The sequence below is a fragment of the Coptis chinensis genome, chromosome 2 (genome assembly GCF_015680905.1).
Source record: "Coptis chinensis isolate HL-2020 chromosome 2, ASM1568090v1, whole genome shotgun sequence".
Classification (NCBI taxonomy): Eukaryota; Viridiplantae; Streptophyta; class Magnoliopsida; order Ranunculales; family Ranunculaceae; genus Coptis; species Coptis chinensis.
The window spans coordinates 80,789,056-80,892,101 of NC_141457.1; the positions used below are offsets into that span (position 1 = coordinate 80,789,056).

Sequence of the window (103,046 nt, forward strand, 5' to 3'; positions counted from 1 at the left end):
ATATGGACTACCTAAGGCTTCAAAATCATCGCAAGGGTGTAAAATGGATAAAAGCTGAGCATAATCGCACCTTTATTAATTGGCTTCGCCAAAAGGTATGTTTTGTTAACACTCCATTGTTACTTAAAAAATTAAAACACTGTTCTTAACATTGTTTGAGAACCAGGTTGAGGAAGAGCAAGACATACCAAATAACAAAGTCTCCGACACGTTGCAGTTTTTGGCCATGGGACCTAGTCTAGATGTGCTAAAATATTCCGGATATGAAGTTAAAGGTTTTTGCTATCACACAAAGGACCGAGAAGCTAAACTAGTCAACCAAAACAGTGGAGTCAGTGTAGTGGCCTCAACAATGCAGATTTCTAGTGCCAAGGACAAGAATCCTGTAGTTTCGGATATGTGCTTTTATGGTGTGCTTACTGAAGTATGGGTGTTGGATTACTTGACCTTCGAGATTCCTATTTTCAAGTGTGATTGGGTTGACAGCAAGAGAGGCATTAAGGTTGATGAATTGGGTTTCACATTTGTGCAACTTGGTAAAGTTGGCCACAAGTCCGACCCTTTTATTTTAGCGTCCCAAGCCAAGCAAGTTTTTTATGTGACTGACCAACTAAATTTGGGATGGTCAGTTGTCCTTGCAACTCCTGAAAGAGACTATCGCAATAAGAACGATGATGCTGGGTTCGATGATGATTCCATTACAGACAAGGCGCTGCCAACTATTGACTCCTTTGATTTAGCTAATGAATTGTCATTGCCTTATGCTCGTGAAAATTGTGAAGGGATTTAGGTCGAGCCTGAATGAGTTTTTCTTTAAGTTAAATAAGACTTCTTACTGGTCATTATGAGACTTTTCTTTTTTTTTTCTTTTTTTTTTGTTGTTTTTTTTATTAGGTTTTAAGAATGCTTCAAGTTTTTGTGTTAAACTTACAGCTAAACTGAGATGACTAGTGCTGTTTACATTTGCATGTTTACATTTCTAAACAATTAAAGACCTTCTACTTGGTGGAGGCTTTATATATGGAAGCTTTAGATATATTATTGACAAAACTTGCAAAAACAAAAATGGTCTTTACAGGTATACTCATGGATCCAGAAGAGCATTCGGAATCACAAGAGTATTCAGATTCCGAAGAGAATTCAGACTCGGAAGATGGCTCAGAAGAACATTCGAACTCCAAAGATGGTTCACAAGGGCATTCAGACTTGGAAGATGGCTATGAAGACCATTCAGACTCAGAGAAGCGGTCGGGCTCAAAAAGATATGGAAGTTGACGGCAAGAGCAAAAGGTTCAAGCAAAAAAAGGAAAGTCAAGAGCGCAAAATGTGTAAAATTAAAAAAATTGAAAAAAAAGGGTGAATATCAAGGAGTTGTTTATAATGAATCTGGGCAACCAATTGGTCAAGGTGGAACCGACATCGGTAGTTATGGAGGCTACTTGGTGAGGGCAAAGAGTAAGGATTACAATAACTAATTGGAAAGATGTATCACCAACATTGAAGAAAAATTTGTGGATCTCTTTGAAGGTACATTAATCTAATGCTTTATAAGCTAATTTCATTTTGTTTACATGATTAACTAATATGCTACTTACAAATAGGAAAAATTTAAGTTGGACACAAACGAAAGATCTATTCGCACAAAGTCGCGATGGGCAGGTTGTGGAAAGCATTCAAGTGTCGCCTTTACTAGACGATACATCTTACCTTTTAAGAATAAACCGGCGACTCAAGAAAATACCAAAGTTGTATAGAAAAGTAATCACTCAAGAAGATTGGGATACTTTTGTAAAAAGTAGACTTACACCTGAATTTCTGGTACGTATTTCTCTTAATTTTATTTTGCTTTTGTTTGTACATGCATGCAAGCTATTGTTTTCCTGTCTTAGTTTCTTGAAAGTCCTAAAGAGGCTAGTATCCATGTACTGGTGGATTCCAAGCAAAGAGGTTGTGCCTGGGGAGGTTGGACTTAAGGCAGAAGGCCAAGTTTAGTTTGAGTGGATTTTGTTAATTTGTGGTTTCCTTTTTTTTGAGATTCCAGTAGGGTTGATCATACAAGAGAGCTTGCGAGAATTTATCTTGTAAGATTCAAGGTGGATTCCCTTACATCATCTGTTCTTGGTTGCATGTCATCCTTAGCTGTTGTAGTCTCCCCTTCCGAGTTATCAGTTGGCATGACTAAGTGTTTAAACCTGTTATCTTCATACTGCAATAGTAAAAGTTTCTCTTTATCTCTCTATGCTTCTACTTTAGATTTGTCATTTGGTTTTGGTTCGTCTTCATTACTGCTGCTGCCCTTTGTATTCCTTGTCAGAGTTTCCCTGCTGCTGCCCTTTGTATTCACGCTCAAGTTTGCCATTGTTTAATCATGTTTAACGAGTTCAAGGGCTGCGCGACTGAAATTGTGTGCGAGAATGTGACAAAATGATATTCGTCTAAATTTCTAATAACTAAATCTATGTCTAGATGATTAGAATTTTGTGGGAGTTTGTATTCACACTATACTAGGAAGTATACCCAGAAGGCCAGAAGCATCATTGGATGTTTTGGTAGATTGAGATTGTTGTCTCTTATGGCTATTGTGTTTGATTTGTTTAGAACTTTCAGATGTTTGTTCTAAAAGTCGTTGTCTCTTCCTCAGTGTTGCCAACATGACTCAACTCTTTTTTTACGCAGCTAGCTTCAATGGTCGACTGATTTTAAAAAAGTTAAAATAGGGAGTATTGAAACTTGTGTAAGTGGAGGACTGAAACGAAATACCCAACGATATTTGCCACCTTTTTTTTCTTGTTTTTGCATGGAGACCAATAACATCAGCAGTCTGATATTTTCTGTGTTTGTTTGCAGCTGGAATTTTTTTAGTTGAATACTTGAATAGGGGTTATTACTAGTGCATGAAAATATGAGGCCAAAATGAAATGGTCGACTAGCAGTGGGTTTCATAAGTGGATGAAATTTGATACGGGTCAGGGTTAATTATGATCATCTCTAGAGATAGACTCTTAAACACTAACAATTTAACATGGTTAGAACTTCATGAACCAAGCTAAAAGAAACATTAGACACAATCAACCAGTAGCTAGCTGCAACAGAACTCATAGGTTATATATGCTTTATATGCATAGCTAGAAGAAAAGTTCGTACTATCAATGGCACCTTAAAAAGAAAATTGGATTGGACAAAAAGGATTAGAAGCATTCTGTTTCTAGATTTGGTTTTTCCCTCTCAGCCTCTCCTCCCGACACTGTGATTGTAGTTTCAGCTTTGTTTTATTTTTTAAGCCAAACTCTATTCCTAGTCATTCTTTGGACTTGGTTTTTTGGGCGGTTTAGGTCCAGATGCCCAAAAACCTTGCATGCACTGCACTGCAAAGATGGTGGTTTTCAGTTGTACTTGAATGATACCTTGTATATTATTCTCTCGATATGGCAAAGCTTGAGTCCTTGGTCTTTACTTGTCCGTCCGACTGTTCCATCATCAGCTCGGTTCTCATCCGAGTTGAATATAGAGTATAGAAGCCGGTGTACCGTCGGCCGAACTCGCTTTCGCAGAGACGAGGTACTCCTAGATCGAAAAGATCCCTCGCATTAGTGTTCTCAGCTAAAAGCTTAGGCCTTACTTCTAGGCACAACCGCGATCGAGTAATTACAAAGTCTTCCGGGCTTAACATGGCTCGGGAGCTCGGCATCTCGAGTCTAACCGTCTTCAATGACTCCCACTCATTGTCAACAAAATTGGGGCGGATACAAGGATCTAAGCGAATGGCTACCCACCTTGACCGGATCAAGGGCCTCTCTACCCACTTCCAACAGTTCAGGATATTCCAGCTTCCCGACTTGACAATAGGCACGCCGATGCCTTTACCTACGTGGTCTCCATGTTGGGAACTAATGAAGCTTCGGAGTATCCCCAATATTAGGAGCTACCCAGATCGGTCTCCGGTCGACCGCGGGTGGCCCAAACGGCCTAAGCAAAGCGGCCGAGCCGGATGGACCCCCCCGCGATACCTTATTGACGGTACTCTTCCATCAGATGAGAAGCAAGCATGGAAGCTGAAGTACAAAGCAGCTAGGTACTTTGCTCTAGTTGGCTATGTGTACGCTATTAATATGCGCGGGATCCGTTCTCTTTCCCTCTATCTTCATATTTGTCATTCTTTGGTCCCGCTCCCCCGCTCGATCGGGAAAGAGTACCAAGATGGGAATAATTAAGTATCACATCGTCCCTAGCTACTAGAAGCATTGCTGGTCCCGCTCCCCTGCTCGATCGGGAAAGAGTAGTACGATCTGGGGAATACTTGAGTATCACATCACCCTAGCTACTAGAAGCATTGCTGGTCCCGCTCCCCCTGCTTCGATCGGGGAAGAGTACCCGATGACAGGGAATACTTGAGTATCACATCGTCCCTAGCTACTAGAAGCATTGCTGGTCCCGCTCCCCACTGTTCGATCGGGGAAGAGTACCGAAGACAGGGAATACTTGAGAATCCCACCGCCTTTGCCAAACCTGCAACAATCTAGCTACTAGAAGCGGACCTAGCTACTAGAGGAAGGGAACTCAAAACTAGCTACTAGGGGACGAGAGAGAACAAGAAAGCTATCGTCCGCATTCACGTTAGGCTGTTATGCTTGTTCTCTTTATTTGCATCTGTACCGCATTCACGTATCTCACTACGCTATTACCTTGAGGTTTTTTGGGATGTCTGCTGGATATTGAGGTTTTCTGAGTGTATAACCCACTGCCATTTTACAATCCCATATCAATAATTGTTCCTATAGACATACGAGTTATCTTATTGAGTTAATCACTTTAAGGGTATATAGGAATGCTTTTCTCATTCAAAACTACTTCTAGCTAAAGTATTATCTCAAGAAATTGTTTAAACAGCTCTAGTACATAACACGTATTTATTTTTATTTTTATTTTTTAATTTGTAAGAATCTTAGCGAAGTGCAATCTACGCGGCGAAAGCAAAAGAAGTTTAACCACCGAACAGGCAGGATGAGTATTGCTAATCGCGTGGAGAAAAAGGCAAGTAAATGTATATAACATTCCTCTAATTTGTTATTTGATTTGTAATATAGCATTCCTTTAATTTTTTATTATTTATGTAATATAGCATTCCTCTAATTTGTTATTATTTGATATGTTATATACTTCAAAACAGAGACAAGAGGAGGGTGCATCATTTATTGGAAAGGACAGGTCTTATGGGTGGCAACTTTCCCTCCAAGGCAAAGATGGTAACTATGCAAATGATGCTACCAAGGAAGTTGCAGAGAGAATAGTATGTTTCAGTCTAGTATACTTCCTATTATAGTGTGAATGTTATATTAATAGTAATAATAAGGTTACAATATAGAGGCAGTAGAAAGGTGCCAAGGTGATCGATGCTTCTCTTGTTTTACTTTATATATTGGATTATGTTGCTTAGCTTATCATACTAAGGAAACAATAAACAAGGTGTAGATTATGGTTGTGACCAACCCTCTTATTAATTCAAATCTTGCACTATTTTCTGCTTCTGTGGTTTTGGGTGACTGATAAGTCTACATCCACACTCTCATTATCTTGTAGGATGATTATCAAACGCTACAAGAGGTCAAGGAAGGAACTTTAGAGGTTGAGGGTACTAAAGACGTGCTCACTCACGGGCGTTGGGTACTCCGAACACGGAAATTCGTGTTAGAGGCGTAGGAGATGGAGTCACCCGACCACGGTACTTTAAGCCTAATAAAGCGTGGATCTAAGAAACATGTGCGTGCATTGGAGTCGAAAGCTCGCGAGGAAGAGGAAAAAGGAAAAAAGGAAGAACAAAAAAGAAAAAAGGCAGAAGAAAAGGGAAAGGAAGAACGGAAAAAAAGAAAAGAATTGAAGAATAAATACAAGGAGTTAGAAGCAAAATTTAATGATCGTCTCACTTCTCCTGCGTCGGAAAAAATTGCTTCGAATAGCCACAAAAGTGACAATAGAGACCATATCCCCCCTTTAGGTGGTGCACATAGCAAGCGTAAAGTAAGCTTTTAAATATTGTTTACACTACTTTAGAATTGGGTGTTTTTTGTTTCCTATTTCGTTTTTATTTTGTAAATATTCTCTAACATATAGCCGAAGAACAAGGAAGAGAAGAGTCGTCTGTTGGAAACAAACTCTGAACCTGATTTTAGGAAGGTACATGCTAAGGGAACAAGTCATTCCCCACTTCCAAATCCTATGCTTCCTCTTGGAAAGGTATCGTTGTCACAATCCTTGCAGTATCACATTTTACTTAATATAATAGATAGGTTCTGAATGTGATTAGCACACAGTCTTCTAATCCACTTCGTTATTTCCATATTGTTAATTACTAAAAACTCTGTATACAATTAGGACCTGAGTTGCAGTTTGGCTGTGGGTTCCAAGTCCAATATTGTTGCTAAGGGTAAGGTTTACATGGAGCTTGGACCAGAGACTAAGTTGCACAATGTTCCCTTAGGGCCAAACAACGCACGCGTATCAGTTGATAAGATTTTGGAAGGTAAAGATCATGTTGCTCTTCCTATACCAGTTTGCGATGAACTGGTAATTTTGAAAGATGCTCTTGGATCACAAGTTGTTTGGCCAAAGCACTTAGTAGTGGATTCAATTGAGGTAATTTCATTAAGTATTAGTTTATTTTGAAGTACTTTAAAATATATTTTTTGAGTTCTAAATATTCTCACCTAAAAATATATAGTTGAAGACCAAAAAGGCTAATTCTCCGATACCAGCAAAAAATTCTAAAAAGGAAAGTGCTGAAGTAACAAGTTATACACCAGTACGAAATCATACATTAGATCTTGGAAAGGTGAATACTAATGCCCGAATCCCTGTTTTATGTTGTATTTGCAATTAACCCATTGACTTTACAATTCATTTTAGGAACTGAGTTGCAGTTTGGCTGTGGGTTCCAAGTCCAATATTGTTGCTAAGGGTAAGATTTATGTGGAGCTTGGACCAGAGACTAAGTTGCACAATGTTCCCTTAGGGCCAAACAACGCACGCGTATCAATTGATAAGATTTTGGGAGGTAAAGATCATGTTGCTTTTCCTATACCATTTCGCGATGAGCTGGTAATTTTGAAAGATGCTCTTGGATCACAAGTTGCTTGGCCAAAGCACTTAGTATTGAAAGGCATTGAGGTAATTTCATTAAGTTTTACTTTATTTTGAAGTACTTTCAAATATTTTGTGTGTGTGTCTAGTTGTTTTTTTTTTAGTTCTAAATATTCTCAGCTAAAATTTGTTGAAGACCAAAAAGGCTAATTCTCCGATACCAGCAAAAAATTCTAAAAAGGAAAATGTTGAAGTAACAAGTCGTGCACCAGTACAAAATCATACATTGGATCTTGGAAAGGTGAATACTAATGCTCGAATCCCTGTTTTATGTTGTATTTGCAATTAACCCATTATGACTTTACAATTCATCTTAGGGCTGGAGTTGCAATTTGGCTGTAGATTTCAAATCCAATGTTGTTGCAGGTAAAAATATCGATGATTGTAAATTTATAAGAATCCCCCTTTAGGATCGGACCTCTCCCTTTCTCTGTCTAGCTCCCTCTATTTATACATTTCTTCCTTCTAATCCACCTCATGATCCTTACACAACTCAACATTCCACCTCCAATTTGTGTAGATGTGCATCTGGCACTTCCGCTCCACGTACACATAGGCCATAACACAGCCCACTGCAGGACACTTCAAGCCACTGTCGGCCACCTACAGACCACTTCCAGTCCATGTACACATAGGCCATGTTGTGGCCACCCTTGCTAGACATGACATTATAATTTTTTATGCTTATCTTTTATTCTTCGGTTTCTGAATCAGGAAAAAATAGGGCAACCGAGTAAAAGTAAAGGTGATAAAACTAAGTCAGCTGGCCACAACAAAGGAAGCCAACTATGCACTTCCTTTGGTGCCATGATTGGTACAATTATTCAAAGTGGTCGACTTAAGTTTCCATATGGACAAGAATTATTCGGAGATAACATAGAGTTTTCATACATAGAGACAAATGATGTGAAGGATGTTTGTAATCTTGAATCTGTCGAGTCTCCTTGTATGGTTGCATATATGAGGTGATAAAACTTACATTGTTACTAACTATTTTATTGAATGTTTACTGCACTTATAAAATGAGTTGTGTTTTCACATTTCAGATGCTTGTATGAGAAATTTGTTTGTTCTAGAGATGGATATTTGTTTGTCAACCCGGTCTTTTCTTGTTCATGGATTCAAAAGAAAAAACTAAACTTGTTCTTGATAGATTGAGGGAAGCAAACATGAATGAAATTGTTTTCATTCCTTACAACCCATGGTATGGACATATATTATATTGGTTTTGTTGAACTCATATTTGGTTACAAGTACATATTAAATGCTAGTTAATAACTTGTTTGGTTTTAGCTTCCATTGGATTGTGATTGTCATCGACTTGTCTAGTATGGATGTTTATTGGTTGGATTCGTTACATGGTAAATGCACCGGTGACATGGAAATCATTATCAACACGTACGTAACTATTTCCATACGCATTTATTGGTATACTTTTTTTATTATATATGTAGACTTTTTTATTTCTTATATTGACATTAATTGCTTAATTTTTTAACTTGAAGTACGTTGATAGCTTTAAAAGGGATCCAAGTTAATAGAAGTTCTCAAAAACCATGTTGGCACAACATCAAGGTAAACGATTACAGTACTATTTTTTTTTTAATAAGCAAGCGAGGTTGTGTGAGAGGTCCCCTACCCCGGCCTTTTCATTAATAATTGTAAAAATTGTATTACATCCTGACATACACTTTCCCCATAGCATCATCATAGACTATTTCCTTTATATCCTCAGAAAATGAGCTAAGGATAACTTATATGTATCTTACATCGGGTAAATTACTTGCTAAAGCATCAGCTAATTTATTACATTCTCTATAAACATGTCTTATAGAAAACATTTCCATTTGACCCATAAGTTCCAATGCATCTGTAAGCTTCCTTGCTTGCCACGGGGTGTTGCTCCTGTTTTTCGTGAAGGAGATAACATTTGTAGAGTCTGTCCTTGCCTCCAACAGCTGTCCCACCAAAAAGATGTTTGGAGTCAATGCCCAACTTATTCTTCCCTCAAGGAAAACACATGCTTAGTTGAGCCGGAGTTGCAGTCTCGAAAGAGAACTCCCTCACTCACTGGCTTCCTTACAACTGGAAGAACTGGACACGAAAGTGCCTATGTAGTACGCAGAAAAAACTATACCCTGACATCACAGTTAACCAACATGACAGCAGTAGGAACCACATTCAGGCAAGGAAACCCGACAGCCAACTAGCCCGAGACTGAAGAGACTACACTAGAAGACCAAGGGCATTACAAAATAAGGACTCATAGCTTCCCCTTTACCACATATGCTCTCCATACCCAAGCCGGAGAGCACGCCATCTCTTCTAAGCTAAGACGACTGCCCTCAGGTACTTGACTGAACAAGGTCAACTCAGAACTCCGCAAGAGATTGAATGAGTGGTTCATTGTACCAATCGATCTTGCCTTTTTAACAACTACTTGTGTGGAGCTTCTCGGCTCATCACCTCTGCGTTCTTGAACTATAGCAACCTTTTCCACAGTAGTGAGATATCCCCTAATAGTTTCATACCTCGGCATGAGATATTCATCCAATCGGACCTACCAGGGAAAGGGACCCGCACAACCCGGCTGTGTGTCTTAACACCAAATACATCTGCAATTCAGCAGGGGTTCTTCCTTACCAAAAGTAAGGATGCCAAGAGTTCCTGCCTAAGCGTCAAACCAATGTTCGATCAACGCACTTTGATGCCTGTGGAATACACCTCTCAAAACGAGAAGAAACTAATCCATCTGATCTACATTACATAGACCACCGGTCAAAATCGCTGCGTAGGACCCTTTCAAACTTGCTATCCCTGTAGATTGAGCTAATAAATTACATGCAGGTTATTGATAACACCCTAGCCAAGAACCCTTCGTAGAACTCTTGAATGACTCGGAGACCAGAAAAAGTAAACATGATCCATCCTTAGGTTAGGTACTTCTCTGGTTGGTTTATTCCTTGCGAATGAAATGTGAGGATCGCTTTTACGACGCTTTCTTCCTAGTATAGAAAGACAAGGGACACATGAAACAAGATAACTATTTGCTACAAAAAGTCTTCCCCATCTCCTGAATCAAGAGAGGAGCACATAACATTATTGGCTGGCACCTTTGGGAACTTTTTCGGTTCCTGCAGGTATGGTTTCCTTGGAAGGTGCATAACCAAGCATAGCTTCCATCTGCAGCTTCAAAAGCAGAACTGCAGTATATACTTGTGAATAGTCTTTTCTGCCAGTGAGTTTCAGTCCAGGAGGATGAGTAGTCCGACAGTCTCTAAAATCACAGGTTGCCTACTCACAAAGGAAAAAAACATAACACACCAGTGACAAGCTGATTTTACCTATCCACTTCAAGGATGCTCGTAAGCAAGGACTAACTTCAGCAATCCAGACTTCCTTACCACCACTATCACAAAGATCCTCAAAGAGATAACTATAAGCTTATCTGACGTCTCCCACAATCAAAGGTTTATCCAGAGCCTGTACAACTTTAGCTAGCCACACCACTACCTTGAGCTCCATGGCTTACAACCTTGACAAGATTGTCCACACGTTTCTGAAGAGACGAAACAGGTTCATCGAAGGATAAGAACTTGCAAAGAATTGGTCGATACATGCCCTGCAATTTTTATTGTGAAACCCTTGCCTCCGATTGTGTTTTTTCTATTTAGAACTAATTTGTTATGAAAATACAGTTTTGCCCCTAATAAATAATTTGCACCCTTAATTCAATTTGATATTTTTGCAGGGCCCTCTACAACCAAATGGTAAACAATGTGGTATTCATGCAATGCGCTTTATGCAAGACATAATGAGCGATCCTTCTCCTTTGCCATTGAAAGTAAATAAAATACCTCACATTTTAACTTAATTTATGCTTTTGATATCTTTAGCAACTGTGTTTTTAACTTTTTTTTATTCTCTATTTTACAAAATATTAAACTTGTTTCTTATATTCCAGATAAAAAATCTTAGCAATAAAAAGGCCTTCACCGACAAGGAAATAAATGAAGTTCGAATGGATTTTGTTATGTTCATCCAAGAATGTATTATGAACTATCCTCAAGATGAAGATGGACCATAAGGCTGAAGACATATATGTGGGTGATCGAATTTGACGAGATTAGGTTATTTTTTCATTTGGATTTGGATGAGGCTGATTATATTTATATGAATTAGATTGGAAATGTGTTATTTATTTCATTACGTTTTACGATTAAGTACAAATATATATTGGTTATCCAATGGGATTAGAATGTTTCAATGAAATTAGCAATATATATGTGTTATTTGAAATTTAATGGATCATATTCAGATATGTAGTTTATTCAGGTGTGTAGTTTATTCAGGTTTTTATATATATTCACGTTTTTATTTTTATTTTTAATAAAAAAAAATATTCATATCACTGTTTTACCCAAACCGTCATGACTAATGGTACTTTTTATGACCGTTAAAAAGGATGAATGCATAACCGTTTATTTAAAACCTTCACAAATGATATGATTTGTTGTAACGGTTTTTGAGCAGTTGTTACCGTTTTTTAATGGTTTTATGACCGTTAAAAAGGATGAATGCATAACCGTTTATTTAAAACCGTCACAAATGATATGATTTGTTGTGACGGTTTTTGAGCAGTTGTTACCGTTTTTATGGTAGAGAGAGGCTAGTCTGGAACAAATATTTGTGACGGTTTTGGGAAAAAAATAAATGACTCTCACTCCGTCACGGTTTTGGAAAAAAAAAAAAACCGTCACAAAAGACTTTTTGTGACTGTTTTTAACAGTGATATAAAGCCTTTTTTCTTGTAGGCAGGTAAACCACATGGATAGCATAGATGTTGACGAAAATAGTTTCAACTGTAATGGAATGATGATTACTCAAAAATTAAGTGATCCGTGGATTATAATTGAGCAAAACAGACTCTGTTACTACATGATACACAAGAATACTATTTATTATGAAGACTACAAAGGATTGACAGATGAAGTGAAAAATAAAGTTCGGGGAGATCGTTTAGAAAAAAAATCAGAAAAGAAGAATTTAGAAGAATAATATGGAGAAGAAGATGAAATACAGATGAAAAGGAGCAAATAAAAAGTTGTGATGTTAGACTTACCTTTCGGAACAAATTAATTAAGATCTTCTGTAACCACTACTTCTAAGTTCTTATCTTGCATTCAGAACTCTTATTGTTTCAACTACATTGCATTGAATAGGGGTGTGAATTTTTGTGTCTTGATAGCAGAACTTGAGACGGTTCTATAAAAAATAAATGCCTTCCCTAGAACATCCTCAACATCAGTTTCTAAACGATTAATAAAATCTGCTTTATATTGTCCTACAAACAAATAAATAATGTTATGTTAGAGGACTAAGGCTAAACATGGAGTGTATCTGAAGTTCCGATTTTTAGTAATTCATTGTTACAACATACACAGACAAAAAGCTCATCAATGAAACCAATAGCAACTCATCATTAGAGACAATTTTTGGTGGAATAGAGTCATGGAATTCAAGTTTAGATTGTTGTCAATGGGACTTGGTCACCTGCAACCACAGCTCACCTTCAAGAAATGTTGTCGCTCTTGATATTTACTCATTTGTTACTTCATTGGCTCCAGAGGTTGTTGTAAACTCAGCAATGTTAGCGCCATTGTTTCGTATAACAACCTTGACGAAGCTTGACATCTCCTCCAATTCTATACAAGGTGAACTCCCATAAAATGGGATTGCCAACTTTACCAAGTTGCTTCACCTCGACTTGAGGGGAAATAGCTTCAATGGATCCATTCCTACTCAATTGTTCCGTTTACAAAGGCTACAATACCTTGATATGAGTAGTAATATAATATGTTCAATGGAATCCTGAGTCAAGAAGTAGGCGCCCTTTGGAACTTGAGAGTACTAAACTTAGCTGAAAATTTCCTCTATGGAGAGATTCTTATGGAAATTGGAAATCTAACACACCGGTACGTGTGGCAATTGTCGCCCGCCCGAGCGCATTCTCTCGGTGGGCTTTCAAATTCACTTTTGCATTTAACTGAGCTCCAAGTCTTGGATTTGCGCAACAACTCTATCAATGGAAATTCCTCCAATATTTCAACTCTAGCCTTAAGTAAGAACCAGTTGACTGGTGGAATCCCTTTGTCATTATAGAATTTGAGCAAGTTGGCTATCAGGTGACATTCCGATATGGTTACTGGATATCAAGGCCCTGAGGGTTTTGAACCTTGGAGGAAACAACCTTACTTGGAACAACAATGCTAATGTAGCTCCAAAGTGCATGTTGTCTCAGTTATCTTTGAGGTCATGTCGTGTTGTTGGACCAATTCCTAAATGGATCTCTACTTAAAAGAGTCTTGATTTCTTGGATCTAAGCGAGAATGAGCTAGATGGAAACTTCCCTGAATGGATTGCTGAACAGAATATCGAAACTATAATTCTATCAGATAACAAGCTCAAAGGTTCTCTGCCACCTCCTCTCACTACACCAGATTTGCTGAAATAGGACGACATGTTGAGACATTATTGCTCGTCTTAAATTTAGGACGGGTTTTTGAGTCCCAAAAATGAAAAAACCCGTCGCAAAGCTTTAGCTCAAATTTGCAAGGCGTAGCTCGAATAATAGACGACTTATTCTTTTGTCCTAAATCTAGGACGGGCAAAAGTATCTCTAATCTTCTTTGATGTCGTCGCCATTCAATTGAACCCGTATTTGCCTTCAAAAATCAAAACTAACATTTTGCCTTCTTCAATTCGTCCAGCTCCAAAAACCTTTGTCTTGCGCTTCTTCTTCCTCAAACTCACTCCACTTTTTCTTTTATTCTCTTCACTTCCCTCTTTGTTATATACATATTTTTTTTCCTTCTTGTTTGCACGACTTCATTAAGGCATCTTTCACCTACTTTGGATTAAAGAGATCAAAGGTCGCGGTTTCTCTCCATCACCCTCTTTTCTCTTTGCTTAAGCATGCCTTTTTATGTTAATTCAATTTCGTTTTTCAGCTTAATTGAAGTGGGGGTTTTCAATTTTCTAGGTTTTTAAAATTGGGGATTTCAACATCACCGATTGTAAGATGTTAATCCTTGATATTGAAACAAAGGAAGGTAGGGCAGATGTTGTAAAGCTTTAAGACATTTGGATGTTTGATTTATGTGTGAACTTGTAGTGGGTAAGTGATAAACTGTGAAAATGTGATACTCGCAGGGATGGTGTCACACATGATCTTTTCGCAGCCTAACTGCCCAATTGATTCCATCTTGTTCATACTTCATCATGATCCTTCAAATTCCGATGAGGGTTCTGTGACATCTGTAGATATTGCAGAGTATAGAGTTGATGACAATGATGTCTAGTTTTTCAGTTCACGTATACCCTCTAGGGGGAGCTCTGGTCATCGTAGGTTGGTAGTCTTTTTGTCGCTGCGCGGGTTCCTTATATGCTACACAAGGGCTTATCGAGAATATGGTGCAAGTAATGGAAAGCTAAAGACTATAGTTTGTTATGAAGCTAAAAAACCCCTCTTAAACCCCAGAATTATTATCTATCTGTTTCATCCGAAGATTCTGGTGAAGGAAAAGTTTTATGGTGGATACTGGTGATAGCTCGTCTTCCGCAAATGAGGTGAAGTCGGTGGTTGTTAGGGTCAAAAGGAAGGATTTTCAATCTCCGCTTGAAGCATTTTGTGAGTCTAGCCTTCTTCATTACTTTATTCACTTGTATAGTTTTTTTTTTACTGAGCATCCATTTTACGCAGGGTTGGAAATCAATGAAAGACCTTTGAAGCGACCTCTGTTGGATTTTGGAAAGCTTTCACTTAATTGTTCATCCGGAAAAGGTAATGAAGAAGCATTTGTTTTTTTTTTGTTTTTTCATAACGGAGTGTGAGTTATGAAATGTGTTTTGTTTTTTTTGGGTTTCGAGGAACTGAAGAACAAAAAGGTTTTTGTCCAGCATTTAGAGACAGTGAGCAGCTCAGATGCCACTGTTGATATACTGCAATCTTTTGTGGTTAGTAATAAGTTCTTTTCTAGTAAAGGATTTTTCACTTTTTCATTTCGTGGAAACGGAACTGCAAATATTATAAATAATTGTCTGTCTTTTCTGCAGCCTGGTTCCTCTTCTGATTCATCTGAAGTCAGAACAAAGGTCGTGGAACGAAAACTCATATTTAAAGAAGGGATTGTAAGTCCAGTATTTATTTAAGTCATCGAGTGTTTGAATTTCACATACTCTTTTGTTTCTTAATTTGTTTTGGAGGTTGATGAGACAAAGCTATACAGTGACTAAATTATTTTATAACCTTTACATGAATATATTTCGTCAGCTGTGTACTAATTTAGTTTGCAGATTTCTAATTATTTACCTCTTTGTCCATCTAGAAAACATCTTAAGTGTTTCTATTCTTGTTAAATCATGCTATCATGTTGCATTATGGCTTAATGATCTGAATTTGACAGTTGGCACAGTTTATTGGTTTATTTATGTTATGGGAATACAGACTTTACAGAGTATTACAACTTTTTCTCTTAGCTCAAGTTTGTGATATTTATTTGGAGGCAATCTGGTAGTACACAATTTTTCTCTTAGCCCCAAAGTAATGCTTATTTTGATTTGGTGTATTTAAGCCACATTAAAATGTGCTTAGCTTTCTTGTGATAGCACTTGTATATATTCTGCCTTGATTCCTCTAAACAAGATCGGGCTCGTCGAAATCCAGACAAAAGCACGAGGTATGTACATTATTGTAAAATTTTATTTTAAGGGTGTAAGTATAATTTTATATTAAAATCTTTCATTAGGAAACATTGTCCTTGGACATCCTTGTTAGATGGAACTTGTTATTGTAGTAATATATCCCAAGGGTTGCTGATAAGAGTCTCCACTCTCTAGTTCAGCGCGAGCTTTAAAAGGGTGTTGTGTAGTCTGTGTTACCCCTGGGGTATTCTGGTGTGTACTTCACAAATTTTCCTTTTGTAAGATCAATTTCATGTTTGGCATATGTTATTATGCCTCCATCAGCTTGGGCTTTTGGAGTAAAGGGTTCCTAGACACTGTTCACAGACATGAGATTTTGGCGAAGTTAATCTTAGAGGGTCACGGGTTCTCTTTGCTTTACTTTTCCCCTTAACCCATGAGCTGGGATTGTTATTGCATTAAGCTACTCATTTTCCTTTATGATCCTTACAATCACAATGTTCATATTATTGGCCATCAAACACATTTTTTGATGACCAATATGTTATACATGTTGTTTACAAGTAGTTTTAATCTTTTGGGATGCACAAAGTTTATGGGTGCATTAGTGGCAGGTATATGCCTGAGTGCAAGTATCATGGTGTGTATATTGGACTATTTGTACGAGTGTTTACGTGAAATTTGCCATCTTTATGATGTTGTTCGTGTTGATGGTGAAGAAAAAAAAATCCCACCAGAAGAGATTCAGTCTGATATGCAGTCTTACTTGTCTAATCAAGGTCCTCACTTTATCATTTGAATTATTGTAGGAGTGTGTCTTATCTTTATACACATTTTTTTTCTGCATTTTCTTAGTCAGTGATACTGGACTACTTCTAATATAGTTTATATATGTAATGGCAATGTTCTTCCATCAGATTAACTGTCAACTAGGATTAAGTTACTTATCATGTCATAGTGGAACAGATAGGAGTTATCAGGGGTTTATGATATCTTCATTGAATGCTTTTGAACACCACCAATGAAAATTCTTTAAACACATTTCCGCTGTAAGAGCTTAATATTGCTTTCTTCCATTTCTCTAATTGGTTATGGATTGTTGTTAATTCCGGTTATTCTGATCCAGAGTGCAAGTAAATGAGGATGATGATTTCTATGATGGACCAATGCAATTTGATTATGAAAGTGACGATTCAAATGGTATTAATAATCAACTATGTTTATTATCTCATGTAAAAATTCAAGATCCTGTACTAATACTTTATACTTTTGATCTGTTATGGAATTCAGCTAAAGATAATCCACTGAATGAATATCCTGATGAGGAAACTTCTGAAGATGAAGATGATGGAGGCAAGAGCAAAACATTCTGTGAAGAATTTGAGATTGGAAGTTCTGATGATCAATCTGATGAACTCCAAGATAAACCATATGATAATCTCGGATACGAATTCGGAAATGAAGACTTGTTATATGAAGAAGAGGTTAGTGGTGATGATGATTATGACGGGGATGGAGGCCATGACTGCATATGATTTTTGTTGGGCCTCGTCTCCATGGTATAATTATATATTTTGAGTTGTATCTCTTCTTCTAGAATATGCTACACAAGGGCTTATTGAGAATATAGTGCAAGTAATGGAAAGCTAAAAGACTATAGTTTGTTATAAAGTTTAGTTAACAATTTTTTGATTTTTTTTTATTTGTTTATTTAAATTGTTGATTGAATGAACCACTTAGCAAGTAATGCTATTTATACAATGGAGTTACAATATGTTTTTAAAATTTGGTATGCGACCAATTGCCTAGTTTGTACGTGAACTATTGTGAAATAAGGGTGGGATCTCCTTTGAATCAGCTACTGTAGCAGTTGCAGGTCATTTGGCCTGCACATTTTTTTTTAAATACTTTTTCTTAAAAACAACGGTTTTGTCCGTTTTTCTTCTTGCGACGACCTTGCGACGGATATGTTAGTCGTCTTCTAATTCAACTTACAATGGTCTTAGCCGTCGCAAATATTAACGACAGGGCGATTAACGACGGGACCTGGGACACTAGAACCCGTCGCAAATCAGAAACAACGACGGACTTTGACCGTCGCAAATCGCAAATTCTGGTGTAGTGTCTGTTTCAGTCTCTAAATTTGTCAGTACTTGCTTTGTCAAGAAATTATTTCTCTGGCAAATTGTCTAGAAACATGGGAGATATAACTTCCGTCATGATACTTATGTTGGCCAGCAACAACTTTTCAGGTCCCATCCCTAAGACGATCTCAAAAATTTATCGACTACTATTGTTAGACTTGTCACAAAACCAATTTTCTGGTAACACATTCCCAAGCTTTGGTCCAGATGCTTTACTTGCTTATGTAGACGTCTCTTCCAACAAATTGTCTAGTGAGGTTCCAGTAAACTTTCTATTAGGAACAAAGATACTTGAATTAGGTCAAAATGAGTTTCCAGGTCCCTTACCTCAGAATCTTAGCAGCTTAAGCGAACTCGAGCACCTCGATCTCCATAACAACAATATAACCGGCGAATTGCCAGAGTTCCTCTACTAAATGTCTAGCCTTCAAGTTTTTAATCTTAGGAATAATTTTCTGGAAGACCGGATCCCAAATGCTCTGTTCATGCCAACACCCAGAGGCATTAAACCCTGTAGTGGTGGATGGAAGCATCGTTATCTGCACATTCTCGGCTGGGTTTTACAACTAGACCTCTACTGTAACTGCCATTATTGACATGGCCAAGGCTCTAGGATTCATGGGTTTTACTTTTGTTGCAAATCCCACCTATGGAGACTTCTTAGCACAACCAATTCCCTTCTCTGTTTTTGGCATTATGATTCCAAAGATTGCAGATGTGCAGGTACTTCTTAAGACTTCATTGGCATAATTGTTAATAGGAAATCAGAATTTGGACGCAAATGGATTGAACCAATCTCAAAAAATAATTAACTGGAAATCGGAAACTAGATGCTAATGCATTAAACTAACCTAAAAAAATATTTAATGGGAAATCGGAAACTGAATGCAAATGCTTTGAACTAACCTAAAAAAATAATTAACATAAAATTAAAAACTGGACGCAACTGCATGGAAGTAATCTCAAAGAATAATTAACAAGAAATCGAAAACTAGATGCAAATGCATCGAATTAACTTCAAAAAATGATTAACAGGAAATCGAAAACTTAACCTCAGAGAATAATTAACGAGAAATAAAAAAACTAAATACAAATGCATCGAACTAACCTCAAAGAATTATTATTTGGAAAATTAGAAACTGGAGGCAAATGCATTGAACTAACCTTAAAAATAAATAAATAAATAATAACGGAAAATCGAAAATCGGATACAACTACATTGAAGTAGCCCCATAGAATAATTAATGAAAAATCAGAAATTGGATGCAAATGTGTTGAACTAACATCAAAGAATCGAAAACTTGATGCAAATGCATCGACCTAACCTCAAAGAATAATTAACGGAAAATTAGTAATTGGAGGCAAATGCATTTAACTAATCTCAAATAATAATTAACAGGAAATCGGAAACGGGATGTAAATGCAAATGCATTGAACTAACCTCAAAGAATAATGAATAGAAAATCGGAAACTTGATACAAATGCATTAAACTAACCTCAAAGAATAATTAATGAGAAGTTTGAAACTGGATACAAATGCATTCATTGATCTAATCTCAAAGAATAATTAATGGGAAATCGAAAACTAAATGCAACTGCATGGAAGTAACCTCAAAGAATAATTAACGGGAAATCAGAAACTGGGTGTAAATGCATCGTACTAACCTCAAAAAATAATTAACAGGAAATCGGAAACTGGATGCAAATGCATCGAATTAACCTCAAAGAATAATTAATTAACGGGAAATCGGAAACTTGATGCAATAAGTGCATTGAACTAACCTCAAAGCATAATTAACGGGAAATTGGAAACTAGACGCAACTGCATGAAACTATGATGATAAAGTACAAGAGTTTTGTTGAATATTCGCAAGTCTACATGCAACCAAACTCGAGGACGAGTTTTTTTCAAGCCGGGGAGTATGATGGATAGGCATAGAAACTTCTAATTATATTATTAGTAGTCTTATATATTGAATTAGTAGAGTTTCGTATTTGTTCTAAATTTAGGTTAATTAGTAAGGTTTCTATTTTAGTTTCTAAATAGAATTAGAAACATTGGTTATTATATAAAGGCAACTAAGCCTTCATTGTTCATCGTTAGATGGTTGTTATTGAATATTTATTCTAAAGAAATTGTTCTTTATGATTGAAGATTTATTCTAACCTCAAAGAATATAATTGACGGGAAATCGAAAACTTGATGCAAATGCAACGAACTAATTTGAAAAAATATTTAGCGGAAAATCATAAACTAAATATAAATTGATCAAACTATCCCCAAAGAATAATTAACCAAAAATTGACATAGCTAATCAATCTTGTCTTTAGAATAATGAACTTGATCGGTTTGCCAATTTCTACAAATTAGATCCATCAGATCAATTAGCCGATAGTTTAATGTTTATCGATTATGCCAATTCTTTTGTTTATATATCCTCTAACAAGCATTATAAGTTATTATTTGACAATGTTTATCGATTATGCCAATTCTTTTGTTTATATATCCTCTAACAAGCACTATAAGTTATTATTTGACGTACTGTTTTTGAGGAATTGAGGAAAATTGATTATTGCAGTATGGGAATTTCAACATAGTGATATCGAGTGATTTGAATTCCTATATATTAATCGGTAATTCGATCTGGGTTTCAAATTCAAATTACCAATCCTTAAATAAAGCCAAAAAAAATGGAACCATCTGATATTACGGCCAAATTGGCTATAAAAATTGCGATCAACTCAACACTCCACCCTCCTAACATGAATTTAAATTAGTAAAAGATTAAGTGAAGGCAAGCAACATCCCCACCGTTTAAAATGCATTTGGCTCTGAATAGTTGTTCGTCCAGCTTTGGGAGAATTATAAAAGAAAAAGAATTATTATTTGTCAGCCAGGCATGCAAAATGAGAGATGGGATGATAGAGAGAGTGGTACCTTTTGGCCCTGGGGAATAGAGAAACAGAGCTTTTGGATGTTAGAGGGCACGCTGACAGAGCGATTGTTCTTCAACTGTGGATTTGGAGATGAACCTGGAGGTTGACTCTTGCAACTCCTTTGCCAGCTCCCCCAATCTCCTTGCTTAAGTGAAAGTCTCCGATCATTTCATTTGGGGTGTGCTCTGTAACTTAATTTGAATATAAGTTGCGATAGAAATTCCTGCTTAAAATATATCTTTGGGCCTAGGCCCAATTACACGTAGAAGTTTGAAAAAAAAATCTATTTTAATATATACATACAAAACTAAATTAGAATCCTATGAAAATCCAATCACGTAGTAATTGAGCCTCCTACGAAATCATGCCTTATCTCCTACACGTAGAAGTTTGAAAAAAAAAAAACTAATTTAAGATATATACAAAACTAAATTAGAATCCTACCAAAATCCAATCACGTAGTAATTTAGCCTCCTAGGAAATTATGCATTATCTCCTATATATGTACAAAAAACAACAATTGCACTACACATATCGAAAAACCAAGTAGCCTACTTTCTTCCTCTTCTCCATTATTTACAACTTTTCTAAATTCATTTCATATTGATTAAGTTTTTTTTTTTTTTTTTGTTATATTAAAGAGTATTGGATAAAGAATTTATAGATTTTATTATGTATATTGCAGATAATGGTGTATGAAAATTACAGTTTGTGTAAAAAAAAAATTGCTAAAGGAAATTCTAGAAGCAGGACTTAACGTTCAACAAGATCCGGTCTACAACACAGAAATAGAGAACGGACGATTCAAAAGCACTGTAATATTAAAGGTACCAAAAGACTTATTCTTTAACAATAAAGGCGTCGTAGTTAAAGAAATTGATGGAAGTACTACATATTCTGTTGCAAGACCAGAGGATTCAGCAACTTTTCACGCAATACAATTTATAAAGGATGAACGTGATATAGAAATTGAAGACTTCAATTTCAAAGAACTTATGAAGAAAAGAAAAGAAATTGAAGAGAAACAAAATCAACTCGACGTCCTCAGAAATATTATGCTAGATTGTTTGGTTGATGATAAACACAACAAAGATAAGATATATTGTCTCGAAGAAAAAATTAAAGAAATAAATGACAGGGAGAAAAACCAAAACAAGGACAAAAGCAACAAAGAGGAAAAGAACGGTTTCATAATAAAGAAAAGAAAACAATGAGAATTAGTACTCGAATATCAAAATTTTATTATGTTGATCAAATAGTATTTTTTTTTCCTGTTGAACGCTTATTTTAAATTTTATATATGCATTAATTTCAATTATTAATATTGCCTGAACTTTTGAAAGAAGAATGTATGGAATTGCCTAATATATAGTAAATCGTTCTAGTTACTCTATATTCTCTATAGAACTGTGTTTCTCCGGTCTTGCTGTGTTCTTAAATAAAATTAACTCTTCAATAGGATCAACATCATATGTGTTGTCATCGAGTTCAACTGATGAGGTATGCAATTGGGAATCAACAACTACTACAATTATCAGGCTGAAAACGAAACACTTCAACATAACTGCTAGGTGGGGCTGCGTCAACACCCAAGCTCATTACCTTACAATCAAATATGATATATTGAACTAGCTAGCTATAGCTAATGTACTTGAATATGGTAATGCAGTACTGGTTAATCTGGAAACATATAGACAATTCTTTGTTCAACTGACAAAAGAAAACATGTAATCGTAAAGACTTGCAACAAAAGTTTCTAAAGTCATATTACATTTTCAACAAAAAAAAAACTGCTCCTCACACATATTACAATTCAAAAACATACCATACCTTTGTGAAAAAAACACATAAAAGAAACAACATGGCCAGAGGCCACTCTCCTATGTGGAAATTAGCAACAAGCTAGACCCACATTCACAATGCATCAAAAATGCATATGAAATTATTGTGCGACAATGTGGTGGCTAGAAGTAACTTGGACTGGAATGCTTTAAAAAATGAAGTAACTTGGACTAGAATGCTTTAAAAAATGTTAATACGTTACTTGGCCAATGTTGTGGCTAGAAGTAACTTAGACTGGAATGCTTTCGAAAATGTGTGCATAATACGATACTTGGCTTAATATGGAAGATGCTCTAAACACCTAAGAAAAATATGTGAAAATATGGAATGGAAAAAACTGCAGGTATACAAACCGCTAGGAATCTCACACATAATAGAAGTCCTACATACATAAATTAATGGTAACAAGCCTACTAGGCAAAGGACTACCACATTGCACTGTTGGAATATTTATATATAAATATTTTCAATTGAACTACAAGGAAACCCCACTAGAGTACAAATGAATGCCAATTTTTTATAAAGTCGTCATACACTCAACTTTGGTTTTCACTTCCCTAAAACAACCCGCTATATCTCCCTTTTTGGTAATAAAATGATTCTTCTAATTTTCAATATATTTAACACATTCAGCTGCCACTTGCCAGTATGACATAATCAAAAGTGCTAGGTTTAAAATATTAATTCTAACATAATCAAAAGTGCTAGGTTTAAAATATTAATTCTAAGAAAGTGTGTACAGACCAATTGTGAAGAGTGCCAAAAGCTGGAAAGCATAACGCACAATGTTTTCTTTGTGCGTTGTTACAACTCATTTTTCTGTTTCGTGTAACATAACGAAATTGAAAGTAAGCAGATACCAAATCAATATAACATAAAACATTTAAACCCCCATTTGAAAGCTCATACACAAGTGAGAAGCAAATGCAAGAAAAAGATCCCAGTAGCTCATACACAATGTTCTGTGCTTGAAGAAACCTCTGCATTGCCAAATTCAGAGCATAAGCATAGAGTTAAGAGATCATGCCGCATGCAAATATCTGGGTTTGATCAGCTATATCTGCTCTTATTCCCAATGCTTGCAAGATTGTACTCGAGTACCAATATAGAAAGAAAAATAGTAATGCTGCTCCCAAGTGCAAACTTATGCCCTGTTGGCAAATGACACCGAGTAATATATGCGTACTTCTTTGCTCCATAAGCAAATATAGAGATAGACGTAAAATATATCGAACCACCAAAAACTGTTTTTAGAATGCACAAGGAGGTAACACTTTCCTAGAATGCATCAGATTATTCTCGCCCTTCCTTATAAATTCACCATTCCTTATAAAACCTCAAGCCAAGTTCATCAGCACAGTGAGGCCAGTGATTTTAGTATGGTGATAAGGTAAATGCCATGACACAAAATATTCATGTTGGTTTCCTTAAAGCATATTCTATTATTTTATCCTAGAAAAGAACAATGAAACATGTATAGAAAGAGGAAATGAAAACTTCAATTCACTTGAAAAGTGAAATATAAAAATCAGTTATTGTCTCTTTTACAACGTGTTATCCCATAAGATTAATACATAATCAGAAATAGCAACAGAGATGCAGTGATAACATTTCTTTTGTGCAGCTGTTGTTCGTTGCTCTTACTTTCTGCCATTACAAAATTTTATAAATTTATACCATTTACATTAAAAAACTGAAAAATAACATCATGTCCAATCAACAAGTTCTATGTACAACGAAAGAGTTGTGGGATAATGCAACCCAGAATAACCTTTCTCTTCAAATCCTACAGTTTTCGACCACCTTCAATTTGCACCTCTATTCTGTCCATAATCACTTATTTCCCAATTGATTTACATAAACCCACAAAATATAGCTGATAATTGATGTAAACTTGAAAAGATTAACACTTTTTTGCTAAACAGCAAGAAACCATTACTAAATGCTCAATCATAATTTATTCATAGTGTAGCCCAGTATCATTCTCTAATAACTAGATTGAAGTAATATTACGTAACAGCTATTTCAACTTAAGGTTACTTCAACATCTCTTTCTTCAATGTGAGAGATATACTAATTAATGATATTCATAGGAATCACATAAAAAATTTAGTGAAAGCCAATATAATATTCATATCTCATAGCTCTATATATAACATGTGGATAACAGTTACATAACCGAACTTGAGAAGATAAAGAACTAGGGATGTCCAAACGGGTACCCTACCCGGCCCGAACCCGATTTTTTGGGTTTTGAACGGGTATCGGGTTACCCGGCCCAAATCTATTCTTTTTATGGTCGGGTTCGGGTTCGGGTATTTGTTAGATACATGTGACCAAACCCTACTCTAACCCTATATTTCGGGTATCCGTCGGGTTCGGGTTCGGGTTTCGGGTATGGTAAAACCCGAAATATATGAAATAAAAGAATATTAAATCTCTTCATCAGGAACGTCATTTTCAGTTATTAGATCTCAAGATCTCAAGAAAAAACCTCTTTTTCATCTAATTAATCAAAAGCCATCTTCTTTTATTGGATTTGATCTGTTTAACTTTAACATCGTAAAGCCACCCAACAGTCATCAAAGATTCAAAACACACAGGATTGCATTTTTTGAAAAGCAAAAGAAGAGAAAAGTAGACCAAGCAAAGCAAGCAATTCCAAGACAATAACTCAATAAGATTGATGGTTTTTTTGGGAGTTTCGACTTCTTGTGGTGGTGTGAATCTGACCTGTTGATTTGACAATAAGATTGATGGCTTTTTGGGAGTTTCAGTTTCTTGTGGTGGTGTGAATCCGACCTGTTGATTTGCTCAGCCTTGGTGACCACATTTAGAAAGAGATATTTGAGAAGGTGCTGCAAATTTTCTGAGTGAATGCAAACTTAGCAGCACCATCAAACCCACCAATCTCTTCATCATGAACGTGTGATTGGGTTGTCTTGTTCTTGGGGAGTTGTTGGAGGGAATAGAGAGAAGAGTAGTAAGGGTACGGTCAAATGTAATTTGTTTTGAAGACCAAAAGTAAATAGTAATGAGCAAAAGACTAAAAGTTTGTTGAAGATAAATAGATAATAAATGAAAATATAGTTGTTGGGAATTATGGTCTGGTTCGGGTTCGGGTTTTGGTCGGGCATTTTTACCCTATATAACTGGGTTTTGGGTTCGGGTTCGGTCTGGATATGGTTTCGGGCTTTTTAACCCTTTTAACGGGTTTAGGGCCAAATTATCGGGTCGGGTTTGGGTCGGTCCGGGTTTAGATAGTGTGACCAAACCCGACCCTATGTATTTCGGTCTGGGTTCGGGTTCGGGTTTTGTCGGGCTCGGGCAGGGTTCGGTGCGGGTTTTTTTTTCGGGTTTTGGGCGGGTTTCGGGTTTCAGGCAGAATGGACATCCCTATAAAGAACCGTCCACATAAAAAATTAAGTAAAAGCAAATATAATATGCATATCTCATAGCTCTACATATAACATGTGGATAACAATTACACAACCGAACTGGAAAAGACAAAGAACCACCCACATAAAAAAATTAAGTAAAAACCAATATAATATTTATAATGTATTCTAAAGTTGATTATTCGGGGACTCCCATAAATAATTCTTGATACTATTGATACTGTGATAGATCCTTAGTTATCGCATCGATCAGGAACATGCAATAAGCTTAAAATTGCAGACAAAATAAATTCAGGTTTTAAATATGAACAACACATACCACAAACATGAGCAATCATGCATGTGAGAAGAGCATAAGATGCAATGTTGAAAGGCACACCAAGACCCAGGTCTACAGATCTCTGATATATTTGACATGATAACTCTCCATTGGCCTCATAAAACTGCCAAAAGACGAGAGAATAAAGGAAACATTAAGTAAAAATTTACATCAATGTAATAGACTAGAAAAAATGACCAAGTCCAGTAGGGATTACCTATGCAAACATGTGGCAAGGTGGAAGGGCCATCAATTTGAGATCAGCCGGATTCCAAGCTGAGAAAATAATCCGCCGGTCGTCAAGCTTATTCTTTACCTTCTCAATCACGTCCAACAACTGATCAAATCCTTGGCCAGTGTAATCAGCATTCATATTAGTATACCTGTAAAAAGCAACTCCTTATGAGGATCCATGCAAATAGGAAAGTGAAAACATACAAAAGACTCGGGTTGCTCACCTGGCACTAAAGTGTCTCCATTGGAAACCATAAATGGGGCCTAAATCACCATCTTCCCTATCTGTCAAACCAATGCTGAAGAGATTAGAACTATTGAGTTACACGGGAGCACTGCTATAGTGCTATAATAAAGAAAGTTGCCTGTGAAGATAGTCTTTAGATGCATTGCCATCCCAGATGTGAATACCTTTTTCCTGTAAAATGAGCTCTTAAGTCATCAGTGAGTTCTATCTGACGGTTTCCATCAGGAGCTTCTTCCCCACATTTCATGCAAGCCCCATAAGACACTGCTCTGAAGAGGCATCGACCATCACTGGGCACCCCTGCAATGCCCTAAATATTACTTCCAACTTGCTATTGGCAATTAATCTTTAATCTATTAGGCACTTAATAGGAGAAAGAAAAAGATTGTGCAACGAAATCACAATCGACTTTGTTAAGAAATAGGCTTTGAGTAGCCAAGACATCTTTCCTTATACAAAAATCACTCCAAAGTTGATCCAAGCCAAAGAGGTCCCAATCAATCTTCGTAGTTTTGGAATGGAAGCAAAGACTTTAGCTCACTCAATCTTATAACTAATAAAGATCATTTGTCACCTCCTTCCCTCACAAATGACCAAAACTAATAAGCAAAAACAATATAATAATAACATAAACAATAGATAAGAGAATTTAAACCAAGTTTCCATATAATATATGAAAATTAACAACACCAATACTAAATTTGTTATGCATTACAGAAAGTTACTTAGATAAAACATAAGACTGCCCCTTATAGAAGCAACTTATGAATTCGCTACATCATTTACAATGCTTTTGGGCGAAATCTCAATATATCATGCTAAAAGAGTACTAACCAATCACTCTATATTTAACAGAGCATTCTTTCTTCCCAAGAGAATATTCTTCAACAACTTTCATCGAGATTCCCAACAAACCAATAATCCAACGTGGGTGCAAGACAAACACAAACACCAAACAACAACCAAAGCCGAATCCAAACTATTGCGGTTTATTGGGGTTTCAACTTCAATGACTTTATTGGGGTTTATTGTTCATTTCAAATTCATTTCCGATTTGGCGCGTAATAACTCGGAGGAAATGAAGTTGACTCATTTTAGTCAATGTGTCAAAACTCTAAAGTAATATAATGGGCTTGAAGCCCAAGTTAAAGTTACGGACTTTAAACCGATATTTGCGATCTTAGCCCAAATAGAAAAATTATAGATATAGATGAAGTTAGAATAATACACAAACTAAACTTCTAATCACATAGGAACGCCTAATCAATTTACATAAATAGACCTATATATATGTAGAAAAATAAAACTCATTCATATTGAAACCAGAGCATACACAATAATAAACAAACGGTTAAGGTAAACAATTCTTCTTATCTTTCTCAATATTGTGTACTATATAGCAAAAAATTCAATTTAATCGAAATATCTATATTTATGAGTTTTATATATTTAATTGTGTTTTCCTATATAAAAAATTCTATTGCAGGGTCATGGAGTATGAAAATTACAACTTACGTAAAACTAAGTTGCTAAAATAAATTCTAGAAGCAGTTCTTGATGTTCAACAAGATCCAGTGTACAACACAAAAATAGAGAACAGACGATTCATCAGCAGTGTAACACTGCATGTACCAAAAGACATATTCTTTAACAATGAAGACGTTATAGTTAAAGTAAAATAATATTTAACAGAAAACCGAAAATTTGATGCAAATGCAAACATTAAACTAATATTAAAAAGTAATTAATGGGAAATCGGACTATGGATACAACTGCATTAAACTAACCTCAAAAAATAATTAATGATAAATCAGGAAGTGGATCCAAATGCATCGAACTAACCGCAAAGAATAATTAACAGGAAATCGAAAACTAGTTGGAAATGCATTGAACTAACACTCAATGATTAAAATAATTTTCATATCTCATAGATATGCATAGTTACTAATATTTTTTAGAATAATTTAATATAACGGCACCCGTTCGTAGGACGGATTTGAAAACTAGTTATATAATTATAGCCCCTCCTAACATTTTTATATTGCTTTTGTAATTAGAATTCTGTGAACCTCTCTAATAGATGATAGACTTTTTCGCAAGACTTTTTTGAAATCATTGCGTATTAATTTTAATCTTCTACTGAACTCATCAAAGTTACAATCAAAATCAATTAATTTTTCGAATTTTGTCATCCTTACTTTCCCTTTTTAAAATTTGAGGTTTTTAGCTTTGTAAAGGTGCACAAAGTCAAAAGGAAAAAATGTAAAAAAAAAAATACTATATTTATTTTTTTGTCTTAATTTTAGGACTTTCAAAAAAATTGGGGAACAAAATGGTTAGTATTTTAATTGTTTATCTAGAAAAAAAAAAGTTAGAATTTTAAGTTTCAACTTTCACTTGAAAAGTTTGTTTCATATTATCATTAAAGATCCTAAACAAAAGGAATTAATGAAGTAGGCGACGACATGGTTTTAATCCTACATTCCTACTAGATGTCTACTATGTTAATTGCTCTACGTTTTCTCAGTTTTTCCATTGACAAGAAGGCAACAAACTACAGTACATAGCACAAACTTTTTGTTCATAATAACAATTATGGGATCATCAAACATTAAAACATAGGAAGTATAATTTTTTCATATTAAAAATAGGAAAAATATGAAGTATATCCTAAAATCGATGGAATCATATGATTCACATATTTAAGGATAGAGATATTAGCAAGGATGATCTGAAGCTCTTAGGACCATAGTACAAAATATCAGGATATGGGTATTTATCGATATTCGATTTCTGGATATGTATCGTGGATATATCCCCCTCTTTGGGGATATTTGACATTATTTCACATGCAAATATCGTGGATATATTCAAAATATCGACAAATATCATAGATATTGTGGATATTTCTTGATATATCATGATACATTATTTATATTTATTTGAAATATAATAGTAAATATTAAATAAAATTGTTATATATACAAAATATCGCCAAATATTGCAAAATATCACAAATATCGCAAATATTATCGAAATATAATTGATATTTGCAGTCGTATATATCTCTAAACATATTGTGATATTTAAATATCTTTTTTTGAAATATGGATAGATATCCCCAAATATCGCGATATATCGAGATATTTTGTACTATGCTTAGGACCATGGCCCAAAATATCGCTGAGATATCCGATATCTCGCCGATATATCTCGGTAAATTGGTACACCGATATCGATATTTTCGACATATATCCACCGAATATTGAACCTCTTTTTTTCCGAGATATATCGGAATTTCCGATATGAAAGTTTATATCGCCGATATAATCGATATTTCCGAGATAATCGATATATATATCAGTTGACTTTTTGACCAATTGTTAATAACTTAATATTGAAATTTCCGAAATATTTTAGATGAGATATTCGGTGAGATATTCGGATATATCGGAATTTTCTAAGATATATCGGTGAGATATTCGATATTTTAGAAACTTTAGACTGGTCACCAAAAAAACCGAGATATCCGATATATCTCGATTTTTGGGTACACCGATATATTAACCGATATCGAAATTTTGGGCCTTGGACAAGGATTTGAAGGAATAGGGTAAGGAATATGGCCTTCCAATGGGATACATGAAGTTATTGCTTTAAACAAATTAACAATGCGTCAAGAATATGATTGGGGGAGAGTCAAGACTCGCTTGTTGATTGATGGCCTTCAATGAAGTGGTACCCAAGAAGAGGTAATCTATCTCTCATCATTGGTATCTAAAATTGTGTCTTGTAAATTGTCAGAGTTACTTTTATTTTGATCGTCTTGAGACCACATTGTTAGATGCTTGGGTGGCAGCAGCACAAATACACAATCATATGCTCCAGTTTCAGCGGCAGGTATGATGTCTTATTTAGTAGTACTAGTCCTATTTTACTGATTATTGAAAAAAAAAAAAAAAAAAAAAAAATCCTATTTTACTATGGTTGTCGCCTGTTTCCTACTAGTATCTATTTGATCTTTGTCTATCTACCTATCTATTTGGTTTCTGTCGATATCTATCAAATGTACTGATTCTTTTTTTTCTAGATCTATATTGTGGGGAGAACAATAAATTTTATATATGGGCAACATTTTTTATGTAGACTTGTGGGACAAATAGTAAGTTGACACTTGTAAAAAATGGTTATTCATTTTTAACCATGCTTTAATAAGGTAATTGGATTTAATTGGAAACAAATTATTCTAAACTCGATCTACTAACATATTTAAATGCTATAATTTAGGAAACTAACAGTCTAATTAACTTTTTGAATATGCAAATATGGCTTGCTTCCTACCGCAGCCTTATTAAATTCTGTGTATAAGGACTAACATGAAAGTCCTTGGCTCTACCATTTGCATGGTTAAAAACTTAATTATTCCATTGGTTGTTTTTTGTATTTTTTTTAATATTGCATATCAAGGTGAAACATAAACACTTATTCATACAAAAATATGATATTCAGATAGTAAATAAACATAACTAAACAACATAAACAATAATGAACACAATGTTTGCATTTTTTTTTATTATTATTTTTTCTTTGTTCATTTTTATGTTTATTTTTAATAAGATGATAAAAAGGAGGGAAAGAAGGAGAACAACAATTCACGAAATGAATTCCAACACCCTTTTTTTTATCTCTGTTCCCAAATTTGAGCATTTGAAATTTTTTGTAGATTTTAGAAAATTAGTTTCCAATCAAATCCAATTACATTGGTAAACCATGGTTAACAATAAATAACCACTTTTGCCAAGTGTAACTTACTATTTGTCCCACATTAAAATTCTTAACATCTCCACTAAAAATCAGTTTCTAATTCATTGTTTTTTTATAGTGGAGTTTTTTTGGAGTTCGTATAAATGGAGTTCATATAACGGGTAGGATCTATCTATCATCTATCCATGTGTTTTGTGGTATCTGCTGTGTTCTTCTGTGATGGATTCATGGGCATGACAAGAACTATTTATGTGTCCTGAAAACATTTTCCCCCCTTATTAATGACTCATTTCATTAGAAGTGACTGCATAACACTTACAACAAGAATTACAGATTAGTAAGCCGAACCTGCCTACTTCCTCACTCTCCACAACAAATTAAGTTTCAGCCACCCTGGCGCCGGAGGTAGTAAATCTGCAGCAGTGATTTTTAGTAAGAAATGTCAAAGGATCCATAGTGTTGCACAACTCATTCCACTTCTGTAAGCAAACAATCCTGCTGTATGGTCCCAATAGCAATGAACTTCCTCTGAAACAATAGGGCGATTCTAGACAATTAAATAGATTCTATATGAAAACAAGCAGATCACAGTTCTGGATTCAGAATATGAATTTTCAGCATCCATGATCAATAAGAATAGCAAATGCAATAAAATAAAGCCGCATGTCTCCTGATTAGGACGTTTTGAATGTGTGCAGTGTCATCTGTGTTGTTTCAACTTTCATGGGCAGAAAGAGAATAATTAAAGTCAGAAGCACCAAATTAAACAGCATTTTACATTAAGCAAATCAGTTCCTATTGGAGAAACTGTATACTTATTTATATACATCATCATTTCTGCATACAAAAGAAGATACATCATTTGTGTGCAGTTGCCCAGTTCCCAACTTCCAAGCCATTACCTGAAAAAACATGAATGGGACAGATTCAAACATACTAAACTGAGTGAAAAAAAATGTAAAATGGTAAAGCCTGCTTCCTGGGAGGTATGGACATTACATCCTTTGGAAATGGACTCAGCCGGTTAATCATTTCACTCGAGTTATTGTTTGCTGGCTAGCACTGCATTGTAAAACCTTATAATGCTCCTTACAATGCACGCTATCACAGCTTGCATTATTGTTTCTTTATAAAATTACTGGATTGCTAACCGGCCTGGTCCGAAATCAAACTACATTATTTGGTTTTCGTATATTGATCTTTGCCCCATGTTTCATGAATCATGTGTATAGCAGCTAGTATAAAAACCCATACACTTCGTCTTTCAGCTACAGAATCAGCCTTTTTATGAGCAGAATAAATAAGTTGAAACTAAGTTAGGCCTTTATCCCACTACAGGCAGAACTGGATCTACTAGGCACACTACTGGATGTGAGTGAAAAGGCTGTTAAGTAAGCTTACCATCTGGATCAAAGAAGAAAAGTTGTTTAGTCTTTCCATCTGGTTGCCTATTTTCAAATATCGGAATGCCTTTATCCTGTACACAGCGCATGAAATGAAGTAGCTATGGAAAATATTAAATGATCGAAATGCAACAAATAGAGATGACGAGAGAGAAATTACCTTGAGGGTTTGAACGAAGGACTCGTAGTTGGTAACACCAAAAGCAACGTGATGTCCTCTAGCTAGATGTTCCGGATCATTAACGGCTCCAGGAGTAGCAGCGCTAAATGGTCCTTCTGGAAGTTTATAGTTTGGATTTCTTTCAATGAGATGGAGTGAGAGTGATGAGGATGGGTGTTTTAGCCATATCACACCAAACTCTAACTTGGGCGCTTCAATCCTCTCAAATCCTAATATCTGCCAACAATTTTTTTTAACAAAACTGATAGTTGCGTATATAAATATAGAGTTAAAAAATTATGATGACATACCTCTTGATAAAAATTGGCAAGGCGATTAATATCAGATGATTCTCTAGATATGTGGTTTAAGGAAACTCCTTCAGCTGCTGCCATTTTCCCTCAGTGGCTCCTGTTATATATATTTTATCTTTATTTTTACCTCAACTTGAGCTCTGAAGACCATATAAAAAGTCGGACACGATTTACACAGGGTTGCCTCATTGGCTCGTTCTATGGAGAGACAGGCGATAAGTCCTTAATGCCAGACTAAGGTCCAAAACAAACGGGGCATATGCAAATTAGTCCATGACCCAACAATCCAACATAACCCAAATTGAAATGACAAAAGCTGAGATCGCTTGGTTTGTTTCTTTGGTTTGGTTTCACTTCGGATATGAGTGAGATTCCGTGTCACAAGTAGAACAAAGAGTCCTTCCAAAAGTAGGAGATAATCCAAGAAAGACTATCCTTCAAAATCTATATAGGGTTATAGATAACTTCTGAATCAACGCATTCCAAGGTCTACCGAGTGAATTAAAAGAGTAGTACTAAAATGGGTGACCTCCTGAGAAGTCCTCATTCATTAAAAAATTATCAAAAAAAAAAGAGTGAATTGAAAGAGCAATAACAAAATAAAAGTGAACAGTTCATAAATTACTCCAAGACAGTGGGAATCCTTCAAGCTGCAACCATACACAATGTCTTTCACCCACTTCAAAAACCAGGACCATCAGCTGGTGCTCTAGGCGCATTTAGTACTTCAAATTCAGCTGTCAACAATTTGTAGTGTCGAGTGCATGGTACCGCCTCTATATGAAACCTCCCAAGCATTGTCCTTCACAGTTTAAGCAACATCTACAATTACATATTACACTTCGTCATTATAAAAAGCAGCATCCAAATTTAACTTAAGCGACCCAGGACGAGGTGGAATACTGAAAAGAATTCATCATTTATATCTGTAGCAATGATTATTGTAAGAAATATCAGAAGGGTCCACAGTGTTCCACCAGTGATTACTCAGTCCACATTCCTAAACAATATGGTTCTAATGGCAAGGAACTTCCTCTTAAACAAGATGGCATTTCTGGACCTTTAAATACATATTACAAGAAAACAAGCAAATTAGAGTTCTGGATTCAGATGATGAATCATCAGTATCCATTATCAACTCCAGCCAAAGACAAAAAAGCAAATGTGTGCTGCCAGAATCTAGGAGACAACCGGAGATGCAAACCAAAACTAAGGAGAACAAGAATGTGATAAAAGACCATGCGAAACATTTTCATATGGGAGATGGCATGTCGTATGCATATCCGCTTTTTATCTGAAGTAGGTTGAAAATTCCTAAAACTTTTCCATTTTAGAGCTGATTGTCACCTCCAAATACATCAAATATCAGGACGGTATTCTGGAGTACAACAAGTCTAGTAAGAGCAAAGAAGAATATCAATATAAATAAGTTTAATTCAGTAATATGTACCAGTGTATAATGCCAACAGAGGTTGCAACCAAAATCAACTTCTCCTGACGCCCATTCCAGCGGAAAGTTTTAGCCTCATTGTCTTGCAACAGTACTTTCTTTGTCAGTGTAGAATATCCTTCCAGTATGGCCACCAAATTCTACAGTGCTTCACAGCGACACAGCTTGCAGTTTGCTTATATAAAAGCATCCTATTCCAAAGCCAAAAAGACTGGTTGATAACATGCCAAAAGTGGACACAATATTCCAGAAAATAGACCAGGTGAGGAGTGCCCGTATGAATACGTAGAAGGACCAACTTACTCGTTCCGCTTGAAATAGCCGCAACAGTGGAAAAATACTGCAGATAAGCAGCAAACTGAACCTTCAGCAAGTTGAAAATATCACCATGAAAAAGAGCTTAGTGAACAATCTCACCGTTTACCAAACAAACTCGAACTTAACAACAATACTCTGCACCAAAAGAACCCTTGATCTTACATCTTCAAAGAAAGTTCTCAGATCTGAAACCAATTCGAAACAGTTTTGGATGGATCCCAAAATCTCTATGAACGAGCAAAGAAGTTTCATTGGATCACAGTACTGGGGGGGTGGGTCATCTCTTGATTCAGTTGCCTCACCCTAATTCATAAATAATGAGTTACACCATTTATCTTTTTCTTTAAATCTCTAGTTTACAGGCAAGAATATAATCACCAATAATCCCTACAAGAACATAGGTTATCCTTAAAGCGATGAAATCGATTATTATCCCTGACTATAATCTCTCTATTAACTATACTCGAGATAAATTTAAGGGCACTATGGCAATCTATACAAACCCTGAGGTTTTTTGTGATTCTTATAGGAACTCCAGGAGGTATAGAAATGAGTCCAAACGCTAACGCAAGCTTCTCACTATGGTACCAAACCTCAGTTTCTTTCTCTTCCTCCTCTAAATCGTAGAGAGCAAAATTAGTGTGAGGGATATAACCAGCTGCCTTCATATCTCTCCTTAACTTCGCTAGCATTGCTTGGATCTCAGAATTCCTTTCATGGGAGGTATCCTTTGCTTGGAAAACATGGACATCATTCTTCACGGTAATCCAACTGCAACCAGGGCCTTTTTTAATCCCCACATCCTTCATCTCTGTCCTCACATCTGTGGCTTCGTTCCATCTATATATATAACAAGAAACGGGTCAAGTGAAAGAATTAATAGTTACTAGTAACATTGCTCGCAAAACATTATTAGATCATAAGAAGAATATTTGATTTTAAATTTGTCAAATGTTACCTGCCGGCGGCTGCAAACATATTCGAGAGCAAGACGTGGTTTCCAGAATCTTGTGGATCGAGTTCAAACAATTTATCAGCCGCGATTTTACCCAATTCAGGCCTTCCATACACTCTACAAGCCCCTAAAAGAGCTCCCCAAACTGAAACTGTTGGACGAATTGGCATCACTTTGATAAATTCATATGCTTGCTCTACCCTTCCAGCCTTCCCTAGCAAGTCTACCACACACGCATAATGCTCAGCTCCTGGCTCAATCCCATACTTCTCTCTCATCAACTTAAAGATTTCCATCCCCTCCTCCACCGACCCAGCTCGACTACAAGCTGACAATACACATACAAAAGTCACATAATTTGGGGAAACCTCATTGCCTTGTGTCATCTCTTTGAACAATGCTAGAGCCATGTCAGCATGCCCTTGGTGAGCATATCCACCAATCATTGCATTCCAAGTGATCAAATTTCTCTGTAGCATACCATTGAAAGCTCGTTCTGCGTCCTCTATGTTTCCACATTTCCCGTACATATCTACCAGTGAACTCCCCACATACACATTCTCATCCACACATCCCTTCACACCAAGACAATGAACAGACTTCCCCAATTCAAGTGCCGCAAGCCCCGCACAAGCACTCAAAACACTTGAAATCATAAAATCAGTTGGGTCAACACCTTCCTTCCTAGACTTGAGAAAAACCAAACACGCCTTTTCATCCTCATCATTTTGCACATAGGAAGCAACCATTGAGCTCCAAGACACATAATTGGGTTCACTAATTCCATTAAAAATCACTTCAGCTGAGTCAATCTGATGATTTTTTCCATAAAAATCCACAAGCCCATTCGCGACCCTCACATCCCCATCACAACCACTTCGAATAACAAATCCATGCAACTGGCGGCCAAGCTGTAGGTCAGATGTGTCGGAACATGCATTCAGAAAAGCACAAAAAGTTATTGAATTTGGCTCCCCACCCACACGACGAAATCCAATGAAGGCATTAATTGCATCGTAAATCCGAGCATCGACAACTGAATTGGATATAAACGAGTTCCAAGTGGCAATATTTTTGTCAGGCATTTCATCAAAAAGCTTTCTTGAATCATCTCGAAGACCAGTTTTACAATACATATCAAAAGCACTGCAGCCGATAAACACATCACTAATCTGGCCAAACTTAATCGCAAGTGCATGAAGTTGTTTTCCAGTAAACGGAGATTTAAGGGAAGCAGACGCTTTGAATGTACAAGGGAAGGTGAAGTCATTGGGTTGAATACTCTCACGGCACATGTTACAGAAATGACCAAGAGCAGAAGTGAAATGGCCATTTTGTACAGAACCTGAAATAAGTGCAGTCCATGTAACAACAGATCGGTCTGGACTAAGTGAAAGAACAAGCTCAGCTGATTTAAGGAGGTCGAATTTAGAGTACATGTTAACTAGATGGTTAGAAAGGAAACAAGGTAAAGGGGAGCCGAGAGTTTTTATAATTTTTGCATGACTGGCTTTCCCGCGGATTCTAGATTGAGATAAAACAGCTGACTCAATTAGAGAACCTAGTGCATTAGGAGAGAGAAAGGACATGGCTTTATGCCGAGATGATATAGTCTCAACTCTCAACTATTATTACAAAAAACTACATAACATAACATTTTCTCAACTAAATTTCAGTTTCACGGAGAAATAACAAGAAGCACTCATATAACAAAGTAGAAAAGATGAATCAACAAAATGATAATATAAAGTTATAAACAGAGGCAACATACTTTTACCTCAGCTACGTAGAATGGGTATGAGAGAGTAACAAAGAACACAAACAAGTGATAGTGGGCTTTCGGGCATACCAATGGGCCCTAATTTCGGCGACTTCAAAATTTCTTGCTCATTTGAAATAGACAAATCTGACTACTCCCAAACTTTATTTAAAAGATAGACAAGTAAATAAAATACAAATGTTGAAGTGTTGATATTGATTAAAAACTGAAAAACAAAGCGTAGACACTATCTATGCCTTGAACTTCTAGAAGAAGGTTCCCACTCAATGGGTGGTGGAGGTGATGGCTCGTATCTCGAGGGCCTTCTCTTAAAATGCCTCTCATCATCACTGGAATCTTGATCCTGTGCTCCTTTATTCCCATTCGCTGAATTATTATGAACCGTTGGATCCTTCTTCTTGTATCCATTACTATTAACATCATGACTAGAACAACTCTCTGACGTAATACCCTTTCTCTTCTTCTCTTCTGGAAAACTGATTCTCGAAAACACACTCGCCTTTTGCTTCCTGTCTGCTTCAAGAGCGGCTGCGGCTGCTGTATCTTCAGTTGTTCTTTTTCTCCGTAGAGGCTGCTCTACGTCACGTGGTCGTGGTGGCTGCTCAGATCTCCTCTTCACGTGCCTTATGGGTGATGGGCTCTCTGTTGTTGTTCTTCTGTGGTGGTGGGACCGGCGGGGCCTTTCTGGAGTTATTTCTCTTTCCTTCCGGTGGTGGTGACTAGATTCTCTCTCCAGACTGGCTTCTCTTTCACCTCGATGTTCGTATCGTTGAAATTGATGATCTGAGGACATCATTCTCTGGAAGTACCACAAAACATTTTAGACAAACGACATAGCTTTTGGTATTGAAATAGAACAGAGTAAAACCATTGGGCTTCATGCAAAGTCCAACAAACTACGGGCTTTTGCTTTGTTTCTTATAAATAACACTCAATTGACGAGCCTCATATCATTTACCACCCATTATTATAGTTTCTAGTTTCTTTCGCTAGAACGTAGTATTCAAGCAAATCATTTGTTGAATCCATGATTACGGATTTAAAATGTAAGAAATGAGCACTCCCATTACCCATCACTAACTTTGTCCTTCAGTGTTAAAAACCAACGACAACTACCTATTGGACATTCCCCAATCCCAACAACACTTTGGAACTTCAGAATTGAAGCCAGGGCTCTACTTGCAAACAAAGTAACAAGGAAAAGAAACTTTACTAGTAATTTGAACGTCATTTTCCACTATTCACATATAGAACTGATATTGCCAAGCCAGAACTTTGGGTAAAAGCTAATGGCCTTCGTCTGACAACATTAATATAGACGTGTATGAAGCATAAATTATCAAAAAACACCACTCTGAAACATCACAACTCTATTTCAAAACATCAGGTCTCAGAACATCACTAGCGAGTTCTCCTTTTTATAATTTCTTGTGGACTGAAGAATGCCTTGATTTTAATCTGTTTCACCTGAAACAGTAAATGGCCAATCCAAGTCCCAGAAAAATAAAGCACAGAGCTTCCCTTGCCAATAATCTCGCACATATCTAATCTGCATTCCAATTCTAAGCTAATGCGCGGGCAGATCCGTAGTTTTTTGGCACTCCCCTGACAATTTTCTTCTCATTTATTTTGTGATCAGCAGCGTACCCAGCAGTGTATATGTTTTACTACCTTCACTCTTTGGTCAATAATCTTCTAGGTAATCTCATTTCATTTACTGCTTTTCAACATGTCAAATACATAGCAAACTAGAGCTGCCACGAGAGCCATAGCCTATCATGTGTTGCAAACCCTACTAGACCCTAACTACTACTGCTTGCATTGCAAATAGTACATCACTCTAGTAGAGATCTCGTAATCTTATTTAAACGACGAGACTCTACTAACAAAATAAAAATAAAAGCTGATTGTGGATGCTTGAAGATTGTGGATTCCAACTTGAGCAACAAAAACGCATTTTCTTTTTTCCAACACAAAAGAAAGGCGGCGCTCTTTTGCCAAACTTGATGTAACCATGAGTAATAATTTCCTGCAGTAACATAAAATAAAGGACAAGGAAGTCTGACATAAAAGATACATACATGTTTTGATTTCAATGAAGATACATCACCCCCGCTGCTCAAATCTCTACCAAATTCCTGATCCTTACCACCGTCCCTGCAACAAAGCAGAAATCGTTCAATCAAGTACCCCAAACCAATTCAGAAGCTGAGGCGGAAGCAGAAAAAATTTAATGCCATAAACACTGCCCACACTAATAAATAAAAATAAAATAGTAACAACCAACTTTCTTTTTTCAAAGATATACTTAGTAAACTTTGGAACAAAAGTAATCGCCAATTTCAGATGAAATAATTTCTTTCTTGTAAGCATCACAGCATCAGTGTCTCAACAAAGCCTTACCAATTACATTGATACGGGCATCACAAGAATACAACTTTTCTACGAGAACATAAAGTAATAGCTTTGGCATAAAAATGTACCTTTCAAAACGTCGCTCCATTTCACGCTTCCTCCTTAAGTCAGCTTTTCGAGCCTCAAACTCGGCTCTGCTCATACCTGAAGGTGCTAGGTTCGGGCCCATAGCAAATTCTGAAAGATCCCTGAAATTTAAAGCCGCCGATGGTTACATTGACAAACTACGCCAAGTGAGTAAAGGCACTAAAAACCTCGAGCATCAAACTCGAGATAAGATAATAGCCTACGAAGTACCTTTGAGGTGGAACAACTGGCATCATATATCCCTGCCCTCCAAAGGGGTCTTGAGGTAGCATCCCACCCATTGGAACATCGAAGGGTCCTGGAACATACCCCATATAAGGCATTGTAGGACCGTAAGGATTCATAAAGCCATCCATCCCAAGTTGCATGTTACCCCAATATGGGTCACAGGCTGGAGGAGGGAAAGGCATCATGTAATTCTCAACTGCCATATCTTGAGGGGTTCTCCACTGTACATCTGCATCAATCGTTATATAATTCAGATAACACTATATATCTAACACCAGAACTAGATCAGTGGACTAGAATATTACATGTATTTTGACAAAATCAGCTATCACAGTTTTACTAATCTAATAGATGATGTTTAAACTATAATTAGCAATACTAATACATATAGAATCATGACACAAATAAATATGCTCTGCTTTAATGTTTAAGCGGGTTGAAGACTAATCACATATGTCCAACTGTACAAGTGGCAGAAAATTAACTGAAGTGGGGTAAGATTTGAAAATAAAATAGTTAAAATCCTAAATATACACTAAGAGCACCAAGCATGCTATTAAATAATTTATACTCAAAAGTGCATACGTGTGTGATTGGCTACTGTGGATTGTGTCAGCACTCCAAAGATACCAAATCCCTAAAACCTTTTTACAATGCTTAAAAGCTGAAAATAACAAACTAGAAAATTAAGAGCAATGTACTAACCATTGGGAGGTAAGCGAGCTTTCTTCTTTTTCTTCTTCTTAGCTGCAAGGAAAAACAAGATAAAATTATAATCTAAATTTGGACAAACAAAACTATTACACGGCAAACAGACCACCTTGATAGAGCAAAACCAGATTAACATTGCAGGATTGAACAGATGGGAACATGGGCATACAATAAACTGAATAAACTATTCATTATTTCGTTGAATATTAAAAAATTAAAGGAAATAACCATAAAATATAGAAGCGTCACAACAGATAATGCTGACAAATTAAAGCCACATATAACTCACCTGCATCACTAGCAGATGCCTTCTGCTGCACTTCCTCTTCAGCCATTGGCTCCTTCATTGTCATGGACTCAAATGTAGCTTCAGACGCATCTACAGCTTTTAGTTCTTTTCCTTTACCCAATGACAATGTCGGGGCACCAGCATCTTTCACTTCACTTACATTATCCTTTACATCTAAAATTTCATCCTTCTGAGTTGGTAGCAGTTGTTCTCCCTTGGAGGCAGCTGAAAGGGTAGGGGTTGCAGCTTTGCGCCGAGCAGGCTGAGCTGTCATCTCTTGTCCCTTGGAGGTTGCAGATATGGTGGGGGATGCAACTTTGGGCTGGAAAGGTCGAGCTGACTCCATATCTATAGCGACAAAATAGCTTTAGGAAGTATATGTGGTGACAACCAACACAGTGATATTAAGAGGAGTTGTAATAAAACCTTGAACTTGCACCATGCTCCCCGCATTTTCTGCACTACTGTTGTTTGATTCTAACAACCGGTTGATGGTCTCCCTAACTGTCTTATTCGGCAAAAGGTCATCTGCAAGTACATTTGTGGCTCCACAAACACATGCGAACTTTGACATTATGTGGTTTCTAATACCTGATGACAAGTGAAAGTTTCACAAACTTAATATCCTAAGGGATAACTTAACAACGCTGAATTTACGCATGCATACAAATAGCTAAACATAACATAATCACGATAACGTCATTGCAAATAATTTGGAAGTATAGGCACCAGCATATTAATACAAACATCAGTAACAAGTCAAAAGATCAGTCAAGTAAACTTAAAGTAGAAGAACCAAATAAAGAGCACGAATACATAAAACAGATAAAATATTGAAAATGGCATATAATAATAATAATAATAATAATAACACCTACATTTGTCACAGAAACTCTTAAAACAACACTTGCTCGTCAAAACAGCATCTTGCATAACTTCTTTGCACAGTGGGCACCGGAGTTCTGGAGGAATATCAGTGACCGAACGAGTGGATGGCAGACCATCAATTTCCTTCTCAAAAGCAGCCCTATTAAAGTCGGAAAAAAAAATACAAAGACAAAAGTTTCAACATTATATGATGCAAAAAAAAGTAACAACCACAAAGTAAGTCAATATATAATGATCAGCTTACTCATTCGGCTTCAAAACAGCAACTCCACCACTTGGCAATGCATAAGAACCGTCCGCGCTAGGCACCAACATAGACTTTGGAATGCCAGTCGCAGGCTTCATTCTCCTGATATCATAATTAGGATCACCATTCGTAGGGCAATGCTGAATAAAATGCCCTGTCAGAAGAACTTACCCAATGAGCATTTGCTTAAGTTTTGATACACCTAAAGAAAGGGTGAAAGGCGGAGGAGTGCAATAGTAATTGAAGATAAACTTACCAGGCACTTTGCACCTGTGACAGGTGTAACCTGGTGGTGGCGTCTTCCTTTCCATAATGCCTCGACCTCCAATCAAGTAGTTAATTAGACTAAATAATGAAAAAAAGGATGTCCAACATAATACAGAATAAAAACGCAGAAAGCAGCTTCCATAAAAAAAAGTTAAAACCACTAAATAAAGGCAAAACAAATGTTACCAAATTAAAAATTGGATATTTACCAAAACCCCGGCCCGCCATCATTCGTCCACCCATGCCTCTTCCATAGCCCCTACCAGCACCACCAAAACCATCCTGAATTTGCCTAGAAAACCAATTCAAATAGATGAGTACAGGATAAAGCCAAGTTCACGACAAAGAGTTAGGTAAGAAACCATCCTTACTGTTGCCAATCCATAGCAGTAGTATCCATTAAAGCCTTTATCTTGCTATCCTCATCGGCTATATTTGTCGGGGGAGCATCTTGTACCAAATTGCTCATCTGAACTGGAAGTGCCTCTGGAATGGCATACAAATCGTTTCCAAATTCATCCCATTCAGTCTCCTCAGGCTGCAAGGCCATGTCCAAACAATTAAAACAGGCTACTTCAAATCACTCATTGACCCAAACCAGATTAAAGGGACAGGGCTTACAACTCTCATGGAGGGTGCACCTGCAGCAGAGAAGCTACTTTTTTCTGGCTGAAGATCGTCTTCTTTCTTCTCTAAAATTTTTGTCCTGCAGTATGAAACATGGATGTCCTATCTCAACCAAAGTTTCTGGGCTCGCTTCACAAATCACAAGCAAAGATACTACTTAAAAAAATAAATTAAGCTCCAGGCTGAATTATGGCCAAGGAGTCGAGAGTTGCAGAAGCCTGTACTCCACACATAACTATAGAATTTTAATAGTTATTTTTAGGCGCAAAAACCGGATAAGAGATAAAGGTGTGAGGTAGTACTCTTCTCGTTGTTCTGTCACAATAGTCATCCGAGGCCGTCCAGGAACTCGACGAACTAAAACAGAGGTGTTTTTTGGTATCAACGTATCTTCGTTAGGGTACTCTGAAAATGCAAAGAATTGAATACAGTGTATAAAAAAATAACTTAGAGAGACACATTCAGTCCACACAACCAAATAAAATTAATATCCCTAAATCTGGATTTAATATCGTTCTTTAACAAGGTTAACCTTTACTCCACACTCCTCCATAACTTATCATTCTGACCTTGTGAGGGCTAAATTGAGGTATTTGCTTTAAGGTTAAACCACCTTCAAACCAATTAACTTTTCATCACTTTCTAAGGTCTGGCAATACTTCAAAGAGCATGTGGACTGCATAACATGGTATATGAAAGAGTTCTGAACCTATGTTGTCAGGGGCGAGGTGTGACGCAAGCCGTTAAATTTCTCACATCACGCATTCAGCCTCCCTGGTACCACCATAGGAATGCCTTCGATAACAACCTGCGATTATTATCACTACAAAAAACTGCTTTGGCCACTGCACCTTGTCCTCCTTCGGCCGCCTTCGACAACATAGATCCAAACTAGCCATACTGTCTGGTATATCAGACCCACAAGAAATGATATACAATGTCTGACAAGTCGGCAGTATTGTGAATATACAACAATGTAATAAAAATAGGAAATTGTAGTGGTTAATATTGTTCAGACCCTGTTCTGACAAACTCATGAAACCTCTAAAAATTTAGTACTTGTTCCTCCTAATAGTTAACTTTGCAAGAGTAAACATCTTAAATTAGTAGAAAACAAAAACCAACCTTCGTTAGTTTGCGCGTTGGACACCATGAGGTCAAAATCTGTTCCCCGTCCAAGATGCTTTGTTTCAAATATTTTTTCTTTCAAAGTGGCAACAGATATGAAGTGACCATCAATTGCAATAGAATCAAAGTCTTTAGCACTTTTGAATTTGTAATACACAGCCATATTTTCTCTATTAACTATTTTTTTTTTCTTCTTTAGCAGTAAATAAAAAAAAGCTAAAAATATAGCACAAAAAAAAAACAAACTCTCAAAGCCTCATAATATCAATGAAAAAAAAAGATCTTATCTTTTTATCTAAAAAAAATAATAAAACAAAATTGAGTACAAGTGATTTATCTCGATTTCAACAACAGAGATCTGATCAAAATCCAGCTCGAATCTTTTATATTCCCAAATCTTCTCAGCATCACAGCCGCATCAAAACCTTCACTTCTGCTTGAAAAACAACCAATCTTTATCACACCCAAGAGTAGAATTCAACTCAACAATCTCAAATCCTTCAATTTCTAATCCAATTAATCAAATTCGTAACAATCTGTATTGATTGAAATCAATGCACAAGATTTTCAATTTGATGGGTGTTAGGGTTAGGGTTTGGTTTAAAGAGACATGTGTGTTTGTAACGCTTTTGAGATTATTCCTAGTTTCGGAAGTTTACTAAAAAAAATAAAAAATAAAAATCTCAAACAGATAATAATAGGAGAGAGAAAGATAACTGTTGTTCAATCAAACCTTGGTTAAGTAAGTGAGGCTTTCTTTTGGGACCCATCACTTACACGTGTCAGTTCAAAGGTGCTTAATAGACTTGATGCCCACGCTTGTAAAGTTGAAAACATCAGTTATTAATTACGTTTTGACTTTGTAGTAATTTGTTGAAGTGAACCGTGGTCCAACCATTTTTTAGATTTTGACATGACTCATGATTCATTCAGTCATTCACTAGATGTAAATTGTTGAAAACATCAGTTATTAATTACGTTTTTACTTTGTAGTAATTTGTTGAAGTGAACCGTGGTCCAACCATTTTTTAGATTTTGACATGACTCATGATTGATTCAGTCATTCACTAGATGTAAATTGTAATAAGTTAGCAAAGAGAGAAATAAAGGAAACAGCATACCTTGCCATTTGCCAATGTAGTCGTTTTGGGAGAATTGAAGAGAATATTGAGAGAATTATAAAATGGAAGTTAGTGAGAGAACATAAAGCTGAAACGAAGTTAAAGGAATTATGGTTAAGTAACATCTCTTCCATGCAAATCAGAAACTTCAATAATGTGGGAGAAAGTTATACCAGTAGTTTGTAACGGGAACATGGGTTGTGTAAGATAAAAGTTTCGATTTTTTTTTGCCACAAGAAATCCGATGCCACATGGTATGTTTTCCAAGAACAAATAACTGCGCACCTCAGTCAACAAAGATTTGCTAATGATCCCTCCCACAAAGCGTACCCACTCCGGTTTATTGAGAGGGGATCCTTTTCCTCTTTTGCATGTGCAAGTTGGATGGGTTTGGAAATTTATTTCGGAAACCTTTAGAAATCATAACTCTTCTCTCCAAGCACGGAGATCAAAGGAATGTAGTGTGTGCAGTGTGCTACGTTGATACGAATGTTAAACCATATCTAGTACATGTTAAACCATATCTAGTACCGTTACAGAAGTGCAAGGGAATTGGACATGTCTAAGGGGTAAACCAAGTTACAATACCCTATCCAATGCTAACAAACCAACACACTCGTATTGGTCAACTAACTAATTCTGGGGAAAAAAATGGTAGAAGCTGCGAAAAACCAAAAATCTATATCCTTTACAGAATCATTAATCATAATATATGCACTTTCGTTCTACCTAAGAATATCACTAACTTATCAAAGTAGAGGAAATTGGGCCAAACATTATTGACTGAATTTCCTTCCATTCGACAACATAATACACAGATATCTGCAATTTTAAACATTTTGATAAAATAAACCTGAACCCTCTCTCACCTATGCATTCTATGAAATTTAACAAAATTCGCAATACGTCAACTAAAATGGTATAAATTAAATCGGGTCATCAGCGGGAAAAGGAGAATTAAGCATCTGTCAAGAAAAGCGAAGATACAATCATAACATAAGCGAGAACAAAGAACACTGCAATCTGCATGAAGAACTTTGGATTTTCCCTCATGCTCGGCGAGGTGACAGCTCTGCAAAGAATTTCAGTATCATCAGCACCACAACATATTCCTCTTGGTGGAAAGAAAACCAAGTACGAAACAAATGCCATTGCTGATATATAAAATGAATAAAGAATCAGAAGTTATATAAAATGAAAAAAAAAATCTGAAGTTACCTAGCAATACGCTGCGAAAATCTGTAGAAAGGCAAACTCTGTATGAAAACTATGCCGGGTCCTGTTAGGACACCTGTCACGAGGTTATCAACCTGAAAGGAAACATGAAGTCAATAACTATAGGACTTGGCTACAAAGAACAATCAGAAGGAAAAGAAAGTTAACTTAAACATGATATTGGAGTTGGGAAAGGGTCTCAAACCCAAAATACTGAATCTACGAGTTTGCACACGGATGTGCTATTCCATTAGCCTTAGATATACTTGTCTTGAGTCAAATGATGATGTGTTACACCATATACATGTAAATACTCTCGCAGGCTACACCAGAATTAATACAATATATCTTTCCTATTCTGCATAATAAAACAATAGGCAAGGAAAAAAATGAGGACCAACACAAGCAATCACTGTTTTTCTGTCACATGAGTTATAGTGGAAGAGTTCTATGATCTGAAAAATTGGAGGACAACAAGAACCTTACACCCAATTTTCTTCTGAAACCTTGTAATCAGAGTTCAGAAATGTAAATAGAGATAACTGATATATTGGAACAACAAAAATCCATCCCTTGAGATTTCATTTGAAATTCGAACTTTTCTATTGGATCTTAATATAAAGAGAACAACTCACCCCAAAAACTACCCGTCTCATTGGACCATTATACTTGACTTGGAAATTGATTGTAGCTGTCATCGCCACAATACAAGCTGCATCAACAACTAAAACTTCACCCACATCAAGATTCTTCTGGACAACTAGCACAAAGAGAACCACACAAGATCCCCGGGTTAGAACATAAAAAGAAGGTTGCAAGCTTTTTTGTCTTTATTTCCTACCCATAGAAGCTAATAATGCAACTTAATGTAGCTATTTTACTGATGACAAACTTAATCTGAGCACGGTCTTTGGGTCATAATAGATGGAACTTACTAAAAGTTTAATAAAGAGAAATATATGTCATGGCAAACAAGGAAGGAATGTACTATACCAGATCCACCAGCGGCTATAAATGCAAGCCCTTGGCCCGACAACTTTTGTCTCAATATTCCCTGTAAGAGTATAAACTAGGCAATTGGTACATAAAATAAAATGGTAAATAAAAAAATACAATAGTAGAGAAAAAACAGAGTAAAAGAAAAATACAAAAAATATGAGAGAGGGTGGGGGGATATCTCAATCGAACAACGTGAAATTACATTAGTGAGTGTAAATGACCTCACCTCTGGACCAGTAACAACATTACGGGCCCTCTGATCAACCAAGTTTGTGACTGTTACCTCATTAACCGAACATAGAAATGCATCTGGCTACAACAACCATCTATGCAGAGTTAGTTATACTATGATAAAGCAAATAGTGAAACTCAAGAAAGAAGTAAGCCAATATCAGCAGTAAAGTGTTCTGGGCAAATTTTAAGAAGTGCATATGACGCCAATATATAAATCAGTTCTACCTGGCATAAAACTTCTCCACCAAAAACTGCCAGATCAATCTGTAAAGTAACACAAATAAATAACAAAGTAAATTAATAAATAAATAAAGGAACAAAATAGTAATTGGTCGCCATTTAACATGTACAGAGGCAATCAAGCAACTTCGGGGAATACAATAACCCCAACTAGATAGTTGAGCTGAACGTTGAAAAAAAAAAGGCAAGAGTACTTAAAAAATAATTGGAATATGACAGTCGATACAGACCGGGAGTATCCTTGCAAGAGAAGGCGCAGCAATACCAACAAATCCATCAATCCCACCAGTATTGTAAAAAACAATGCTACTTGCGCTCTTGCCAAAAAGCCATTGCCACATACCACCTTCATGTTCATGGAGGTAAACATTTTCCATTTGAATGGACCCAGACATATAGCACATGGAACCTAAAAATTGCACAAATGGTCAGTCACATAACCCTACAATAGCCACAACACCGATAAGGTAAAAACATACAAGGCTATAGCACCAAATTACGATTCTACCAAATACCCACCACTACCACCAGATACAGTCAGTTAGGATACAACAGTTTATGCCAATACAATTAAGTTTTTTACTTATGATTAGACTAATATAATAATCAGAAATCTCTATCTGTCCCACTAAAACAAGAAAACTGACCAACTGGCTACCTTACATAAAACCTCGCCCTTATTCCTATATTGTCAGTTTGCAACCAGGGGGAAAAAAGATAAGTTAGAAAATTCTTTGACAAAATATAGAAAACATGCTCCACAAGACCATTTTTTTTTAGGAACGGGATCATTATGTAACATGCAATAAAGCCAAGTAAATCATACATGAGAAATGAAGCAACAGTGAAATTGCCACGGCTTCTTTTTTTCTTTTCCTTTTTTATTCCAATTGTAATTGTTTTTTCAAGGATTGGTAAAGAAGAAACAATTAAAGGTAATACCTTACATAATGAGAAAGTAAGAAACTATTAAAGGTAATACCTTACCAGATATGGATGGTATCTGAGAAAGTAAGTTTCTAAACTTACCCCTCTTTCGACTGCTTTGTCACTTTGCAACCAGGAAAGAAAACTTGATACTAGTCTAGAAATGTTTGGACCCAATATTGGAGACATGGTCCACAATACTACAAAATATTTGAGACCTTAAATTCTTAATCCTCATGTAAATATGTATTATGAAAAGAAGCAACAGTGAGTTTGCCACGACCTAATTTTTAGGGTTAACTAGTATTACCCCCCACTAGATGACCCAATTAAGATTTCCCCCCTAGATGGGAAACTAGAGTCTCCCCCCTAAACACGGTCAACTTGGATTGCCCATTAACTTTCAAGTCAAGCAACTGAAAATGACACAAATGCCCTCATTGTTTTCAAAAAGAAAATGTTCAATTTTACTTAGGTGGGGGCAGTTGTGTCATTTTCAGTTATTTGACCTAAAAGTTAACAGACAAACCAAGTTGACTGTGTGTTTGGGGAGGGTAATACTAGTTAACCCTAATTTTTATTATTGACAAAAGAAGAAACTATTAAACTTAACGAAAGGCGATAATATGTCAAGCTCTTCAGATACAAAAATAAAGTAAAAGCAAATTTATCGAACGAAAAACCCAAATCAAGTAATAATGATCAATTACTCACCAGGCTTCGCAATAACCTTCTCCTGCGGCTTTAGCATAATCTAATAAGAAGACAACACCATTATGGGACTGATATCAGGATTTATAGACATGACGAACTAAGTATCAAAGATTACAGTGGAAAGAGTACCTGAACTATCTGAGCTTCACCTCCCAAAATCTGGAAAGGGATAACAGCTGCTTGTGGACTCTGCAATAAGTTTCTCACATAAGTTATACCTTAAACTACTTAGGTTCCTTACATAGGGAGTACAGACTATTTGAACTCGTCTATATTCATTGATGGACCTCCAAAACATAATCATTAGTATTTTTGTTTTTTCTTCTTCATCTTCTTTTTGGGAGAAGATCTTTGCTAGAGAATCACAGATATATATATATATATATGAACAAAAAAAAAACACACACAAGAAAGATGCTAATTTGTCTCAGATGAAATTCCGGGTCAAATCAGTCTAAACAAATAAGTCTCACATCAAATGCCAGAACAAATCAGTAAAAACAAAAAATTCTCAGATGACCAAAACTTCAAGGGACAACGCGTGAATAATTAAGACTTACAACAATGTTGGGCATAACAAGTAGAAGAGACAGGCAGCTACTAAAAACACCCCCAATAAATTTTTATGCGTGTCTCCTAAAACTCTGATCCTTTTGACGTCCCCCACAAACAAAAAAATATATCAAGTCTTGGGTATATAACTTAAGAAACATGTCACTCGCTATGATTCAATGTACCTCATCCACAATTCTTAGGTACAATTGAGTTGTTAATCGATGCAACCTAAAACACCACATACTCAATTCTCCACATATACCTCATTGATTTGTGAGTGACTCGACAGTAAAGCAATCTTCCTTATAGATAAATAATAATTACAATTAAATATAAACTAGCTGCACTAATATTTACAACGATTAAATTACACAAAACAAATCAGAAGAATAAAATGATTAAAAAAAAAAAAAAAAAAAAAGTACCTGGTAAACATAGGGTTGAAACGGAGTAGAAAAGAACGGTGCTGCCATAGCTAATAAGAAGAAGAAGAAGAAGAAGATTAATCAAAATATGTTTTAACCATCACAGATCAAATAAAATTCTTCTTCCTTATTCCACTGTGTTTTTTTTTCTTCTTTTGGCTCTTTTCGTAACTATAGAGACTAATACTCAAAAGAGTATTTTATTTCCAGCCAGTTTAATTCCAAAACTATCCTTGGTTGTTTCATTGGACATTAATAGATTGGGAAGGTTTTGTTGGAATTCAACATATAGGTGAGGTTATTTTGAGGAGTATAAATGCTGTATCATAGATGACTTGTCATGTTACGATTGGTTTGGGTACTAGTTTCTACGTGTCCAGAAAGACAAGTTTATTTCGGCCACATCAGCTAGCCACTAAAATGCCAATTAGGCACTAATACTAAAGAGTGTTTCTACAGCAACTCACACTTTTGAACTGAATTTGTGAACACACTGACATGGCAAGCAGAGAGACCTTGATTTTCAGTACTTCTTTGACCAATACACATGCACCCCCTGCCTGATGAGTGCCACGTCAGTGAGTTCACAAATTCGGTTCAAAAGATTCGGTTGCTATAGAATTTTGGAATACTAAAAGTAATATTAGGCTAAGTCCAATGGTTTGGTGCAGCAAAACACCAAACCACAATAGCACAGTGGATACAGTTAGTGGGATAGCGAAATCAAACCCAATGGTTTATTTTTTCAGCCGCCAGTGACAATGGCGTGCAGCCCAAAATATTAAATATCGTTATTTGTTTCCAACAATAATATTGACTTTTGTTATCCACGATCAGCAGTGGCCGGCAAGAAATAAAAAAAAAAACCAATTTTTTTATACGCCACTCCGACAGGCGTGTAGTTATTTATCTCCCCATTTTACCCTTTAAAAAAAACACCCAGAACACCCAAAAAAAAACTCACTCTCATTCTCACTGTTCAACACCACGAAACTCTGAAGCAAAATGTTGATACTTCCACGAAAGTTTTACTGTATTGGTGGGTGACAACATCATAAAAACATAAGTTCATCAGTTCAGGGTAATGCTGCTATGATTCTGGGAAGAACACGAAACTCAAGCTGAAGTTTATTTTTCAAGCTCTTCCTTCCCACTCTTTGTAAAACTCTTCCAAGAACTCCTCAATAAACTTGTGGCTCTTCTCAGCTATTCTTTGGCCAGCCTGAAATTGTCATAATACCAAAACAAGATATTAAGTAAAGGAAAATATGGTTTCTATTAGATCTTTTTGCTGTCTTACTACACGCTTGTTAAAGAACTGTGCTATAGAACAGATTTATAGAGATGAACATGTTGCACATAACAATAAAGAAGTAGTCAGTCAAGAATAGTGGGTTGTGCTTAAAGCTTCACCTTTGTCTTCATTAAATCCTTAAGCTTGAGAAGCTTTTCATGAAAATGATTCAGTGTGGTCTGCTCATCTTTCTTCATATATTCTTCTTTCGATATATCTAATCGGGGCTCTATCTTAGGGTCATGCAATACTCTGTTCCTACTTCCACCAAAAGTAAAGCAACGGGCAATTCCTGAATCAAGTATAGTAATATTGTGAATGAACATAAATACAACTAAATCAAAAAAAAATTAAAAAGGTAAGATAGAATGGTAATTGCATAAATTAAGTTATTAAAAAAACAAAAAAATAGAGAATTCAATGCTAACTGCCAGTGGGAGTGGCGGGTGGAAATATTTATTGAATTCTAAACGCCAATGGGAGTGGCGTGTAGAGTTATTTCAAAATGAAAATAAATTTCTAACCGCCACTGACTATGGCGTGTAGAGTTATTTGGATTTTTTTGGCTGACCGCCACTAGCTATGGCGCATTTGAGTATATCGCTCATCGTTAAAAGTGACTGCATAAATAGAGAAATTTATAAAGATAGCGTTGGTGGTATAACGTTTTAACGTACCATTGGATCACATTTTACGCGAAATTTGGTGTTTTGCCGCACCATTGGACTTAGCCTTACACTCCTGACATAGGAAAAATAACACAGTCAAAACACAATGACACAACATCAATGTTGCAGTGATGAAAATAAGAGACAAAAATCTATTTTCTCTCACTCAAAACACTTCTTCTTTTTCCATTATCATATTTCCATTCTTATTTTGTCATTCTCATCTTTTCTTCATAGCAAACTATCCATTCCATTGATTTTTCATAGTGCAACATTAATGTTGCAGTGGTTTTTATGGTTCAACATTTATGTTGAAGTGATATTTCTCGGTGCAACATTGCACTGCAGTGGTTTTCATGGTGCAACATTGATGTTGCAGTGGTGGTTTTTCATATTATAACATTGATGTTGTAATGCCACGTCATTATGTCGGTCAACTATGTCAAATTCTCTGTGTCAATGTAGAATTATTGTCATAGTAATTGCAACCCGTGATATGGCCAATAATTTTACACTGACATAGAAAATTGACACATTCATCCGACACAATGACTTGGTGGATGATACATTTCATGTATTATCGTGATATATGACATTATCACCCTCTTACACAATGATACATGACATGTATCACGATAATACAAGACATGTATCATCTGCCACATCACTGTGTCGGATAAATGTGCCAATTTTCTGTGTCAGTGCAACAGCACTCGTGATATGGCAGTGGTTCTTGTAAGGTTTTGCAAAAATGATACTAATCCTGAGGATATTTTGAAAAATCCGTAAGCCTTGAAAAACCCTAATCCTGTGAGAGCATCATCAACGCGCTGCTTAAAAAAAATTGCGACACATCAGCATTTTAGCTCAATCAAAATTGCTAAAACCAGTTTATGTACCAACGTATTTTTTTGATATTTTTTATTTCTATTTTGATCGGCAGAACTTGTCCCATGCATTTCAATTTTTTTTATTAAAAAAAAAAACAACCATTCAAACAGGAATAGTTGTCTCGTCTGTTCCTAATTTTTTACTAAAAAAAAATCAAAATATTGAAACGGCAAAACTTGACCTGTTCAAAAAGATCAGAAAATGATGATGGAATTTTTTATTACAGCCATTTTTATTTTTTATTAAAAAAAAATGCCAAAATTTATGGACGGCAAAACTTGACCCGTCCACCATCTAGACAGCTAAAGTTAACCCATGTGAGTGGCTGCTACATTTTTGAGTATTTTGGTCTAGAATTTAACAATTGCTGAGATAGAAATAGGTGTTTGGCAACGCGTTGGTGAACAAAATTGCTAGAAAAATTGCTATCTGTCACATTGGCAATCAAAAATAGCAGCACGTTGATGATGCTCTGAATTTATACAATCCCAATAGAAACTCATCCCACATAAAAAATATAGTGGGCAAAATAATGAAATACGAATAAAGTATGGCCAACAATAACTTTACAAATATATGTAGCAAGCGTTACTAAAAAATGAAAATAGGGAGATTTGGAAAGTCAGGCAATCGTAGGCTCGTAGCTAGTATAGCGGTACAACCACAAGGAAAATTAATCTATATATATATATATATATATATATATATATATATATCTTTTGTTCTTTGGTGATTGATAGTGTTGGCTCGTTTAGATCACCATGGAAAATAAACAAGAAATTAGTTGGTCTGACCTTCCAGAGCATCTTCTAAATCTCATATTTGATAAATTGATCCACATCATAGATTACGTACGGTTCGGTGCTGACTGTAAAGTATGGAGATCTGTTTATACTGAAAATAAGGATGGTTTTCCACGTGAACCTCTAGTGCTAATGCTTCCTCCAGTTAAATATGATTACAAACATTTATTCTATGTCACTGTATGCAATTTCTATAGCCTTGCAAAGAATCGAATAATAGATAATTAACCATTACCAATGCTAGCTGCATGTTTTGTCTTGATTCCAGTCATGGATGGTTGGTGTAAAGGTGCGTTTTAGTTTTCCTTTACATATAAGGGAAGAAGGAGAATGGGATCGGATTTGGAAGAGACCAAGTTCGTTGTTGAGCGAACTGCCTACATATCCTCTCTTGATTCTGAGGGGAGAGAAGAATCAGGTCTCACGTAGTTCATGTAGGTGGTATTTATAGACATTGGGAGGTGTAGATCCACGAGACACGTGTACTGACATGTACATATGTAGGGTGGAAATTGAGAATAAGTATTAGGTTAGTTTTAGTAGGAATTGTGTGATGATTGGGAGTGGGTGCAGTAATTCATATATCACGGTGATTGGAAGTACAGGTATGGCTTTGGTGATGATTACATCTGGATATGGGATGGTGTCATCATTCGAAGCGTTCTGCTTGAGGTTGTCTATTCGACTTGAGATATTCTGGAGCGAGCTGAAATGTACTACCTACATGAAGCGAGCTGCTTACGAATCGATCTTGGAGGTCAATGATATGAGTTCGTTACGATCTCTGCTTATGCTCAATGCATGCTTAATATTCCTCAATGAGAATATTACTCCCTTACACAGCCCCCTCTCAGTAGATTGTGTTGTACATTGAAGCGATCTGCTAAGATACAATAGTGGTGCATGTTGAGCATGAGCGGAGGAGCGGGCTAGTGTGAACGAAACTGACTGTCTTACAGTAAGGGTCGATTCGTGTGGTATGACGACTTGGTGTGATGTGAAAGTTGGCATGTGGTTGGCACGTGACAGAATCATAGTAATTGGTGTGAAATGTGCTGCTGCATTTTCCGGAATCTTGAAAAGACGGGTCTTTGAGACACGTGTGCAGGCTAGGGCGTAGGTTGTAATCATAACACCTTGGGAACTGAACGGGCGGTTGCACAAAATCAAATTTGGGAGAACTGAAAAGCTATCTTCTGTTTTCTTCTTCAACAAAACCGCAGGCTAGGGTTTCTTAGGTGAGTGCTTTTGCTGCCGCTGCTTTTACATTTTCAGTTTTCTTTCTGCTTGTGCAAGTATTGTGTGTCTCATAGTTAGGTCTGTGTCATGTTTTGTTGCTTAGGTTTGGGTATTTGATAAGAAGAAAAAGCAAAAATGTCTAACTCTGATGATACGCGATCGGAAGAGGTTTAGGAAGTATCTTTAAGTTGTGGTGAATATGAGGAAGATAACGAAGAGTCGGTGAGTCTTGAAAGTCATTATGAGTATGGTGAGCTTGAAGTTAGGGAAGATGAGGGTAGTATACGATCTCGCTCTGTTGGGTGCTGTGGCTAGCACGTCAGGTCGTGATGAGGGGTCGTCCTCAAGTGGGTTGCCCCCTAGGACGGTGGATCGACTTGCAGCGAGTGCATTCCCCGAACTGAGGGCAGTTTACGGGATAGATGTACCCGACCTGGAGATATACGAACCAGGGCCGAGCGAAAATGTGCGGAGTGAGGAATACAACCCGCCGAACGGTGGGGTAATAATCTATGAGGGTCAGCTGAGAGCGCATATGCAAATACCGTTTTGGAAGCTGGTTTGTGACTTTTTAGCTCACTGTTGGAAATCCCCTTGTCAGTTTGTTGGTAACACTTGGCAGCTGTTCAAGGTGTTCGATCTACTGAATGCTAGTGGTGAATACCATATAGGGGTATCTGATATTACTGAGCACTTCGTTATAAAGCGATTTCGTAATTTCAATTTTAGCTTGCAAACTATGACGAAGCATTCTAGTGTGAAGGATGGTGTAAGCAACGAGGCTTGGAAAAAGAGGCCGCTGCTGTTAGTTGGCAACTACTGTGCTAGAGGATGTATGTTGCAAATTAGGATTTGCAATATCTCCGGTGGGTGGGAGTGTCTTACTCATGTTGTTCTAACGGGTGGGTCACTGTTATTTTAACTGACCCTTGTTTTTGTTCTGCTTGCAAAGTTCGCTGTAAAGACACGAACTAATCGGCAGGAGATAGAGAGGTTCGCACAGTTGACTCGGGCCCAGAAACATGCAAAACTGCCTGAAGTAGCTCATTTCTTTGTGAAAAAAGGAGGTCCAGCAATCAGGGAGAAAAGGAGAAATCAAAAGAAAAGGGCTTGGGTCAAGCCAGTGAAAAGTGATGGAGAAACGAAAGAGCGATTTGGTGACGAGGGAGGATAGGAATTGAGGTCGCACTGGTCCAAAGTGATCTGCTGGAGGTGCTGGTGCATCTGGGGTAGGTGAATCTAGTGGTTCACCTGTGGAGCTGGTGGAGGTAGTCTTCAAACCTCACGATCGAAGCAGCTCGTTGAAGAGGAAAGTTGATGCGCCTGAGCAGGACGCTGCCAAAGCTATCAAGGCTGCGAGGCATGTGCTTGGGGATAGCTTCGGTGTTGGGAGCGTGTCTGGTGAGGAACAAGCTAGTAGTAAGACCCTGCACAGTTCCAGGTCAAGGCCTGCAGCGCTTATGGAACTGGCGAACTTTGGGGTCGCTTAGAGTCCGTCGGCAGTGTCCCAAGTGCCCAGCTCGCCAGCGAAGTTGAAGGGCCCTAGCAAGGTGAGTGGGAAATCTATTGTGGCTAGTGAAGATTTGGAGTCCCAAGCGGTGTATTTGGATGACCAGGGAGTACAACGGACTGTGAAGCGAACTGACTGCAGCTTCAGGTCGAGTAAGGTTTCCACGAGTCTGCTTGAGCACATTGCTTTGGATGGAAATCGCAAGGAACTGGATGCCAAGGGGCTTGCTGATAACCTGAGGCAAATGGACATAGCGCAGTGTTTGGTAAGTGGGATTCGATAAACTTAGTTTGGTTGTTCTGTTATGATAATGTTGCGAACCGATTGCTGTTGTATGTGTGTTAATACAGCTTGTGAGCGGGTACCAGAAGCTGAAGGAGATCGCCCAGTTCACTGAATCGGATAGAGAAACTATGATGAAGTTGAAAAACGAGCTGAAGAATGTTCAGGCACATCTGGCATGGAGCGCAAGGAGCTTGAGGACTTGAAGAAAGCGCATCAGGCTCTTAGTTTGGCGAAGATGCTGAAGGATACTGAGGCAGAGGAGGCCGTTATAAAATTGCATGCTGCTGAGGAGAGACTTGCTGCATCGGATGCAGAAATTGTGAGGCTGACTCGCTATGCTGAGCACTACCGGGACGTTACTCAGGATGCGACCAAGCAATATGACATTCTGGACCGTGACTTCCTCGAGCTAGAGGCAGATTATAAAGCTTACAGAGAGGAGCATGAACGCGGGGCTCCCAGTACATCAATAATAACTATACTGAGAGATGCATGTGATGCTCCTCCTTCTTCGGTTGTACCTGCTCAAGAGGTCGTTGAATCCCGAACTAAAGATGCCACGCCAAACATGTTTGTGAATGTGGGTGCAGATGGTCTCTCAATTGTGGTGGAGGGTGATGATGTGGAGGTTGAAGGAGATCCCTTAACTGCTGAAAATGTTTCTGGTCTTCCTGGAATTGGAGAGTTGTGAGAGTATTATCTGGTTCTGATATTTGTAAGTTGTGATACAATAGAGATGGTTTCCCAGGGTAACATGGGCAGTTCACTTTTCTAGTTTATGTTTGTCAACACACTGACCGACCTGGTGCCCCATATTGGTCTGGGGTGCCAATGTGATGATGAATGGTGGTTAGCCGAGCTAGATTTCCTGAGTAGACTCAGCAGCTCGGCTAAGATGCGAGCTATGGTCTGGGTTTGTCCGACTAGTTCATCGTTTTGCTTATATGCCATGTTTGTTATTTGCTTCTCCGTTTTGTTTATCTCCCGCATGATTGAATGTATGAATCTTGATATTGTTATATTTGTTTGGTTGCGTAGGCGACTCCTTATAAGAGTGGGTGAGATTAAGCAACTTGTGGTCTTGAGTGAGCGCATGCCCTTTATTTATCCTTAGCGTTGTAGGTCGCGTTTAACAAGAATTAGTGACTCTGTACAAACTGCGTAGATAGTAGGATGTATGTCGTGCTCTTCATTTCGAAGAGCTGTAGTATTTCCACACGTGCGTGACACGTATGGGAATATGATCGGTTAGAGATGTGCAATGATGGCTACCAAGTGGCCTGACGTTTGGTGTCTCGATGTAATTATGGCGTGCCTAGGGAAGATACGTTGTGTGAGAATAAGTAGAATTGTTCCTAGAGGACCAAAGGCATTTGCTCTTCTTTTTGCTACAACCATTCTTCTCCAACCCGTTGTGCACCATTTTCTTTGTTGCTCACTCAGGTATGTCTTCTTCAGTATTTGGTTATTCCTTTTGAACAGAAAAACTGTGTCTTTGTTGCTAACTTGCTTAATGTTGGCCTCGTTTGTAAACTTCATGATGGCCAGGTGTCGTAGATATACTCAGGGTGAGGGGAGTTTGAGGGAAACCTCCCCCCTGGTGATGGAAGAGATGGAGTTCCACCCCCATCGCCATGGTGACCGTGGCAAAAGGAAGGCTATTGCGCTAAAGGACCAGAGCAACAAACGGTCTAAAGGCGCAGGTCGCTCGATTGAGGGCGTTATGATCAGGTCTCCCGGTTGAGGTGACGCGGCCGACCTGGAAGCTGAGGAACATGGCGACCTGGGCTAGGCTGCCGCTGGTGACCATTCTTCTCAACGTGCTGATGACGTGGGGAGCGAGTTCTTTTATGTTGGAAAGACAGGGAAAAAATGCGTCATCAAGCGTTCTGATTGTGGCTTCCACTCGATACCTATAGCGAACAGTCTCCTGAGGGGATAGTTCTGGATGGTGACAAAGCAGAGGTGGAAGACACTGACATGGGGTCGATGGTAGAGACCATGGATATGGCTTGTTGTTTGGTAAGCTTTCCTCCTGCTCGATTTCCTTTTCATTGGACGAGCGTATCTAATCCTGGTATTTGACTTGTAATTTCTTGCGGGGTATGATAAGCTAAAAAATACTGTTAAGAATATTGATAACGTTGAAGGTGTTAGAGCCAAGCTGGGCTGCATGCAAGCTGAGAAGAATAAACTGCGAGCGATGACACAAAGGTATCGTTATTCTGCTGAGGAGAGGTCGGTGTTGATTACCTCGATGAAGGACTTGCAAGCTCAGTTGGCTAAAGTAACGAAGTACGCCAAGCGTTGTCAGGGGGTTGCTCGTTAGGCACAAGATGTGTATGACGTGGCGTGTGTCGAGTATGCCGAGCTGAACGAGAAGTATCTGCAGCTGAGTGAGACGTGTGATTGTGGAGCTTCGGGTACGAGGATGCGTGTCGTACTTAGGGATGCGAGGCACACTCCTTCAACCAGTGCTGTTCCGAAGGATAAGCATGTTTGGTCTAACCCTAGATAATGATTGCTAGATTTGTATGCTTGTAAGTGTTGAGGAATTTTGCTGATGTTTTGTTAGTTCTTCTCTCTTTAAGAGAGTTAAATAGTAGAACTAGTTTCTCAGGGTTACCTGAGCAGTTTGTCTTGCTGATATAGATACTTAACAATTTTGCCAAACTTGTAAGAAATGTCGATCTGGATTTCCTGGGTAGTCCCAGCAGATCGGTGGATTCATGAACTGGTTTCCTGGCTTTGGTTGGGCAGTTCCACTGACGAATGCTTATGGAATGCACGTTTTTGCTTATGCTTTATTGCTTGTAACTAATGTTTCCGTGATGATGCTTATGGCGCATAGTAGCTAAGAAGTCTGAGGTTTAGCTTAAGGAAGTGTTTTGCTCATAGCCAACGTTCTCATATGTGAGTTGCCGACTAGTGATAACCGTATAGTCTGTGGACCCTGTTAGTTAGGGTGAGCGTGTTAGCCTACTATGGGGTATGGCTTGCTGATAGCTATCTCTTGGAGCTGGTCGCAAAGTTAAGGGTGGTGAACTGACTGAGAATTTTAGAGGCTATAAAGTCTATGAGCTTAAGAGAGCGTGCTGCTCGCTGAGAGCTTGTTAGCTTATGAAAGCGTATTGCTCACTGAGAGCGTTCTCACTGAGTTGATCCTATAAATATAGGTCCTCAACTAGCGAGACTCGAAGAAGCTGTGGAGCCTGTAAGCTCAAGAGAACATGTTGCTCGCTGAGAGCGTGTTAGCTTATGGAAGTGTATTGCTCACTGAGTTGATCCTAGAAATATAGGTCCTCAACTAGCGAGACTCGGAGAGGCTGTGGAGCCTGTAAGCTCAAGAGAGCGTGTTGCTCACTGAGAGTGTGTTAGCTTATAAAAGCGTATTGCTCACTGAGAGCATTCTCACTGAGTTGATCCTAGAAATATAAGTCCTCAACTAGCGAGACTCGGAGAGGTTGTGGAGCCTGTAAGCTCAAGAGAGCGTGTTAGCTTAGAAAAGTGTATTGCTCACTGAGAGCGTTCTCACTGAGTTGATCCTAGAAATATAGGTCCTCAACTAGCGAGACTCGGAGAGGCTGTGGAGCCTGTAAGCTCAAGAGAACGTGTTGCTCGCTGAGAGCGTGTTAGCTTATGAAAGCGTATTGCTCACTGAGAGCGTTCTCAGTGAGTTGATCCTAGAAATATAGGTCCTCAACTAGCGAGACTCGAAGAGACTGTGGAGCCTGTAAGCTCAAGAGAACGTGTTTGCTTATGAAAGCGTATTGCTCACTGAAAGCGTTCTCACTGAGTTGATCCTAGAAATATAGGTCCTCAACTAGCGAGACTCGGAGAGGCTGTGGAGCCTGTAAGCTCAAGAGAGCGTGTTGCTCACTGAGAGTGTGTTAGCTTATGAAAGTGTACTGCTCACTGGGAGCGTTGAAACTCAAGACAGTGCTAGAAGTGCGTGTATACTGTTAGTGCTCTCATTGCGAGTTCGGTACTTTATCGACGAGATTAGGTAGAGTAAGTTGTAATACATAAGTAAACTAAACTTGAATTTACAGTAAATGAAAACATGGAATATACAACAATGTATTTTTATTGATAAAACTTCTTTAACAAATAAGTGTTCCAAGGGCGTGGCAATGATTTACCCTCTTGGCTTTTTATCTAGTACGCTTCATTGCCTACAACTCGTTCCATTATGTATGGTCCTTCCCATGTTGGTGCTAGTTTGGAGTCATCTTGAGTCTTTTTCAGAACTAGATCGCCAGGTTGAAAAGATTGAGGATGTACTCGCTTGTTGTAGGACTTCTTCAGAGTTTGTTGATAAGATGCCACTCTGATGGCGGCTAGGTTGCACCGTTCTTCTAGCAAATTGACCTCTCGTACTAGGACGGAGTCATTGTGTCCAGACTCGACGAGTTCTGATCGAGTCGTAGTGACTGTCAGTTCGGTGGAGATAACGGCTTCTATGCCATAGCACAAGGAGAATAGAGATTCCCTTGTGCTGGAGCGAGCTGTGGTGCGATGAGCCCACAAAATGTTCTCTAATTGATTTGGCCATTGGCTTTTGTTCTTTTCAATCTTTTTCTTCAGATTTTCTAAGATTGCTTTGTTGCTAGCCTCAGCTTGGCCATTGCTATGAGCATACTGAGGAGTGGAGAATGCATGAACGATCTTCCCCTTGGCCAGAAACTCCTTGACTATTTTTCCCTTGAATTGGGAACCATTATCCATCACCAATGTGTGTGGCAAGCCGAATTTGGTAATGATATGAGTCCAGATGAAGTTTCTGACGTGTGATTCCTTGACATGAGCTAAAGAAATTGCTTCGACCCACTTAGTGAAGTAATCAGTTGCAACTAAGATGAAGGGAAAACCGTACTCTTTTGTGGGATGAACGGTCTCATGATGTCCATGCCCTACATGTGAAATGGCCAAGGGCTCACTATGTTGATCAACTCACGAGCTGGTTGTATGATGTTGTGGCCAAAGGTCTGACATTTGACGCACTTTAGGACATATGTTTGGCGTCGATCTGCATTCGAGGCCAAAAGTATCCTTGGGAGATCGCTTTGTGGGCCAAAGAGTGACTGCCAGCATGGTTTCCACACTCTCCCTCATGAATTTCAGCAAAAATTAATTGGCCTTGTTCTAGACTTATGCACCTCAAATGAGGTCCGCCAGCAGATTTTTGGAATAACTTGTTATTGACCAAACAATAACGGCAAGCCTGATATGGCATTTTTCTGGCTCTAGTACGCTCTTCAAGGAGTGTACCATGCTGAATGTATTCTAGGATGGGCTGCATCCATGTTTGACTCATCTGATCATCAGAGAGTGGGCACAAGTCGCTTACCTCTAAAACGTGCTCAGCTTGGTAAGCAGGTCGGTCAACAACTTCAATGAGTAACTGCCTAGGGGCACAGTTCGGTGTTTAGGTAGCCAGGTAAGCTAAACTGTCCACATGACAATTTTTGTCGCGCAAAAAGTGATGTATGGTGACTTTCTTGAAAGTTGGAAGTAACTGATAAACAACTTGAAGGTACTTAGAAAGGTTACCTTCGTGGGTAGTGTACTCTTTAGCAACCTGGCGAATGACCAGTTGCGAGTCACTAAAGACTTGGAGCTCTTATACACCGAGTTGTAGCGCCATGCAGAGCCCCATGATTAACGCCTTGTACTCCGCTTCGTTGTTAGAGGTCGCAAAGTTGATGCGAACTGATTTCTCTATCATTGCTCCATCTGGGGATACTAGGACAACTCCGATTCCACTTCCTCCAAGATTGCTAGATCCATTTACAAAGAGAGACCAGACGGTCTTGTCATTCTTCTTTGTGGATGGAATATCTGTTTCTGGTTCCCAATTTAGGTTGTCGACAGGGAAATCTGCTAGGAAATCAACAACGACTTGTATTTCTGTGAGGTACGTGGGACGAACTCGATGTGGTGCTCCCCGAGCTCTTCGGCCCATACTGCCATGCGAGTTGTCTTGTTCTCCTTGTGAAGGATTTTCTTCAATGGAAGATCGGTGATTACTTTGATTGGATGCGCTTGAAAGTAAGGCCTAAACTTTCTTGCATAATATAACAATGCGAGTACTGCTCTTTCAATGTAAGAGTAATTCTTTTCAGCTGGAGTGAGAGTCTTACTTGTAAAATAGATCGGTTTCTCTTAGTTGTTTTCCTCTTTGAAGAGAACCGAGCTGATGGCAAAGTCTGATATTGCTAGATACAACCCCAACATTTTGCCATCTGTTGGTTTTACCAGGACGGGAGGTGTCGTCAGGTACTCTTTGAGGGTGGAGAACCCTTGGTGGCACTGATCGTTCAACGAGAACTGCTCACCTTTTTTAAGAAGTTGTAAGAATGGTCGGCATTTGTCTAACGCCCTAGATATGAATCGGTTTAGTGCTGCAACCATTCCTGATAGCTTCTGTATTTGCTTCTTCGTCTGTGGATCGGGCATGTCCAAGAACGCTCTGATTGGTCTGGGTTAGCTTCGATCCCTCTTTGTGATACTTGGTACCCTAGAAACTTCCCTGAGTACGCTCCAAAAAGGCAATTTTCTGGATTCAGCTTCATTCGAGTCCGGCGTAACTTGGAGAACGCTTTCTCAAGATGGGTGAGGTGGTCACCTGCTTTCTTGCTCTTGACGACCATGTCGTCGATATAGACTTCCATGGTATCCCCTAACATGTCCTGGAACATGTCAGTGACCATCCGTTGATAAGTCACTCCAGCGTTCTTGAGGCCGAACGGGAGGATGTTGTAGCAGTAAATTCCTTGTTCAGTGATCATGAATGATGTTTTCTCCTAGTCTTCTTCAGCGAGTGGGATTTGATTGTATCTACTGTACGCATCCATAAATGACAGGAGCTCGTGGCCATAGGTCTAGTCCACAAGTTGATCAATTCTAGGCAAAAGGAAGCTATCTTTAGGTGTCTCTTGGTTAATATTGGTGAAGTCAACGCAAAGACGAACTGTGCCATTCTTTTTTGGAACTGCTGCTATGTTAGCGATTCAGTCTAGGTAATCAACTTTTCTGATGAAACCGACTTGCTTGAGTATGTCGACCTCATCATTGATTACTTTTTGAAATCTCAGAGATAACCTTCTAGGTCGCTGACGAACTGGCCTAGCATTAATTAGGATTTTACATTTAGTCTATGACATGCAACATTAGGATCTATACCTGGTACATCAATATACGACCAAGCGAAAACATCTTTATTCATTGCTAAAAAGTTTACAAGCTGAGCCCTGAGTGTAGGGTCTAAGTTAGCCCCTACATAGACGAACTTAGGGTCATCTTCTGTTCCTAAGTTCACTCGCTCTCTGTCTGCAGGTTAGGATGCTTTTTTTGACGATGATGCGTCTTCCAGGGGATTGATTTCTGGCGACGCTTTGCCGTTCTGAGGGATAATGGATTTGGCAGCTGGGGTTGGAGCGACCTCTGTGGCGATGACAACAGGGGCTGAAGTGGCCTCTGTGGTCATGACAACAGGGGATGGAGTGACCTCTGGAATATGTATCTGTTGTATAATGCATGACGAAGCGACCTCTTGGGTCGTGACAGGTGGAGCAACGACTACTGGAGCGACCTCTGGGGTCCTGAAGGGTTTTCTGCATCGCCATATACCGTCACTAAAAGTCCTAAAAAGCGTTGCAATAGACCAATTGCAACGCCAAATAGGGCGTCGCAAAGGCGCTGCTAAAAAGTGGGTCACAAAAGATAAATTGCGACGCCATTGGTCATTGCTACTATTGTATCCTCGTTGCTACTTCTATTTTTCAAATTTAATTGATATTAAAAATATTTTAACTTTTTAGCAACGCCTGGCATTGCAAAAGATAACTTGTAACAACACCATCAAGCGTGGCAAAATGTGTACCTTTACCTACGCTTTGAGGCGTCGCAAATAGCAACCTTTTAGCTACACTTTGTTCGTTGCAAAAGGTTTAAGTCACCAGCTACATCTAGAGCGTTGCAAAAAGGGTGTTTATAGCTTTTAGCCACACCAAAACTATTGCTAACGATATTAAATCCTAATGAAAGCACCTCTTCATTGGCGACACATTTAGCATGGCAAATTGTGTCATTCATGTACCTGTTCAATCTTAACCAATACAATTTATAGAGAAAACAATAATCCCGTAACAAATTTGATTACTAGAAATCGTAACAAAATGTATTTCATTAACTAAAATCATTCATTACAAAATATCTTAAAAAATCCACTTAATTATGTTTTGCAAAAACATCATCTCACATAATCTTAACAACGATCAATTAAATTTAGACAAATTGCTCTATAATATGACGATTTAAGCAACATCCACTCGAAGTTTCTTCATCAATCTACTACTTTCGAGTTTCGACCAATCTGGTACAATGAATGAAAAAAAGTCACATAAATATATTTAATTGAAACATCATTAATTAATAAACCTAATACACACTCAAGTTAGCAATGCATGTGAATCCCTTTTTACCAACTCAAACCTATGCACCTATAATATACAAGTTATATCTAAACTGGACCACCCAATTCCTGCTTATAGATTACAAGTCTTATTTACTATGTCAATTCATCTCGTCATTACGCCTCATCAAATTCAACTGTTACAAGCAGGGGAAATTGATAAAATCACATGGAGAGGTACAAACAATCCACTTGATATTGATTACCAATATAGAAATATTAAATTCATTCAGAAAAACAATCATACTAATTAAATTCATGCCCCCCTTTAAAGATAGATCATTTGTTGTCTACTCCCATATCTCGACGACATAAACAATGATTACATAAAATCGGTGCATAAAAAGAAAACCTTATAGTAACTTGACGAGTTGAAAATTGAGAAAATGGAGAGTGCGTTTTAAGTTTTTACCTTGACGAGGAGCTTTAGGTGAGCATGACTCATCAAATTGGGAAGCAATTCTTTTGGCCTTCTTGTTTTTCCCTTCATAAAATCGATACCCTACACAATACACCAAATGACAACAAAATGATCTATCAAGATAAAAAAGAACTTGCCGAACGTGAAAAGATTAATTAATCGAGCTATATTATAGAAGACTTCAAAATACTTTAGAAACAAAAACACCACTTTTACAAACCTAGGACTGTCCAAAATTTTCTTGATAACTTCATACAGTCATTCATCTCTCATGAACTTGGTGTTGCAGCAAATAGATGAACTATATCAGATTATAGGATTACAGAAAAGGCACCCATGCCTTTATATGTATAAGAATTCCACTTACCTGTAGTTGAAGTTCTCTTTTCCTCTATGTAAACTTGACGATCCCCGAAAGTGATAGGTAAGGCCTTCATAATCACATGATCAATTAATCAGATGAGTGAGCAAGTAAGAATAGCACGTATGAGCAAGAACAAAACCATACATATATATCAAGTTTATGAGCTTTTTAATAAACAGCATGCACAGTCATTTAGTTGGCTTTTTTAATAGAAGTTGTAAATTCTTATGAACAAAACCAAAACAAAGAATTTAGCTTCCTTAAATACGAGTATAAAAAAACTATGGGACCTGAATCAAAAGAAACCAAAAAGGCTGAGGGCCACAAATCCTCATTCCACTAGTTTTATTGCAAAAGGGTTCACATCATCCGACTGAATCTCCATATAGATATAGTAATAAACACATGCTAATCCCTATGAAATGTTTCACAAGTACAATTAACACCAACAAACCTTTTGCATTTTAATAAAGCAATTTATCCGTAATATATCTATTTGTTCTAGTATAATAATGGTGGCTCAAGAGAAAGGTGGTTGTCATATTTAACCTATATAGGGGCCGAGATGCTAGCTGTTTTCCCTTCTTTGTGTCTCTAGTTTATCTTCCACCTGCAATAAATAATAAGGCAGTTCATAAGCACTAGATCATCTCCAAAGAACCTTAAGTATTATGTAGCTTCAATTAATGTAGCTAATAGAATTATTGAGTAATATAGGTAGATAAAAGGTATTATAACCTAGCGTGATCAAGATAATATGTTACTTGATTAGAGTAGCGGACTATCCATTATAATTTGACATCCAAGGGCTAAGAGGTGAATTTTGTCCTTCAAAACCTTAATGATTACCAATTGCAACCTTAGGGGATAAGACTATCAAGAATCTTAACTTCCTCAAATAAATATTAAGAAGTTCCTACCATCTTACTATTAAAGTAATGAGTAAAAACACGCACAAGAAAGAGAGAGAGATACTTGTTTAAGCTTGTCGAGAGCGTATACAAGTACATCCGAATACATGAAAGTGCAAAAGAAAGAAAAATAGAAGAAAACTTACTTCTTCCATTTCCTTTTTCTGTGACGCCTTTGAATTTGATCTCCATACAATATAAAGCAGCCTCAACCCAAAGAATGCATAAAGAACTGTAGTGTAAACCAAGGTAAGATAAATAAGTAAATAACAGATAATATATTCAGTGAAGATGGGTACACATGCCAACAGCCATAGGCTACCCATCCTGTCTCAAGAAATACTTACACCAAAGGACAAAGGCAATTATTTGAGCATTATAGTTACATTGATGTACTTGCACTGTTAGAAACATGTAAATCTAAAGTACTCAACTTGGGAAGGTTTCCCGTAAAACAAGAGTGGGGTGTGGATGATCAAGCATACCATTTCCTTAAAACTGATGGGTATTACACACACGGACTTAAGTTGAACTAAACTTGTCCAAAGGTCATTACATACTAGGCGGAGTTTCACTCGTGTTTTATAGAAACACATTGCATACATTTACATCCCATACACAATTATGTAGTAAGAGCACGCATGTACGTGGTATAGAGTAAACACATATACTGGTTGATTTACAGCCAAACACTGACTAACATAAGTTTACAAGATGCTAATCTCAATTAGTTTACAGAATATACAGCAGAAGCATTACCCAATACAAGTACTAAAACATGTCTACTGAATGAGAAATTTGTGAACCAATGAGTAAAAGAAACTCCAACAACAAGAAGCTTAAAATGACATGGAATTTTAATAAGAGTAAGCCTATAGAGAAAAATTATTTTTAGTATAAAGATAAATTGTTACTTGTAGCAGCACTATTTGTGTGTTTCCTTGATATCAAATTTGGCACAATTCTACCAAGTCCAGTGGATAGTACCTTTTTCACAAGAACAAAAAGTCTAAATGTGAAATTCTCTCAAATCAGTGGAAGGAATCCTAGACCACAAAAATCTTACCATCATCACAACTAATGCGGAAAGGGCACCAGATAATACGATTGACATGGGATGGCGCATTGCCGTCAGTGCCGCAATTATAAATGTCTCATCTCCTATCTAGCATTAAATAAAATATATATCAGGGCAAGCTATAAAACAGCCTAAATGTGCTGGAGGCTTGTCATCTCCCCTAAATCTTTTCCATAGCTGTGAATTAAAACATAGTGAGAAAGAAAGTAATGAGGGCAGAATTGTGAGTAAAAAGAAATAGGAACCTGAATGAGATTGAGCAAAGTTGACTCTCTGCCGTAATAGTCACTTCTATCCATGTACATGACCTGATTTATTATGAAATACAAGAGAGTAGGCATTACAGAGATGGAAATATATTTTACAACATAAGAAGAAGCAGTATAGGGATCTCTAGCTTTCAGTTCCTGCATGATCAGCCTGATGCAGCCCTCCATTTGATCTCTATATGGATCTCGAGCATCCACAACATACGTAATTGGTACTCCATGTACGTGCAATGAAGAATATCATCACCTATAATTTACTATAAGGATTAGGAGCTCGTCCACTAAAGCAAAATACACTAGAACTAATAAGACAAACCTACCTCATCAGGTTGGAGAAACTCTGCAGTTCTTCCTTAATCAAGTCAACAAAAAAAAAGAGGTCAAATCAGAAAATGTAACTGGGACTAGGGCTTATACTCACCTAGCTATAAGTTTAACACTAGTTTCTACCACCAGAAAATGAAGATTGGACTACTCACCTATAAGTTTAGTTTTTACCAGAACTATTTATTGACATAAACATGGGGAAAGAAATCAGAAAACCAAAAGTCCACAGCAACACAACATGGGAACCACCAAAACACGAATAGTCTAAATTAAATGTTGAGGCAAGTTCTAAAACTAGCCAAAAGAAGATCTAGAGTAGTGCTGGCTTTGGATGTGTTAGCATTTAAAATGAAGCAAACATCATTTGTGTGTTTAAAACATTCCAGGTTACAACTACTGTACGTACATAAAACTTTAGTATAAAAGCAACCTACCCCATGTCAAGTATAAACTAACCTACGTACAATTCAGAACTTTAACACCAATCCAACCACTACATCCACGTAACAAAATGAACTACCGATAAGGCAATGTAACTATCAACCCAAACATTTACCCAGTAGAATATCTCATAATGTAACTATCAACCCATAACTTATAGTACAGCCACACAAAAATTTAAGGAACAACGAGACTGAATTTTATCTATTCTAAAGATTAAAAAGTACACTCAAAGGTCTAGACACAATCTAGTGATATTTTTCCTATTCTAAAGATTAACAAGTACACACTCAAAGGTCTGGACACAGTCTAGTGATATTTTTCATAGTTCATAGAAGTGAGGGAACACTTGATTACAACTTCTGACAAGGTGAAACAAATTCCACCAAACAAATGGCACAAACATTCCATTAATGTATTTATTAACTTAAAGGTTTGTATACAATACATGGTAAAGAAAAAAGTTCAAATCCTACTACATTGCAAAAATGTAAAGAAAAGAGGTTGAAATGATAAGTCGGGAGCAGATTTAGTAGCAACTATGGAACATAGAACTTTGGAAGTAAGATCTAATTACTTTAATTGACAACACTTAATCAAGGAAAATTTTCCACTAAAATGGCCATAACAACAAATTTTCCACTAACAAAAGCTATGTTTTACTAAAGGGGGAAACAAAGGAACATCGTAATGGAGGGAAAAACAAAGGAACATCAAAACAACACCATTTGGGAAAAGAATCAAAACCATCTACAATCAAACAATTACAAATGAGAAGAATACTGAACCTGAAAAATTAAAGCATCAAACTTTTTTTTTCCTAGTAGAAATTTCAAAGATCTAACCCGATAAATTAATTAAGAGCCAAAAATGAGAAAAGCTTGTTTTGAGAGGAGAGAAAAAAAAAAAGACAATGAAGGTGGTCGCCGCGATATTTGCTTGCATTGTTGGGTGGAAACAACAAACCTTCACATGATCACATCAAGACTACTCTTTGCCTCCGTTGGGGCTGATCTTTGATGATGATAAGATTGAGCTTCTCCTATCGCAAGTCAATGGCAAGGACATAACAGAGGTGATTGCATCTGGAAGGGAAAAGTTGGCTTCAGTTCCTTCTGGTGGTGGTGGCGTTGCTGTTGCTATAGCTGCCTCCGGTGGTGGTGGTGGTGGTGCCACAGCACCTGCTGCTGCTGAATCAAAGAAAGAAGAGAAGGTTGAAGAGGCAGAGGTGTCTGACGATGACATGGGCTTTGGTCTCTTTGATTGAGGGGTTTGTGGCCACACATCCTTTGTAGAAGTCGGAGATGCTGGTGAAATGTTAGTGTTCACTGTCTGCTGGGTAGATCTGCTTTTCATGTTTTTAGGAAGTTATTGATTTTTAAACTTTTTTGTAGAAAGGAGTTTGATGGGATGAATTTGAAATATCCTTAGTGTACTCAAAGTATGTTGAATTATTCAAATTAAGAGCCAAAGAGAATTAAGGCAACCTGAATTTTTTTGAAGCTCAACCCAAAAGTCAAAGCTTTGAAGGAAACCTAAAACCAAAATTAGGCTTTGCAATACACCCACAATTTGAAGCTTCTCAAGCGAAAAAAGAGATAGAAAAAATAACTTACTCACTGCAAAAAGAGAGAGAGAGAAATAAAGCGTGGTCAATTTTGTTGCTTTGGTGGTTGGAGCAAAAGTTTGAGAAAAGAAAGTGTTTAGGGTTTTTCAATTTTTAGTTTTTTGTTCGAGCGCCAAAAAATGAAAATACCCCGCTATTAAGAATGCCCAAGAGCAACACCATTCTCGTCACAGTAAAGGATATACCAAATACCCCTTTTAGATTGGTACAACCTTGTAACAACAAAGAAGGCGCGGTAAATTATAAGCTGTAACATTAGCAGCGAAAGTGGCGACCTAATTGATAAAGTCCCAATAAAAAAAATTACATTTATTTTTTTCTAAAAATTTAATTACACTAGTTGCCATGCACGAGGTGCTGCAATTGATAAATTCAAATTCATAACATCGTGAAATTTTAGCAGCCCCTAGAGGCGTTGCAATTGGTGACTTATAGCAACAATTTTTTGGCGTTGCAAAAGAGTGCGCTGCAAAAAAAACCCCTTTTGTTGTAGTGCTGGTGGAATAACAAATGCTGGAGCGACCTCTAAGGTCCTGACTGGTGGAGCAACAAATGCTAGAGCGACCTTTGAGGTCCTAACTGCTGGAGCAACGACTGCTGGAGCGACCTCTGGGGTCATGACTGGTGGATCAACAAATGTTGGAGCGACTTTTGTACAGACGAATAGACCCTCTTGCTGGAGCCCCCAGCACTCTGTTTTGGTGATTTGGCTCTGACCTCCGCAACCAAGTTTTTGGCCATTGTGTAGCTGGTGGGCTCGTTCCTTGTGCCGATGGGTAAGTCGGTGATCTTATTCGCTGAGAGGATTTGGTTACAATGATAAGCCTCGAGCTGATTGCTTTAAAGCTCCATCATGCCCCTAGGACCAAGAAATCGAAGTACTTGATGCAGCGTGGATGGTATGGCTTGCATTTGATGAATCCAACGTCGTCCTAGAATGACATTGTAGGAAGACTTGATGTCTTGAATGCTGAAGCGCGTATTGAAGCTGATTTTGTTCTCTCTAGATCCCACAGAAACTGGGAGTATGATGTCACCGGCTCTGGAGCCGTTGAACCTGTAGAGAGGAGCGATGAGGTCTATGAAGACCGACTTGGGCAAATTCATCTCTTGAATAGTATGGTAGAACAGAATGTCACATGAACTATCGGGATCTATCAAGATGTGCTTGACTATCCAGTCGCTGATTTTGACGTGGACTACAAGTGCGTCATTGTGTGGGAGGCAAACCTTGTTGAGGTCGACCTCCGTAAAAGTGATGTCACCTGAACTGCGATCGGAACTGCGTGGGGCAGGTGCGGCCTGGGAAGAAAAATGGTAAACTTCTTAAAGGGCGCCTACATGCCGTCTTTTCTCTGTGGACGATATCATGTGAATGGTTCTGTCGTTGTCTCGATCGGACGAATGTTGACGACGCTCGTGGCGGGAGCGATCTCTTGGTCGTCTTCTGCTACGGGAGCTTGGACGCTGTGACGATCATGGCGAGGTGGAGATCGACTGCACACTCTGCGAGCCATGAGCTTATGGCACAGATCGCCATCATCGATGGTGGTGTACTGCTTGATATGTCCTGCTTCGATGAGGTCCTGAAGGTAATGCTTTAGCCCCCAGCACACATTGCTCTCGTGACATTCGATTCTTTGTGACATTTGACTGCACTTTGGTCGATTCTTTGTGACAATTCGTTAATCTGTTGATTAACCTCGTTGATGCCGTCCTCTGCTAAGGTAGCAGGTGGATTCTGCATGTCTACTTGCGCGCAGAGAGTGACATTCTCCTACCTGAGTAAGGTGATTTACTCATTCATCGTTCCTAGCTGACCTGCTAAACTCTGGATTTGAGCTTCGAGGCTTGCCATGCTTCGTGGGCTTGAGTGTTTTTTCTTGTTGGTTTAAGAATTTGTTAAGTGGTTTCTCAAGAGATCGAGATCACAGGCGGTGCCAATGTAAAGGTGTGTTTTAGTTTTCCTTTATATATAAGGGAAGAAAGAGAATGGGATCGGATTTGGGAGAGACCGAGTTCATTGTTGAGCGAACTGCCTACGTATCCTCTTTTGATTCTGGGGGGAGAGAATAATCAGGTCTCACGTAGTTCATGCAGGTGGTATTTATAGACATTGGGAGGTGTAGATCCACGAGACACATCCACTGACATGTACATATGTAGGGTGGAGATTGAGAATGAGTGTTAGGTTGGTTTTAGTAGGAATTGTGTGATGATTGGGAGTGGGTGCAGTAGTTCATATATCACGGTGATTGGAAGTACATGTATGGCTCTGGTGATGATTACATCTGGATATGGGATGGTGTTATCACTCAAAGCGTTCTGCTTGAAGTCGTCTATTCGACTTGAGGTATTTTGGAGCGAGTTGAAGTGTACCACCTACATGAAGCGAGCTGCTTACAAATCGATCTTGGAGGTCAATGATATGAGTTCGTTACGATCTCTGCTCAATGCGTGCTTAATATTCCTCAATGAGAATATTACTCCCTTATAGTTGGTAACAGTTTCTGGCTAACGGCAAGTACAATGACATTCGTCCCTATAATCCCTTTTTGTCTGTCAACAATGAGAAACAGCTTCCACCTTTGTCAACTTTTGATGAAGTTCAGCCAAGTGATGGGAGTCACAATAATATTTATTACTTGCACAAGGCAGTTCTGTCTGCGAACCCGTCGTCAAACTCCAATTATATGGTTATGGCAATCTATGGTGGGTATACCAGATTAGCCTTCTTCAAGCCAGGGAACAAAGCTTGGGTACCCATTGATTGTAATTATACACTTTTTGAAGATGTGGTATGGAGCAGGGACAAATTCTATGTTGTCGCCGACCGAAGACAAGTTTTTGCTTGTAATTTGAATGATCCCGTTCACCTTGAGGTGAATAGAATTGCACAACGACCTCATCACCATCAGATAGGAAAGAAGTATTTGGTTGTATCTTTGGGGGACATATTGCAAATCGTACCATAAGGCATTGGAATTTGAAGCTTCAACCCGAGCTTACAACACTAGTGGATTTGAGGTCTTGAAGCTGGATATGAGTATGCAAAAGTGGATTCAGGTGAAGAACCTTTCAGGACGGGTGTTGTTTATAGCAAGGATCAAAATATCGAATTCGGTGAATATATCGGTGTACCCAAAAACCGATATATATCGGATATATCGAAAATATCAGATATATCCAATTTTTTTGTGACCAGTCAAAATTTTGTTTTGTATGTCGATATATCGGAAATATCGTCGATTATATTGGAAATATAGTCTATTATATTGGAAATATCGACAATATATCAGTCAAAATCAACAATATGTGGTCAAAATCAACAATATCGGTCAAAGTCAACAATTTATATCGGATATATCGTATATATCGGTCGATATATATCGTTATATCGGATTTCCGATATATATAAGAAAAAAAGGATTTAATATTCGGTGGATATATATCGGATATATCGATGTCGGTGTACCAAAAAAATGATATATATCGGCGATATATCAGATATATCGACGATATTTTGTTCCTTGGTTTATAGGCGATAATTCTTCATTGTCTCTATCCATTTCAAATATGCCTAGGCGTAAACCAAATCATATTTACTTTACAGGCGACTTCCGCGAAGGATATAGAAGAAGCTCTTACCCTTATCTCGTACCTCATGACTTTGGAGTCTTTAACGTTGAAGATGGGAGCTTTGAACCACTTCCTGTGTCAAAGTCTGAATGGTATCTCACGCCTGCCCCAATTTGGATCGAGCCTACACGACACGAGGATAAGTATCTGTTAATGTCATGTATGTTCATGGTGTTTTATTTGGATTCATGCTAAATGGTTGGGGAAATAAACAGAAGTTTCAAACTGTTATCCTGCCTAATCTGTCTTGTAGACGATTGTGAATTGAGTAAAGCTTTGCAGTCAAGTGGTGAGAATAGGATTATTATGTTGGAACCCCAAATTATTAAGGTGTGTTATTAAATATGACAAATTTTCCAATGTAACCTGAACCAGTTAAAGCTCCATTTAAGTCCATAAACAAAACATATGTGCGATGTTATAAGGTTAATTAACATGGTACACAGACCCCATGCTTGAAGTGTGTAGAGGTTTGGTGTTTAGGGGACAACGACCTGATGATTTGTTTGATATGGAATGGCTGCACTTTTCTTGGGATAAGAGTTGCCTACGTATCAAGTCTTTTGGGGGTAAACTTGAATCAAACCTTACGTAGTTCATCTCTCTCTACTTATAGATGTTTGAGACTTTGAGCTGACCTTCCTTATTTGCTCCAGGCCGTTATGAAGTGTAGATCCAGATTGTGAGCTATCTTGATGATTCGTCATTACTCTGATGTTACAAAGTTAATGTCTCCTTGATTGGTGCGTTGACTGAGTTCTAGGATTGGGCTAGTTGATTTGCTTCCATATATGGCTGTAAGTGCTGCTTGGAACGATCTAGGTGTTAGGTCATTGGTACGCTCTGATAGATTGGTACGAGCAGATGGAGTACGACCTGGTGTGTGGACACGTGTACTGTAGTGCAGAATGGAAGGTACTTACACAGCCCTCTTTATTTTATCTGTTCTTTGGACAACTGTGGTGTGAAAAAGGAAAGGGTAAAATAAAACTTTAAAACACGTGTTGGACAGCTGGTTGGTTTAATTGGCTTTTGAAAAATATGCGGGAACTGTTTGGCTAGATTCGTGGGCCCGAAATCACGACGGTTTGTAGGCGAGTTATGATTGTGTTGTGTTGGAAGATGAAACATTTTGTATTTTCTCGAGGTTTTAGCAGCTGAGGGGTTTTGGCGTGTTAAGGTATTTCACTTCTTCATTTTTCCAATCTAGGAAAAAGCAAAGCGAAAGAAAGAAAGAAAGAAAAGAAAAAAAAAACTTTTCCAACCTTTGGTATCAAGTGCGTCTTTTGAACTTGCAAAGTTTGATCTTTTGTTTATTTTTGAACTCGTAATGTCTGTTACCAGTGATATTTTGAGTGGGAAAGTTGAGGTTGATCTGTGGAGAGAGAGAACTTTGAGTGGAGATGATGTTGAAGTTAGAGTTCGTAGTGGAGATGGGACTTCATCGTCTTCTTCAGTGGAGATGATGGCTGAGGAGGTGGGGCCTATGCTGCTTTATGCTGATCTGAAGGAGGAGTTTGGTTGGGGAGATGCCGACCTAGCCGTGTACGACCTGAATAGAGAGAGGAGGTTATATAACAGTGACTATGTTCCTCCAGATAGGGGGAGTAGTGGTTTGTTATGGGCAGTTGAAGGCTGGGATGAGGTTGTCGTTTTCTCATCTTATTGTTGATGTTTTGAATTTTTGTGGAAAAGCCCCTTGTCAGTTCGTAGGGAATAGTTGGAGGGTGTTCCATGTGTTGGATTTGTTGAATGAAAGGAGTTATAACATCCGTTTAGGAGATATGTTGGAGCATTTCTCTGTGAAGAGATCTTCTGCAATGAACTGTAGTTTGCAGGTCGTAAGGGGAAAGTCTGCTATGATTGTGGGGGTGAGTAAGGAGGAATGGGGGCGTAGGCCGTTGTTGATTGTGGGTAATTACACCCCCTCTGGGTGTGAGCTGAATACCCACTCTGTAAAGTGAGCTGGTAGGTAGCTATTTTGTAGGTCGTATGTAAGTCTTATGTTTGATATGTTGTACGTTTTGATATTTTGTTTCTTTTTGTGCAGAGGTTTCCATTCGGGGTCGTCCTCAACTTGACGTTATAGAAAAGTTTGCTTATTTGAGTTAGGAGGAGAAACGAGCTATCTTGGGGGAGGTTGCCCAATACTTTAAGAAGCGTGGTGGTGTGAAGATTAACAAGAAGAAAGTTGAGCAGAAGAAAAGGGCACGTAAGCTTGTTCTTGATATCTCTGATTCTAGCTCGGACACTGAGATGGAGAGGGAGAACTAAAGGAAGGCACCTGTTTCTGGAGTAAGAATGGCTGGAAGAGCTGCTGATAGCCGTTCTTCTTCAGTGAGGACGGCTGAAGGAGCTTCAAAACGTTCGGCATCCAAACGCTCTGAAGTGGGTGATGGTGACCGAGCTGGTCATGGTGGTGGGAGTGCTGGTGGTAGTGGTGATGTTCCTTTACGGAGGCCTCAACTGAAGAGGCGCTCTGAGGTGGTTGAGACTGAGGGGGCGAAGAAGTCCCGGACTGAATCTGAGGAACGACCTAGTACTGGGGGAGGTCGTTCTTCTGCAGGTCGGGTGCCATTGAAGAAACTGGATCTGAAAGAGCTTTCTGCTGATGTGGGGGTTGCTAATGCCCGGGGCAAGAAGAAGGCTAGTGAGAATGAGCCAGGTGCCCATAAGTGCAAGGGGTCGGGGAGTACGGCCCCAAGTGACAAGAGAAGTTATGACGGCCTGGATAGGCTTGTCATCTATGAGGACCCAGTGAGCGGGCTGAGGAAGTTTGTGATGAATAAGGACTGTAGCTTCAAGTCCTCACTGGTTGCTAGAGGGCTGCTGGAGAGCATTATCCTGGATGGAGATAGGCACCAGTTGGAGACTGGGAAGGACTTGGGGGTGAACTTGAAAGACATGGATCGCTCCCTTTGCTTTGTAAGTGCCTCTCCGACCTGATCCTTGTCTTTACTTTTACTGCTTTGTAATTTACTTTGCTTGTTGTCAAGTCCTGGCTATATATAGGAAGCTGAAAGAGATGACCCTTATTTCTGACCTATACAAGGAGTTGGATGTTGCCAAGGAGGCCTATGACAAGCTGCTCGCTGTTCAAGAGGTGGAACAAGCTGAAATGTCTTGACTGAGGTTGCAAGTCGGGGATCTTGCTGGGAAGGTGGCTTTGTTGCAACCATCTCTTGATGCTTCAAAGGTGGAGGTGCAGAACTGGATCAGTGAGTGCAAGAATGTATAGGTCGTTACTTGATAAGAGCCCAAAACTGTAGTTTTAACCCTGTAACAGTCATACTTTTAGACCAATTATGTGAATAATAATTAAGAGTTAACACTGATTACGTGTTTTTATGCATTTCAGGCTTCAAAGTCCATTATGTGCAGAAATGTGCCACTTTAGTGAGATAAAGGAGCAAAGGTCGGTTACTAAGGAGTTCCGTGATTAAAGGCCAAGATTCAAGAAGACAAAGCCTTTCTAAAGCCCAGTCAAAAGCTGAAAAGTCGACGCGGGTAGAAACAGCACACAAAGTCAGCAGAACTTTTGAAGGCCGTATCTTTGGACTCAGACCTTGGAATAGGGCCTACCTTATGTCAAAACGACCGGCTCGGAAAGAGCTTTCCAATGGTCTAAGCCTTGATCCAATCAGAGGAGCAGAAGTAGACGAAAAGTCTATTGAAGCTAACTGCAGCTGAAGAGGCCTTTTTAGACTGAAAGAATTGGGTTTTGGGCCTGATTCTCTGGCCCAAAACATGGATCCAAGCCCATGCACGATTTTTGGATCTGAACATATAAAAACCAAAGCTTAGCTCTTTGTTAATGGTAGCTAGTTAGTCCTAAAACTATAGATAATTCTAGATCTAGTTTTCATTTAATAAAATTAAGTTTAGTTTAATTTCAATTATTGTTCTAGATTAATCTTTAGAACCATTGTTCTTCATTAGTTTGATAAATAAAATAGCTAGTTTGTCAATTTCGATTCTTGTCATTTACAATTGTTTAGATCTAAATTCCCTTATTATGTAGATAGCTAGACCTAGATTAGTTAGATTATTAATTTAGTATTTGAATCATTGTTTTATTATTCATTAGATTAATAAAATAGTGTTCTCCATAATCTAGTTTCATTTCCATTGATTGTTTAGTTTCAATTCGTAGTTTCAATTATTTGTCAGTATCAGTTTAATTCAATTATTGCATGAGTAGTTTTGAATTGAGTTTAAACAAGTAAAGTTCAAATCTTTATATCATGTCTTGTTTGAATTCCATTGGGAATGATAAGCGTGATGATTCTCGATAAAACCTCCATTTGAGGGGTTGAGAAGCCTTGATGAAAGCTTGATCCCGATTATCGTAGAGTCGTCGTAATTTCCTTTCCACTCTAGAAATGATTAGTTCACCATGAGAATGGGTGTAATCGTTCACATGCTAGTTATGAATTGGTAGAAATGCCATGTGTAATTAGGGATTAGGAGTAACTAGATTGTTTCTGCTGGCGATTCAATTCGATTACGACAATTAAGTGCCGTTAGTAGGATTAAGTCGAGTTAAGGTGGAATCAATCCCCCTCAACTCCTTATCATAGAATCGACGTAGCATTCTCATAGTTGTTCTAATAGTCGACTAGTTGCATCTTGTGGGTAGTTGCATCGTAGTCTAGTTGTCATTCGTAAATCTCTCATTAGACTTTAGTTAAGATTACTTATATGTAGATAACACAGCATGCGAAAGGACTAGGAGTGGAACGAATCATCTACTCCACTATATCTCATAGGATTGAGAGTAGAAATCTTTGATAAATTAGGCACATATTAAGTTTTAGTTTACTTACGTTTTGAGTTTCATCGTTCATTTCGTAAGTAAATTATCTTTTATGTTTTATCATTACTGAACGGGCTCAAACGGCATATAACGACCTGGATGATTTGGTAGAAAGTGGTGATACTTACGTGCTGGTGGATGATTACCTGGATCTCCAGACGAAGTATAAAACCCTTAAGAGGTCAGTTGAAAGTGGGGATACGACAATAACTGTAGAAAGTACTATTGTAGATGCTAGTAGATGATCTGATCTGTCAGCCGATCTTGGTGATGCTCTAGTCGTTCAGCCAACTGAAGAGGTCTCCACAGAAGTTGTGAGTGTAGGTGGTGATCCAGCGAGGCCAAAGAGGGTGGCCCACTAGAGCCTTTGAATGTGAAGAATCTTCCCCGTGTCCTCTAACTGTGCTTTCTTTTTGTGATTGATATGTTTGTTTGATGATGAATTATATTCACTTACTTGCTTTGGTTGATACTGATAACTGATATTGACAAACTCGATTTTTTATGATGGGGGTGTTGATGTCGTTTTCCCAGGCTAACCTGGGGGCCTCTAGCATCTAACCAAATTGTATAAGTAGTAAAATATTTAAATTACTTACTTGTTCTGCATTGATATTGTTTTTGAATTTTTGCATGGATGTGATTTCCTTATTGCTGTTTTGATTCGTTGTATGACGACCTGTGCTGCATATTAGTAGTCTTGACGATTTGTTGGACTATGGTAGATTGTCTAATGTTCGAAGATCGTAATTGTTTGACTCACAACCTGGCAAGATGATTGTAGCCGTCACCTAGGTCTCCTTTTGTGTGTTTGATTGGGTCGTTCCTTTTAGGGGAACTCCGATTGACTGATAACTAGCCTTTGATTGGTAGTTATAGTTGAGCCAAGCTTAACCTTGTTCAAAGACCTTAAATTGACTGTGGGTCCTTTTGGTGGTCCCATATATTTGAATTTGACTGATAATTACGTGGAATTTACAGTTGAATCATGCTTAACCCTGGCGTTGGTGTTAAGTTGATTTAGGGTCCTTTTGGGGGACCTTAGGTTGAATTGATTGGTAATTAACCACTACGTAGTTATTGTAGTTGAGTTATTCTTGACTCCGTCTTTGATGTACGACCTGACATTGTGACGTCCTAGGTCAAGCTGTGTAGTGCGAGATGCATGGTACTCATGTAATGCAAAATATGACATTTGTACTCGAAATGTTGATGAGATTTTATTCATATTGACTAACACATATGGAGGAAAACTTATTAATAAAATCGCTTGAGGAGAGTTATATTCCAAGGACGGGGAAGAATATCACCAAGCTGAGTTTTGATCCAGTATGCTCTATTTCTAACGACTTTGTCAATGATGTAGGGGCCTTCCCATGTTGGGTCAAGCTTGGCTGGAACTAGTGTCTTTTTTAGGACTAGGTCGCCAACTTGGAAAGATCTTGGGACGACCTTCTTGTTGTAAGATTGTTGGATTGTTTGGTGGTATCGAGTTAGGGATATTACAGCTGTTTCCTTCCGCTCTTCTAGGAGATCAACTTCTTTTGCCCATATGGTGTCATTTTCTCCTGATTCGACGATGTCAGAACGTGTGGTTGTCATTGTGAGTTTTGATGGTATGATTGCCTCTGTTCTGAAGGAAAGTGTGAAAAGAGATTCATTGGTACTTGATAAGAGCCCAAAACTGTAGTTTTAACCCCTTAGCAGTCATACTTTTAGACCAATTATGTGAGTAATAAGTAAGAGTTAATACTGATTACGTGTTTTTATGTATTTCAGGCTTCAAAGTCAATTATGTGCAGAAATGTGCCACTTTGATGAGATAAAGGAGCAATGGTTGGTTACTAAGGAGTTCGGTGATTAAAGGACAAGATTCAAGAAGACAAAGCCTTTGTAAAGCCTGGTCAAAAGATGAAAAGTCAAAGTCCACGCAAAAAAAATTACACAAAGTCAACAGAACTTCCGAAGACCATATCTTTAGATTCAGACCTCGGAATTGGGCCTACCTTATGTCAAAACGACCGACTCGGAAAGAGCTTTCCAATGGTCCAAGCCTTGACCCAATCAGAGGAGCAGAAGTGGACGAAAAGTCTATTGAAGCAAACTGCAGCTGAAGAGGCCTTTTTGGACTGAAAGAATTGGGTTTTGGGCCTGATTCTCTAGCCCAAAACATGGATCCAAGCCCATGCACGATTTTTGGATCTGAACATATAAAAACCAAAGCTTAGCTCTTTGTTAATGGTAGCTAGTTAGACCTAAATTAATACATAGAATTCTAGATCTAGTTTTATTAATTAATTAAGTTTTAGTTCCATTTCAATTCCTGTTTTAGATTAAATCTTTGAATCATTGTTCTTGATTGAGTAGATAAATAAAATAGTTAATTTGTCAATTTTGAATTTGGTCATTTCCATTCTAGATCTAATTTCAATTCTTGTTCTTATTTCATTCCAGCCATTAAATTAGATTCATTATTGTTTAATTAAGTAAATCTCAATTTCTTACATTATGTTTAGTTTAGATTCAATGGGAAATGTTAGTTTGATGAATCAAGGCTAAAACCTCCATTAGAGGAGTTGATGAAGCCTTGATGAAAACTTAGTGGTTAGTATAGAATTGGTTGTAGAATCTATTCCACTCTAGAAGGTCGTGTTTCGCCATGAGAATGGGTGGACGACCTCACATGCTAGTTAGTATCCGGTAGGAATGCCATGAACACTAGGGATTAGAACTCGAAATTCTCCGTGTTAAACGTGAGAATTGAGATACAACATTCTACGCTAGGTCGTTAAGTTGGATTCGAGGTGGATTCAATTCCCTCTAATTTATTTATCTAGATTCAAACAATCGTATTCGTAGCTTTAAGTAGATTAACTTTAGTTTATATTTTATCTTGTTATTTATTATATCTCGTTATTTAAATTAACGCGTTGTGTTAGCATAACATTTCAGTAAAAAGCTCTCATTAGACTTAAGACTGATTTCTTAGACTTATAAAACAATCCATGCTAGGGAACTAGGAGTGGAACGAACTTCCTACTCCACTTAGTGCAATTCGCATCGAGAGTAGAAGCTTTGATAATGAGAACCCGTAAGATCAGTTTTAGTTTACTTACGGATTGAATTCATCGTTCATTTCGTAGGTAAACTATTCATTTTACATTTATCAAATGGCGCCGCTGCCATCTTAGTTGCACTTTAGCATTGTTTTCTTTGTAGAAGTAGTCATTTTTAAGTCCCATTAAACCCACCCACCCTTGGTTGTTTCATACTGTGGTTGCCCATTTCAGCTTTGATAAATTCCGCGAGAAAATACACGGAGCGCGCCCGCGCCCAAGGAGAGCGCGACCCGCGCTAAGTTACTGGAATTTCATCTACCATCGAAGCCGCTTCATACCAAGCGCCACCCACGCTAAAACACTGAACTTCGACTTTTACATCGAAGGCGACTTCTTCGGACGGAGCGCCACTTTTAGCTGAAATTTCCGGATTTCCACAGGTTTGATTCGAACTTCGAGTTGTCAAGTTTTTCAGTGTTCTAATCTCTTATATACACTGAACACGCGTACACAAGACGCTATTCATAAGCGAAGCAAGGACGCTATCAGGTATTCCTTTCTTCCATACCTCGCATTTCCGCCAGAGGTTTTCTACTAGTATATCAGAATTGTTTGGAGTGTTGCATGTTTAGTTAAGCTCAACTTAGTCTTGCATGAGATTAAGGTCTGGTCGAACAAAAACAACAAACGTAATTACACGGCAACAAACAAGTCTATCTAGTATACCACACACTACACCTCTAGCTACTATTTCACACACACCACCTGACATAATGGGGGAAGAAAGAGAGACTCCTCTCTCCGACTTTTACAAAGCCTTGAGCGATAGCCCTAAATCGTGCATCGTTCTAGCAGACCCAGTGGGGATTTTTCGATTCCCCCCAAACATATTTAATTTGTTACCCGCTTTTCATGGGTTAGACCATGAAAAACCTTATCGGCATTACGCGTAAGATTGAACAAGTCCTTATAACATTCCATCATCCTACGGTAGGTCGCGAACAAATTAAACCGGGGTATTCCCTTTCACATTAGCCGATAAGGCGGCGTCTTGGTTAACTGCCCAAGCGCCTAATTCTGTGGACTCGTGGGCCAAACTTGTTCAGCTGTTTATGGAACATTTTTACCCACCCCTAAAGACGGATGAGATGCTTTCCAAGATTCATTTTTTCCGACAGAATCCTCATGAATCATTTTCTGAGGCATGGAATCGTTTCACCGATCTCCTTATAGAGTGTCCACATCATAACTTAGCAAAAGACACGTTAGTTCGTGCCTTTTTCAAAGGTCTTCTACACCACCATAAAGAAGTCCTTGACATAATGAATGGGGGTAGTTTCCTAAGTAAAGGAGCCTCGGAGGCTTACAAATTTTTAGAAGACCAAACTAAACGAAATAATAATTGGGGGGGTAGTGATGATATCCCCCGCTCAGCTAGTTCTTCTTCAACAGTCAAGGCCGCCGGTATGTTAGAGAAGAAAACCGATCCAAAACTTAAAAATTTACTCGAATCTCTAACTAAAAAAGTAAAGGCTATTTCTGCTCAACAAAAGCCTATCCCCGTCATGAATGTAAACTCCAACCCATGTAATTTCTGTTTGAGTCCAGAGCACCACGACGATTATTGTCCTCTAGCTTATGAACAACAACCACAAGAACAAGATAATGTTTACTCTATTAATAACTATCCTATTCCTAACTGAGACAACATCCCAACTTCAGGTTGGAGAAATAATCAACAAGTAACACCTCCGGTACAATAATCAAAACGTTAGGCAAGCAAACAATTATAACCAAGCTCCACCTAGGCAAGGACAAAGACAAGGACAAGGTCAAGGGAATTATAATAATTATAACAACCAAGTGCAACCACGACAAGGTCAAGCACAAGGTCAGAATAATTATAATAATTATAATACCAATAGAGGTATCGTTCCGGTTAACAATAATAACTATCACAACCCACCCATAAATAATCAACGAGAGATAGTTCCAGTCGCACCACCCGTGACTACTACACCTACACAACCGGATTGTATCGACGCCTTTATACAAGTTACCCAACAACTTTTCCAGACAATGACTCAATCAAACCAACAGATTTTACAATCCATAAATCAGGGCATACAACAGGGGCCCAAGCGAAAGCCCAACCAAAAGGCGTGTTTCCGGACAAGCGATACCAAACCCTAAAACAAAAACACACCTTTTTCGAGGTAAACGGTAATTCTAGTACGGAAACTACAATCGTAGGTGACCTAAATGCCATCACCACTCTCTCGGAAGAGTGGTTGATAACAAAGTAACTACGCACATAGTTACCCCATCAAGATTACTCCACACCAAATATCGAACTAGATACCGCAATAGAAACCGAGGAGCCTACCACGGTAGAGGTACCGGTTAAATCACAACCAAAGAAACCGAAAAGCCAAGGTTACACAAAGAAGTAGAGCCATATCGCGAAATATAAAGCGAAACCACCGTTCCTCAAAAATTAGCCATGCTAACCGGGGGATACAAACTTTGAGGAAATTAGGAACGTTTTCAAGAATCTAACGATAAACCTTCCTTTTCTCGAAGCTATTAAAAGCTACCTAACCACGCTTAAGTTTCTTAAAGAGTTGTGCACTACTAGGCGTAAGACCAACATACCTAAAGACGCTTTTAACCGAACAGTTCCCAACTTTATCCTAAAATAATGGAATTGTAAAGTACAAGGACCCCGGTCGCCCCATCAGTAAAATGCACCTTAGGAGATTCCCACACGACGACGCCGCCTTTATTAGACTGGGGCGAGTGTTAACTTACTCCCCGTGATTACTTGTATAAACAAATAGGTCTACAGGAAAATGCAACCTACAAAAAATAACGTTGCAATTAGCGCATTGTGTCAATTAAGTATCCTAAAGGTGTAGTGGAAAACGTGCTTGTTAAGGTTCGTGATTTCTACTATCCCGCTGATTTTGTTATCCTCGATACGTAAGTCGCTAATGACTCTGTACCGATCATCTTAGGGCGCCCTTCTTGGCAACCGCCAATGCGCTTTATAAATTGTCGCGATGGAAAGATGTCCTTATCTTTTGGCCATCTTTTCTCGTCGAGGTAAATGTTTTAAAATGATGAAACAGTTACCAGATTCGTCTCAGTAGATGGGGAGGTTAGCATGATCGAGTTTAGCTCAAGATTATTTTAACAACACGCTTCACGAAAACAATATGTACAAATTCCTTTCTTTTGAACTTCAGATTTTGTAAATGACTCCTACTTAGAGGAAGTCAACACCATCCCGAGTCCACACCAATTGTAGACCCGTCGGTTGCTCCATATATCGATTACGAAGACTTGCTACCTAAGCAAGTCTTCATTACGCAAGATAAGGACACTTATGAAACATCAACGGACATTCCGTCCACACCCGGTGTTTAAACCTCTTCCCCGGTTAAAATATATTCAACTTGATCCGGATGGTAGTCACCCGATAATTATATCTTCTCTGTTAACTAAGGATGAAGAGACATGTTTAATAAGGGTGATTAGGGAACATCGGTTTTGCGATTGGTTGGTCCCTAGCCGACATTAAGGAATTGACCTAATGTTTGCACTCATCGTATCCATTTGGAGGATAACGCCAAGACTCTTTAACCTCGGCCGCGCTTGAACCCCCGCCATGAAAGAGGTGGTTAGGGAAGAAGTCTTGCGATTACTCGATCTTGGTATTATATACCCAATCTCCGATAGCGAATGGGTAAGTCCCATTCATGTAGTTCCTAAGAAATCGGAGTTACCATGGTACGTAAACGGAAGGGTGACTACGTTGTCACCAAGGTCCTATGAAATGGAGAATCAGATTGATTACATGACGCGTTTAAATGCTATGACACGAAAGGATCACTTTCCCTTACCATTTATAGATCGATGCTAGAACGCCTAGCTGGTCATGCCTTTTATTGTTTTCCGGATGGCTACTCGCTATTTTCAGATTATTATTGATATTGATGACCAAGAAAAGACAACCTTCACATGTCCCTTCGAACATATGCCTATAAACTAATGCCTTTTGGCCTTTGTAATGCCCCCGTACCTTCCAAATATGTATGCTTCATATATTTAGTGACATGGTAGAGCTTTTATGGAAGTGTTCATGGATGATTTTTCTATCTATGGAGACTCCTTTACAGAATGCTTGTCTAACCCGTTCTAAGGTCTTGACACGGTGTGAAGAAAAGAGCCTCGCTTTTAAATTGGGAAAAGTGTCATTTCATGGTCAAAAGGGCATAGTACTAGGTCATATTGTATCTAGTGATGGCATCGAAGTAGATAAAGCCAAACTAGATAAGATAGCGACCCTACCTAAACCACGATCGTCCGGGTGAGATTAGAGCCTTTCTAGGCCATGCGTTTTTTATAGGCGTTTCATTAAAGATTTTTTCAAAATAGCTAGGCCTTTAACTAACCTGCTTTTTGAAGGATGCAATCTTTGATTTTAATTTTAACTGTAAACAGGCTTTTGAAACCTTAAAAGCATACTAACCACTTGCACCTATTATACAGCCCTCCCGATTGGTCTAAACCTTTCGAACTCATGTGTGATGCTAGTGACTATGCGGTTGTGTTTGTCTTGGGACGTAAACTAGATAATAAGTCCATCGTTATTTATTATGCTAGTAAAACATTAAACGACGCCAACGGAATTATACAACTACTTGAAAAAAATTTAGTCATCATTTATGCTTTAGATAAGTTTCGGCCCTTATTTGGTTGGTTCTAAAACTTTAGTTTACACGGACCATGCAGCCTTTAGGTACCTTCTTGCAAAGAAGGATGCTAAGTAGAGATTAATCCGATGGATTCTTCTTCTCGCAAGAGTTCACATTAGAAATAAAGGACAAAAAGAGGGTCGAAAAACGAAGTTGCCGACCACTTATCTAGACTTACAAATGACGATAGTAGTGATTCCGAGTCCATACCGGGACTCTTTTCCCGATGAGCATCTGTATGCTATTTTTTCATCACCATGGTATCTGGACATCGTGAAATTATTTAGCGGCTGATGTTATGCCTTATAATTGGTCAAGAAATGAACGTAAAGAAGTTCTTGCCGAGTCAAGTTATACTCACCGGGATGAGCCCTACCTTTTAAGTATTGTGCGGATCAGATTATTCGTCGTTGCATTCCCGGTGGGAATATAATGAAGTTCTATCGCTCTGCCATGACAAAGAGTGTGGTGGCCACTTTAGTGGAATTAAAACAGCCGCTAAAGTTCTTCAATGTGGATTTTATTGGCCTACCCTTTTAAGGATGCCCAAGTGCATTGCAAGGCGTGTATTCGCTTGCCAACAACTTGGGCTTAATCACGGCGTAATATGATGCCATTAAATCCAATCTTGATAGTAGAAATTTTTGATGTTTGGGGTATTGATTTCATGGGCCCTTTCCCTGTTTCCCACGGTTATATTTATATTCTAGTTGCCGTGGACTACGGTCTAAATGGATAGAGGCCCTAGCTTGCCGTAGCAATGACCATAAGATCGTTGTATTTTTATTAAAGAATATATTTTCTGTCGGTTTGGCATTCCTAAAGCCATCATTAGTGATGGTGGAACACATTTTTTGCAACAGAGTTGTTGCATCCCTAGTGAAAAAGTATGGAGTTACACACAAAATAGCAACTCCTTATCATCCACAAACTAGCGACCAAGTAGAAGTTTCTAATAGGGAAATCAAAAAGATTTTAGAAACAACAAGAAACCCCGATAGGAAAGACCGGGTCAAGCGTCTATCGGATGCCTTATGGGCGATAGAACTGCTTTCAAAACTCCTATAGGTATGTCTCCCTTTAGACTTGTATTTGGGAAACCATGTCATTTGCCCGTTGAATTAGAGCACCGTGCTCGTGGGCTATAAAAAGCCTTAACTTCAATATTGATGAGGCGGGTGTCAAACGCAGTTACAATTAAATGAGCTTGAAGAAATCCGTGGCGATTCTTACGATCTCGCTGAAGGATTATAAAGCTAACATGAAACGTGTTCATGATAAGCATATCTTGCGCCAAAGAGTTTGTGGTCGGACAAAAGGTTTTGCTTTACAACTCCCGCCTACATATTTTCCTGGAAACTAAAACCCGTTGGTCCGGTCCTTTTCTCGTTATTGAAATCGCCCCTTTACGGGGCAATTACCTTGGTAAATCCCAAGGACAACAAGTACCTTTCAAGTTAACGGTCAACGATTAAAACATTTTCATGAACTTCGTCCCCCCTCGATATAGAGGAAGTCCTTTTACGGGGACCCTATATATGAGGAATGACCCTTGTCATTGGTGTATTTCCTTTCACTTCCATTTAATGGTAAGTGCACCATTAAGGTAACCGGGCCCTCCCTATGGAGTGTGTGGCTGTAAGTACCGGATCCTAAGTCCACGATTCACATAGTTCACGTTTTCCACTCTTGCATGTTTTCTCGGATTTTTGAGTCATGTTTCTCTATGGTGTGAATTATGTCTTTATTTGCTTATTGTTTTTCCAAAAAAAAAATAAAATAAAATAAAATAATAATAATAATAATAATAATAATAATAATAATAATAATTGTTTTCATTTTTAGGTATAGATATATATCTAAACCCAGAGAACTAGCAATCCAACAAGTCTTGGGAATCTGACTTTAAACGACCCATGTTAAAACAAATTTTGTGTTTAAAAATTTGTTTGGGGGTGGGAAATCAGTCTTTCCATCCGGATTGCTCAAACTTTCTATTTGTGTTGCTTAGGTCCATTAGTATAGTTCATTGGGGTTGACGTCATCTAATTTAGTGTTCATTCGTTCGCATAACTTACGTCATGCACTCACTTCGAGGCGTTTCCCACTATCTTATATGTCACCCACGGTCGGAATATAGTAGTTTATGGATCATTGGATTGGAAATTCTCTCCTGATCATTTCCATATCTCATTCGCAAAAATCGGACCGATAACGAAGCGGGAAATTTAGTTTGAAGTTGCGCTAAAAATCGACGAAAGTCGAAAAAATCGAATGGGCTTTGGGCCAACTTCAAAGCTTTACAGCTGCGTCTGCGTCCATCCTCCTAAAACTTAATCGCGACTTCATCTTCTCAAACCGCCTTTAACTAATTAAACCCTAGCAACCAAAAATAATAAAAAAAAATAAATAAAAAAAAAATAGAATACATCAAAATAGAAAGACCACCCACGCCCTTTGTGAAACACCAACACAATCTCCAACCGTTTCCACCAAGAAAACACCCACCAATTAAGTCTTCAAACCACCACCGCCACCACCGTTGTGTTTAGTTGGTTTTCATCAAACTTGCATCCACCACCATCTACAAACCCCAAATCAGTTCAAACTTCAATGGCGCTACGACGAAGAATGTTGCCGGAGCACGCGTTTGAGGCCGACCATTTCACACCATTTTACGACGCCAATATGATTAAGAGGGATTGGAACAGATCGTGGGTATTCGACAGAGGAGTTCTATCACTACGATTTGGTAGAACAGTTTTATAAGAAACGAGAATTGGAGGGAAATAGGATTTTCATTAGGATAGCGAGGAACGAGGAGGAAGTAACGAGGCGGTTGTTGGTGAGCTATTAGGAATCACCAGAACCAACCTAGATATTTACCATTCAGGAAATCCCAAATTATACCGGAGTTCCAGCTTTGATGAAAGATACGGTCATAGAGGGTGAATACAATACGATATCTCATTCGTTAGCCGACGACCACGAACCAACCAATCAACTGGTAGCTTCGGTGGATTGGTAGGAACGCCCCGGGAAAGACAAAGTCGGCGACATCGGACTTGATTAATGCGCGTGACGCCCTCCGGATTTTGCAAACGAATGAGTATAATTTCTGCATCCCTCGATTTAATTTTGAATGTGATTAGAGGATGGGAAAGAGCATGGCGCCTCTTCCCGTATTGATCACTAAGATTATGCTCTCATTTAGAGTCAGTCGCTAAATCTGCTCCTATTAAGATCAAATTGCATTCTAATGCAAGTATTTATAAGGAATGCATCCAAGAGACTTGGCCGCGTTGTCCGCAGAAAATGAAGTTGAGTCGCATAATGAAGGGGAAGATATGACATGGTTGGTTGAGGATAATTTCGATAGTCATACTTCTAATTTAGAACGAATGATAATCTTTGCAAAACGGTTTTGCGATCGCGGTTATCGAATCTGTGAAGATATCCGACATAGACAAATTGTACCGAAATAAGCAAAACGAACTTTCGGGCGAGAGTTGAAATGCTCGAAAAGGGGTCGAAGATATCTTGTCTAACTTGGAGATTATCCACCATAATCACCAAGCCCGATTATCGATACTCAAGATCGAGATGGAAGCATAGCGCTTGTTCAGATAGAGATGCTACGACGCGATGCCACTTTCGTGGATGAGTCCGTCTCACCGAAGTCCGAGAGGCATGAGCGTCGTCGCCCAGAGCCGGATGGCTCAAGCCATTCTTCACCACGTAACCGGTCTCCATCCCAGGGACCATCTTCTTCACACGCCTAGGTGTTCACCATCGGTTGTGTCCCTCGTTATTTCATTGTGTTTTATTGTTTTGTTAGTGAAATTTTATTTCAGTAGTTAGATTTAAATATTAAGTTGTTTGTTTTAGATTGCTTGGATTTCATATTATTTTAATAGAATTTATTTTGATCATCTTTAAAATAAAGGTTGTCTTGGAGTCAAAGTTGAAAATTAGGCCGATATCGGCATATCTATGATTTTTTTTGTAGTGGTAGCATGATATGTAGGAGAGTTTAGAAGTTACTATTCTAAACCAAGTTTAAAAGATACCAGGGTTGTTAGGAAATCAAAACTAGGGTTAGTTTCCGTTTTCGGGTTTGGCAGTTTTCTATTTCCGGAAATTGCCTTAAAACAATTTGGCAACTTGCCGATTCGTTTTGGAAACCCAGAACCTATTTAAACTTCCATCATTCTACACTCACAACCCATACTACACCCCACAATCATCTCTCACCTTTCACTCCAAGCTTTTTCGCTTGTTTTTTTTTGTAAACTCTTTCAAGATTACGCACGAAGGCCGAAGCGCCAATTCGGTAAGAAGCGCTGCGCCCTCTATACACCGCCATAAATTTTTTTGTCGAGCTACCCGCTTCAACCAGAGCGACTTCGCCCTACAACATCAGAATCGAAAAAATCTCACGAAGCGCCAAGCCAGCAATGAAAGCAATTCGCGACCAAAACATGTATTTCCAAAACCCCACGAGCGACTTCGCTATCTATACGAGCGCCCAGCTCCTCCTCCCGTAAGCCGCGAAATTCCGATTTTCGAGGTTTCTTCCGTTTTTCGCTGTTCTACTGAGTAGTTTTGAGATGACACCTCCTATAGTGATTCCCGAACAGTCATTTGAAGACTTGATGGGAACCGATACCTATGGAGCATCGTTCAGCGAGCGGATCGTCGCGATTAGGATGGCGGCATCTTCGGTGAGTGATGACGATTCTTTTTCACCTAAGCTAACTGAATTCTTCTATAATAATATTACTTTTTTGTACCCAAGAAGGAGAACAAAAATTTTCCCTTGCTATTGATGGCAATCGACTATAGAATTGATAAGCAATTGATAGCTTTGGTTTCGGGGTTGCCATTACGACCACTATGCACACGTGGGGATATATGACGAGATAACTCATACCTATATGAATATGCCTATTTCCATGAGTATTATGGGGAGGGTGTTTAAATATCATGGACCAAGACCAATATAACATCGCCTCGTAGTAGCCTATCGCTGAATGTAGGCATTAACCATGTTGTTCATCATGATGAACATTCTAGGGAAACGGCGGCCATTTATACGCCAATAATACCGCCGGTGACGTTTTCCTTGCTTTAGGCGAGGGACGCCGTCGGTATGACATTCGAAGTTTTAGTTGCTACTCCGCTTGCGAGGCCATACCTTGAGGCATAAGTACCTTCTTATGCCTCGCCGTTCTTGTCGCATTATGCGGCTTGCCTACCCATATTCTCGCGTACCGCATTACCGATTGGGAAAGGGTCGAAACCATGAGACCCACCAATCGTGTGGTAAGATCATTCCGAACCATGACTTGGTTTGGGATGGCAGGTGCAACCACATTTGGTTGCCCCTTACACCCCATCGCACCAAGTAACACTAGAGAGGTTAGCACTAGTTGATGATACACGGCGAAAGGCGGGCAAGTTGTTATGGCATGGCGGGATCTTGAAAAGAACCTCATATAGAAGAGGAGGATGACGAGTAAATGCTTGGGGTGTGCGGTAAGTTTTTAGTTAAGTTAGTGTCCGCTTATGTCCCAAGCAATTTCATTCGTTAACCCCATAATGGGTGGAACTCTTATAGAGTTCGCGTTTTTATATTACTATATTTGTATGTTTTAACCTTGTTTTGCGATGTTCCCCGAATTTCACGCTTCAATGGTATTTTTCCTACCATCTTTATTTAAATGCTTTGAGGACAAAGCATACTTCTTGTTTGGGGGCATAGAAACACGTGTAATTAAGACATCCGTTAGGATATAGATATGTATAATATGCACTTGTTTTCTAGTTAAAATTTTAAAAATTCAAAAATATAAATAAAAAGTATGCTATACACTTAGGAATATTGGTATTGTTTTCTTTCTCTATGCTCTTAACAATTTAGAAGTCTCACATAGCTTTTGCATCGTAATAATTGTTAGAAACTTAGGTTAATATGTAGGTAATAATCTTTGCATCTATCTATAAATATATTACATGAGTATCTATGATTGTTAGCAATGAAGTTTCTCAAATCTAGGCTAGAGTACTTATTCTACAAATCCTGTGAGAATATAGCCTAAAAAGCCGTATATATGAAGCGAAACATTTGAGAAATGACACAAGGGAGAAGTAAAATCCGGATAGAGAAATCACACGCCCACTTGCTTGATCACTAAACCATATCCTAAGCGAGAATTTAGGCCCTCTTTGGATCGATATAGCCAGAAATTCAAACCTATGAATTATTTTCCGCTAGTAATTAAGCCCTCCGAGCCTTTCTTTAGCCTTCCATAAACCACAATTCCTTTACCCCGTTACAAAACAAAAACAAAATAAAAAAAAAAAAAATAAATAAATCAACCTACCCAATTTAGAATAAGTCCGAGAATAGAATGAGTGAAGAAAGAAGAAGAGAAAACCCGTGTAAACAAAAATTAGTTAGTTGCTTGGAAAAAAAAAAGAAGTTTCCATCCAAGGAAAAGAAAAATATATATATATATAGAAATAAATAAAAACTCCAAAAATAGAATAAAGGGAGTCAAAAGCCAAAGAAAAGAAAAAAGAAAAATATGGCTAAGGATGGAAACAAAGTATAGAAGCAAAAAAGGAAATAACAAGGTTTTCTCTAAGTTACATAATATGAAGACTCTATTATCTCGGACTTGTCCTTTTGAATATCCATTTCCTTCCTTCTTAAACCATCTCCTAATCCCCATGATACCTAATAAAGACCTCTAGCTCAATTAGGAATAGGTTAGTGTGATAGTAAGTGGCAGATGTGTTTGATCGACTCGGCTTCCTTGTTGTCATTGAGATTGTAAGGTAAAGTGTGCCCACCGCATTAATTTGGAGCAAATAAACTTGAGTGGAAAAATCGAGTGGTTTTGTCTTGACATTTATGTGAGGACCTACTTAAGGACGCTTATTCGAAGTTTTCAAAACGGACCGCTATTACATTTCATAGTATTACTCATTGTTATATGTTTATTTTAGATGATTGATTATTATACATATATTAGCTTAGGGTTCCGACGGGTTATTCTTATGTATTTGCTAGTGAGATGTATAGATAGTTGAGACATGAAGGAGAAAACAATAGTTTTATTTCTTAGTCGTTGTAGTATAGATGAAGTTTGTGAGTACCTTCATCGAAAACTCTCACGAGGCTATAACTTCGTCCCACTAGGGAATTCCTAGTGGTTTAAGGCCTTGTTGCATATGGTCAATGCAATCGCGACTCAATGTGAGGCAGAGAGATAGAACTCCATTTTTGGTCACTTATGCTAATTTTTCATATTTGCTTGAGGACAAGCAAAATGCTGTTTGGGGTGGTTGATAAGAGCCCAAAACTGTAGTTTTAACCCCTTAGCAGTCATACTTTTAGACCATTATGTGAGTAATAAGTAAGAGTTAATCACCGATTACGTGTTTTTATGTATTTCGGGCTTCAAAGTCAATTATGTGCGAATGTGCCACTTTGATGAGATAAAGGAGCAATGGTTGGTTACTAAGGAGTTCGGTGATTAAAGGACAAGATTCAAGAAGACAGAGCCTTTGTAAAGCCCGGTCAAAAGATGAAAAGTCAAAGTCCACGCAAAGCTAAACAAAAAGACAAAGTCAACAGAACTTCCGAAGACCATATCTTTAGACTCAGACCTCGGAATTGGGCCTACCTTATGTCAAAACGACCGGCTCGGAAAGAGCTTTCCAATGGTCCAAGCCTTGACCCAATCAGAGGAGCAGAAGTGGACGAAAAGTCTATTGAAGCAAACTGCAGCTGAAGAGGCCTTTTTGGACTGAAAGAATTGGGTTTTGGGCCTGATTCTCTAGCCCAAAACATGGATCCAAGCCCATACACGATTTTTGGATCTGAATATATAAAAACCAAAGCTTAGCTCTTTGTTAATGGTAGCTAGTTAGACCTAAATTAATACATAGAATTCTAGATCTAGTTTTATTAATTAATTAAGTTTTAGTTCCATTTCAATTCCTGTTTTAGATTAAATCTTTGAATCATTGTTCTTGATTGAGTAGATAAATAAAATAGTTAATTTGTCAATTTCGAATTTGGTCATTTCCATTCTAGATCTAATTTCAATTCTTGTTCTTATTTCATTCCAGCCATTAAATTAGATTCATTATTGTTTAATTAAGTAAATCTCAATTTCTTACATTATGTTTAGTTTAGATTCAATGGGAAATGTTAGTTTGATGAATCAAGGCTAAAACCTCCATTAGAGGGGTTGATGAAGCCTTGATGAAAACTTAGTGGTTAGTATAGAATTGGTTGTAGAATCTATTCCACTCTAGAAGGTCGTGTTTAAGCCATGAGAATGGGTGGACGACCTCACATGCTAGTTAGTATCCGGTAGGAATGCCATGAACACTAGGGATTAGAACTTCGAAATTCTCGCCCGTAAGAACGCGTGAGAATTGAGATACAACATTCTACGCTAAGGTCGTTAAGTTGGATTCGAGGTGGATTCAATTCCCCTAATTTATTTATCTAGATTCAAACAATCGTATTCGGTAGCTTTAGTAGATTAACTTTAGTTTATATTTTATCTTGTTATTTATTATATCTCGTTATTTAAATTAACGCGTCTTGTTAGCATAACATTTAAGTAAAAAGCTCTCATTAGACTTAAGACTGATTTCTTAGACTTAGAAAACAATCCATGCTAGGGAACTAGGAGTGGAACGAACTTCCTACTCCACTTAGTGCAATTCGCATCGAGAGTAGAAGCTTTGATAATTGAGACTCGTAAGATCAGTTTTAGTTTACTTACGGATTGAATTCATCGTTCATTTCATAGGTAAACTATTCATTTTACATTTATCAGTACTGGCTCTGGCTGTTGTTCTGTATGCCCATAGAATATTCTCGAATTGCTCCGGCCATTGGCTTTTCTTGCTCTCCAACTTCTTTTGGAGATTTTCCTTGATTTCTTTGTTGGTAGCCTCTGCTTGACCATTGCTTTGTGGATATCTAGGTGTAGAAAATGCTTGAATGATATGCCATTTTTGCATAAATGTCTTGACCTGTGAGCCAGCAAATTGCGTTCCGTTGTGCATGACAAGGGTGTGGGGGAGACCAAATCTTATGATGATATTGGTCCATATGAAGTTGATGACGTGGACTTCTTTGACTTGGACTAGTGGGATTGCTTCCACCCATTTGGTGAAGTAATCTGTGGCTGCTAGGACATATTTGAGTCCTGTTTTCTTTTGTGGGATGAATGGTCCCTAATAAGTGCTCAAAAAGTGATATTTAACCCTCGATTATGCCTTTTGTTTAGCCATCTTAGTGAACTAATAGTGTTTGTAAGTTATGTTTTATGATTCTACAGGTCAAAGAGAGAGTTTTGTGGAATATTAGAGAAAAGGGGATAAAACGGAGCAATTCGGAGCATTAAGGATCACATGGGAAGCCCGTGGACAATCATGGAGAAGGCCAAGGAATTAGAGCTATTAAAGATGCGACTTGGACCTATTTTAAAGGCTATTTGGAAGTCCAAGACCAAATGATTCGTTGCTTGGACCAAAGCCCGCAAAAGAGAATAGAAGGATAGAGCAGAAGAGACAAAATCGACTAACGCGTCTGGGACGCATGAATAGTGCATCCAGACGCATGAATCGACACTGTAGCCAATTCCTTCTCAGTTTTGGAGACGAAGTTGGACTTTGAAATAAGTCTATTTGTATTAGGAAATAAATGATGGTTTAGAATGCTTCTAGAGCTCATTGTAACCTCTATAAATAGAGGACCTAAGTGCCTCATGTAATTTGTCAATTCACTTATATTCTTGTCTCCAGAACTTGAGGCAGAGAGAGATTAATAATAAAAGATCGGTTTTAACTAGCTGAGTCTTAATAAATTAGTCTTTCTAGTCTTATGTTCTTCGACTCTTCTTCTTCTCGTTCTTCGTGTTCTTCCTTCTTTATGGAAGGCTAATCTTCTCCTTCAAGAGAGAAGATGAAGCCGGTGCTTAAGGTTTGTTGATTCTTATGGTTTATGGTGTTCTTCAATCAGGTTAGTTCTTTATATGAATCTCGCCTTTGTGAATCTCGTCAAAGATGAGTTAGCCTTCTCGTAGAGTTATGCACCTTAGGTGAGGTCCTCGTGCGGATTTGCGGAACAATTATCCATTGATTATGGTGTATCTAGGAGCTCAGAACTTTACGGCACGAGCATTTTTTGCTTCTGCTGGGAGCTCCCCATGTAGGATGAATTGCAGAAATAGGCCCATCCAAGATTGAGTGATCTCTTCTTCGGATAATGGCTGAAAATCTATGAGGTTGTTAACATTTTCTTGCTCGTATGCGGGCCTCTCCAAGATGTCAATGTAGATTATGGTTGGACATGTTTCTTGTGTCTTCGAGGCTAAAAAAGCCAGGTTGTCTGCATGTCTGTTGTCATCTCGAGGAATATGTTCCAAGGAGAATGTTTTGAATAAGCTGATGATGTTATTGACGACCTGAGCGTATTTGGCCAGATTTGCTCCGTTTGTTACATACTCTTTGGTGATCTGCTTGACGATTAGCTGTGAGTCACTGTGAGCTTTGAGTTTCTAGACTTGTAGTTGTTGTGCCATGCAGATACCTGTGATTAATACTTCATATTCCGCTTCGTTGTTGGATGTTGTGAAATCAATCTTGATTGACTTCTGTAGCTGTGTTCCTTCTAGTGAAGTTAACACAGCACCCAGTCCACTACCACTATTATTGCATGTTCCATCTACGTAGAGGTGTTATGTGTCTGGGGTGGATTGTTGATGAAATGAAGTAATTGGCTCAGGTTCCCAGTTGACATCTTCGACGAGGAAGTCTGCCAAGAAATCAGCAACGACCTGTCCTTTGCGAGACGTTCTGGGAACGAAGTCAATGTGGTGCTTTCCGAGTTCTTTAGCCCATTTGGCCATGCGGGCTGTTTTGTTGCTAGAACTCAAGACTTGTTTGATTGGTACATCTGTGATGACTTTGATGTTGTGAGCTTGGAAGTAAGGTTAGAACTTTCAAGCTGAGTACATCAAAGACATCATCGTTTTCTCCATTGGAGAGTAATGCTTTTCTGAATTTGCTAACGTCTTGCTGGTGAAGTAGACTGGCTTTTTGATTCCTTCATGTTTGCGAAAGAGAACCGAGCTGATAGTGAAGTTGGTAGTTGCAAGGTAAAGCCCCAGTGTCTCTCCTTCAGTTGGTTTGGACAGGACGGGCGGAGTTGACAGGTAAGCTTTCAGGTCGTTGAAAGCTTTGTGGCATTCGTCTGTCCATGTGAATGTTGCACCCTTCTTTAGTATTTGCAGGAATGGTCTGCACTTGTCAGATGCACGTGAGATGAATTTGTTGAGGGCTGAGACCATGCCAGATAACTTGTAGATTTATTGTTTGGAAGTTGGTTCTGGCATCTCAAAGAGAGCTCGTATCTGTTCTGGGTTTGCTTCGATACGCCATTGTGAAACGAGGTATCCTAGGAATTTCCTTGAAGCTACCCCAAATACATATTTTGCTGGGTTGAGCTTCATTCTGTTTTGGCGCAGTCTTTCGAAGGCTTCCTGTAGGTGAGAAATGTGATCTCTAGCCTTTTCCCTTTTGACTACCATATCGTCTATGTAGACTTCCATAGTGTCGCACAGCAAGTCTTTGAACATCTTTGTGACCATTATTTGGTAGGTCGTGCTTGCGTTCTTCAAGTCGAATGGTAGGACATCTTTTGTAACAGAACATTCCCTATTCGGTTATGAAGGATGTCTTTTCCTGGTCTTCCTCTACAAGTGGTATTTGATTGTATCCACTGTATGCGTCCATGAACGATAGGAGTTCGTGACCGCAAGTTTTATCTACCAGTATTTCAATTCTTGGCAGGGAAAGCTATCTTTGGGGCAGTGCTTGTTGACATTGGTAAAGTCAATGCAGAGTCGTACATGGCCGTTCTTCTTGGAAACAGCTACGATGTTAGCTAGCAGCTAGATCGGGTATTCGACTTCTCTGATGAATCCAACATTTTTTAGCTTTTCTATCTCTTCATTAATGACTTTTTGAAATTTGAGTGCTAGCTTCCTAGGTCTGTGTTTGATGGGATTTACATTTGGATTGACATTCAATTTGTGGCAAGCAACCTGAGGGTCGATTCTTGACATATCGATATACAACCAAGCAAAAATATCTTTATTGAGAGATAAAAATTTGATAAGTTGCTTCTTGAGCTTGGGGTCTAAATCAGCCCCGACATAGACAAACTTTGGGTCATCATCTGTGCTCAGATTGACTTTTTCTCCTGGTTCTATTTGTGCTTGTTTTCCTTTGAGCTTGTCTACTGCTGCTGGTGAAGGGCTGGAAGCTTGAGGATCTTGCTTCTTTGGGACGTCCTTGCCTTCGACGACCTGAGGCTTGGGTGTGGTTGTTGTGCTGATGTGATTGCATCGATGAGCTTCTAGTTGGTTGCTTCTGAGCTCCATGATGCCTCGGGGTCTGGGGAATCGCAGGACTTAGTGTAAGGTTGATGGAATTGCTTGGATCTTGTGAATCCATCGACGTCCTAGAATGGCAGTGTAGGACGACTTGACATCGATCACACTGAAGTGTGTTGAAGTTTTGACCATATCTTCTTTTTCTCCAATGGAGACTGGTAGAATGACGTCTCCAATGACATCTGTGCGATCTCTGTTGAACCCTTAGAGCAGTGCATTTGATTCTATCATCACCGAGTCTGGCAGGTGCATGTCCTTGTATGTTTGATAGAAAAGTATGTTGCAAGAGCTGCCTAGATCGATGAGGACTTTTTTTACTGTCCACCCATTGATTTTGACGTGTACTATCAGGGCATCATTGTGGGGTAGTCACACCTTGTCTAGATCGTCCTCCGTGAATACTATGGAGGTCGTTGACTGAGAGCTGGTAGGAGTGATAACTTCAACTTTGTGGGAGAGGTGGTAGATTTCTTGTAGCGCGCCTACCTATCTGCGCTTTTCCCGACTTGATGTTTCATCATTGGAGGTGTCTGTAATCATGTTGATTACTTTTTCCTCGTCGTGGTCGGAGGAGTGTTGTCTCCTGTTGTGCCTCAACCAACCTGGAGAATTAGATCATCGGACTATTATGCTCCTGCTTCTGTTGTTGGCAGGTCGTTCATAGCTGCGGCTCCTGCTTCTGTGGTGTTTGGCATCCAGTTTATGCCTGAGGTCGCTTTCTGGCAGGAACTCTTTCAATTTGCCCTCCTCGACTAAGTCTTGGAGGTAGTGCTTAAAGCTCCAACATTCATTAGTGTCATGGTGGTGGAGCTTGTGAAAATGGTAGTATGGACGTTCTGGTATAGCGATCACCTTGTTGATGTTGGGTTTGAAGTATGGTGTTGTATATATATCTTCTTCAGGATCTAGCTCAGCGTCCTGGAGAAGTTGGAGAATTCCCTTTTTTGTGTAAAAGGACTTATGGGAGCTGGAGCCCTTGTTGTTGTTGTTGTTGTTGTTGTTATTGCTACTGCCCGAGTAGTGTTTGTTTTCTTTGGGTTCTTGCTTGTCGCTTACTGCGAGAACTTCTTTTGCTCTTGCGCTGGGCCAGCCATTCTTCGTACTTGATTTACTTGTCAATTCTGTGATACAAGTCATCTAAGCGTTCTAGTTTGTTGCGCATCAGAGATCCTGCTAGGTCGGAGTCATCCAGGAGAGCGTTAGTGAATGCAGAAGTTGCAAAGCTATCCTTTAAGCCTGGCTCCATTGAAAGGAGCTCCTTTTTGAAACGTCCTAGGAAAACGCAGATCGTCTCGCCATGTGCTTGCTTTAGTTGAAACAAGCAGTCCAGGTCGGCTTGCTTCTTTCTGTTGTGGACAAACTCTACTGCGAACGTCTCAGCTAGCTTGTCGAAGTTGCTGATTGAGTCAGGAGTGAGCGAGTAGAATCACTCTAAAGCTTCGTCCTTCAGGCTGGCTGGAAAGAGCTTGCACTTCAGGTAGTCATACTATGGAACGTTGTAGAGTGTGAGAATCTGGCTGAAACGAGCTACGTGCTGGCCTGGACACGACCTACCATCGTACAGCGGGAACTTTGGTTGGATGAACTCTGAAGGAGGTTGCTTGTCCCTGATTTCAGTTGTGAATGGTAACGCCTTGTACGATTGGAGTATTTTTTTAGCGATCTGGATCGCGCTTGTCTTGTCGTTCGACTTCTCCAACATTTGTGCGAAGTCTTCTAACCTTTGATTGGTGGTGGTGGTGAGGGTTATGACGGTGTTGTTCTCCATTGCGTCTGGAGTGCCGTTGGAGGTGGCATGCTCGCGCATCGTTTGGTTTTCTTGTTGTAACGTGATGAAGGCCTCCTGGAGCGTCTTTATATAATCTGCTAACATCTATAGTGAGGGGTCCATGGTGGTTTTTCTGACTAGCTTTGTGGGCTTGAGAAAAGAGTGTGTGTTCTTGTCGTAAGGAAAAGAACCGGCAGACGGTGCCAATAGGTTTGGTGTTTAGGGGACAACGACCTAATGATTTGTTTGATAGGGAATGGCTGCACTCTTCTTAGGATAAGAGTTGCCTACTTATCAAGTCTTTTAGGGCAAACTTGAATCAAACCTTACGTAGTTCATCTCTCTCTACTTATAGATGTTTGAGCTGACCTTCCTTATTTGCTCCAGGCCATTATGAAGTGTAGATCCACATTGTGTACTATCTTCATGATTCGTCATTACTCTGATGTTACAGAGTTAATGTCTCCTTGATTGGTGCGTTAACTGAGCT

General features: G+C 38.4%; 4 protein-coding genes, 2 long non-coding RNA genes, 1 other non-coding gene and 1 pseudogene across 9 annotated transcripts; 3 read left to right on the plus strand and 5 right to left on the minus strand.

The window, feature by feature from the left end:
- Window positions 1-14,574: 14,574 nt before the first annotated feature.
- On the plus strand, window positions 14,575-15,731 carry LOC147518177 (uncharacterized). 2 transcript variants are annotated; one of them, XR_015214015.1, is made up of 3 exons: window positions 14,575-14,824; window positions 14,897-14,977; window positions 15,064-15,731. It is a non-coding gene; the product is annotated as an uncharacterized LOC147518177 (long non-coding RNA). The 2 variants fall into 2 exon arrangements; XR_015214014.1 differs by having other exon boundaries at window positions 15,073-15,731.
- Window positions 15,732-15,853: 122 nt separating this feature from the next.
- LOC147518178 (uncharacterized) lies at window positions 15,854-17,513 on the plus strand. The gene is made up of 3 exons (XR_015214016.1): window positions 15,854-15,872; window positions 16,964-17,037; window positions 17,128-17,513. It is a non-coding gene; the product is annotated as an uncharacterized LOC147518178 (long non-coding RNA).
- A 14,933-nt stretch (window positions 17,514-32,446) lies between these two features.
- Window positions 32,447-34,274, minus strand: LOC147518179 (Lactoylglutathione lyase / glyoxalase I family protein). Of its 2 annotated transcripts, XM_086590098.1 has the most exons (5): window positions 34,225-34,274; window positions 33,597-33,696; window positions 33,286-33,522; window positions 33,124-33,199; window positions 32,447-32,624 (listed from the first exon to the last, which is right to left on the minus strand). In XM_086590098.1, the coding sequence occupies exons 2-5, from the start codon at window positions 33,678-33,680 to the stop codon at window positions 32,581-32,583; spliced, it is 441 nt and encodes a 146-aa protein (XP_086446224.1). In that variant the 5' UTR covers window positions 33,681-33,696; window positions 34,225-34,274; the 3' UTR covers window positions 32,447-32,580. The 2 variants fall into 2 exon arrangements, with proteins under 2 accessions (XP_086446224.1, XP_086446223.1); XM_086590097.1 differs by lacking the exon at window positions 34,225-34,274 and having other exon boundaries at window positions 33,597-33,807.
- A 7-nt stretch (window positions 34,275-34,281) lies between these two features.
- LOI1 (Pentatricopeptide repeat (PPR) superfamily protein) lies at window positions 34,282-38,041 on the minus strand. Its single transcript, XM_086590095.1, has 4 exons — window positions 36,326-38,041; window positions 35,353-36,207; window positions 35,050-35,240; window positions 34,282-34,421 (listed from the first exon to the last, which is right to left on the minus strand). The coding sequence occupies exons 1-2, from the start codon at window positions 37,909-37,911 to the stop codon at window positions 35,742-35,744; spliced, it is 2,052 nt and encodes a 683-aa protein (XP_086446221.1). The 5' UTR covers window positions 37,912-38,041; the 3' UTR covers window positions 34,282-34,421; window positions 35,050-35,240; window positions 35,353-35,741.
- A 178-nt stretch (window positions 38,042-38,219) lies between these two features.
- LOC147518181 (E3 ubiquitin ligase PARAQUAT TOLERANCE 3-like) lies at window positions 38,220-45,703 on the minus strand. The gene is made up of 15 exons (XM_086590094.1): window positions 44,987-45,703; window positions 44,164-44,266; window positions 43,856-43,940; window positions 43,606-43,772; window positions 43,444-43,526; window positions 43,224-43,289; window positions 42,965-43,121; window positions 42,711-42,859; window positions 42,259-42,423; window positions 41,833-42,180; window positions 41,538-41,579; window positions 40,815-41,061; window positions 40,586-40,705; window positions 40,184-40,259; window positions 38,220-38,901 (listed from the first exon to the last, which is right to left on the minus strand). The coding sequence occupies exons 1-15, from the start codon at window positions 45,150-45,152 to the stop codon at window positions 38,329-38,331; spliced, it is 2,547 nt and encodes an 848-aa protein (XP_086446220.1). The 5' UTR covers window positions 45,153-45,703; the 3' UTR covers window positions 38,220-38,328.
- Window positions 45,704-46,772: 1,069 nt separating this feature from the next.
- LOC147518182 (uncharacterized) lies at window positions 46,773-51,642 on the minus strand. The gene is made up of 10 exons (XM_086590096.1): window positions 51,420-51,642; window positions 50,569-50,628; window positions 50,440-50,479; window positions 49,029-49,207; window positions 48,784-48,822; window positions 48,551-48,637; window positions 48,319-48,379; window positions 47,961-48,085; window positions 47,329-47,420; window positions 46,773-47,182 (listed from the first exon to the last, which is right to left on the minus strand). Exons 1-10 carry the CDS (start codon window positions 51,465-51,467, stop codon window positions 47,068-47,070), a joined length of 846 nt encoding a protein of 281 aa, XP_086446222.1. The 5' UTR covers window positions 51,468-51,642; the 3' UTR covers window positions 46,773-47,067.
- A 19,667-nt stretch (window positions 51,643-71,309) lies between these two features.
- Window positions 71,310-71,819, plus strand: LOC147518183 (large ribosomal subunit protein P2B pseudogene; annotated as a pseudogene).
- Window positions 71,820-84,685: 12,866 nt separating this feature from the next.
- Window positions 84,686-84,789, minus strand: LOC147518184 (small nucleolar RNA R71). Its single transcript, XR_015214560.1, has one exon. It is a non-coding gene; the product is annotated as a small nucleolar RNA R71 (small nucleolar RNA).
- Between the last annotated feature and the right edge of the window lie 18,257 nt (window positions 84,790-103,046).

What these genes read in the sequence shown, in the direction of transcription:
- LOC147518179 (XM_086590098.1), bottom strand. Translation starts at nt 33,680, where the DNA reads ATGGCAGCAGCTGAAGGAGTTTCCTTAAACCACATATCTAGAGAATCA. An exon ending in TTGCCAATTTTTATCAAGAG is followed by an intron (nt 33,523 to 33,596) that starts GTATGTCATCAT and finishes AATTGTTGGCAG; the next exon opens with ATATTAGGATTTGAGAGGAT. An exon ending in TTTCTTCTTTGATCCAGATG is followed by an intron (nt 32,625 to 33,123) that starts GTAAGCTTACTT and finishes ATGTTTTTTCAG; the next exon opens with GTAATGGCTTGGAAGTTGGG.
- LOI1 (XM_086590095.1), bottom strand. Translation starts at nt 37,911, where the DNA reads ATGTCCTTTCTCTCTCCTAATGCACTAGGTTCTCTAATTGAGTCAGCT. An exon ending in ATGTTTGCAGCCGCCGGCAG is followed by an intron (nt 36,208 to 36,325) that starts GTAACATTTGAC and finishes TTATATATATAG; the next exon opens with ATGGAACGAAGCCACAGATG.
- LOC147518182 (XM_086590096.1), bottom strand. Translation starts at nt 51,467, where the DNA reads ATGGCAGCACCGTTCTTTTCTACTCCGTTTCAACCCTATGTTTACCAG. An exon ending in ATGTTGTTACTGGTCCAGAG is followed by an intron (nt 48,380 to 48,550) that starts GTGAGGTCATTT and finishes ATACTCTTACAG; the next exon opens with GGAATATTGAGACAAAAGTT. An exon ending in TTTTCGCAGCGTATTGCTAG is followed by an intron (nt 47,183 to 47,328) that starts GTAACTTCAGAT and finishes AATTCTTTGCAG; the next exon opens with AGCTGTCACCTCGCCGAGCA.
- LOC147518181 (XM_086590094.1), bottom strand. Translation starts at nt 45,152, where the DNA reads ATGGCTGTGTATTACAAATTCAAAAGTGCTAAAGACTTTGATTCTATT. An exon ending in GTGCACCCTCCATGAGAGTT is followed by an intron (nt 43,773 to 43,855) that starts GTAAGCCCTGTC and finishes ATGGCCTTGCAG; the next exon opens with CCTGAGGAGACTGAATGGGA. An exon ending in ACTGCTATGGATTGGCAACA is followed by an intron (nt 43,527 to 43,605) that starts GTAAGGATGGTT and finishes TTGGTTTTCTAG; the next exon opens with GCAAATTCAGGATGGTTTTG.